This window comes from Rhinolophus ferrumequinum, chromosome X (assembly GCF_004115265.2).
Source record: "Rhinolophus ferrumequinum isolate MPI-CBG mRhiFer1 chromosome X, mRhiFer1_v1.p, whole genome shotgun sequence".
Taxonomy (NCBI): Eukaryota; Metazoa; Chordata; class Mammalia; order Chiroptera; family Rhinolophidae; genus Rhinolophus; species Rhinolophus ferrumequinum.
The window spans coordinates 80,688,161-80,832,339 of NC_046284.1; the positions used below are offsets into that span (position 1 = coordinate 80,688,161).

General features: G+C 39.8%; 4 protein-coding genes and 1 pseudogene across 9 annotated transcripts; 3 read left to right on the forward strand and 2 right to left on the reverse strand.

Moving 5' to 3' along the window:
- Positions 1–5,130: 5,130 nt before the first annotated feature.
- On the reverse strand, positions 5,131–32,282 carry RRAGB (Ras related GTP binding B). 6 transcript variants are annotated; one of them, XM_033114395.1, is made up of 11 exons: positions 31,584–32,246; positions 30,698–30,731; positions 28,199–28,298; positions 23,662–23,745; positions 21,687–21,753; positions 19,208–19,430; positions 16,577–16,672; positions 14,268–14,390; positions 12,740–12,831; positions 6,562–6,677; positions 5,131–5,639 (listed from the first exon to the last, which is right to left on the reverse strand). In XM_033114395.1, the coding sequence occupies exons 1-11, from the start codon at positions 31,673–31,675 to the stop codon at positions 5,542–5,544; spliced, it is 1,125 nt and encodes a 374-aa protein (XP_032970286.1). In that variant the 5' UTR covers positions 31,676–32,246; the 3' UTR covers positions 5,131–5,541. The 6 variants fall into 6 exon arrangements, with proteins under 6 accessions (XP_032970286.1, XP_032970332.1, XP_032970305.1 ...); XM_033114414.1 differs by having other exon boundaries at positions 5,132–5,639; positions 32,192–32,282; XM_033114422.1 differs by having other exon boundaries at positions 5,132–5,639; positions 32,187–32,265.
- On the reverse strand, positions 31,876–54,174 carry FOXR2 (forkhead box R2). The gene is given in 7 exon segments (XM_033094018.1): positions 31,876–32,114; positions 40,367–40,444; positions 52,272–52,406; positions 52,409–52,643; positions 53,541–53,602; positions 53,605–53,763; positions 53,766–54,174. Coding segments are annotated over 7 exon segments (1,317 nt in total).
- Positions 54,175–61,317: 7,143 nt separating this feature from the next.
- On the forward strand, positions 61,318–62,179 carry LOC117026950 (60S ribosomal protein L6-like; annotated as a pseudogene).
- A 33,583-nt stretch (positions 62,180–95,762) lies between these two features.
- Positions 95,763–96,276, forward strand: LOC117024977 (60S ribosomal protein L32-like). Its single transcript, XM_033110735.1, has one exon. The coding sequence runs from the start codon at positions 95,763–95,765 to the stop codon at positions 96,225–96,227; it is 465 nt and encodes a 154-aa protein (XP_032966626.1). The 3' UTR covers positions 96,228–96,276.
- Positions 96,277–104,226: 7,950 nt separating this feature from the next.
- On the forward strand, positions 104,227–105,703 carry MAGEH1 (MAGE family member H1). The gene has a single exon (XM_033108159.1). It carries the CDS (start codon positions 104,506–104,508, stop codon positions 105,163–105,165), a length of 660 nt encoding a protein of 219 aa, XP_032964050.1. The 5' UTR covers positions 104,227–104,505; the 3' UTR covers positions 105,166–105,703.
- The last annotated feature ends 38,476 nt before the right edge of the window (positions 105,704–144,179 follow it).

Consider the following 144,179-nt stretch of genomic DNA (forward strand, 5'->3'; position numbering starts at 1 on the left):
GGATCTTGTGGGACTGGGAATAGTTTATGCCTGTCTTGAATGCAAGACAGGAGTAATAGGTCTTGAGGGCTTGTGAGAGAATTGAGCTGCAGCGACCTACCTGATCTTCTTTCCCTCAAATATGGGACTAAGAATCAAGACTGGAGACATAAGCTCTGAATCCTATCTAGTAAATTTAGAAAGTGGAATGTACTTATCTCAGTTCTGCCATCTCTTCTACCCTGTAACTAGTATTTTTTACTTGGAAGCCAGCCCTATGTGCTGGCTGGTGCGATAGAATTGTGTTAAAGGGAATCCCAAGGGTTAATAGGGATAGTGACAATGATGATGGTAGTTGTATATATGTTGGTGGTGATGGTAATGGTGGTCATGACATTGACAGCAGTAGTTGTGGTGGCCAGAGATAATGGTGACAGCAGTGGAAAGGTTTACTTAGACTTTTGGTAACGTTCTTATGAGTCCACCTTCCTTGAGTTGATCTTTGTTCAGGCATTTGTCTTGTATGAAATTGCTTTCTCTGTTAAAGATCCATTTATTCCCTATGAATACAGCTAATTCACACAAATCCCAACACCATATTCTAAACTCCTGCTTTACATCAGGTCCTTCTTTAATAACAACATCTGCCTGGACTGTGCCTGAGTTTCCCCACAATCCTTGAATTTGATTGTCCCTCTATTACCCACTGTCGTGTGGGAGACCCTGCTCGCTGCACCATTTGTCGTGTGGGGACTCTGGTCCCACTCCCCACATAAGAACGCAAGATATGGCAAAGCCGAAAAGGATCACCAATGGAACCATGGATGGGGGGGTTCCACTATAGTCTTGCTGGTGGCTAGGTTGGAGACACAGGAAGCAGGCTCCACACGATGCACAATCTGCTGTCCGCTTTTCTGCCAACTTGCTAACTGCAATCCACGATTGCTAGCTTAGCCATGGCAGTTATATTAGTGGCTAGTGGCTAACTGGTTACAGCTGATGGCCATCTACTACTCGAGCCAGCAACTTTCCACGTGAGGCTGAGAGCCTGGAAACTGCTCTCTGGGACTCTGTTGCCACACCCATTCTCCAAAGGGGAAGGTGGGACCTCTTATTCTCTTTTCAGTAGCAAGGTCTCCAAATCACACTTATGTCTAGGTCATCTCTGAGAATTTCCTCCATGATGGGAATATTCTTGTCAAAAGAAGGCTGATTAATCAACAGATGCCCTCTAGTCTGTTTTTAAGGGAAAGTCTGCATACTTTTGCTTTAATCTGGGAATCAACCAGATTATTGACTCAGTATTTTCCTACAAATAATGGGTGTCTTCATCTAAAAGTTTCAGAAAAGGTCTACTGTGGGGACAGAGCCAGGAGTGCAGTTTCCAGGCTCTCGGCCTCACGTGCAAAGGTGCTGGCTCAGGTAGTAAATGGCCATTAACTGTGATTGGATGGCCATCAGCTGTGACTTGTTGGCCATCAGCTGTAACCAGCGAGCCATTGGCCACTAATATAACTGCTGTGGCTACGCTAGCAGAAAAATGGGGGTTAGCAAGAAGATGGTGTCTGGCAAGCGCAGATTGCAGTTAGGACAGCGGGTTGTGGACAGTATGGCTCCTGCTTCCTGTGTCTCCACCCCAGCCACCAGCGAGAATATAGTGGCATGACTCCCATATCTATGGCTCCATGGGTGTTCCTTTTTGGCCTCATCATGTCCTGCGTTCTTATGTGGGGAGCGGTAACTGAGACCCTGCAGGCCGCCCCGCACGACACATGGCACAGCGAGCAGGGTCTCCCACACGACAAAGTCTCATAAAAATACAACATAATGACAAACTATCTGAGGCTTCCAGTGAGGTTAGAGAAGAATCCCTTGCCTTCCGAGCTGAGGAGCAACACGTCTTAGCCAAGTGTTGCCCACACCTGTCTGGGCAATTATTTGAAGTGCTTTTTACATTTTTTAAGTGAGGTATAATTGACATATTATATTAATCTCAGGTTTACAACATGATTCAATATTTGTATATATTGTGAAATGATCACCACAATAAGTCTAGTTAACATGACACCACATATATTTAAGAAAATGTTTTACTCGTGGTAAGAACTTTTAAGATCTATTCTCTTAGCAACTTTCAAATATGCAATACAGTATTATTAACTAGTCACAATGCTGAACATTACATCCCCAGGATTTATTTTATAATTGAAAGGATTGTACCTTTTTATGCCCTTCACCCATTTTACCCATTCCCACCTCCCACCTGTGGCAACTACCAATCTGTTCTCTGTATCTATGAACTTGTTTTTTTTTCTATTTTACATTCCACATATGAGATCATACTGTATTTGTCTTTCTCTGACTTATTTTGTTTAGAATAATACCCTCAAGTTCCATCCATTTTGTTGCAAATGGCAAAATTTCATTCTTTCTTATGGCTAAATGTTTAAATTTTAGTTAATGTATTAATGCATTCATTATATATTAATAATGTATAGCTATGAATAAATGCATATTAATAATGTATTAATTGTAAACTTTTTCTTAACTTATTCATCTATTGACGAACACAGGTTGTTTCCATATCTTGGACATTTTGAATAATGCTGCAATTAACATGAGGTGCATATTATCTTTTTGAATTGGTGTTTTCTTTTTCTTCAGATAAAGACCCTGGAGTGGAATTGCTGAGTTGTGTGGTAGTTCTATTTTTAATTTTTTGAGGAACCTCCATACTGTTCTCCATAATGGCTGCACCAATTTGCAATCCCAACAGTGCATGAGTGTTCCCTTTCCTCCACATCTTCGCCAACACTTGTCAATTTATTGATGATAGCCATTCTGACAGGTGTGAGGTGGTATCTCATTGTGGTTTTAATTTGCATTTCTCTGATAATTAGTGATGTGGAGCATCTTTTCATGTGTCTGTTGGCCATCTATGTGTCCTCTTTGGAGAAATGTCTGTTCATGTTTTCTGTCAAATTTTAATCAGATTTTTATGCTTAGCAGCAGGGGTTCTTTATATATTTTGGATATTAACCCCTTCTTGGATGTATCATTAGTGAATATCTTCTCCCATTCAGCAGGTTGTCTTTTCGTTTTTTGATGGTTTCCTTTGCTGTGCAAAACCTTTTTAGTTTGATATAGACCCATTTGTTTATTTTTTCTTTTGTTTTCCTTGCCCTTGCCCAAGGAGATATAGCAGAAAAAATATAACTAAGAGTAATGTCAGTTTACTGCCTATGTTTCCTTCTAGTAGTTTTATAGTTTTGGGTCTTACACTTAAGTCTTTAATTCATTTTGAGTTTATTCTTGTATATAGAGTAAGAAGGTGGTCTAGTTTTTTTTCAAGTATCTGTCGTTTTCCCAACACCGTTTATTCAATAGACTGTCTTTACCCCATTGTATATTCTTGCCTGCTTCCTGTCATAAATTGAGCAGTTTATGCTAATCTAATTTCTGTTACCTATATTTATATCTATCTATCCAACTCTAAAAAAAACACTTTAGATAGCTCCTTCAAATTCCACCCAATATTGAGGATAATGAGAACATGCCAAATCATTACTCCTATTAGTCACAGAACAGATCCCTGGTTCATTTGTTCTTTTCATTTTCCTACTAGATGTTAATAGGACAAAAATTCTGGAACATCTGTTTTTAAAAATCTCCTTTTGCAGAAGATTAATACAACTGTTGATAAAATTAGTCCCATGAGGCTCTTTTAAGACTTGAGATTTCTAATCTACATAACATAGGCTTCCTACTAAAACACAACAGGTTCTTCCCTGCTCAGTGAAAACTCTCTCAACTGGGGATAATAAGATGGGGATAGGTGAGGTTCAGGTGGTCTGAACAAAGTTTTTCATGACATAGAAACAAGAGAAATGAAATGAGTCTACTGTGCTGTAGATTCCCTAAATGTTTTTGTATTGTTATCCTATCTACGGAAATTAAAAACGTTAGTACTTTGAGTAATTCTAGTTAGTGTTGTCAAGCTCCTTTTCTCCCTGTTCACAATGCGTCATGTTTTCCTTAGGGGATGAAGTCAAATATAACTCCTAGCTTGAAAAAGGTTTTAATACTACTTGACTAGCATAATAAAGGCACATCACATTAGGTATCATAGAATGTATAAAATTAACCATTCCTGGACCTCAAAGAAAGAAGACTTACATCACATAAATCCTATCTGTTTTCCATCAACGTTTTATTCATTTCTTTTCCAGCTGCATCTTGGAACAGACTTTCAACACACCTCAGGCCTGAATTACTACCAGAACTTCCCAACTGCCATCAGTCAGCCAGTACAGTCTAGGTTAATTTTTTTTCTCAAAATTCCTTTCATCTAATTCCCTCCTCAAAAGCCTACAATGGTTTCTGATTTCCTTTCATAATACATTTAAATTCTCCTGCCTAGATTTAAGGTTATAATCAGGCTCCATTCTTCCCATACAACTGTTACCGGGACTGACTTACCTTGGCTCTGTCTTCTTGAAGGAAAGAATTAAGTCAAGAATCAGAGTTTGTGCAGCATAGGACAGCCAGAAGTTTATGAGTAAAAGTAGTACACTCCGAGACACAAAGCGGGCTGACCCAAAAGAGGGAAGCAGCCTCTTCTTATATTGTGTGAGAGTTTTTATTTCTATGGGTATTCTCTCCCCCTCTCCCTCTCTAGTGTCTCTCACTTTCCTAGCTGGCATGCCTCGTACTCCCTTCTTGCTCCCAAGGTTGTCTGAACTCATTACAATGGCCCTGAGAAGCAGGGTGTACATTCTGATAAGCAAGATGGTTTCTCTCTCTCTCTCTCTCTAAATTCTAACAACACATCCTCTGATTTAGGGACATGTGTGAGCCTGGAATCCTGCAGGGCTAGTAAGGCATTGGTGCCCTAAATGAGGGCAGCTGCAAGGTGTCTTGACCCAAGTAGGAGCTGCAACAAGGAGCTTTCTAACCGGGGCTAGGTCTCTCCTTCTCCTGCTCATTTCTATCTATCTACCTACCCTATTACAACTTAATTTTGTACTATTTCACAACCTGCAGGTCTTCTCCCCAAAGGATAACTGTAAAATTAACTTTTTCTTAGGGAAAACTTAAAAAAGCAAGGAAAACAAAAACAGACACTGAAATCCCTAACAGCAAAAGTTTATTTACAATTGAAGTTAAGGAATATTTTTAATGCATGCTGAGAAAACAGTTAATATTCCAAACTTATAGGTTACTATATCATAAGGAATACAAGACAACGTTGGGAAAGGCTTTGGCATACACAGCTATCAGAACCAGGTTATCAGAACACTTATACTATTAGAACCTTGTTATTAGCACACTTACATATCATCTACTTTTATGACACACTGAATTCATGGACAGGTCATCTTCTAATTTTTCACTGACTATTTGAGTAAACAGCATTCAAGGTTAAACGTTAAGACTGGGGAGTAGGGAAGAAATACAGGAATGGTAAGCAACACATTTCAGAGCTTACATACACGAATACAACATTAAGATTAATTAAGAAACAGTGTTTCAATTTTTTCCTGAAACAACATTTGGCAGTGTCTAACGCATGAGAAGACACTGCTTTGGTCCATCCACTCTTTCCAGCTTTTCAAAGTGTTTCCTGGCATTGCGGATGTTGATCAGAGTAGCTGCGGAAGCTGAGGGCAAGGGTAGGGAAGAAACCCAACAGAATAAGTACAGGCAGCCAAAGGAATGCCTTACTAGTAAAAACAAATAGAGAGTCAAATCCCTCAACATAGTATGTCACAGACAACGTACAAGAATAGCAGGCCCCAACTTAACAAGGGTGTAATTTTTCTGAAAAAGTAGAAGACGGACTTATATATACCTAAACACAACATTTCCAAGATAAAATTTCAAAATCTTTTGGTTTGGGGCTAATAGTATAAAACCCATTATTTTATGTTATATTTTACTATTAATCTAAGGTAGAAAAAAACCAGTGGACCAGAGTTAATTTAAACTTCTAGGAACATCCTGGAAATACTGCTAGAACCTTTATTTTAATGATTGTGATGAATATGGCTATTCTGACATGGAAGCACCAAATACCTCCCTTCATGCCCATAACACAAATATGGGAATATGATACCTAGGAATATACAATGACATATAAAACGTTCAATATTTAATAGTTCAAAGCTTATATTGACTCATCTTTTAAAAAACTACAATATATGGGGCATAAATCATATATTTCGGTTCTCTTTTCTTTAAAATCCCTAGATTTAGTAACTTGATTTTTGAAGTTCACATAAAGAAAACATAATACCCTAGAGTCTAAATTATTTTTAACCTTAAGATATAAGTCTACTACATGAAAAAGTATTTACTACAGGTATTAAAATAATTTTATTGTGGTAAAATATACATAATGAGAAATTCACCACTTTAACCATTTTTAAATGTACAGGTAAGTTGCATTAAGTACATTCACACTGTTATGCAACCATCCTCACTACAAAATAGTTTTTCAGTATCGATTAAAGTACTACCTCTAGAGCTATTAGTTTAAAGAATATGTGGCTTTGAACTTATGTCAGCTAAATTTAAACTTACGAATGGATGGATCAGACATCACAACCATCACATAAGTGTTGGATGTAAAGATGTCAATGAAAGCAGCGAAGTTAGAGTTTCTGACTTCCATGCTCTGGAAAGAGGCAGCCAGCTTGCTATAGGAGAAAGGAGAAAAGAGTGAAAAACATAAAAAATATAAAAAATTCTTATATTTTGTGTTAAATATTTTCATAGCATTATACCTCCATTCACCACTTCATTAAGACAGTTAATCATTAACTCCACTTTGTTTTCCAAGGAAACTCTAATGCTGAATTTAACATGTTTTGGAAAGTGACTTACAATGTGAGTGACGACTTGATATTGACTGTGAAATGAAAGTGGGCTTAGACCTAGATCCATGTTAAAAACCTTGTTACAAAACAGTTCTCCAGGAGACGTCATCACAATGGTGGCGTGAGGTGAGCCTCTGTAAAGCTCTCCTGGAATTTACAACTAATCGAACAAATATAACTCCACAAAGGACTCCCTGCACAGCAGACAGGCTAGACGAAGAGGCCCACTACTGAATTCACCGAAAGGTCGGCGAATCGCGCAAGCGGGGGAGGAGAGAAGGGAGAAGTGCGGAGACGGATCCCCCAGCTACAGGACCGACACCTAGCTCAGTGCTCTGAGCTCGCTGCATCCCGGAACTACCGCAGCTATGAGAGAGGGAAGAACTCGCACTGCTAAGGCTCCGCTTATGGACCACAGGGCTGAGGGGGTAGCATATAACACGGCTGAACCCAATGCTCAACGGCAGAGACCTCAGGGCAATGACTGAGGGAAGAAGGCTGAAAACGGTGGTTTAAGCCCGCACTGCCAAGCAGAGAACGGAAGCCTTAGAACTAAGACTAGCTGCCCGTTCCCTACCCTCCCAGAGCTCGCCCCGCCCGCACCTGCCTGATGCGAGAAGCGGAACAGTAGCAGTGTCAGATCAAAAGAACAGAATATTTGCTGTTCTGAGAACTGTGGACCGTAGACACAGATTCGCAGCCCAACTAGTTCCGGCAAAGAGGAGGGAGCTGTGGAAGCAGGAATGGCTGTGGTGGTGGTCGCCGTCATTGCTCTGGGCCACCTCTCACAACTCACCCCGCCCCTGGCCCCACCTATCTGGATGGATCCCTGCAGAAGTAAACAGAACTGCTGAAACATAGGGGCTCTGAATCTGGTTCAGGAAGAGCTTCAGAACTTCAAAAGCTCTCCGCATACCCACACGGACGCTGTGCCCTGTGATCCAGGTGAACTAGTAACAGAGAACAAACCCATCTCCCAGGGAATCCCCCCACTGTGTGAGAAGCTGGAATAGTACAGAGAAAACATAGCACTACCGTGTGAGAGAGAAAAAAAGGCTGCAGTCGGAAAGAAAATAAAACATTCTACCAACAAGTACTGGAAAACAAAAGAAAGACCTCTTCCTATCAACCTGTTGCAGAAGCCATTCCTGTAGATATCTAGGAAGAGAAATAATAAATCAGTAATTGCCAAGAATAACAAAGGCAACAAGACAGCTCAGAAAGAAAATGAAAAGTCTCCAGAAAAGGAACTTAAACATATGGAAACATGTGACTTAAATGACAGAGAATTCAAGATTGCAGTTCTGAAAAAACTCAACGAGATGCAAGAAAACACAGAAAGGCAGTTTAATGAACTCAGAGATACAATCAAAGAACAACATGAGCATTTTAAGAAAGAGATTGAAATTTTAAAACAGAACCACATAGAATTTCTGGAGATTAAGAACTCAACAGAAGAAATTAAGAATGAAATAGCCAGCTTAGGTAGTAGAGTTGATCAGATGGAGGAAAGACTCAGTGACATCGAAGATAAAAACCTGGAAATGACACAGATGGAAGAAGAAAGAGACTTGAGACTTAAAAGAAATGAAAGAACTCTACGAGAACTTTCTGACTCCATCAGAAAGAGCAATATAAGAATAATGGGCATACCAGAAGGAGAAGAAAGAGAGAAGGGAATAGAGAATATATTCAAACACATTGTCGATGAGAACTTCCCAAACTTGTGGACAGAACTGGATCCTCGATGCCAAGGAGCAAATAGAACACCTAATTACCTCAATCCCAACAGGCCTTCTCCAAGGCACATTGTATTGAAGCTATCTAAAATCAACGACAAAGAAAGAATCCTCAAGGCAGCCAGGGAAAAGAAGACGATAACCTATAAAAGAAAGCCCATTAGATTATCATCAGATTTCTCAGCAGAAACTCTACAAGCCAGGAGGGAGTGGAACCAAATATTCAAACTATTGAAAGAGACAAATTATGGGCCAAGAATAATATACCCAGCAAAGATATCCTTTAGGTATGAAGGAGGAATAAAGACCTTTCCAGACATACAGAAGCTGAGGGACTTTTCTTATATACGACCTGTACTACAAGAAATACTGAAGGAGACAATTCGACCACCATCAACAGGGACAATTTGTGGAAATCAAAACATAAAATGGGGGAGAGTACAGGCCTGAACCGGAATATGGGAACAGAGAAAGTAAGCGTGCTGAAGAAAATGGAATACTCTAAATATTAAACTTTCTTTTACATAAACTTAAGGGTAACCACTCAAAAAAAATCCAGAACTGAAATAAATACTGTAATAAAAGAAGAAACAGAGGGAAACATCATAGAAAACCACCACACAGAAATAATAGGCAACAACAAAAAGGCAAAGAAACAATGGAGACACAGCCTTACCAGAAAACTAAAGACAGAATAACAGGAAATCTTCACATATCAATAATCACCCTAAATGTACATGGACTGAACTCACCAATAAAAAGGCACAGAGTAGCAGATTGGATCAAAAAACGAAACCCAACCATATGTTGTCTACTAGAGACACATCTCAGCTACAAGGACAAGCATAAACTCACAGTGAAAGCGTGGAAATTGTCACTCCAAGCAAATGGTATCCAGGGAAAATCAGGTGTATCCTTACTGATATCAGATGAAACAGACATCAGGGTAAAAAAGGTAACAAGAGACAAATATGGACATTTCATAATGGTAAAGGGGACTATACAACAAGAAGACAAAAATCATATGATTAAATTAATTGATGCAGAAAAAGAATTTGACAAGATACAGCATCCATTTATGATTAAAACACTTAATAAAATAGGTATAGAAGGAAAATACCTTAACATAATAAAGGCCATATATGACAAGCCCTCAGCTAATCTCATAATCAATGGTGAAAAACTGAAGCCCTTTGCTCTACGTTCAGGAACACGACAGGGCTGTCCCCTATCACCTCTGCTTTTCAACATAGTGTTGGAAGTCCTTGCCAGAGCAATCAGGCAAGAGAAAGAAATAAAAGGCATCCAAATGGGGAGTGAAGAAGTTAAATTGTCACTCTTTGCAGATGACATGATGCTATCTATAGAAAACCCTAAAGACTCCACTAAAAAGCTATTAGAAACAATCAACAAATACAGTAAAGTTGCTGGCTACAAAATCAACGTACAAAAGTCCACTGCATTCCTATATACTAACAATGAAATCTCAGAAAAAGAAAGACAAAGAACAATTCCTTTTGCAATTGCAGCAAAAAGAATAAAATACCTAGGAATAAACTTAACCAAGGATGTGAAGGACCTATATGCTGAAAACTGTAAGACGTTTTGAAAGAAATTGAAGAAGACACAAAGAAATGGAAAGACATTCTGTGCTCATGGGCTGGAAGAATCAACATAGTTAAAATGGCCATATTACCCAAAGCAATATACAGATTTAATGCAATCCCCATCAAAATCCCAATGGCATTTTTTAAAGAAATATTACAAAAAATCATCAGATTTGTTTGGAACCACAAAAGACCCCGAATAGCCAAAGCAATCTTAAGAAAAAAAGAACAATACTGGAGGTATCACACTCTCTGACTTTAGCTTGTACTACAGGGCTACAATAATCAAAACAGCACAGCATTGGCAGAAAAACAGACACATAGACCAATGGAATAGAATTGAGAACACAGAAATAAAACCACATAAATATGGACAGATAATTTTTGACAAAGAAGCTAAAAACATACAATGGAGGAAAGACAGCCTTTTCTATAAATGGTGCTGGGAGAATTGGAAAGCCATGTGCAAAAGAATGAAACTGGACTGCTATCTGTCACCATGTACCAAAATTAATTCAAAATGGATCAAGGACTTACGCATAAGACCTGACACAATAAACTGCAAAGAAGAAAACATAGGTACTAAACTTATGGACCTTGGGTTCAAAGAGTATTTTATGAATTTGACTCCTAAGGCAATGGAAGTAAAAGCTAAAATAAACGAATGGGACTATATGAAACTTAAAAGCTTCTGCACAGCAAAAGAAACCATTGACAAAATAAAGAGGCAACCGAGTGAATGGGAGAAGATTTTTGCAAACAGTGCCTCTGATAAGAGGCTAATATCCAACACATACAAGGAACTCATGCAACTCAACAACAAAAAACAAACAACCCAATTGAAAAATGGACAGAGGACCTGAAGAGACATTTCTCCAAAGAGGACATACAAATGGCAAATAGACATATGAAAAAATGCTCAACATCACTAATCATCAGAGGAATGAAAATAAAAACCACAATGAGATAGCACCTCACCCCAGTCAGAATGGCTATCATCAACAAGACAAATAGTAACAAGTGTTGGAGAGGCTGTGGAGAAAAAGGAACCTTCATACACTGTTGGTGGGAATGCAGACTGGTGCAGCCGTTATGGAAGGCAGTTTGGAGGTTCCTCAAAAAATTACGAATAGAATTACCATATGACCCAACAATCCCTCTCCTGGGTATCTACCCAAAAATTTTGAAAACATTTATCCATAAAGACACGTGTGCTCCAATGTTCATTGCAGCTTTGTTCACGGTGGCCAAGACATGGAAACAACCAAAATGTCCTTCAATAGATGAATGGATAAAGAAGTTGTGGTATAAATACACAATGGAATACTATTCGGCGGTAAGAAAAGATGACATAGGAACATTTATGACAACATGGATGGATCTTGAGAGTATAATGCTAAGCGAAATAAGTCAGACAGAAAAAGCAGAGAACCATATGATTTCACTGATATGTGGTATATAAACCAAAAACAACAAAAGAACAAGACAAACAATTGAGAAACAAAAACTCATAGACACAGACAACAGTTTAGTGGTTACCAGAGGGTAAGGGGGGCAGGGAGGGTGGGAGATGAGGGTAAGGGGGATCAAATATATAGTGATGGAAGGAGAACTGACTCTGGGTGGTGAACACACAATGGGATTTATAGATGATGTAATACAGAATTGTACGCCTGAAATCTATGTAATTTTACTAACAATTGTCACCCCAAGAAATTTAAAATAAATAAATAAATAGAAAAAAAATAAAAAATAGAAGCTTTTTAAGTTGTAATTTCTCTATCACTGAGATTAATAACTATTTATTTGGAATGTGAGTTACACTGAAATTCAAGAAATGATTCCATATCTTTTAAAACAAACAAGGTAATGATATTTGCATGCCATTTGATATTTCTTCTTAAAAATTTTAGCATTAAACATGCCAAAAAGTCTCAAAGTGCTTTTTATCCTAAGGCATAAAAGGAGTAAACTTATACCTATGTGTTGTCTGGGTATCAAAGTTTACCAGGGTAAGAATTTTGCTTCTTACATCTTTACTAAATTGTGATTTTTCAGCCATTCCTTCTTCCTATAATCACAATGCTAAGACTCAAATTTTATTTAATCAAAGCAGAGACAACATAATTAGACATTTCTAGACTCTCTATTTTGTACCATTCCTGAATCAGTACCTCCCTATTATAATTACTGTAGTTTTATAGAAAATCTTGGTATTTGGTAGGGTAAGTTATCCTTCTTTCTTCTTCTTCAAATCTCTTGGACCTTTTTTTATTTCTTCCCAAATAGGATCAAACATCTCAACATGGTACTCTACTTAGGTATTTTTGATACACTTCTTCCGTGTCACTTGAGTTTGCATTAAAGGAAAATGAATTTCACCTCAGTCAATTGTAGGCTCTCTTGGACGTTAGCTTTCTTTCCAATTGAAGGAACTATTCTGAATACACAAGTGCAGTCCAGTATAGTTATTTGAACCTCTCAAAAATAACAATAATTTTTTCCAGATATAAATAGATCACATAAGATCTCTTACCTGCAACTCAGCTTAAACTGCTTAATAATGTTGCTGATTTTCTCAAATCTGTGGGCATCACGCTGCTCTTTACATTGGTAGTGAGAAATCACCTATGAAAAAGACCAATATCCTTTAAATCCATGCAATGTAGTCATACCACTCTCTGCTACTCCTCAAGGCAGCCTTCTGTCAGTCTCTTGGTCACCCTGATTTGCAGGATAGACTTGGCACCTGGCTTACTGTCTCTTTTCCTCTGTCTCATATCCTGCCAACATTTTGCAAAATTTCACTGTCCTTATGGATGACCCATCCCGTACCGTTTGGTTACAATTTTATTAGATCATTTAAGCATTATCTATTTTGGTTCATTATCTATTTTGGTTCATTATCTATTTTGGTTCTCACTTACTTTAATCATTTAATATTCATCTTATTTCAATATTTCACAGGATGATCTTTTGTTTTAAAAAGGTACAAGTCAAAAAAGGAAAAAGAAATAAAAATTCTTATGTATACTTAATGTATTTAATTCTAAAGAAGGCTATAACCAAATGGCTTTTGATACTATATTTAAAAATGTTAACTAAATGTTTCTTACCTCTGAGAATTTACTATCTATAAATGAACCTATTCATGATGAACACCCACGCCAGCTAAAAATACTTCCCCTAACACTTTCAGATTTTAATAAAACCAGACACGCATTTCCTATAAGCTGAATATACAGATGTGAAGTTTTCTAGCAGGAAGCAAAACAGACTCACTTGCCAGAACCTATGATATAGATATTATCTCCTTTTTATAGAATGGGAACCAAGCTCAGAGAGATTAAGAATGTGTCTAAAATCACCAAGCATTGGTAGAGCTCAGAAACAAATCATTTACTATGAGTTGCTCTTAGAGTTACATTTACTAAGCTAATCAGCAATTATTTATGCAGTGCTTCGTGACCTCTCAAATTAGTTTCTATTACTGTTATTTAAAAATTTTACTGATATTGTTTTTTGTATCCCTTCTCAGGGCCTTACATACAGTAGGCTCTAATATAGTTAAGTTGAATTTATAAAAAGATTAAATATTAACATGCCTCTTTCCCATTCCACCTCTCCATCTGAATTCTTAAGCTATGTCACTGAATTGACCATTAATTACATCTCTTCCACGGTAAAAATTTTCAACTCAGTCTTTTGGAGAAAGGGGTGGGATGTGAGTTTCCTCAAAAGGGAAATAACCCTCATTTCATAATAAAAGTCAATAGGAAATAGAGATACTTTAATACAAATGAACAATGATTAGCAGAAATAATCTAAAATATAGTAAGGCATACCTGCAAAGAAAGCTAAGTTTTACCAACTACTAAAGAGCTACAAACCAAAGCACTTCTTTCAGGTCACTTGCTGACAATACTACTTTATAAATAAGGTTATGCATGCTCAAGTAATAACAAGAGGGAAAAGGTTCTTCCTGAAAGTGGCAACATGTTGTTCTTTGTTGTTGAAGAAAAGAATGTAAGTGGAAGTACATCTACAGAGCATGAAGTTCTCACCAGAAATGTAGCTCTCTCAAATAGAAGCACTTCATCAGCCTCGATAATTTCAGCAAAATTCCTTAGGTTCATTTCTAGTTGCTGAACATTGGGAATCAGCTGATAAACAATGCTGGACCAAGCCTAACAGAACAGAAGCGTGGTGTAATATTACCAATAGGTAGCCTGTCCCAGACCTTTGCAAATGAGTAAGTACATTATAACATATGGACAGAAAAATATGGTGATAAAATTGAGTCCCAAATACTGATAACAAACATGATATAAAATAAATAAAATGAGAAAACAAAGCCAATATTTTATTTTTATCCTTCAGTTGAAGTTTTAAAAAATTTTTCAAAAACTTTTGTAAAATGCTGGTGAAACTTTTTTCCACTGATAATTAAAAAAAAAATTCCATCCTGTTGTCTCAGAAAAGGTTGAAAATTCTGATCTACTGGCCTAAAAAGCTTCGAATCCAGTCATTCAACAAATATTTAAGTCAAATAGTATAGATTGCTCTAAAAATCAGAACCTAATGCTATATTTAACATACATCTAAGAATCAATTTTGTGAAAATATCAGAGCCACATGGACAAATGGCCCCTCCCCTGAATGGGATAACATACAAGAGAAATTACAAGACAAATTAGTGGCATTGTCATTTGTAAAGGCTTATTTTTAGCTGTATAAATTATTGATCCAATTAAATTAAAAATGGTACATTGTGCGTTTCTTAAAACTGACTTCATCTAGAAGAGTATGATGAATGTAAGGAGTTGAATTAACCACACCCTCCCTCTATTCTCTTAAGGCTTTTTTATTTGAATTTCCATTTTAGTACTTCCTTAAATCTCACTCTAATTTGTCTCCTAAGGTGTATAATGTTATTCTCTCCCCTACTAGAGGGCAGGAACCTGGTCTTAGTCATTTGTGCGTCCAACAGCATCAAGCAGATAGGCAATGAGTGTTTGTAGAATAAAACTTAATATAAAATTTTAAGTTAGCTCTATGCAACATTTATGTAAGAGATAGTAGTGCCATGTCTCTGTTCCAATTAGTTTTATTACTCAGGCATGGGGGTTCAGGTTCCAAATTCCCAGATCGGTGTTAATGTCACTGCTGAATTTACCTTGGAGAAGGCACCAAAGCTAACCACAGCAGAGACATTGTCACTCACAGCAGTGTTGTGATTAGCCAATTGTCTTTGGTCGTGTTATGTATTGCCATCCTTCACACCGCAGTTGGTTCTTATCAGTGCGTCATGTCCATCCTTATTCACGGTTACCTGTTCTATGGGAATAAGGCTTTGAGAGAAATTCGGCCCAAATTAATCTAGAACAGTATTTCCTAGACAGGTATCTATCTCAAAAATGATCTGTTATTAGAGTGAGGCTGGGTCAACATAATATTGGGAGAAAAAATTAGTTAAAAAAAATAAATAAATGGCTATATTTAAAGTCCAACAGTTTTTCTCCTTGGCAAATCAGGTTTCTGTGCTTCTGGTTGTAGATACTTGTCAGACGCAGTTGATACTGAGGCTGTAGCTACCAGTGACAGAGGAGGATGCTTTCCCACCCTGAGCCAGACTTGTCAATGGATACCAGAAGCAGTCTGAAGGAAATATCTGACCACAGGGGGACCCAAAATGAACAAGTCTTTCAAAACACTAGTTCAGTAGAAGAAAGGGAGGAAGCAGGATAAGGAGCCTATGTACCAATAAGGTAATTTCAGCTTCATCCATAATGCACCTATTGTAACCTCTACAACTACTACAAGCAGTGTGGTATCCATTCCAGCAACAGGAACAATCTTTCTGGTTGAAAGAATGCTAGCCTCCATTTGGCATGAAAGTTGAAGCTGCCAAATTCTAGATATAATATGTCTCATTCTAAGACTCCCTTCTCTAATCTCTCCCCTAAATATTGTTCTTCTATTGCCATCAAACTTAGGCAGACCAGCGTGTATCCTATAGAGGTACCTGAGTATTAGACACAGCTCCAATCAGCCTGGACCACAACAGGTCAAAATGGATCATGGCCCGTGAAACCTCAGCTGTCAGCAAGATCAGTATCAAATTAACTATGACTAAACTGGCTAGTTCAGTGTGGTCTGGTAGGTGTATCAACCCAATCTAAGATCAAAACCAAAATCTCTTAAGGTTAATTCTGACATTGTTTTCAAACTATTTATTATAGATTATTTCTTTTTTTTAAGTTCAACACGTTTATATGGCTATGAAAGTGTTTAAAATCTTTTAGTCTTGATAATACCCTTTTAGCCTTTTTTCATGCTCTTAAAATGAGGGAACTCAGAGAAACATACACACCTTATAGAGAGTTTCATCCCAGATAGATGTTCGGAAACAAGAACATTCCAATGGGCGAGACAAACGCCTCAGATCTTCTTCTCGCTCTTTAAAAATCTGAATTAAAAAGTCCAACATACTGATCAGCATAAACAGCTCTTCTCTTTCTTTGCAAAATCTGAGATGTAATTATTTCAGCATATTTTAAAGAGGGGCATTTCCTCTTTCTTCAGAGGAATTTTTCAGTGTATACCTTACTTCAGAAACTAGGATGGCAGAAATAGTTTCAGGTCAGGTCTAAAAGTGCAATAGCTACTAGAATTCTTCAAGCCCATGCTGCTTGTGCTGTGTACTCACTGAGAGCACTATTTTGAGAAATAAAATTTACCACATACAGGAGTCTTAAGAAACATATCTAACATTCCAAATCTCCCAATCTGGGTCCTTTTAAGATAGCTATCCCATATCAAAGTTTTGTAAATCAAAATACTTTAACCTTTGTAGACATCTTTCTCTCAGGCATACATATATGCATACACTCATATATATTATTTCTGTATGGATTGTATTTATTTGGCTATATAACACCCCCTTCACAAATATCTATTCATCTTGGATATGTATCTATCTGTAAGTGCCCACATACATATGGAAAAATATGTATCTATACAAATACACACACACACACACACACACACACACACAGAAAGAGAAAGAGAGAGAGAGAAAGAGATTTTCCATGACTGGGTGACTTTGTAGTAAGTGCATGTACACACTGTGATGGTTAATTTTATGTATCAACTTGGCTAGGCCATGGTACCCAGACATTTGGTCAAACACCAGTTTAGATGTTGCTGTGAAGGTAGTTTTTAAATGAGATTAATATTTAAACCAGTAGATTTAAAGCAGATTCCCTTCCATAATGAGTGGGCTTTCTGCAATCAGTTAAAGGCCTTAAGACGGAAAGATTGCCATCCACAGGAAGAGGGAATTCTGCCTCCAGACTGCCCTCCGACTCAAGCTGCAGCATCTATCTACTCTTTCCTATATTTCCAGCCTCTAGGCCTGCCCTGATTTCATACTTAACAGCCTTCATACTCATGTGAGTCAGTTCCTTAAAAATCAATCAATCTCTCTCCACCCTTTCTTGCCTGCCTTCCTTTATCTATCATCTCTCTCTCTCTCTCTCTCTCTCTCTCTCTCTCTCTCTCTGATCTATCTACACACACGCACCGCTTATTAGTTCTGTTTCTTTAAGGAACCCTGACTAATATACAGAAGGAAACATCTATCTTGCTTGAAACTGGTATTTAGGGAAGCACCCTAGCCATTTGTACTTCAAAACTTCTAAGTCTGAATCTTTGGTGAAACAGAGTATATTTTTTCTTAATTAAACTTAGAATCCCACAAAGAACATCAGTGTATCTTTGGGGATATTTATATAAGCATTTAGAAAACAATAAGTTGATCACTAAAAACTAGAAGTAATTAAAAAATCCATAAGGAGCTCATTTGTTGGAATGCTCTAAGTTTTTCTATTACAAATTGGATTAGGGAATGAAGCGATTTTTAAAGGAAACAAAACAGAAAACAATAGCAAGAATAACAATAACAAAGCCCTCACAATCTCAAGACCCAACTACATACATGATTTTCTGCTAAACAAAAACAGAATTAATACTTAGTGAGAGAGGGAAAGGGAGAAGGAAATAAAGACTAGATACTCAAAGGAGTTTTCAAAATAAAAAACAAAACCCTGTCAAGTAGTTTTTGGAAGCACGTAAGTTAACCTAGAAACACCAAAACATACCCAAACACTGGAACACTGGAGGCAATCCTATAACTAGTTATGGAAAAATGTATTCCTGACCACTGCTATTACTCCCCCCGCCCAAAAAAAAATCCTTTAGTTAAATAAAGGGTATCCTTAGGCTCCTACACTCCAACATAAAGCGGAACTATATTCTTCTACCTCACCAGAATATTCTAGAACTGCTTTTATCATCTTTACCTTTAGAAATAGAGGATCTTCTCTTTCAGTTTAGACTTTAAAATCCAATCTTCTTATTTTGTATTGAGCAAACTAAAGCTAGACTATATTTGTGACTTGCCAATTTTGGGGTCTTTAGCTAGCTAGGAGTTTGCCCTTTGTACTGCATCTTCTCTGGTTTAAATTTACGTATATAACAACTCCCATGCTAGAAAGAAGAAAAATATACCATATCAGTGCAATGATGAGGGATTTGCACTTGAATTGGTGCATACCAGTTTCCTAAGTCAACCTATTAACAGCTGTGACCTTTTTTCTTCTCACCCCTGGTGGGTCTTTAGCCTTGACAGTAACTGGCTGCTCTGAAGGACAGTAAAACAGGGCAGCAAACATATATAAAGGCTGCTCAGTGATATCACACGATCAGGTTCCTTACCTAAATATGAAAATTATTTGCTAAATGAATACTACCTTTCCCTTACCATGGACAATTTAGGGCTTTATGAGTGTTTTAAAAAACAAATGACAGAACTTTATTTTTAAAGTTTATGTGGAGAATTTTTTTTTCTGAAAAAAGAATGGCACAAATATACCTACACCTCCACCAAAGAAGTTTACAAAACACATATACCATTTGCAGTAGCACCCTTTCTGTTTCTTACCAGGTCCCGTTGATCCTCCTGTACCAGATCCATTTTGTGCACCAAGCAAAAGATTTTGGCATCTGGAGAGTTCTGCAGAATGGCCTCCAGGCATGATTGGTAATAGTGCATGTCCTTTTCCAGTTCGCGGCTCTCCACATCAAAGACATAAATCAGAACCTCCACATTCCGGAAGATGTTGTCTCGTTGACTAGTGAAATAATTTTCCATAAAGGTGTCCTGTCTAGTACAAAAAAAAAAAAAGATCTAGGTAGTAAGCAAGTCCTCCCTCAGTTAGTCACTCCTACTTATATTTTTATTGGCTTAATCAATGTGAAAGATAATCTTAAGGCTTCATATTAAAGGGCAAATAATAGCAAATTGGTCTGGCCTCAACTTCTTACTTCTTGAATCACACCTTGTATCACCCTATGCCCCTCTCCTTGTGTTCCAAATACACTTTGACCTTTCTTCAGTTCTAGTGGCCCATGATCTATCCACCAAAAGTCTTTTACACATGCTGTTCACTCTGTTTCACATGCTATCCCCCTACCTCTACATCTAATTAACTCCTACTTGTCACTTTAGATATCAGTTCAATCCGAACTTCCTCACAGAAACCATCCCTGACCTCCCTGACTTGGGCAAATCCAGTCACCATAGGCCATATACCAATACATTGTTCTTCTTTTGAACATTTACCACAAGTGTGATATTACACGTTTGTGTAAGTTTTTAATTAACGGCATTTACTTCCCTAGACAGCAAGTTCTATAAAGGCAAGGAACGTGTTTGTTACTGTTCATCGTTGTTTCCCAGCTTTTAACATAGAGCCTGCCATAGAATGAGTGCCTGATGAATATTTACTGAATGAATAGTCAAAACTATAAACTATATGAAAATGACTCCAAGATAACTTTTTAGCAGAATGTTGCTTTCTGCTACTTAGGCTGTATGCTGTTTCCCATGAAATTCTCAATTACCAGCTGCCTAGCAGAAAACAGGAGAGTTGTGGGGGAAAAAAAATCTTGAGAATATCATCATGCTAAGAAATAAGTCAAACAGAAAAATTCGAGAACCATATGACTTCATATGTGGGATATAAAACTGAAAACAACAAAGGAACAAGACAAACAAAGAAACAAAAACTCATAGACACAGACAATAGTTTAGTGGTTACCAGAGGGTAAGGGGGGAAGGGGTAGAAGTAGGTAAAGGGGGTCAAATATATGGTGATGGAAGGAGAACTGACACTGGGTAGCGAACACACAATATATAGATGATGTATTACAGAACTGTACACTTGAAACCTATATAATTTTATTAACCAATGTCACCCCAATAAACAAAATATAAAAAAATGTGAACCTTGCTTCTAGTCCTGCATTTTGCTATTAATTGGCTGTGTGACCTTGGGAGATACATAATCTCACTGGACCTCAGCTGCTTTATCTGTAAAAATAACATCTGGTTGCATAAAAGCAAGGGAGTTCACCTAATCTCTTGACACAGATTACAGAATTGGAAGAAATGATAATGAGGAAGGATTTGTATGGAGAAAGTTGCTAGGGTGTTAAGTGATCCATCTGCTAGGAATAATGGAGTCACTTTCTTATAGACTATTTGGCTATTTCATTATTCTTTCAACAAATACTCACTGAGCACCTATTCCATGGCTGGCTCTATGCTAGGAGGTGGGAAATACTGAGCTAACAATATCTACTTATTTTGTGAGGCACTTTGCTATGCATTTTATATGTATTATCTTACTTAACCATCAAAACAATCCTATGAGTCAGCACCATCATTATCCTTAATGTTCGGATGAAGAAACTGACTCAAGAGAGTTTAAATGATCAACTCAATGTAACACAGTTAACAGAAATACAAACCCAAATGTAACTTCAGAGCCTAGGCTCCTAACCATTACACTACATGCTGTTGCTTCATCACGGAGATGCAAATGGCCATAGAGTAGGGAGTAATACCCGCATACAAGCACAGCGAATGTGCATTTGTGTTGAGATATTCCAGTTCCTTGGCCATAAGAGGAAAAACTGTCTCCTCCTCCTGCCACAGTGGGTAACTCAGCTGAAGGATATGTGCTCAAGTCTGATCTACAGTGCTTAGACTGCCTGGAGATAATGATTGAAATACCAAAGAATGCGGTGATATGGTCTGATAGCTAAAAGCTCTGCACTGATGTTAGGCAGCCTGAGACAGAAACCTAATTTCTTCACCTGCAAAAGAGGGGGATAATCTATCCCATACTACAGATATCTAGATACAGCTTGTGTTACTGCTGCTTAAACAATGTCACATACAGAGGGCATTTTCGCAATTATATAAAAGTCAGAGATCTTTATTGAATCAAGTGCCAATTCTGAAGTAATTTCTATCCAATGTATCTATTACAAATGATAGTTACTCTAGTGTATTCTCCATGCTGATTATACTAGATGCCATTGGCCTCACAAACAAGTAAGCAAATGGTACTTACCCACCGCAGTCCCACAGGTTCAACACTAGGTTTCCCAGAAATCGAACATGAGAATGTTCTACATCAACTGGAAGACAAAGATGACAAATAGAGTAATTGTAGCATGTGGGGTGAAATTCAAAACAAGCAAAGCACTAACCCACGGAATTTAGAAGGACCAAAGTGGAGTGAAATGCTCAAAGCCACAGGAAGGTCAGCTTAGTAGTGCAGTTTAGTGGCAAGGTGGGCACCTAAACTACCCTGAGCTATAGACTGGCTCTCATGTAAGTCATTTTACTTTTTAGTAGTTTAGTGCTTAAAGCAGAAACAATCTCCAATTATAATACTAATGTTAAAATTTCAACATGTAAGACAGAAACATATACCATTTAATAGTTCTTCCTTGACCTACTTGCCCTGACCAATACCCTTCACAAATTTTTCATTTTAGAAAACAACAAAAAATACAAAACAAACATACAACATAACTATACTCCCTCCCTCCATTGATTTCCTTATTTTGGTTACTAACCCTAGCAACTTCCCTTTTTTTTTTGGGGGGGGGGTCATTTTGGACTCCTCTGTCCACATTCAATTCATTGCTATTCCTTTGTAATCTCTCTCAATGCCACTCCTTGTTTTACAACCTGACACTAACATTAAGGAAGGCCCTTACCTTCTCAAGCTTACACAACTACATACCATAGCTCCATAATTACCTTCCACCAGGAAGCCTTTCCACTTTATTTCATCCTACAGGCTACTGCCAGGTTCATCTTGTTAACACTACTTTGAACATGTCACTCCCAATTCAAAAAACTTTTAATGGCTCCTTCATGCCTATAGGGGGGCATTCAAGGTCCTTCAGAATTTAGCTTCCAACCTACCTTTATATTCCCCAATGAGTCACATTAATAATGCCTTTTGCTCCCATCCAATTTGGTTTATTCATAGTACTCCCAAACCCTACTACCTCCCCAACCCCCAACATACCTTACATCAGGGGTCGCAAACTTGCTAACAGGAGCCAGGCCAGTAAATGTACAAGAGCAAAGTTGATCATTTATGGAGAGTAAACACCCACCCAAGGGGTTGATGGAGTGCGTGGCAGTTACTCAGCTCCAGCTCATTTGCCATGCAAGAACAGGGGTTCAGGATTACAAGATCTTTAAATTTTTCAATAGTAGTGGGAAATCCAAATTTTTATGGAAACTTTTACATGTTGATAACTAATTCCAATTTTTCTAAATCACCACACAGGCCAAACAAAACATATCTACAGGCCTTATCCAACATACAGGCTGCCTGTTTGCGACCTCTGCCTTACACTTCCCTCCCACCCTATACTTAGCCTATTCTGTCCATCTGCCTAGAAAATCCTCCCCACCTTTCTTTCAAAGTTAGACTCATCTTTTAAGACCCAACTTAAATCCCACCTCCTCTAAAAGCCCTACCTGGCCACCCCCACTTACCGTCATCACTCCCTCTGAATTCAGTCAAACATTTATTAAGCATCTACTCTCTGCCAGGCACTAAAACTCACAAGGAGGAATAATAAAAATTCTTATCCTGGAAATTTCTCAAGGTCTAGCAATTATCATCTTTACAATTTATAGTCAGTCAATCACACAATTGTGTTTCTTCTATGACTATCTCAAAGCTGTTGCTTAAACTGACTGCTAACTTTTGTGCAATTTTATCTTCTCATAAACTAGATCATAAGCAGCAAAGCATTTTTTTTAATGGGCATTGGAGTCAAAAGTTCTTAGTTTGAATACTGCTTTACCTCTCTGTGTGACCTTAGGCAAGTCACTTAACCTCTAAGTATTAGTTTACTTTTCTATTAAAAAAAGGTGGCAGACATAGTATTGACCTCACAGCATTACTATGAGGATTAAAAGAGTTATATATAAAGTGCCTGGCACATAGTAGGTGCGCAAACTACTTCCCTTCTCCCCTTTACTTCCCCCTCCTTGGAAAAGGAATCATATCTTACATGTCTTTGTATTTCCAACAGAGTCTACGAGAGAGTAGGTGCTCAAACTGCTATTAATTTGAAGACTATGTAAACGGTCTAGTACTAAAAAAAAATGGAAAGAAGTGCTACTGAGAAAGGCAAAGACAATAACAAAAGAAGTGACAGGATTCAGTGACTGTTTAGATATGGAGCACATGGGATAGAAATCTGGTTTCTACTCCCATATCATAGATAGTGTTCTCATTAAATGACCAATGGCTCCATTGCCAAAGTGGACTTTTTAGTCCTTGTCTTACTTTCTGCAGCATGACACTGTTGACTACTTTCTTCTCAAAAAATTCTCTTCTCTTGGCCTCTGATATCACACCTACAACCTCTCTGGCAGATCCTCCTTCACAGGCTCCTATTCTTCTTTCTGTCCCTTAAATGTTGGAGTTCTTCAGGATTCCATCTCTTTTCTTCCTACTCTTTTCTCTATGTATTCTTCTCCCAGGCAAGCTATTGTATTCACATTACTTTAGTTACAATTTGGATACTGGTAAATCATAAGTATGTATCTCTAACACAGACTTCTCTCCTCCCTTTCTGAATCATACATTGGACATCTTCACTTGAAAAAAAATACAAGTATCCCAAACTCAATGTATCCAAATATAATTTATCATCTCCCCATTTTTTCCACAAAATCTATTCCTCTTTCAGTCTTCTCCATTTCAGTGAATTTAACCAATTGCCTAAGCCAAAATCTTAGTTTCATCCTTGAGTCCACTCTTTTCCCCACCATTCCCCCCACAACTATCAGCAAGTCCTACTGACTCTACCTCTTATATATATCCCAAGTCCATTTGCTTTTTACCGTATCTACGACAACCACCCTAACCCAAGTTAAGCCCCTCTCATCTCTTATCTGGCCTACTAAAATAGTTTCGTAATTTGTCAACCTGTCTCTACCCTTGCCTCCCTCTAATCTATCTTCCATATTACAGATATAATGATCTAAAATACAGATTTTTATTCTTTAAAAAGAAAAAATAAAACATGTCTCTGTATATGTATGACTGTATACGCCCAGAAAAAGAAAAAAAAAAAAAAAGGCCAGACAGGTAACCTCAAACTACTAATGGTGGTGGTTGTCCCTAGGAAGTAGTCCTGAGAATAAGGGAAGGAGTAGACTTTCTATACTTCCATAGTATTTGAATTTTTACAAGTATTACTCTTGTAATTAAAGTTGAAAATTAAAAATGGCAAACTCTGTGTTACTTTTCTGTTTAAAACTCTGTAGGGGCTGCCCTCTATCCTCAGTTCAAACTACCTGACATGGCTTATAAGGCACTTTATGACCTAACTCCCCACTTTCTGTGTCCCTCTTTAGCCTCATGTCTCCTATGCAGCCCTCTGGCTCTCCTAGTCTTTCTGTCTTGCTGTCTTAAGAGCAACTGAAAAGAACCAAGAACAGAGCTTTGGGAAATCACATACACTTATGGGGCAGAAAGAAGAAAATGTTCTTTAAAAAAGGGGGGGAAAGGTTAAAGATAAAGGAAGAAACCAGGGTAATAAAGCATTAAATAAAAGCCAAGAGAACAGAGAATTTTGAGAAGGTAGGAAATCTTGGAGCCGTCAACAGTGTTTTAGACTGAAATACTTCATAATCATATTTTTATTGACAAGTTTACTATTCCAACAAACACATTTTAACAGCCTCCTAATAAATTAATTGTACCACCATTTTGTGTCCTTACTTCAAATTTCAAAACAAAGTAGGATCTAAGTTTAACAAAATAAAACTGGACTTTTTTCAGCAATGACAATCTAGAAAAACACTGAACATTAAAGGTGATGTAATATTTTCAAAGTACTCTTTTACTACTTGTAAAGAAAATTAGCCACCGCATAAAAAAGAATAACAAGTAAAAAAATCAATGTACTATAAGTATTTTTAATTAGTCTATAAGTTAAGTAGTAGAACCCAGATCTTTCTTCAACAATAACAAACTAGCTAATGATACACTAAAACATTAAGGCCAACATACTATTTTAAAGTACATTTTTACTACCTTTAAGGAAATATAGTAATTGCTAATAAAGTATTATCAATAAAGGTCCCATATTCTTAAGGGCAAGAACCCTGTCCCATTCACAATACCTGGCACACAGGAAGCTCCAGAAAAGCATTTGTTGAAATAAATGGCCGACTTTCATGTATAGGGATCATATAATTTGCAATATTCTGTTTGTATTAGGTTGGTGCAAAAGTAATTGCAGTTTAAAAGGTTAATAATTGCAAAAACCACAATTACTTTTGCACCAACCTAATAACTTTTTAATGATGTTGATAGATTATTTCAAAACTACTTTAAGTAGCTTGGATAGTTCTGAAATTTGGGTTGCAAGACTATTCACCAGACTTAGGGCAGTACACCAACTCTGCTGATTAGCTGAAAACAAAAATATTAATTGGACTAGAAAAAAGGTGCTTCAATAAAATGTGTGGAATTTAAAATATAGAAAGAAGTCTGCCAGGAATTGTGGCTGTAGCCTACTGAATAGAACAGGAACATAGATTGCCATTCCAGCTCTAACGCTTACAAGTTGAGTGAGCTTGAGACTTCTAGGTCATATTTTCTTCATCTTTTAAAATGAAGTTAATATAAGGACTAAATAAAACAGCATACAATAAACATTAGCTTCCTCTAATTTTACTAAAGCCATATGATTATTAGGTTCAGATATTTAACTTGGAAGAATAGAAAAAAATTACAATCTAGCAAATCAAGACAGGGAGAAGTTTGGACAGGTACTTTCTAGAAGAAAGTCTCTCGAGGCATGACAGGCCAAAGGACCCTGTCCTGACCAAAAATTTTGATGAACTACTTAGATGAAATGTTTATCCAATGTACAAACTACAAGAAGCTAAGAAGAATAGGTAACATATCCGATGAGAGAATAAGTAGCTAAAATAAAAATAGGACCCAAAGTCTTCCCTACAGATAAGGAAAATGAGGCCCAGTGAGACAGTGACTTGTCCTGGACTTCAAAGTTAATATACACTGGGTACAAGAACATATCATGGGCTAAAAACAAACAAAACTGAATAATTTAATACAGATAAGCATTTATTCTCAGGTTCAAAACATTAACTGCAAAATAGTCAGACAGAATATGTGTTTTAATAACAATATATGTGAAAAGAAATTGGGTACTTTTAGTATGACTGTATGATGAAGGTCACTTCACAAAAGGAGAGTAGGGGCTAGACTGTGCTAACAGCAGTGTGATGCCCAGAACAAAAGATATAATAGTCCTACTCTGTCCTGATCAGACCACATTGGCATTCAAGTCTCAGCACTTTAAGAAAAATGTAGACATATTCAAAGAAGTCCTTAAAAAATTCTTTAAAATGATCTCAAAGGAGGAACAGATAGAAGAACTTGAGATGTTTAACTTAAGGAACATAAGATGTGGGAGGCAAGAGACAGCTGGAAACATTGAGACATTAATCACACTCAAATATTTGTAGAGGCTTGAGAGAACAGAAGGGGGACCAGCTAAGATAAATAAAGGGAAACAGATTTGGGGCTGCACTAAGAAACAGCTTTCTAACCATTAGAGCTGCCCCAATTATGAGAGTCTATATACTACACTCGCAGCACTTTAAGAACAGAAATGAGGTTTCCTTCTCCTTTGTATCCCAGAGTCTGGAAAATAAGGTTTGTTTTTCTTGAAAACAGTGAGATACCTTACGAAGTAGTGGGTGACTTGTCCCTAAAAGCATTCACGATGCTAGAAACCCAGATCAGGAATGTTTAAAAGCCAGGTAGGGCAATGGTTTCATCACCTAGAGGCTAAGGACCAAGGCAGAATCCAGAAATGTTTGGATGCTGAAAAATGAAATGGCATTACAGAGTAGAGACAAAATGGGTCTCCCAGGAGTATAGATTCACTGGCCGTCCAGCTAGCCTAAACTAAGAAGCGTGATTTAACATTCAAACCATAAAGGGTAATGAAACATTTCTCAAGTCAAAGCTGGAATTCCAATGAGAACATTGGTGTGTATCCAGGAAGAGCAGCAGCAGAGTACAGATCAGGTTAACCTCCCTCTCACAACCCCTTGCCCCCAGCAATTTACCTTTTAACGAAGACTAGGACTAAGTATTGCTTTAAAAAAAATCTTAGGGCATTTTATTGTTATGATTGTTAATACCTATTAATTAATTTCCCTTTATATAGTAACAGTTAAAAACAACCCCCCCCCCCAAAAAACCCGAATAAACCAAAGGGCCCCTATGCTTGTTCAAGAAAGAGCAGGATAAAAAAGAAGTTGGATAAGCGCATCCCACTTCGTAAGCAACCTAGAAAGGAAAGAACCTCCCCAAGAGAGTGAGCAACAGTTACCAGAATTAGGCCATACACTTCTGAGAAGAAATGAAAAAAGGGAAAACATGCTCCAAAACAAATATTTCAACCTCTGCATCCCCAAGTTACTGCAACCAAGTGTGTTATGCAGATTATTAATAGTTAAGATCACCTGACTTTACAATAAGATAAAACATCTTACTTGTTGCACCAAGTCGACGTGTGTCTCTGGCAATATAATTTGCAAAGATAATAGACCTCATGCTGGTCTTACCAGACCCACTTTTACCCATCAACAGCACCTAAGGACAAAGTGGGAAGAAAAGAATGAAAAGAAGTTAGCAATCTAGAGCAAATCAAGTCTAAAGGGATCTATTTCTCTCCTGTACTTGATGTTTTACTGAAGTGACAGTACCAACAACCTGGTATAGATACTGATAACTAGTTCTTAAACCAATGGTGAAGGCAGAGATACCTAGAATTCCAGGGGCCAGGCACTTACCTGTCATGAGTCACACATCCTCTTGGTGATAGAATCACGGTGAATTTATTATGCTATTAACATACGCTATCATATATTCAGTACTATGTTAGAGAAATACCAACTTGAGAGGAAATTGAACCCTGATCTCTCATAATCTAATGTTCTATGCACTGAACTACCTGGCAGGGGATTTCAGTATAACTGAAAGTTCCTCCTCCTGCTCAAGGTCAACTTTTCCACCTCTGCCCTTGACCTCATCCCTTTTGCCTACCTCCATAATTGTGTTCCATTAATTACTCTGTCTCTTTTTCTGTTCAAAAGTGTCCCATGGCCTATAGGATCAAGTCCTTAAACTATATACAACATTCTCCTTGACATGGCTGATCTTCTCCTCTGCCCTCATCTTCTGACCCTCCTGGCCTGGAACTTATAGAGTCTATCCCTACTGAACTGAACTGCCTGTAGTCCCTTTGATTGCTCCCCAATGTCCAGGGAGCCCTGCTCTAGGTCTCTGTTTCACATTATACTTTTTACCAGTAACTTTCCATTCCTTTTTCTTCCTTCAGCTAAGCTCCACTCATCCTTCAAAACTTGGTTCAGTAATCATCTCAAAAAGCTTCTCTGACCCCAAAGCCTTAGATTGGCTTAGGTGTGTCTCACCTCTGTCATCCCATGACACTCTTATAGTATTGCAAAGACCATAATGAACTGTAGTTATCCATTTTTTTGGTCTCTCACAAGACTCTGAGCTCCAGAATGGCAGAGAGAATCCCCTTTGTATCTCCAGTGTCTAACATACAACAGATGCACAAAATATGGTCAAGAGAATGAACAAGCTATCAAAACAATGATATAAAACAAGCAAGTTTTTAATAATGAGAATCGTCCAATGGAAAGGGTGGCCTTATGAAGGTGAATAGCCTTACTGTCAATATCAGCATTTAACAAAAACAGAAAAACACCTGTCAAAGATGCTTTGGATTCTTGTACTAGGAGGAATTGGGTAAGGTGACTTTTAAGAGTCTTCAACTTGAAGTGTATGAAATACAGTTCCAATTACCTTGATTTTCAAATGAAAGGGGTACATATTCTATCTTCAATTCTAAGACATTTTATAAAAATTTCTAATTACAAATACAGGGAAATTAAATTACAGATGAAAGTGTACTGCACTCAGGCTCAATTTAATCTAGCTATTTAGTTATGTAACTTTATCTCACTAAAGAAATGTTATTGAAGAGCCAGTCTAAAGTTGTTACAAAAAAGTTTTGTTTTTATTCTTAATCATGCAGAAAATCTAGGTATTTTTTAGACATCCTTGTTGATAATAACTTTAGACAGGTTAATCAAGTATATCCCCTTGGCAAGCTGAAGTTTTTTATATAACTGAGTTATTAGATGAAGTTAAGGCTAAATAGGTGCATTCCTTTTGTTTTTAATTTAAGAAATCTTACCTCAATTACTTATGAAAGACTTACCAAGGCTAACTGTGTTAGGTACTAATCTAAGTGCTCTACATATATTTGCTCATTTAAACTTCATAACAACCCTATGAGATAGGTAACATTACCACCATTTTACAAACGAAGAAACTGAAAGCCCAAAAGTTTCAGAAATTTGCTCCAGAGCTGTGCTCTTATCGATTCTGCTTAAACCCAAGTTGGGTACCATAAGAGCACAAGGGAAGGAGTGTTCAATTCTATCTGGAGAACTCAGGTAAGACTTTATTAAAGTGGTTAAAATCTGAGTTGGGTTCAACATAAATGTGCGGGCAGAGGCCTGTTCAGAGCGTGTGTGTGTGTGTGTGTGTGTGTGTGTGTGTAGGATTGCATACTAACTTGCAAATTAAAATGCAAATTAATTTGTAAATTTGGAGAGAAACAAATTCTGTATGGCTATGATAGGGTTCATTGCAATGGCAGATGATTTAGTCAGGAATAGATTTTTAAAGGGCATTCTATGCTATAAAATCATTTGGATTTTATACTATAGGTTTTGGGAAGTTACAAAAAGTTAAGTATGTGAATGACCCAGTTAGATTTATATATTAGAAAAAATAAATCTAATAGTAAAGAAGGGGACAAGAGTCAGAGAGAACACTTAGGAGGTTCCTGCAACAGTCCAGGAAAGATGGTATATAAACACCACAAATATATTTGCTGAATAGTAACTTCTTACCTTTACTTGCATGTTTTTGAGGTACCTAACACGTCTTACCTTTTTCTTCATGGCTGTATTTGGTAGCACCCACCTGCAGATATAAACCAAGACAGTTTCCATGATCCATCTGCCTTAGAAATTTGAACTAAATAAAAATAAACGTGGAGCTGCAAAAGAGCATGTTTAGTACAACTGAGTAAAACTGTGTGGGGACCTCAGTTGAGTAGAGGCCCTCATTTCCCTTAATTATAAAACTGCGTTTATGTTTCCTATCACTTAATTACGTGCTCAGGAGATAGCTCCTAGGAAGATTTATTTAGGAATACAATTGAGCCATTAAAATTCAAGATTCATTATCTTAAGAAATTATCAAAGCAACACAAACAAGTGCTTTAATAAATAAAATAATATTGTCATATTTGAATATCCTCTATGTTTTTAAACCAGCCTATTTTTAAAATCTGGGAATATCTTTAGTCCTTCAGTTGTCCTTCCAAGTCATATTAAATTCGTTCATTAGAGGCACAAAGCATATAAAATACAACGTTCAATTTCAGGTACAAATTAGCACAGAAAGCAGCTCAAGCCACTTATCTCTGCCCAGGAAATGCCAACCCTCTTCCTCGCAGTCTTATCTTCAGCATGATGATGTCAAATCTCTTTTATTGATAATTCAAAGCAACGCAGAACTGTCACCTCAATTAGTACACACCTCACCCCCACCACGAGGCCTTTCCGGTGTCCTCTGAAAGGGTTGTTTCAGCCCAGTTAGCAACCAGTCCTCTTTCCAGTTTATCCTGTCACCAAAAGCATGATACCAACCAACCTTACTGATAAATTGAATCAATTTATCGTGGGTGGCATGCTCTAATTCACAATATTCTCTTCTGTTAGAACGACCCCCACCCCCCCTTCCAGGTTTGGCATAATACCCTTCACCCACCCAAGCGATCCTTCAGGTTCCCCTATGGGAGGATCCATTCTCGGCCCCAGATTCTCTTTCTCCATCTTTTTCTCAGAGTCAGATTCTTCCATCGTGCAACAAGTCCTTTCCAGTCCCTTCTAAAGCCGCAAAACTCTTTCTTTTTTTTCTCCCTTGTTCAACCCCTCAGCCGCCTATTCTCATGGCCTGTGGCCCTCAGGGCCGCTCTGTTCTTGCCTCCGCCTTTGTCCACTGGGGGGCTGCTTTCCCCGCGGTTACCTTTACCGCCTCGAACTTGGCCTCAAGGCACGGCCTAGCCGGCCAACTCAAAAGCTAAGTGACACGGTGGTGCAAAGGAAGAGAGGTTAAGAGGTGTGGGGGTGGGGATTTTGTCTCGAGTTTGGGCCTCAGGACCCAAGGTCTCGAAACCCAAAGGTGACTTCACCCGCAAAGAGGTGGGGACAACGAAGGCGGAGGTGGCCGAAAGAGCAGACCCGTGCGTGCCGTAGGCACTAAGCGGTGAACGCCTCAGCTCGCTCGCTGTTCCCGAGCCTGCCCGCCGGGGAGAGTCCGCGGGTGGCGATGGTTACAACCTAACCACCCGCCCTTCAGGAACCCAGGTACCTCACCGCAGCCACCCGACTGCAGGCCAGGATCACGTGGACACCTGTCGTAAACCCGGAGCCCGTCACGTGACTGTCGCTACCCAAGGGGCGGGGCGCTGGGAAGAATACCATAGAGAGTGCACGGAGAAAGGCAGAGTGCCGCTTGTAGCCTTCAAGTAGCCCTGGCTCTTACTCAGCCTTGGCTTGGTGGGGCGTTGCCAGCCCGCCAGCGCTTCCCTGGTGGGCACCCGCCAGCCATGGAGAATTAAAGGAACCGGTTGCAATTTCAGTGCCCCAAAGCTAGGTTGGTTGGTTGGTTGGTTGGTTTGTTTGGTTTTACTGCTATTTCACCTTAACGTTCTTGGTGGGGAAGGCCAATTATTGTCTGTTTTTCAAGTGTCTGTCCTCATGTTAACGGGAAAGTGACGGTAAACACCTCGGCTCCTCGTCTTCTTGAAAGAATGAATTCAATCAAAAGACAGAAATTTGTGCAGCATGAACAGCAGAAGATTAGTAAAAAAAAAAAAAAAAAAAAAAGAGTACACTGAGACAAGGAGCAGGCTGACCCAACAGAGGGAAGCAGCCTTACAATGTTTGAAGGCTTTTATTTCTATGGGTGGAATTGCCTCCCCCTCTCCCTTCTCTTATCTCTCTCCCACTGAGGTGCCTGGTCCTCTGGCATTTAGCAATGCATTTCTTTGATTTAGGGGGTTGGGTAAACACATCTCCTTGATTTCAGGGGATATGTAAACATATCCCTTAGGGGTGTGTGAAAAACCTGGAATCCTGTTGGACTAGTAATGTATTGGTGAAAAACAGGATGTGTCCCCCCTCCCCTGACTTTTAACAACATATCTCTCTGATTTAGAAGTATATGTAAACCTGGAGCCCTGTTGGGCAGATGCCAGGTGTCTTGACCCAAGTAGGAGCTGCAGCAAGTGGCTTTCTAATCAGGGCTTAATTTCTCCTGCACATTTCTATCTACATACCTTATCATTCCTATTTTTTATTATTAGGCCCTGTAACTGAGCTTGTAATTAAATGAGTTACTATCATCTAAAGTGATTACAACTGTGTCTTCCACATAGTAAGCATGCAATAAAAATTATTGTTGGGACCAGTGGTTCATCGGGGATTTTAGGACACACTCATTTCCCCACTTGTTTAAAACTGGAAGTAAGGGAAATAAATTCTCATATACCATAGTAAGAGGTCAATAGATAAAGTCTAAAATTGATAATTGCAGGACTACTGGTAGGTACCATATTTCCCCCCAAATAAGACTGGGTCTTATATTAACTTTTGCTCCAAAAGACGCATTAGGGCTTATTTTCAGGGGATGTCTTATTTTTTCATGTACAACAATCTACATTTATTCATTTATTCATGTACAAAAATCTACATTTACTCAAATACAGTCATGTCATCTTCTTCTGGAACATCGTCATAACTCTCCAAACCCCGAATTCCGGCTTGAATATCTTGTGACTCCATTTCCTGTAGATACATTGGCCCCAATCTCTCATGTCCAGCAACAGAGCTCTCCTTAAATGAGCACTTCTTGTCCATGTAGCCTGGTCATAGTGCACTGGCAACACAGCTGTCAGTAATTTTAGCCCATGAATTCTTCACCCAAGTCACAACCTCTTGCAGGCTAGGCTTCACAAAGTTTCCATGCTGATTTCTCTTCATTCTATTTTCAGTGTAGTCATTGATTTCCATGCGCAAATGGTCCTTGGATGGCTTGTTTATCGCAATATCAAGAGTCTGGAGATAGGTAGTCATTCCTGCAGGAATCATTATTTGATCTATTCTTCTCTCTACAAGGAAGTTCTTCATGTCTTTAGTGCAGTGAGTGCTGGCTGAATCCCAGACCTCTTTGGCCACCTCACAAAACAAGTGGAAGCATTAAATCGACCCACTTCCTTATAACTGCTTGTGTGCACCATGCTTTTTCGGTTTCAAGAACATAAATGCCTGAAACACATTCAACCTTATCTTTCTTGCCCTTAGTGATGATTAGAAGTGGGGCTTTCTTTCCATCCAGACGAATTGCCAAAATACAGGTAACATGTGCGCTTTCGTAACTAGTGGAGGGAATGTAGATTTATGAGGCACCTCTCTGATCAGTTGTCATTTGAGATCCTTGGCCCATAAACACTACAGTTTCATCCATAGCAATCATGCTGGAGAGTTGGTATTTAGAAAAGTCGATGCCATCAACAAAGGACTTGAATGCAAGTGCATGTTTAATAACTTCAGTATTTTCCAGCTTGAACAGTGTTGTTGATCTTAGAGACAGTTCATGTGGCTGAAGGAAGTCATCCAGCCAGTGTTGTGATGCTTTGAATTCTTCTGGGGATATTTCTTTCTTTCTTTCTTTCTTTCTTTCTTTCTTTCTTTCTTTCTTTCTTTCTTTCTTTCTTTCTTTCTTTCTTTTTTTTGAGTTGTAAGAGTTCTTTATGTACTTTTTTTTTTTAGTTTCAGGTGTACAAAACAATGTAATAGTTAGACATTTATCATTTATATCCCCCACAAAGTGATGACCCCCCTCCCCCAATCTACTACCCCTCTGACATCGCATACAGCCATTAAATTTCCACTGTCTCTATTCCTAATGCTGTACTTCACTTCTTGTAACTCTATATATATAAAATTATAGTTGACATTCACTATTGTTCAGCTTCAGCTTCAGGTGTACAGTGCAGTGATCAGGCATCTACATCATCCCTGGGGTGGTCTCCCTAATAACACAAGTGTCTTCTGGGGATATTTCTAACTGTGGTGCCATTGCAAGGGCAAATGCTTGACTATCAGCCCTATGTACAACCAAAACCTTTGTTCTCCTGTCAGCAATCCATTCACATAATGTCTTCCAGCTCAGGAAATAATGGTTGCCGACCTGATCCACACTTGTGCTTCTTGCATTTCCCTTGTCCACCTGTTGAGTGAGGTTGTCGCACTCTGCTCGCCATTTGCGGACCATTCGGAAATCCAACTTCTTCTCTTTGCAGAAAGCCGCAAGATTCTTGCCCCGGGAGTCCTCCATGATTCCTTTCTTGTACTCGACAGAATAGCTCTTTCTTTCTGCACTCATCTTATCTGGGGGTCAAAATATTATTCCCTTTAAATCTACCATTAAATCAAGTGTTAATTGAAGACTTACGAGACAGGAGTGGCAACAAGAATGATGACAGCTAAGAAAGATGGTCCACACAAAAGCGATGAAAAATGGCAGCCACCAAAATTCAGAAAACATTTCTTTATTTCACACGAGTGCATTAAGTACGCATGTTACAATACACGACGTATTGAATTATGAAGATTCATATTAGACACAATCACGTCCGTTCGTTATGAAGTACGCACATTATTCTTGCGTTGTATCTGTACTCCTATTGGTCATTCAGCATTAAGTCTCGAGTTCATCTGTTTACATAGGCATTTATCTCTTGTCCAAAGGCACACACTTGGGTATTTACAAATACTTAACTATAATTTATATTATTTAAAGTATTAATGTCAATAATATTATTTATTTAAAGCAGTGGAACAGATTTTATTTAACAACTATTGTCAGTAGGGGGAAAAGCTGAGCTTCATTATGATTTGTGCAGAGGTAATTTGTCATTTTAAAGGGACAATGAGGGAGTGGGGGAGATCTAGGGCTTAGTAAAGTCAGAGAAGTGAAAAATTACAAAAGATTGGTGTGGGGACAGAGTCCCAGAGAGCAGTTTCCAGGCTCTCGGCCTCATGTGGAAAGGTGCTGGCTCGGGTACTAGATGGCCATCAGCTGTAATCAGATGTCCATCAGCTGTAACCGGTTAGCCATTAGCCACTAACATAATTACCATGGTATGCTGGCATGTTGGTTGGTGGGCAGAGAAGCAGACGGTGGATTGCGGATCGTTTGGATCCTGCTTCCTGTATCTCCAACCCAGCCGCCAGTGAGAATATAGTGGTATGAACCTCCTATCCATGGCTCCATTGGTGTTCATTCTTGGCCTCACCATACTCTGCATCCACCCGCTGAGAGCCGGAGTGGGACCAGAGATTCTGCATGACACATGGTGCAGCGAGCAGGGTATGGTGCCACCCAGAATTTTCAAAGGGGTAATGGAGCTGTTTATACGTATGAAAGCTAAGTTTCGGGAGGCCCGTAAGGAGTAACGCCAGGAACGGGAGGCACGGTCTGCCTGGGAGATTCAAACCTCCGGATGGCACACCACCCTCTTGGCCATAGAAGGCATCACCTTCCTTTTGGTAATCTGCTGCTGCTGTAGGCTCCGAGGGTTGTGGACATCTTACACCAAGGCCACCACGCAATCAGACACCTGGTGATGTGAGTAGGATTCCAGCCAGGTAGGAATGGTGTCTGACTCTGGGTAGGAGAACATGTGGCCCCCACACAGTGTGTGGTACCCAGCAGCCACTGTTCTCAGGAGTTGGACCCCCAAGGAAGGGGTGGCAGGACATGGATGGGTCTCCAGCCAGCGTGAAGAGGGCCCTGCAGGTTCTAGCTGAGTGGTTGCTGGAGGAGGTGAAGGATACAGCTGGCCATGTGGGCTGGATATTCCTTACTGCGTTGTGTCATAACATGGAAGACGTGCTTGCTAAAATAGCCCAAGTGCGGGACCAGCAGCCTTGCTGGAAGGCGCTGAAACTCAGGTCCACCAATTAGAGGAGGTGTGCCACGGCGGAGACTCTGAGGCAGAGGCGGGCAATGTGAGTGGAAACAATGTAGCTCCCAACCCCCACACTTGGCCCATCCTGCAGCAAAATGTGAAGCATGAACAGCCTTTGGGCTTGTGGGGGTGTTGCTGATGGCAACCCAGCAGTGACTGAGTTCACAACCTACACCCCTTACATTCCCACTGAGTTGCAAGATCTGGAGAGGCAGTGCCGACAGCACCTTGGAGAGCCGCTCCTGGCTTGGCTGCTGTATTTATGGGATGAAGGGGCAAACAGCATTCTCTGCTACCCAGGCGAAATGGAAAAGCTAACCTCCATGACACTGTATCTGTCCCTGCGACAAAGGTTACAGAATTGCCATAGGTTGGCCCAAGACCAGGGCAACCACATTCTAATGGAGTGGCTCACTGCTGCGGTATGTACAGTGTGGGGAGAGGCTGGTGATACTGCCAGACATTGTGAATAAATGGCAATCATATACTGAACTTACTGAAATCATCCGTGAAATGGGTATGAGATATGCTATGTCCAACCCTAATATGCAGGTGCCAGATGATGAACGTTTTACAACCAGCAGGAGAGATCTGGTTTTGAATACTGCCCTGCAAGAGCTTTTGGATCCTTGGTTGGCATTCTTAGGCCCTATGTCGGGCAGCAGATCCATGAAGTTACCACCGCCATGGCCTCCCTGGGGGATGTTGAAAGCCGGCGGCAAGGGAAGTTAAGACAGGAGATCCGAGAAGTCAAGACCTGGAAGCCCAAATCAAAAATAAAGGGGCAAAAAAAAAAAAAGTAAAGGGGCAAGGTCGTGGGGCTCAGAGAGTAACACGCGCACAGATGTGGCGTGATCTCGTGGCAGCAGGGGTTGATCGGGAAAAAATAGACCGACAACCCAATTCACTCTTGTTGGAACTTTGGAAACAGTTGTGTCCAGAACAGCAATTCCGGCAAAGCCTAAATGAGAAGTCCAGGAAAGTGTGACCAGTGTCCCTCCAGGACTTCATGTGGCCGCTTGAGGCCGACTCCTTTCAGCTTGATTGGGGCGGGGGGGGGAGGGGGCAAGGTACCAGGTCAGAGGGGATGAGCAGGGACTGGAGGCCCCACGTGGAACTGTCCATACATTAGTCCCCTTCTAATGTGCAGAGAGTTTTAGCCCTAGTTGACACTGGTGCAGACTGCAGCCTTATTCATGGGAACCCAGAACTGTTCCCCGGACCAGCAAATCTGTATTGATGGCTACGGAAGAAAGACCGACAGTAAAAGCTGTTTCCTTACTACTGGGTATAGGAAAGCTTCCCCCCCACCCCGTACCTACACGGTGTATGTCTCCTCCATCCCTGAATATATTCTAGGGGTGAACGTGCTACATGGCCTCAGTTTACAGACATCGGTGGGAGAGTTCCGTCTCTGGATCCGGGTGGTGAAAGCGGTGACACGTGGGCATGCTCACCACCCTCCTCAAGTGTTGCTGCAGCCCTGGAGCATGGTTACAGTGCAACAGTACCGCCTGCCGGGAAGACAGGAGGAGATTGGGCATACAATTTTGGAATTGGAGAAGGCACATATTGTGAGGCTGATTAACTCCCTTTAACTCTCCAGTATGGTGTGTCAAGAAGCCAGATGGGACAAAGCAAATGACTGTGGACTATAGGGAGTTAAATAAGGTGACACCACCGTTGCACACTGCAGTGCCTTCAATTCACGATTTAATGGATCCTCTGACTATCCGCCTGGGAAAGTATCACTATGTAGTGGACTTGGCCAATGCTTTTTTCTCCATTGACAATGCACCTGAGTGTCAAGAGCAGTTTGCTTTTACTTGGGACGGGCGGCAGTGGACTTTTCAAATCTTCCCAAAAGGATAATTGCACAGCCCCACTATCTGCCATGGGCTCGTAGCCCAGGACTTGGCACAGTGGGATCACCCATCCTCTGTGATCTTGTTTCACTATATCGATGACATATTACTAATTTCTGATTCTCTTTCAGATTTAGAGCAAGCCATTCCCCCTCTTCTCCGCCACCTGAAGTCATGTGGCTGGGCCGTGAATGAGGCAAAGGTCCAAGGCCCTGGCTTATCTGTTAAGGTTTTGGGTGTTGTGTGGTTGGGTAAGACAAAGATCATACGTGAGGTGATTATTGATAAAATACAAGCATTTCCCCGGCCGACCACAGTCTCCCAACTGCAGACATATTTGGGTCTGCTGGGGTATTGCAGGCGTTTTTACCCCATTTAGCACAAATGGCAAGGCCCTTGTATAACATGATAAAAAAGGGGGCCTCATGGGATTAGACAGAGGCCGTAGAGCAAGCCTTTGTTGTCACAAAACGGGCAGTGCAGCAGGCACAGGCTTTACAAATGGTAGACCCTGGTCACCCATTTGAACTTGATGTTCACGTAACCCAAGAGGGGTACGGATGGGGCCTCTGGCAATGGCAAGAGTGTCTTTGGTCACCAGTGGGATTTTGGTCCCAATTGTGGAGAGCAGTGGAAGTCCGCAACTCTCTAATAGAGAAACATCTGGCTGCTGTGTACGCAGCCATAGTGGCCACAGAAGCCATCACAGGAACGGAACGGGTGTTGGTTCGAACAACCTATCCCATCCAAGGGTGGGTCCATAAGTGGACCCAAGGACTCAAAACATGGGTGGCACAGACCATCACCCTCACCAAGAGGGGTGCCTACTTGGAGCAACATAGTATCCTTAGTTGAAGCCCTTTGAGCACTGAGCTACAACAGGTCCTGGGGCCTGTGGAGCTTGTAGCACAGGTTGAGCCAAGCAGTCTTCCTATGGGAGAGGACTTGGAGGCTTCACCCTACAGAGAAGAACAGCCCCCAGTACCTGAAGATGCCTGATATACTGATGGTTCTAGCTGGGGAGCTGCAGCCGTTTGGACGGCTATTGGTGTGCAGCCCAAAACAGACACCATTTGGTTTGATACTGGGATGGGCCAGAGTAGCCAGAGGGATGAATTATGGGCTGTGTGGATTATAATCAGCCACGAGCCCGAGCCCCTAGTTATTTGTACTGACAACTGGCTGGTGTTCCAAGGCCTAATGTTGTGGCTCCCCACATGGAAACACCAAAACTGTTTGGTAGGACACTGTCCACTGTGGGGTCAAGCCATGTGACAGGACCTCTGGGACCTAGGACAGGGAAAGGAGGTGACCCTAATGCATGTCACAGGTCATTCCCCTTAGTGTCCTCAAATAACAATGAAGCAGATACCCTAGCATGGGTCCAATGGTTAGAACAGGCCCCTGCCACTAATGTGGCCCATTGCCTGTATACGAAATTGCAGCACGCTGGAAGCCAAACCATGTGGAAGGTGAGCAGATGCTGGGGTCTGCCTTTGAAATGGCAAGAAATAGCAGATGCCTGCTATGACTGTGCCGTCTCTGCCCAGGACAGCTCCCAATGGTGGAGGCTTTCCTGGGAAACACAGCAGATTATGTGAGGGAGGGTGCCCTCACTCGCTGGCAAGTGGATTACATTGGGCCCCTACCTAAGGCCCGCAATGCTGGGTACACGTTCACAGCAGTGGACACTGCTACGGGTTTGATGTTTGCTTGGCCATGTTTAGCTGTGGATCAGCGACATACAGTGGTCACTCTTACACGGCTGATCGCCCTCTATGGACACCCCAACTCATTGAAAGTGACAGGGGTACTCATTTTATGGAGCAAGAAGTGCAGCACTGGGCTGCCAGGATGGACATACAATGGTTGTTTCATACCCCATACAATCCACAAGCAGCTGGCATGATTGAACGCTACAACGGACTTTTGAAGCAAGGCCTTCGGGTGTCAAAACATCCTCCCACGATGCGTGACTGGGCTTTGCGTCTGTGGGATGTCTTGAGAATCCTGAATGAGAGACCACGGAAGGAAGGGCCCACACCAGTAGGAGTTCTGCTACGTCGAACAGCTGCTCCCATTCAGTTACAGGTTACCACAAGTGAAACTCTGTTAAAGCCAGGCTACGGCAGAAATGGAAACGTTTTGCTGCCAGCACCCACATGCTTGAAAGCAGGGGAACGGCAGCAATGGACTTGGCCCTGGTGGGTCAAAAGCCCCAACCGTCAGTGGTTGGACCTGATAGCCCCATGAGGGGCTGGTTTGACCCATGATTTGCAAGTGATGCCAGGGGTGGTGGCTGAGTGGCCACTGCAAGTGACTGTGGTATACGGAGGTCCCGATGTCAGGATGATTTTGCGGGGAACCTATGGGCTCTCGCTATGGCCTATTATGGGATCCCGTGTTCTGCTACATGTTAAAACTACGCAAGGAACCCCAAGCACCACCATAAAAGTCTGGTACCACAAACCGGGAAAGGTGCTGGTGGCAGCAATCCTCCTTTTCCAGGACAAAAAGCTAGCATGTATCCTCCCAGATGGAAGGGATTTGCCATTGTTGGTTGCTATGACTATTTCTTTCAGGGCTTCTCGCAAAAGACGCTTGCAGCGTAGATTGTGAGGCAAGACCCTGGAGGGGTGGAGTGTAGGGATGGAGACCCAGAGAGCAGTTTCCAGGCTCTCGGCCTCACGTGGAAAGGTGCTGGCTCGGTTATTATATGGCCATCAGTTGCAACTAGTTGGCCATCAGAAGTAACTGGTTAGCTATTAGCCACTAATATAACTGCCGTGGCTACACTGGCAAGTTGGTTGATTGTCAGAGAAGCGGACAGCAGATTGAGGATCGTGTGGCTCCTGCTTCCTGTGTCTCCAAACCCAGCCGCCAGCGAGAATATAGTGGTATGACTCCCCTATCTATGGCTCCATTGGTGTTGCTTTTTGGCCTCATCATACTCTGTGTCCACCCACCGAGAGTGGGAGCGGGACCAGAGACCCTGCATGACACTCTCAGTTCCTTGAGAAAGATACTTCTAGTTGTAAGAGACACATAGTCATAATGTAAGCCCTTTTTACCAAGTGCTCTGAGAAAAATAGGTCAAGGGCCTACCATCAGACTAGAACAAACAGTAATTTCTCCTTGTAGTGCTGAGCTTTCTCAGGCAAGCATTTTAATGGGTAGTTGGTGTCCATGGGGAGCTGGGGCATGACAAGTCTCTTGGTGCAGGGGTTTGGACAGGGTTATGTGCTGAGAGTTCTGCAGTTCTCATTAGTCCTTTTCTCTAATTTGTCTACTCCTTCCTATTCTTAAACTGCTGCTGTTTTTGTTCCAGCTGTATAATATCTGGCCTAGATAATTGGAATAGCCTCTTAAGTGATTTTCTTACAGTGGCAGTTCCAAAGGAGTTGGGGGTGGGTGGAATAATCTTCTTCAGTCATCTTACCCCAAAAAAACATTCAACGTAATATATGCTTGTTAAGTAAAGGCAGCTTTCAAACATATATTCCAACCCCCACACCACCAGGCTTCACCAGCCAAATTGTTCCCTTAAACTGCTCTTTTATAAAAATTCACTGTCTCCCTGTTGCCAGTCTCCCCTTCCCCTTCTCCAAATCATCACATTTCTCTACCCACTCCAGCTTTGGGTTTAGTTTGTTCTTCTCTTCCTAATTCCTTAAGGTATAATGTTAGATTGTTGATTTGGGATCCCTATTCTTTTTTATGTATGTATTTATACCTATAAATTCTCCTCTTAGCCTTCCTTTTGCTGCATCTGAGAAGTTTGGTATGTTGTGTTTCTGTTTTCATTTGTCTCAAGATATTTTCAAATTCCCTTGGGATTTCTTCTTTGACCTATTGATTGTTTAATAATGTAATTTCCACATATTATGGATTTTCCAGTTTTCTCTCTGCTATTGATTTCTAATGTCAATCCATTTATGAACACAAAATATACTTTGTATAATTTCAATCTTTTACAATTTATTAAGACTTGTTTTGGGGCCTAACATATGGTCTATCCTGGAAAATGTACCACATGCACTTGAAAAAAATGTGTACTCTTCTATTGCCGTGTGGAGTGTTCTGTATTGTTCATTCATCTTTATAATTTAAATATAACATACATTGTCTTTCTTGAAAAAAAGTTAATTCATTTTGTTTTTAGATATTTCACTAATTTTTTGAAATGACTTTATCATCTTGTTTTGTGTTCAACAAAAATCACCCAATTGCCATTTTAGTTTCATTATTATTGTTATAAATTCTCATCAGATCTTTTATTTTTGAAAGTTATCTGTGATAAATTAACCACAACCATTTTAAGTTTCTTGTCATCTACAAAGTTTTTGTTTTTCGTCACTGAAAATGCTTGCAATCAGATACAGTCCTGAGTTCTTTATCTTCAACAAAGAAATCTGTCTCAGAGCCCTGTGAGAAAAGGTACTCTTGGTCACAGGCTTCTAATAGCATTGCTTTTGCAACTTTGAGACTATACACGAGGATAAGTGAAGAATTCCAGAACTCTAGTAGAGAAGCAGATGGGTTCATGAGACTGCTAACCCAAGATCAAGCAGAAGAAGAATTAATTGCATTGGACTGAATGAATGAATGAAGGATGATTGTGGGTTTTTGCTTGGAATATTGTTGATGTTTAATATTCTATCTTCTGGATATATAAGGAACTCCTTTCTCTTTCATGTAACTCATAACAATTTAGTGAACTATGCTTTTGTAAACAGGAATGAAACACTTATAAATGACATCTTTTTCTCTTTACCTAACCCCTCCAGAATTTGGAATTTCTTAATAGTATTCTTATTTTCGTGGCAATATAATTATTTGCATAGGTTCAATAAAAATTAGTTTTCCTTGTCACCAGGATGTAATTGGAAACAGTGATTATGCAACCAAAGCTTCGACTGGGATGTCATATTTGAGAATGATGTTCATTTAATCTGATATGATCAGACACTTTTAGCAATCTAAGGTTGACTTTATTGAGCAAATGTTTACAAAGCTTTCTTGGGAAAACTTGTCTGGCATCTGTTTACAGCCTTTCAAGTGAGGAAGGTCACTACATAGCATGTCTAGGGCACAGAATATTTCAGGGACTATGAGAGGAGAAGTATTTGCCCAAATTTATAGGTACTATATTTGAAATCTGGCAGTGAGTTCTTTGTTTGGCTTTCTAGCCTCAGACTTTTTTAAAAAAGTCCAATCTAGGATCCCAGCAAAGCAAATTTAGGAAGGCCTATATGCTATATTAACAATTCTTACTGCAGCTATGTAAATAATTAGATTTAATTTTGTGAACAAGAATAATCTTTCTTTGAGACTATTTTTGATCAAAGCGAGCAGTGTGACTCCCTGTGAGAGACATTTTGTATTTCAATGGAAAATTATCCATTGTCTATAGTAAGCCTTTGGGATTATCATAATGTAGCCATCTTCATTGTCTTTGAGCTATTTTGCAACTCTCTAAATTGTAGGTAACTAATAAGTATGTAAATTAAATACTTTCAGGTTCAGATTTAATTAACTTTTCATCCCCAGTTGGAAAACCACTTTTGTCTCCTTTTGCAATTCATTTCAACTTTTCTTTAATACATGTAAATCTGTGCTGTTTTGACTTTTCCTTTGAACAGATTATAATAACATCTGTCGTGGTTTGTCATAGGAGTAATATTAAATATTTAGCCTTGTTCATTTTTATATTTGTATGAGTTATGATTTTACCTTTTTCTGAAAATTGTCTTTTAACAGATTGAATAAATGATAAATTTTAGAAATACTACCATTAAAAATGGTTCAGAACTAACTTTTCACTAATATACTTTTTCAAACCTTTAGAATTTTTGCACTATATATGCCTATTTACTGTTCAGATTATAGAATTCCAGAATTTAAAAAAATAAGTGCCAAAAGATTGTTTCTGTCCCTGATACACTAAGCTTTCATATACATAATTTAATAAAAATATAATGAAAATTAAAATTTCCCTTGGTGAAGCTCATTCGAGAGCAAATTACATTGTGGCACTTTACCCCTAAATACTTCAGCAATTAGCTGAAGAAGCAAGATCTCTAGTAGACTTAGTAAGGGTTCTTCTAGTTGTTAGGGGATGATAACTGGGCTAATCCCGTCTCCCTCTTTTTTTATCCATCAACAGGCTAACCAAAGTGGATAGACTTCTTTACTCCCAATAACCCAAATAGAGAAAAGCCAGCTGCTACCATGTTTCCCCGAAAATAAGACCTAGCCGGACCATCAGCTTTAATATAAATTTTTGCTCCAAAAGATGCATTAGAGCTGATGGTGCGGCTAGGTCTTATTTTCAGGGAAACATGATAGTGCTGTTTGACCTCCATCCCAGAGGACTTAATCCTCTGCAATGCAATCAATAATTCTAAATGGTGAGACAGAATAAACATATAGTGCTTGCTACATACAACAGGCACTTTCTAAATAAATTCTCCCTTAAATTTAATAGCAATCATTAAATCCAATATTATTTCTATCTTACAGGTGAGGAGAAAGAAGCTATGAAATAACTTTCTTACAGTTGTAATAAAATAGTGCTTGAAGTCTAGGCCGTTTATGTTTTCCTGTCGTTACGCACCTAGCTCTGTCCCTATCAGACAAATCTCTTTAAGGGGATTAACCCTGGGTAATGATTTCACCGCGGATTGGGTGGGAGAACAAATGATTCCATCATTTATTTGGTCTTTTTCGAGCTCTTCATCTAAAGTGGGAGCATGATCTGCTTGCTGTCCATATAATCACCGAGGCTAGTAAAGATGAGGGGAGTGGGCAAATGAGGATGGGGTGGGGGATGGCAGCTGATGAACTGAGTTCGTTTGTTTGTTTTTTTTAATTAAAGTTTATTGGAGTGACAATGGTTAGTAAAGTTACATAGATTTCAGATGTACAATTCTGTATTACATCATCTATAAATCCCATTGTGTGTTCACCACCCAGAGTCAGTTCTCCTTCCATCACCATATATTTGATCCCCTTTACCCTCATCTCCCACCCCCCACCCCCTTACCCTCTGGTAACCACTAAACTATTGTCTATGTCTTTGAGTTTTTGTTTCTTCATTTGTTTGCCTTGTTCCTTTGTTGTTTTCAGTTTTATATAGCACATATCAGTGAAATCATATGATTCTCTATTTTTTCTGTCTGACCTATTTCGCTTAGCATTATAATCTCAAGATCCATCCATGTTGTTGCAAACGGCATTACTTCATCTTTTCATATGGCAGAATAGTATTGTGTATATATACTACATCTTCTTTATCCAATTATCTATTGAAGAACACTTTGGTTGTTTCCAAGTCTTGGCCACCGTAAATAAAACTGCATTGAACATTAGAACACATATATCTCTACGGATAAATGTTTTCAGATTTTTGGGGGTAGATAACCCAAGAGAGGGATTGCTGGGTCATATGGTAATCCTATTCTTAATTATTTGAGGAACCTCCACACTGCCTTCCATAGCGGCTGCACCAGTCTGCATTCCCACCAATAGTGTATGAGGGTTCCTTTTACTCCACAGCCTCTCCAACACTTATTATTTGTCTTGTTGATGATAGCCATTCTAACTGGTGTGAAGTGGTATCTCATTGTGGTTTTCATTTGCATAGCTCTGATGATTAGTGATGTTGAGCATTTTTTCGTATGTCTATTGGCCACTTGTATGTCCTCTTTGGAGAAATGTCTATTCAGGTCCTCTGCCCATTTTTAAATTGGATTGTTTGGTTTTTTTTGTTGTTGTTGAGTTGTCTGAGTTCCTTATATATTTTGGATATTAGCCCCTTATTGGAGGCGTTGTTTGCAAAAATCTTCTCCCATTCGGTTGGTTGCCTCTTTATTTTGTCGATGGTTTCTTTTGCTGTATAGAAGCTTTATAGTTTGATATAATTTGATACAGTCCCATTCATTTATTTTAGCTTTTACTTCCCTTGCGAGTTCCAAGTTTTAAATGCACTTTTGTTACTCCCCCTTTTCAAAAGCTCCTTTGTGAGTGTGCAAATGCTGTTGATGGTGACAGTGGCACATATGCGACTGTTATTGCCAGTGAGATTCAAAAGCTAGAAACGTTCAGCAAAGTTGCCTCAGCCTGGTTCTGAGTGGCAGTCTCCAGGCGTTGAGTTCTGCCACCAGTTGGGGGAGGAGCGGGGGGCATGGCCAAGTCCTCTCCCAGAAAGGTTTAGTTAGCTGTAGCCACTGACCCACCCCCACCCCCGCACCACTGCGAGGCCCTACTGCCCTGCCCTACCTTCTTCCCTCAGTCCTGGCAATGAAAACCCAGCTAGAGACCAGCGAAGCTGCCCACATCACTGCCAAGGACGAGGGAGCCAGACTTTGGAGCTGGAACCAACCCCGCCTCCCCTGCCTATTCTGAACCCCTCCCTGTCCCTGCCTCCCTTCTTGAACCTCTATTTCCTGCCTCTCCGCTGAGTCCCACCCAGTCACAGCTGATCCCAAATCCGTCCCATTGTTGTTCCTTAACCCAGACCCTTAGCCCTGGCATTGTCAGCAGCCTATTGGTCCAATCAGCTGTCCTTGCTGCCTGTCACCTTCTGTAGGGAATGTGTTGAAGAAAATTTGCCTTTGTTGGTTGATGTGAGCTTTTGTCTATTAGCCCTTATCTGTTCCTGTATGTGAGGTGATTTCTGTGCTGTCATCAGGGGTTGAGTAAATTCCCCCTTTGGTCTCATTCTCCCGAGGGGAGACATGGGATGAGGTTGCTTTTCTGTCCCACTTTGGTCTCATTCTCCCTAACAGGGGAGACAGGAGATGAGGTTTTCTGTTTGGACTCATTCTCTCGAGTAGGGGAGATATGAGATGATGTTTCTTGTTCTGTCCGTGTTGTGAGGTGATGGTTAGCTTAGGGTTAAAGAAATTCTTGATCAGGGGTTGAGAGAATTCCCTCTTTGTTCTGTCTGGTTCGCCCACATCAACAGATGAATTAAAGAAGTAACTAAGTCATATCAGGATGACGTGACAGGCATGTTGCCAGGCTTTGGAAGAACTTGGGCTGATGGTCCCAAGCAAGAACAGTAGATATTGCTTATCCGGATGAATTGGCTCTTTGGCCGGATGGGCAACACTCATATCAGTAACTGCCGGACCCTCCCGGAACTGGCCATTCCCAGAGGGGGAGGAAGTAACAAGACACTTGGCTCTAAGGTATCTGAGAAAATATATAAGACAGACCTCAGTTGGCAGTGTTAATAATTATTATTTCATCATTTGGTCATTTTGTCATTCGTGATTTTTTTCATCATTCTAACATTTTGAAGACTTCCAGCAACATGCAGCTTACGACACCAGGGGGTGTCCTGACTTTCAGCCACAAACCTGGTGAGGGCTGGCTGGTTCCCGTCCTCTCCAGTGTTGTTCCCCACAGTTAGCCTTCTTGAGAACTCGTTAGCATCTAGAAAACTTGTATGCAGCTTGCAACTTACAACATCAGAAGATGTCTTGACTTCTAACAACAACAACAATGCCAACAACAGCAGCATTCTTGGGAACTTGTCAACAGCAGTGTGTGAGACTCCTGAGTTTCTCTCAGCTACAGACCTGGCAAGGTTTTGATTTATGACTGTTTCAGTGCTGTTCTCCCCCAGTTTGGTGAGCTTTTGACATCTACTGTAATGGTTACTATCCTATAGAGCTTATTACTGCTTTTGGATACTCCTTACTGATGTTATTTGTGTATTTAGCCAAGTGATTTTTGATCAATAGTAAACATATGTTGGGATCTCTTAAACTTATAAGTATGTGTACTCCTTTCACATGACATTGGTATCAATGTATAGTTTAGTCTTAACCACCTTTACTTTCTGTCATTAGCACATTCTATTAATTGCCTTTGTCTTTCACTATTGCATATTGCTAAATAAATTGATTAGATATTGCTAAATAAATAATCAATTAGCCCCACTCTAGCGTGTGTCCCTCCTTCTTTTCCCCGATCATCATTACACCTTCCCTTTGGAGTCAGTGTTTAAAGACCTTGAAAATGAACTCCTCGAATCTGCAGAAAGAATCTGGTTTGGGCAGAATTTCATATTGGTTAATTTTGATGTGCTTCAAAAAAGACCCCATATTTAGACTGTCTTCACAATACTATGGTACAATTTGGTCCTCTTTCCTTTGTGACAGCAAGATGTGTCTGTACTAGAGTTAGTGAAGTAACTTGCACTTTTTAGATACTTTGCTCTACAAAGCAAGCTGTCGGCTTGATTTAGTACTGGGAAAGAAAAAAATACTCTAGGCAAAAACTAGATTATTTCAAGAAAATATGAATTTCTATTCCAAAGATATAATGACAGAAGAGTTGCCTGGAATGGGCCACCAGCAGGTGAATGAAACTCTTCCCCAAAAAAGATACTAAAAGTGACATAGAAGTTCAACAAAATTAATTACTAGCCTCCATCAAACTGCCCCCTCTCGTCAAGTACATAATTCTGAAGCATATTTAGCACCAGAGAATAACAATTCAAAGGCAGTTTACCAACTGATACAGAAGAACTGTGGGCTCTTGAAGAGTTAGAGAAAGAGGAAGATTTGATAGAGGAATTTGATTGAATTCCTCATAACTGAGCTTACAGAAGAAGAGAATAAAATCTCTTTGAGGAAGAAAGGCAGAGGAAAGAGGTATATAATCATTTCCTAAAATAACTTACTTTACTATTCAGGGCAGTTTTCAAATTAAGGTTACAAATGCAGGGTACAGGATCAATCATGATGACATTAGCTTAGATGAACATATTCCTGTGCCATCCATATATTTTTCTCATTCTGCTCAACCTAAAAGTTTAGGTCCCAATAAATCCAGGAAAAATTTTGTCGTTTACAAATTCAATGAGAAGAAAGAAGGTGGCAAGCTTAAGGGAAAAAATATCTGTATCAACTGTACACCAGTTCTGACAAATATTAAAGCACGTGCTGACATTTACAATGCTTTCCTTGATGTGAATGGTGAATATCACCCACTCCCCCAAAACTGACTTTGAAGCCTCCCAAAGGATTAATAATACCAGTGCAAGAACTGCTGCTGGTATCAATGAACAAGGAAGAGCTTTGGAGAGTAGTAACCAAGAAGTCACTTGAAGTACTAGCATACTGGCTAAGAGGAAAAGAGGAACAAGAAATGACTTCAAAGGAAAATCTGCCTTCATCTGAATTATCTCGGATAACAGAAGAAGTGCAGTGCCTAGCCATTAACCAGAGCAGAAAGAAGGTTCAGAAAAAAATCAAATAGAGGGTTTCAAAGCTCAAGGTGCCAGGTTGCAGAAAATTCAGGTTCAGTTCTGAAAATGAAAATCTGCACTGTTCCTGAAACTTAGAGTATATTACATATATTAGAAATGTAGTTTGTGATTTAACAAGAGAAAAACAGGCTGGTTAATTTCACAACAGGCTCTTTTACTTACACATGTTAATTTTGAAAAAAAAAAAGAACAATGTCGAATACTTATAGCCAGAATATTTTATTAATTCCAAGGTATTGTCAACTTTGTCTTTGCCTTATGATACAGAAGTAGCATCTACATTATTTTTTCAGAGACTACTGTTTGAATGTTGCTTTTGCAATTCAACCTAAATATACAGATTTGTGTGAGCTATAGTAAACCATTACAAAAAAGCAGTTTTCAATTGATTTACAACTATATTGAATTGTTTCTGCATTTTACAAGCATTTTTGCATACTTACAAATGCATACTTACAAATGCATACTTACAAATGCATACTTACAAATCTAATATATTTTCTCCTGGCTATTTCTTTAATAATATGCCAAAATAAAAGGCAGAAAAATATGCTTAAATCTGATAAAAGAAAGTTTATTTGTATAGAAAAGATGTTAAAGAAAATTTTGAAATTAGAAAACCAAAAGCTGAAATGTTCATTGTTGTATGTTTTTGTTTTTTAGTAAAACACCACTGATATTTCTTGGTTCCCAGTAGCCCACAGAATAAAGTCCAAACACCTAAGTAGCAACGGAAAGGTCTTTTGTCTAGGTTTGTTGCCACTCTTGGGCCTAATACAATATAGCTAAGCTGTACTGAACTTCCTACCATTCCTCCAAACACTCCAAGCATTTACTTTGTTTACACTGTTGCTTCTGTAATGTCTTTTCTCTAATTTATATGCCCAGCAAATTCCTATTTATTCTTCAAAATTAGTTCAAAAGTTATTTCTTTTTCAATGCCTTTCCCAGTAAAAATGTCTCCTCATTTCCATGGCAACCTTGCACATTTGTTTCATCCCATCTATATTACAAATATCTGGGGGGAAAAAAAACAGAACAAAAAGAAAAACAAATATCTGTTTCTGTGTCTGTCTCCCAATAAGCTGTCAGCTTTGTATCCTCAGCACCTAAGCTGGACTTTGACACACTGGCATTTCCTCAACAAAGTTTTGACAAATTAAAGAATGGAAAGCAAAGTTTTGTCATCAAATGACTTAGGGTTAATACAGGCTCAATTCAAGGGCTTTCAATATCCAAATTAAAAGTAGCTGTTTGGTCTGAAAAAAATAAATGAAGAAACAAAACAGAAACAAACTCATAAAAACAGAGAGCAAATTGATGGTCACCAGATAGGACAGGGGTGGGGGATGGGTGAAAAAAGTGAAGGGATTAAGAAGCACAAATTATCATTTATAAAAATTGTCACAGGGATGTAAAGTACAGCACAGGTAATACAGTCAATAACAGTGTAATAACTATGTATGAGGTAAGATGGGTATTAGACTTATTGGGTGATCACTTCATACATTTTATAAATGTCTAATCACTGTTATACACCTGAAACTAATATAATATTGTATGTCACCTACCAATTTGTACTTTTTATTCCTTTCCCCTTTTTTACCCTTCCCCCCAACTCTATCTGGCAACCATCAAAATGTTCTCTGTTTCTATGAGTTTGTTTCTGTTTTAAGTTTGTTCATTTATTTTGTGTGTTAGGTCCTACATATAAGTGAAATTACATGGCATTTGTCTTTCTCTGCCTGATTTTCTCCACTCAGCATATTACCCTATAGGTCAATCCATGTTGTTGCAGATGACATGATCTCATTCTTTTTTATAGCTGAGTAATATTCCATTGTATATATGAACCACCTCTTTTTTATCCATTCTTCCATTGATGGACACCAAGGTTGCCTCCATATCTTGGCTATTGTAAATAATGATGCAATGAACATATAGTGGCATATTTCCCTTTGAGGTAGTGTTTTGGGTTTCTTCAGATAAATACCCAGAAGTGGGATTACTGGGTCTCCACCATTTGTTTTCATGTGTGAGCATACTCTTCAGTAAAAAGAACCCCTTTTCTTAAAAAACCCCTTTCTCTCCTTGACTTCCATGCTATTGTTTCTAGGATTTCCTGCCTCTGCTCAAAATGCAGAACAACTGCCACTGTCCCCTTTCCACTTTTCCATGATTCCCCACCTAGATTTAAGTTTTGTCTCCTCTGTACCCATCTCTTACTTTATTTGATACCATCCTTGGAGCAGTACAGGCTTGGCACCTACCAGGCAGGGTAGGCCCAGTAAGGAGGGCAGTGTTCCAGAAAGGGAGCAGTGGTATTTCAGAGGTCAAAGGAGAGGTCATCACATCTGGCTGGCTTGAGCAGGATCGGATCATCTCCCTATGAATGGAGCTAAGGTACTAGTCTCCTTCTGAAAGCAGCAATGTCCATCCTCAGTAAGTCTCTAGAAGCCAGACTGTGGCCTTGCATTAACTTCATCCAGAAGGCTGATCAGCATCTTCTCAAAGCTTCCCAGGAAGTAGAAGTTATAGCAGATTGTGTTCTTTTAGCTATTTGGAGCTGTCTGGAATAAAGGTAAATGTTGTCGGGTGATACTGTAGCTTTCTTGCACATTGAGGCCATGGGGTGGGAGGTTCTATTTTTCGTTTTTTTAAGTTTATTGGGGTGACAATTGTTAGTAAAATTACATAGATTTCAGGTGTACAATTCTGTAATACATTGTCTATATCTCACATTGTGTATTCACCACCCAGAGTCAATTCTCTTTCCATCACCATGTATTAGATCTCGTTTACCCTCTTCTAGAGCCCCCCTCCCCCATTACCCTCTGGTAACTCCTAAACTATTGTCCATGTCTATGAGTTTTTGTTTCTTCAATTGTTTGTCTTGTTCTTTTGTTTTCAGTTTTACATACCACATATCAGAGAAATCATATGGTTCTCTACATTTTCTGTCTGACTTATTTCGCTTAGCATTATAATCTGAAGATCCATCCATGTTGTCACAAATGGTACTATTGAGTTTCTGTTTCTTTTTCTTTCTTTTTTTTCATAAAGATTTTATTGGGGAAGGGGAACAGGGCTTTATTGTTCAGTGTGTACTTCCAGGACTTTTTATTCCAAGTCAAGTTGTCCTTTTCAATCTTAGTTGTGGAGGGTGCCGTTCAGCTTCAAGTTGTTGTCCTTTCAGTCTTAGTTGTGGAGGGCACAGCTCAGCTCCAGGTCCAGTTGCCGTTGCTAGTTGCAGAGGGCACAGCCCACCATCCCTTACAGGAGAGTCAGGAGTGGAACCGGCAACCTTTGTGGTTGAGAGGACGCGCTCCAACCAACTGAGCCATCCGGGAGGCAGCTCAGCTCAAGGTGCCATGTTCACTCTTAGTTGCAGGGGACGGAGCCCACCATCCCTTGCAGGACTCAAGGAGTTGAACCGGCAACCTTGTGGTTGAGAGCCCACTGGCCCATGTGGGAATCTAACCGGCAGCCTTTGGAGTTAGGAGCACGGAGCTCCAACCATCTGAGCCACCGGCCGGCACGGAGGTTCTGTTTCTTATTGCCAGAGCAGTTAGATGACTGTAATTGAGAGGGGGCGGAGCCTGGACTTCCTCTCCTGACAGTTGCCTTGCCACAGCTTTGAGCTCTGGAAGCACTCCCCTTTGTTAGTGGATTGGAGGGCCACAGAGGAGTTGTCATCTTTTTCCTCAGTCTCCTCTTTTGTGAGTTCCCAATTGCTGGGAGATGAGGGAAATTGCTTTTGTGGGGAGACTGCTCACTGGAGGAAGATGGCAGGGACTCCTATCACTACAGCTTAGATTCTTTATCTTTTGGGAGTGGCTGAGGGAAAAGAAGCATGCTTGTCAGATTAATCTTCTTACGGGGTTTTGGGGCCTTCTGGCAGGCAAGGGGGCACACGATTTTGGGATTCACCCACATCCAGAGGTTGGCTTCAGAGTCAGGATCATCTTTGTTGGGATTGGGTCTTCTCACTTGAGGCATCTTTGGGGGCTCCACTATTCTGGGTACGTATTTGGCAAGGTACTGCTGAGAAATGGGGTATTGGTCTGTGGTGATGGGAAGGAAGAACTCATTCCCCATGTCCCAGTCCAGCAGCCCTGGGACCTGGCCATGGAGACTGTACCAGAATTCATGATTTTTCAGTTTTACATCCATCTTTAGTGGAAAGATAGGTGGAAGACTTCCAAAACGACAAAGCTTTATTTCAAAGCATTGAGAGTTTTGAATTTGTGGGAGCAAAGCACCTCTTTATTTGGAATACTTTTTCCAAGTGTTCTGAGACACTTTGAAAACCAATAACTCCTTGTTCATTGCCACTTACTGCTTGTTTTTCCTCTCCAAGGGTTCAACCTTGAGTGACTGGTCAAGGGAAGAGATCTTTCTACAAGACAAAACACAACATAAAAATAAATAAAAATCTTGTCAAGATAGCTACATGTTGGGGTGAGCTCCATACAGCTTAATGCAAAGAAAGATCTACAATAAGGATTAAGTGATTTGTCAAGCACAAACTATAAAGAGATTAGACTCAGGATCCTAAGTACAGTACATGTTTCACACCATCTTAGCTGGTTTTGGTTATCCTCATGAGGACAAGTCATAGCAACATACATATAGTAAAACCATATTCTAGCCAAGGTAATATGGCACTTCAATTTCTCACACTTTGATAACCCTCTCCTCTTTGCTCCAAACATATAAAGAATAATGAATAAAATTACATAGAAAGACCATAAAAGATAGTCAAGCTCAAATATAAGAAAACATATTAGCCCAGAAACACAAAATAACTAATGGAATTGAAGACATTGGCTTGCCAAGCTCTGGATAATCAAACAGGAACCAGAAGTCAGGAATTTGGTTTCTTTGGGAGAGAGGAGACCAAAAGTCAGGAACTAGAATGGGGAAACCTCTGCTTGTGAAAAGAAGCTAAAAATTATTGCTTCCAAACCCTGGCAAATGACAGGTTTAAGAAAGCAGAAAGTCACAGACAAAACCTTGCAACCAGATGCTGAGCCAAGGCGTCAAATAGCTATTTTAAATGGTTCTATGGGATCTCCTGGATCTGTGGTATCCTCAGTAACATCATGAGGCAATAATGAAATCTAGTAGTGGATTGGAGCCTGGAGAGCTGGGAAGAAGCAACCAAAAACCCCTAGGTAGGGATGGATAAGCATAGACTAATAAACAGAGGTAGATGAGAGGTGGAATACAAAACCCTTCCACTTAAATTAAGCTGAAAACCAAAATCCCAAAATGCATGAAGAAATTTAATAAAGAAAAATTGAACACCAGATCATTAATTCATTCCAGGTACCAATACTATTATGGAGCCATTTAGAAAATAAAATAAGTATGTTCAGGATATTGAAAGAGATAGAGCTAACATATTAAAAATGTATGCAATGGATTGGTGCAGCCACTATGGAAAACAGTATGGAGGTATCTCAAAAATCTGAAAATGGAACTACCCGATGATCCAGTAATTCCTCTCCTAGGTATCTATCTGGAGAAATCCAAAACTCCAATTCAAAAACCTTTATGCACTCCTATGTTTATTGCAGCACTATACACAATAGCTAAGACATGGAAACAACCGAAATGCCCATCGGTAGATGACTGGATTAAGAAACTGTGGTACATTTATACAATGGAGTATTACACAGCCATAAAGAAGAAAGAAATCTTACCACTTGCAACAACATGGATGGACCTAGAGAACATTATGTTAAGTGAAATAAGTTAGACAGAGAAAGATAAGTACCATATGATCTCACTTATATACGGAATCTAAAGAAAAGAATAACTGAATGAACTAATTAGAAACAGTTTTGGAGACAAAGAGGAAAAACTGAGGGTTGCTAGATGGGCGGGGCGGGGGTGGGGGTAAGGGGGAAGGTGAGGGGATTAGAAAACAATCAGTAACCACAAGATGGCCACGGGGTTTTGAAAATTAATCTGGGGAACGTAATTTAGTGGTTACCAGAGGGTAAGGGGGTTGGGGGGTGGGAGATGAGGGTAAGAGGGATCAAACATATGGTGATGGAAGGAGAACTGACTCTGGGTGGTGAACACACAATGTAATTTATAGATGATGTGATACAGAATTGTACACCTGAAATCTATGTAATTTTACTAACAATTGTCACCCCAATAAATTAAAAAATAATAAAAAAATGTATGCAATGAAAGGAAGCAGTAAACATGAAAAGGAAATAATTTAAAATTGTGAAAATAAAAAATGTCACTGAATTTTATATGTGCAAGAGATAAGACAAACTCGACTAGACATGGTAAAAGAGCAAATTTGTGAATTGGAACATATGATACTGAAGAACTCACCCAGAATGCAGTAGATAGTGATAAGATAAAAATACAAAAGAATAGTTGAAAGATGTACAGGATATATTCATCTAAATCATCTAATAGAAGTTTGAAATAATATTAGGAGAATAATAATTGATAACTGAAGAGAAATTGTTAATTACTTTGCAGATTTGAAGAAACATATGCGTTTCTCAGATCAAAAGTCCAGTAAGCAGGATAAATAAAAATCAACCCAAAGCAGTATACAGATTTAATGCAATCCCCATCAAAATCCCAATGGCATTTTTCAAAGAAATAGAACAATTGTATGGAATCACAAAAGACACCGAATAGCAAAAGCCATCTTAAGAAAAAAGAATAATGCTGGAGGTATCACACTCCCTGACTTCAGCTTGTACTACAGAGCAACAATAATCAAAAAAGCTACCTAAGAATAAACTTAACCAAGGATGTGAAAGACCTATATGCTGAAAACTATAAGACATTTGTAAAAGAAATTGAAGAAGACACAAAGAAATGGAAAGACGTTCCGTGCTCATGGATTGGAAGAATCAACATAGTTAAAATGGCCATATTACCCAAAGCAATATACAGATTTAATGCAATCCCCGTCAAAATCCCAATGGCATTTTTTAAAGAAATAGAACAAAAAATCATCAGATTTGTTTGGAACCACAAAAGACCCCGAATAGCCAAAGTAATCTTAAGAAAAAAGAACAATACTGGAGGTATCACACTCCCCAACTTTAGCTTGTACTACAGGGCTACAATAATCAAAACAGCATGGTATTGGCAGAAAAACAGACACGTAAACCAATGGAATAGAATTGAGAACCCAGAAATAAAACCACTAAATATGGACAGATAATTTTTGACAAAGAAGCAAAAAACATACAATGGAGAAAAGACAGCCTCTTCAATAAATGGTGCTGGCAGAAATGGATAGCCACATGCAAAAGAATGAAACTGGACTGTTATCTGTCACCATGTACCAAAATTAATTCAAAATGGATCAAAGACTTAGGCATAAGACCTGACGCAATAAACTGCATAGAAGAAAACATAGGTACTAAACTTATGGACCTTGGGTTCAAAGAGCAGTTTATGAATTTGACTCCTAAGGCAATGGAAGGAAAAGCTAAAATAAACGAATGGGACTATATGAAACTTAAAAGCTTCTGCACAGCAAAAGAAACCATCGACAAAATAAAGAGGCAACCAACTGAATGGGAGAAGATTTTTGCAAACAGTGCCTCCGATAAGGGGCTAATACCCAAAATATGCAAGGAACTCATGCAACTCAACAACAAAAAAACAAACAACCCAATTGAAAAATGGGCAGAGGACCTGAAGAGACATTTCTCCAAAGAGGACATACAAATGGCAAATAGACATATGAAAAAATGCTCAACATCACTAATCATCAGAGAAATGCAAATAAAAACCACAATGAGATATCACTTCACCCCAGTCAGAATGGCTATCATCAACAAGACAAATAGTAACAAGTGTTGGAGAGGCTGTGGAGAAAAAGGAACCCTCATACACTCTTGGTGGGAATGCAGACTGGTGCAGCCGTTATGGAAGGCAGTGTGGAGGTTCCTCAAAAAAATACGAATAGAATTACCATATGACCCAGCAATCCCTCTCCTGGGTATCTACCTAAAAAATCTGAAAACATTTATACATAAATACGTGTGTGCTCCAATGTTCATTACAGCTTTGTTTACAGTGGCCAAGACATGGAAACAACCAAAATGTCCTTTGATAGATGAATAGATAAAGAAGTTGTGGTATATATACACAATGGAATACTATTCGTCGGTAAAAAAAGATGATATAGTAACATTTGTGACCACATGGATGGATCTTGAGAGTATAATGCTAAGCGAAATAAGTCAGACAGAAAAAGCAGAGAACCATATGATTTCACTGTTATGTGGTATATAAATCAAGAACAACAAAAGAAGAAGACAAACAAATGAGAAACAAAAACTCATAGACACAGACAATAGTTTAGTGGTTACCAGAGGGGAAGGGGGAAGAGGGGTGGGAGATGAGGGTAAGAGGGATCAAATATATGGTGATGGAAGGAGAACTGACTCTGGTTTGTGAACACACAATGGGATTTATAGGTGATGTAATACAGAATTGTACACCTGAAATCTATGTAATTTTACTAACAATTGTCACCCCAATAAATTAAAAAATAAATAAATAATAAAAAAAGCATGGTACTGGCAGAAAAACAAATACAGAGACCTATGGAATAGAATTGAAAACCCAGAAATAAACTTACATAAATATGGACAGATAATTTTCAACAAAGGAGCAAAACACATACAATGGTGAAAAGAGAGCCTCTTCAATAAATGGTGCTGGGAGAATTAGAAAGCCACGCGTAAAAGAATGTAACTAGACTGCTGTGTGTCACCATGTACCAAAGTTAACTCAAAATGGATCAAAGACCTAAACATAAGACCTGAAACAATAAACTGCATAGAAAAAAGCCTAGGCACCAAACTTATGGATCTTGGGTTCAAAGAGGATTTTATGAATTTGGCCTCAAAGGCAAGGAAAGTAAAAGCTAAAATAAATTAATGGGACTATATCAAACTGAAAAGCTTCTGCAGCAAAATAACCCATCAACAAAACACAAAGAGGCAACCAACTTTATGGGAGAACATATTTGCAAAAACATGCCTCAAATAAGGGGCTAATATCCAAAATATGTAAGGAACTCATACGACTCAACAACAAAAAGACAAAAAACCCAGTTAAAAAATGGAAAGAGGACATGAACAGAAATTTCTCCGAAGAAGACATGCAAATGCCCAACAGATATATGAAAAAATGTTCAACTTCACTAGCTATTAGGGAAATGCAAATCAAAACCACAAGGAAAATACCACAACATCACACCTCTTAGAATGGATATCATTAACAAGACAAATAATAACAAGTGTTGGAGAGCTGTGGAGGAAAAGGAACCCTCATACACTGTTGGTGGGAATGTAAATTGGTACAGCTGCTATGGAAAACATTAGGGAGGTTCCTGAAAAAAATCAAGAATAGAATTACCATATGACTCAGCAATCCCTCTCCTGGGTATCTCCCCAAAAAATATGAAAACATTTATCTGTAAAGATATATGTGCTCCAATGTTCACTGCAGCATTATTTTACGGTGGCCAAGACATGGAAACAACCAAAGTATCCTTTGATAGATTATTGGATAAAAAAGATGTGGTACATATACACAATGGAATAGTACTCTGCCATAAGAAAAGATGAAATATTGCCATTTGCGACAACATGGATGGATCTTGAGATTATTATGCTAAGCGAAATAAATCAGTCGAGAACTATAGGACTTCACTCATATGTGGGATATAAAACTAAAGGCAACAAAGGAACAAGGTAAATAAAGAAACAAAAACTCATAGACACAGACAACAGTTTAGTGGTTACCAGAGGGTAAAGGGGATAAAATATATGGTGATGGAAGGAGAACTGACTCTGGGTGGTGAACACATAATGCAATATATAGATGATGTATTATAGAATTGTACACTTGAAAACTATGTAGCTTTTGACCATTGTCATCCCAATAAATTTTAATTAAAATAAATCAACGCAGTCCCAGACACAATGGATAAAACCTCATAACGTGAGGTATAGTGTCAGGAAAGGTGGGTGCTTAATACAATGACAGTTTTACTGAATTGGGTGCTGGTGGAGGTGTGTTAGCCCTCAGAACCTTTGAGAAGCCACCAGTACTTTCTGCCCTTTACATGTTCCTCATATGAAATAATCTTCTCTCATTACTTCAAAGATTATTTCAAGTACAATATGCCATTGAGATGATCAAGCTTTGTTCTATAGCTATTGGGATACATACGTTAGAGGTGTGTTTGCCTAACTATAGGGAGGAGAATTACTCCCACTGCCCTGCAGCAGTGAGAAAGTTGTAGATTTTATGCTCATACAAGCTGTGTTGGGAGCAGGCCAATTGCTAAAGTTAAGGCTTTAATTGCTAAAGCCAGAGAGGAGACACAGAACCAATGGTTCACTTACAAAAAGACAATGACACTGGAGAGTATAGTCCAATTTGGGTTAAACCTGGATGTGCAATTTGGATTAGAAGATGCAGATCCAGATACCATGTTTTATTACTTTGAAGTGACCCCAACTGTTTCACATGCACTCTCTGGGACCATTGTACAGTGTGATGGTTGAGCAATTTGACTCTGCCTCAAAGAGTTCCGAGAGCTCTTTGCAGGAAGTTTACCACAATGTACTGAAGCCTTCTCACATTTTTTTAAAATTGATAAATACTTTACATACATTAAAATGCACAGAACATAATCAGTTTAATCAATTTTAACAACTGTATATAGCCATGTAACCTTCACCCAAAACAAAATGTGGAACATTTCTGTCACCCCAGAAGGTCTTCTCATCCCCTTTCCAATCAATCTTCATTCACCCTTGCAACTACTTTCTGTCTTATATCGCCACAGATTAGTTGTGCCTGTACTTGTTATTTTATGTAAAAAGAATTATACAATAATAATAAAACAATAATTTAGAGCCACTTAAAGAGAAAAATGCCTCCCTCTGAGGATCCACTAGACTGTGGGCAGGCAAAAATGGATGCCAGAAATATTTACACATGCTGAAATAAAACTGTTGGCCTGGATCTCTGTACCAAGTAATCAAGTAATCAAGCATGAGAGCAAAATGAAGACGTTTTCAGTTTTTAGAGTTAACCAACTACTGACAGGTGCTGTCATTATATACTCAGGTAAATAATGTATTTTAGCAATAAATAAAATAAAAGCCAAAGAGAAAATATAGGGGGAAAAGAGAATCAATTAAGAGCAAAGCAACTGATAAGTTATGTTTAATATGACTATAAAATTAACTGATTTTTTTTTCAGGGCCTAAGTTCTCTTTCCCAACTTGCAAGATGGCAGGTGAAAAAGCTGGGAAGCCAGACACTAAGGAGAAGAAACCTGAAGCCAGGAAGCCTGATGCTGGTGGCAAGGTTAAGAAGAGTAACCTCAAGGCCAAAACGCCTATAAGGGGACGCCACACTGCAGCCGAAACCCTGTCCTGGTCAGAGGAATCGGCAGGTATTCCCGATCAGCTATGTATTCCCGAAAGGCCATGTACAAGAGGAAGTACTCAGTAGCTGAAACCAGGATTGAAAAGAAAAAGAAGGAAGGTTCTTGCTACTGTCACAAAACCAGTTGGTGGCGACAAGAATGGTGGCACCCGAGTGGTTAAACTTCGCAAAATGCCTAGATACTATCCTACTGAAGATGTGCCTCGAAAGCTGTTGAGTCATGGCAAGAAACCCTTCAGTCAGCACGTTGAGAAAACTGCGGGCCAGCATCACTCCCGGGACCATTCTGATCATCCTCACTGGGCGCCATAGAGGCAAGAGGGTGGTTTTCCTGAAGCAGCTGAGCAGTGGCTTGCTACTTGTGACTGGACCTCTGTCCCTCAATCGAGTTCCTCTGCGTAGAACACACCAGAAATTTGTCATCGCCACTTCCACCAAAATTGGTATCAGTGGTGTGAAAATCCCCAAATATCTCACTGATGCGTACTTCAAGAAGAAGCTGTGTAAGCCCAGACACCGGGAGGGGGAGATCTTCAACATAGAGAATGAGAAATATGAGATTACAGAGCAGCGCAAAATTGATCAGAAAGCAGTGGACTCGCAAATTCTGCCAAAAATCAAAGCTGTTCCTCAGCTCCAGGGCTACCTCCGCTCTGTGTTTGCTCTCATAAATGGGGTTTATCCTCACAAACTGGTGTTCTAAATTAATTACAAAGAACCTAATTAAATGGCCTGAACTGTTAAAAAAAATTAACTGATTTTTGGTTTAAAAGGGCAAACTAAAATTCTATCCAAAAATAATAAGAATGGGTTCAATGAGTAATTCAAGCATACTAAAGCCCTTGCCATAGTTAAGAAGATAGAAACATTAAATAACTGAAGAATTTCTTAGAAAATCTCATAGTTACCTATATACACATATATATCTAAAATACTTAAGGACAAAGAGTAAGAATATAAATATAATTTATAGCATCCAAATCAGCAGAGATAATAGAAGGACAAAGAAACCAAGAAAGCTGATGTTAAACTGAAAACAAACAAAAAGGAGAGTAGAAATGAATCAAAATATATCAATATGCAGAATAATCGTAAACAAATTAGCCTCACCTAACAAAGATAAGATTGCCATAATAGTTTTTTATCCAGGTATATACTATTTATAAGAGCTACACCTAAAATAAAACCACTCCACAAAGTATTAAAGAATAAAAAAATGATAAACAATGCCAAAATAGAAAACGTTGGTGTGGAAATACTAATATCGGAGAAGACAGAATTTAAGAAAAAAAGCATCCATACTAAAGAGAGATACTCCATAATAAGAAAAGAAACAATGCACTATGGACTTGGATGTGTGTCACAAGGTGGCGACAAAACAAATAAAACAAAAGCTGATAGAATTACTAGACATTTGCAAATACACAAATAAGACAGAGAATTATACTGTCCTCTATCCTAAACAGATGACAAAGATAAAATCATAAGTATAAGAAGATTTGAACAATAAAATTTAAAAGATAAACTTATATAGAGAGATGTTACCCTGAACCAAGATATATAAAATATATACTCTTTTCAAGAATTTACAAAAATTTACCACTTAGTAGGTCACAAAGGAATTATCAAAAATTTCACATAATCTATATCATACCCCTTCTCTGATCACAATGCAATTAACCATGAAAAATGGTAAAATAATAATGAAGTAAAACATTGCTTACAAACTTCAAAAATCACTCCTTAAAATCTATTGGTTAAAGAAGATTCAGAATGAAAATTACAACATATTCAAACTCAAACAGCAATAAAAACATTATATGCTGAAACTTGTGAGATGCAGTAAAATGGTATTTAAAGGGGGGAATTTATAGTTGTCACTGAACAATTTTATTAAAAAGTAAAACATATTGAATGTATAATATAAATGATGCCTTCCACAAAAGAAGATAGAAAAAAACCATCAAAATGAATAAATTATATTAAAGAACACAAAAGACAATCCTAATAAATGAAGAAATATACCATATTTACATACTAGATGGCTCAATACTATAAGAATATCAATATTCTGAAATTTACTCAAAATCAGTACCATCCAGTCAAAATCCTGAAAGGATTGTTTATAAAAAAGCAACTTTTTACGTTGATCCTCACATTATAGGGAAGAGCAAAAGGCCTAGAATATCTAAGACATATTAAAGAAAATACAGTAAGGAGATTTCCCCTACCAGACACAAAGACTTATTGTAAAGCTATAGCAAATTAAGACTATGTTATTAAAAGGGAAGATAAAAAGGCCAAAAAACATAACAGAGTCCATAAACAAACCTCACTATCATTATTCTCTATTCCTCTTTGTTTTACTCTTTTACACTTATCTTTCTTTAACACGCTATATAATTCCATTATTTATTTAGTTTATTGTCTGTCTCTGTTCACTAGACTATGAGGTCAGTGAAGACCAAGATTTTTGACTGCCTATTTGTTTTCAATGAAGAGTGCCTAGAAGAGTGCCTGGCTCCAAGTAGATGATCAATATTGGTTGAATGAATAAATAAAAACCTAAATGTAAAAATCAAAACTAGGATTTTTTTTTAGAAGAAAATCCAGGGGAGTAAGTATGTTTATATCATTGGAGTAGGGAAGAATTTCTTAGAAATACACACAAAAATTGATTTTATATGAATTTAAAACTCGTGGACATGGACACACACACACATACACACACACACACACACACACACACACACACACCATTCATTATAAAGAAAGGTTTAAAACAAGCCACAATAAGCTGGAGGAAGATTTATGAGACACACAAGCAAGAATACATAAGGAACTCCAACATGCCAATAAGAAAAGGACAAAAGGACTAACAACCCAATATAATAGGCAAAGAATATGAAAAGGCCCATTCACAGAAGATGAAAGTACTGAACGGTCAATAAAAGCACAAGAGAAGCTCAACCTCACTAATAATCAGAAAAGTGAAAATTAAAACAAAAATGAGATGATGTTACACACCATCATATTAACAGTATCCAGTAAATTTGAAGATATTTAAAACTCACTACCTGAGAATTCTACTTTTAGGCATATATTTTAGCTAAATTTTTGCACATGTGCACACTGGGAAACATATAAGAGACACAGAACAGTTTAAAATGATTAAACAAACAAAATGCATAACAACCTAAATGTCCATAGTAGTTTGAAAAATGATATGTAAATTTGGGTATAATCATTATAATGGATTACTCTAATATTACAATAATAAACCAGAGCTACACGTATCAATATTGATTAATTTCAAAAGTATAATTTTGAATGAAAATTTGCAATTAATGTACTGTTTGTCATCATTTAAATGAAATTTTAAAAGCTGCAATACAACACTATTTTAAATATCTAGATTCAAAAACATGTGAAGTAAGTGTAATATTTTGAAAAGAGAGAAAAGAAAATAGGATTAGGGAGGAATATACAGGGAGTTTCAACTGGGGGGTTAATGTGGGAAAAATAAATCAATTATGCGATGCCCATTCACACTTGTCATTTTGGCAAAAATTGAAAGAAACAAAACAAAACAGTAACATCAAGTTTTGACAAGAACAGTGTCATCCACTACTTGTGGGAGTGTAAATTGGTGCAGCCAATTTTAAAGGGAAATTTGTCAGTGTTTATTAAAAGTTACAATCCGACTACCTTAAGTTTCAGCAATTATTACTTCTATGTATGTACCTATCATGCGGGGCGGCCTGCGGGGTCTCTGCTCCCGCTCCCCACATAAGAACGCAGGATATGGCTAGGCCAGAAAGGAACACCCACGGAGCCATACCACTATAGTCTCACTGGAGGCTGGATTCACACGACATGCTACCTGCTGTCTGCTTTTCTGCCAACTGACTGATGACTCTCCTCAACTCCCTCTCGACTCCGCTCCCCAACGCAGCCACAGCAGTTATATTAGTGGCCAATGGCTCAATGGTTACAGCTGACGGCCAACTAGCCACAGTTGATGGCCACTTACTACCTGAGCCAGCACCTTTCCGCGTGAGGCCGAGAGCCTGGAAACTGCACTCCTGGCTCTGTCCCCACAGTACGCTAGAAAATACTTGTAAGTGTGCTTTAAAAAATCTAAGAGAGTGCTCCTGACAAAACTACTTGAAATGTGGAAAAACAACTAAAGCCCTTCAATATGGAAATAGGTGACTTAAACACAGTAAAAACCATTCAAAGGAATACTATGCAGCTTTTACAAAGGATACATTTTTTTTATGAAGACTAAATGCAATCCTGAATTGTTTGGTGAAAAAAAATCAAATTGTATGAGGTTATGGTAAACTACAGTTAACCAGAGGACCCAGTCTGGGAAAAGCCTACCTGTAGTGATGATGAAGACCTTGATGTGGCAGAGCTGACCAGAAGATGGCCTATAGAGAAGAGAAATGCCTACTATGGTGGCACTGGTTCGAATGTCTGTCAGTGCAGAAAACAAACATATTCGTAAGAAGAGCTCTCCACGCATCTTCCTGTATGATTAAGTATCTGACGTGATCAAACTGACCCATGGAAAAGAGAGACATCATGATGTGGGTGGGGCTAACTGGAGGCCTGCCAATAGAAATGAGACAGACTCTACAATGGGCAGGCTACTCTCATAAACCTTCTTGTATGATGAAGAGGACCCTTATGTAGGGAAGGCTGTCCACAGACTGCTTATAAAGACAACTGCTTGTAGAGAATGAACCTGGTATAGGCAGAGATATGCCAAGAGAGAAGAGAAAAATATTTGAGTCAGTGGACTGCAGAGACACCTTCTTATACAGAACGGATGGACCCTAGTTTGGGAGGGTATGTCTAGAAGCTTTTCCATAAAGAATAGAAGGAACCTTGGAATAAGTGGGCTAACTAGAGGCTGCCTATAGTAATAAGGAGGACTTGATGTAAGTGGGTCTGTCCAAAGACTTGCCTGTAATGATGAGGAGGAGGACACTCTTGTGGTTGAAACTTGCAGAGGTGCTTGTCTACAATGATGACACAAGGATCCAGAAGACCCGAGTGTAGGTAGTGATGACCAAAAGCCTATCTGTAATGATGAGGAGGACCTTGATATGGCAGAGCTGACCAGAAGACTGCTTATAGGGAAGAGAAATGCCTGTATTGCTTGAAGTATTAGGGGCCTGTTTGAAAAAGAAAATGAGGGAAGAAACCCTTGTATGGAGGAATAAAAGACAAGCCTGACAGATAATAAAGAGGGTCAAAGATGGACATAGTCATGTATAAGCTTACAAATGGAGAGTTGTGTGCTTCTCTGGGGACTGGGTGTTAAATAATAATGTAGTGGCAGTCTGGATTTGATTCTATGGAAATAGCAGCTCTGTAGTTGGTAAACCCAAGGTCTGATTGGGGCGTTGTCTTCAGGTGTACTAGTATGGTGGAAAGGGTAGCCTTGGTGAGTGAGAGACCTGGACAAGGAGTGTAAGTCTCTATGTGTGACTGGGATAGGTATAGAAATGTGCGGAGCACAAGTGAAGGGCTCCTGATAAGAGAATGATACCAAGTAGTACTAGAGTTTAAGAGAAAATACTTCTTCTTAGTTTAAATAAACAGTTCAATAATAATGACCTAAAATTCCACGTGATAAAAATTCCTGTTAAAGTTACAAGAAGACATATAAGTGCTATTTAACATCAACAAATTAACAATAAGATGTCCACTTCTTGTAGTAAGAAGCATAATGAGATGATGAGGGGAAAACACATGAGTGGGGGTTGCCCTGATGCACATGGGGAGCATTTCAGAGCCAAGTTTGTCTAGGTGGGGACTGCCTTAGGAAGCGAGGGTCCTATTCTGGGCAGAGTACTATTACTCTTGGTTGACATACTGACCATAAAATCCCCATTCTCCTGCGGGGCTCTCCTCAGCCCTTCCACAGCATATTTCTGAATGAAGACTTATCCCTTTACAGAATTGATTCCCTTAATACAGTTTTTAGTTCTAGAGTTCCCAGATTTTACTTGACTCTGGGGCTCCTCATCAAGACACTTTTAGTACAGAGACAGGTCTCCATGATCCATTCATCTCAGATGATTGGTGCTTAGAAAGAAGATGTTGCTCACATTCTGAAGAAATAACTCTTCTGGGAATGGAGCCACCTGCATTCCTTCTGTGAATGTTGTTTACACTCAGTCACTTCTTACATCATCCTCCCCTTACAGTGAGGAATTTACTTACACTTTAGCAAAGAGAGTTCTGATCTTACTCTATCTAACCCCAGCCCCAGCTGGTCACCCCCACCCCCCATTCTTGAACCTGTCCAGGAAGGAGCAGTAGAACAGTGGGACCTGGAGGTCACCATAAAATCGCCAAATAAAGGTGAATAGCCAAGGCTGAAAAGCATTTCACAACACGGCTTGCTACCCAGCTGAGGGAGCAGGAGGGCTAGACTTTCCTTCTAACACATCTAGTACTCTTGATATAAGCACAAAACTAGGAACCATCTTCTTGACTTATTCTGAGAAAAAGAAAGAAACTGATTTGTGAGGTGATGACCTTGACTGAGCAAAGATGACTCATAGTTTGTCATGTATTATCTGGATAGTCTTTAAGTATTCTGATGAAAATACACAAAGTCCAAATTGGGAGAAATTAAATGATTTGTATCATTTCTTTACGAATTTGATATAATTTAGAATTAGTAAGTTAAACATTTAAAAAATGTTTATGCATATAGATTCTATTCTGTTTTTCACAATTTGGAGGCAATTTTGGTTTTGTGATTTTTTTTAGGGCAATTTTATTTATATTATAAACCATGTATTCTCGTTCTTATCTTTCGTGATGTATACATGAATTTCTTTAAAAAAGGTTAAAAATAAATTTCACCAACTACCAAATCATTATTTTGTAACTCATACACATTTGATGTTGATTAGTAACCTATTCCCCGCCCCGCTACTTTTTGAGACTGTTATGCTAAATTTTTCACGTTCCATACAGATTCTCCGTAACAACATCATTCTACCCTTTCAGAATTGACCTGAACTTTGAAGAGTTCTCAGCCTTGTTGCTACTAATCCCCTCCTAAGAGTCAGCCTATGGGTTCCCTCCTCCCTTTGACATATACATGAAGGACTTATATGGTGAACTGACAACTGGTAGCAGTCAACACCGTAGGAAATCAAATGCCCAAGCTCACTGCATCAAACAGCAGGTGATATCAACTAATGTTAAGGGAAAAGTAGGACTCACTGAACCCAGAGCACCTGACATTGCACATTGAATTGTGAGGTGGCAGCCCTTGCATGGGCTACTGCTCTGCCTTTCTGTGGGTAAAAAAGAACTGATCTGGCATGGTTTGAGAGGCCTTCTCTGCATAGACTTTAAGTGTTAAGATAGCAGTTTTGTAAAAGGAATGTATCATTTAGTCAGGTAGAAAACTGCTAGGAAATCATTTTTTAAAATGCTGTTTTGTGATTTTTATCAAGTATATGATAAAATGTAGAGAACGACTGAAATTGCGTGTATATACTGAGGCGCCAAATATATATATATATATATATATATTTTAAGAGATGTTATCTATGGTCAAGCAGTAGTTTGCTGTAATCAGAAGTGTCTGGACGCCGATGGTAACCACTTTGAGCACCTCTTGTAATTGCATAAGTCAAACGTGACTTCTATTCCTCTTTTGTTATCAGTATATATTGAGTATTACAATCAATACAGTTTCCTTTCTTAAAATGTGTATACATTATTTTGTCACTGTGGGGACAGAGCCCCAGAGAGCAGTTTCCAGGCTCTCGGCCTCATGTGGAAAGGTGCTGGCTCAGGTAGTAAATGGTCATCAACTGTGATTGGATGGCCATCAGCTGTGGCTAGTTGGTTGTCAGCTGTAACCAGTGAGCCGTTAGCCACTAACATAACTGCCGTGGCTACGCTAGCAGAAAATGGGGGCTAGCAAGAAGATGGTGGCTGAGCTAGCAAGAGCGGATTGCAGTTAGCACAATGGATTGCAGCTAGCAAGTGAGGTTGGTTGGCAGAGAGAAGTGGACGGCAGGTTGTGGATAGTGTGGTTCCTGCTTCCTGTGTCTCCAACTCAGCCGCCAGTGAGAATACAGTGGTATGACTCCCCTACCTATGGCTCCGTGGTTGTTCCTTTTTGGCCTCATCCTACCCTGTGTTCCTATGTGGGGAGCGGGACCAGAGACCCCGCATGACACCCCGCATGACAGGCACCATACACACACACACAAACACACACACACACACACACTCACACACACACACACATTTTAAGAAAAGAAAAAACTATTAAAATTGTAATACTTAATATATACTGATAACAAAAGATGAATACAAGTCATGTGTATACATTTTTTTGGCACCCCAATGTATGTATGTATGTATGTATGTGTATATATATATACATATATCTATTTCTATTTTCAGAAGTAGAAGAGTTTTGTCCCTTTGGTCATCTTTGGCACATTTTTATTTGCATTATACTTTAAAAGATCAATTCGCCTTTGGATATTTTAGCAAAGTTTTCATATATTTTTGTTAATTTATTCATTTGTTTATTTACTTACTAATTAATTTATAATTACCCCCATAAACCTACTACCCAACCTGAGAATTAGAACATTAACAGAAACTATTATCTGTCTATGTTTTTCCCTCCCTCATATACTTTGTCCCTTGCCTCCATCAATTCAAGGTAATGTTCATTCTGAATTTTGTGCTGTAATGCTCTTCCTTTATTTTTTTAATGGAGATGGAATTCACATAACATAAAAAATAACAATTTTAAAGTGTACAAGTCAGTGGCATCTAGTACATTCACAATTTGTGCAGCAATCACCTTTATCTAGTTCCAAAACATTTTTATCATTACAGGTGGAAACCCTGTACACATTAAGCAGTCATCCCTAGAGTGCCAACATTCTCTGGCTCATAGACATATCACTCCAATCTCTGTTTCCATCATCTCATCTCCTTCTCTTCTTCTGTTTCTGTTGTCACATCTGACTCTGACCCTCCACCTCCTTCTTATAAGGACCCTTCTGGTTACATAGGACCCATCTGGGTAATCCAGAATAATAATAGCCCCATCTAAAAACCCTAATGTAATCACATTTTCAAAGTCCCTTTTGACATGTTAGGTAAGATATTCACAGGTTCCTAGGATTAGTATGTGGACATCTTTGGGAGATCATTATTCAGCCTAACAGAGTTGGCCTTCTGGCCTACAAAGATTCATGTCTGTTTTACATGCAAAGTACTTGTCTGGAAGAATACATTCATCTTATCGCAAGGTTCCCAAGAGTCTTGGAAGCCATCAGCTCAAGCACAAAATATCACCTAAGTCTCAACAACTCAAGAGTCTCAAATCTCATCATCTAAATTATCAAAATTTGGTATGATTATGGCTCTGAATATTATCTAGACTGGGGCAGAGTTTATCTCAATCTGTGGATCTATCGATCTGGGAAAGAAGTTATCTGATTCCAAAACATGATGGTGGAAGGGGTATAGGATAATAGTTATAGACATTACCATTCAAAACTGAAGAAAATAGAAGGATAGATGGAGTGACCAGTCTTGAGCATATCTGAAATCAAAATGGGCAATCTATGTTAGGTTGCAGGGATGATTCAAGATGGGAATCATCCTCTGTGGCTCAAGGCTCTAATTTCTTTCTTTTTTTAAAATAAATTTTATTGGGGAATATTGGGGAACAGTGTGTTTCTCCAGGACCCATCAGCTCCAAGTCGTTGTCCTTCAATCTAGTTGTGGAGGGCACTGCTCAGCTCCAAGTCCAGTTGCCGTTTTCAATCTTATTTGCAGGAGGCTCAGCCCACCATCTCATGCAGGAATTGAACCGGCAACCTTGTTGAGCTCACACTCTAACCAACTGAGCCATCCGGCAGACCCTTAAGGCTCTAATTTCTGTATCTGCAGCTCTACCTTCAGGGTCTGTAACTCTGCCCTCAGTCATACTTCCTTTAGGGTAGCATGTGTTTTTAGCTGAGTAGTTTTATCAGCCTATTTCCTGCCTGTAAAAGCTTGGAAGTCCAACAGCCTTCTTTTATTTTTTTATCCTTTATCCCCTTCAACCTAAAATGACAGTGTGTCTGCTGGTATAAGATTCTCAATCTCAAGAACTTTGTGAGTCACCTGTGTATGTCATGGAGAGTCACTGCCTTAAACAAGATGCTTTTCCACAGACTTTTTTTTTTTTTTTTAATAATTCCATTGCTGTTCCTGATTTCTGCTGAGATGCCTGAGGGTATACATGAGTCACATGCCAAATTTTCTTCAATTTCTTCAAATTTCTTCAAAGATCTCTCTGTAATTGAATACTCTGACTTTTTGATATTTTTAAGGCATAGGAAAAGGATCCCTAGCTACACTCTTGGCTTTCACTCCAGAGGACACTTTCTCCTAATTATATTTATTTTTATCATTCTTTGCAATTTGGGCAGGCTGAGAATTTCTGGAATCATCAAGTCATGGTTCACTGAGGCTGAAGAGTTCTTCCCTCAATTTATCCCTTTCCTCTCTCATTATACTATAAACAGCAAGAAGAAATCAGGCCACACCTTGAACAGTTTCCATGGAAATCTCAACGAAATATTAAAGTTTATTGCTTACAAATTTGGGTTTCCTCACAGCTACAGGTTACAGTTAAGCTAAGCTATCTGGCACTATAAAACAAGAATCACTCAGCCAAGTTGCAGAATACAAAATCAACACACAACTGGACAGAAAGTATTTCCCCTAAGGCCAGAAACAAGACAAGGATGCCCTGTTTTACCACTTCTATTCAAAGTAACACTGGATATTTTAGCCAGAGTAATTAAATAAGAAAAATAATTAAAAGGCATTCAAATTCAGGTATTATGCCACTGATTTCAAACTATACTACAAAACTATAGAAAACAAAACAGTATGGTAACTGTCACAAAAATGACACATAGATCAATGGAACAGAATAGAGAGCCCAGGAATAAGCCCATGCTTCTATGATAAATTAATCTATAACAGAGGAGGCAGGAATATACAATGGGGAAAAGACATTCTCTTTAATAAATGGTATTGGAAAAAACTGGACAGATACATGAAAAAAAATGAAGTTAGACCATTTCTTACACCATATATAAAAATAAAATCAAAATGAATTAAAGACTTAAATGTAAGATCTGAGACTACAAAACTCCTAGAAGAAAACATAGGCAGTAAATTCTTTGACTTCACCCTTAGCAATTTTTTGGGGATATGTCTCCTTAAGCAAGGGCAACAAAAGCAAAAATAAACAAATGTGACTACATCATCCTAAAAAGCTATTGCACAATGAAGGAAACCATCAACAAAATGAAAAGGAAACCTACCAAATGGGAGACGATATTTGTAAACAATATATACAATAAGAGGCTAATATGCAAAGTACATAAAAAACACACAGCTCAAAAAAAAAATCTGATTAAAAATGGGCTGAAGACCTGAATAGACATTTCTTCAAAGACATACAAATGACCAACAGATACATGAAGTAATGCTCATCATCACTAATAATCAGGGAAATGCAAATCAAAACCACAATGAGATATCGCCTCACACCTGTGAGAATGGCTATTATCAAAAAGACAACAAATAACAGGTGTTGGTGAGGATCTAGGGAAATGGTAACCCTCATGCACTGTCGGTGGGATTGTAAAATGGTGCAGCCCCTTTGGAAAACAGTATGAAAGTTCCTCAAAAAATTAAAACTAGAACCATATGACCCAGCAATTCCACTTCTGGGCATTTATCCCAAGAAATCAGAAACACTAATTTGAAAAGGTATATGTGCTCCTATGCTCATTGCAGCATTATTTATAATAGCCAAGATATGGAAGCAACCTAGGTATTCATCAGATGAATTCAACAGATGAATGGATAAATAAGATTTGTGGGGCCGGCCCGATGGCTCAAGTGGTTGGAGCTCTGTGCTCCTAACTCCGAAGGCTGCCGGTTCGATTCCCACATGGGCCAGTAGGCTCTCAACCACAAGGTTGCCAGTTCAACTCCTCGAGTCCTGCAAGGGATGGTGGGCTCTGCTCCCTGCAACTGAGATTGAACATGGCACCTTGAGCTGAGATGGCTCAGTTGGTTGGAGCGCGTCCTCTCAACCACAAAGGTTGCCGGTTCGACTCCCGCAAGGGATAGTGGGCCACGCCCCCTGCAACTAGCAACGACAACTGGACCTGGAGCTGAGCTGTGCCCTCCACAACTAAGATTGAAAGGACAACAACTTGACTTGGAAAAAAGTCTTGGAAGTACACACTGTTCCCCAATAAAGTCCTGTTCCCCTTCCCCAATAAAATCTTAAAATAAAAGATTTGTGTACATATGGAATATGCATATAATGGAATTTTACTCAGCCATAAAAAATTAAATCCTGCCATTTGTGATAACATGGATGGACTTAGAGGGTATTATGCTAAGTTAAATAAGTTAGACACAGAAAGATAACTACTGTATGATTTCAGTTATATGTGGAATCTGAAGGTCAAAACAAAAGAGTAAGCAAAACAAAACAGAAGCAAACACACACATGCAGAGAACAATCTGATGATTCTCAGAGGGAATGTAAATAAAATTTTCTCTTAATTGTCTGATTGTATTTATATATAAATGCAGAATATACAGAAAAAGAACATATGTTTGCTTGTTGATCTCATAGCAATTTTGTTAAATTCGTTTATTAAATCTAATAATTTTTAATGGATTATTTAGTATTTTCTCCATATGAGGTTATGTCATCTGCAAATGCACATTTTTTACTTTTCTCTTTTCAATTTAGATGGCTTTTATTTCTTTTTCTTGACTAATTAATCTGACTAGAACTTCCAATATCATGTTGAATAGAAGTGATGAGTATGTGCACCCTTATACTGTTCCTGATATTAGCGGGAAAGCTTTTAGCCTGTTAACTGTGAAATTTTCATAAATGCTCTTTATTATGTTGAAGAAGATCTTCCTTTCCTAGCTTGTTGAGTGTTTTCATCATGAAGGGATGTTGGGAGTTTGTCAGATGCTTTTACTCCATCAATTAAGATGATCATATGGTTTTCCTTCCTCATTCTGCTAATGTGGTATATTACATTGATTGGTTTTTATGCCTTGAAACACTAGCATCCACATTCTATCCCTAGTAACAATGCTATCCTTAGCATTTCTGGGATAAATATAACTTGGTCATGATTGAATAATCCTTTCAATTTGCTGCTGGATTTAATTTGGTAGTTTTGTTTAATATTTTTGCATCTGTATCCATAAGGGTTATTGGTCTGTAATTCTCTTGTAATATCTCCGGCTTTTGTATCAAGGTAATGCTGGCTTCATAGACTGAGTTAGAAAGTCAGTAGTTTTGGAATTTGAAAAGAATTGGTAACACTTCTTTAAAAGTTTGATAGAATTCACCAGTGAAGTCATATGGTCCTGTGCTTTCCTTTGTTAGGAGGTGATTACTAATTTGATCTCCTTACTAGTAATAGATCTATTCAGATTTTCTATTTATTCTTGTGTCAGTTTAGATAATCTGTGTTTCTTTAAATTTGCCACTTCTTCCATGTTATCTAATTTCTTAGTATAAAATTGTTCATAGTATTCTTTGTAATCCTATTTATATCTGTAAGGTTGATAATAATGTCCCCACTTTCATTTCTTTTATTAAAACTTGAGAATTCTTTTTTCTTCATCAGTCTAACTTAAGGTTGATCAATTAAACTGATTTTTTTCAAAGAATCAATGTTTGGTTTTATTTTTTCTCTAATCTTTTAAAAATGTTCAATTTATCTCTACTATAATCTTTATTATCTCCTTCCTTACACTAGTTAGTTGATCAGCTAATTTATTCTTCTTTTTCTTGTTTCTTTAGGTGTAAATGCAGTTTACTATTTGGAAATCTTTTTCTTTTAATGTAGGCATTTACAACTATAAATTTTCCTCTGAGCACTCCTGCTGCATCTCATAAGATTTAGCATGTTGTTTTAGTTTTTATTCATCTCAAAGTATTTTTTTTTAATTTACCTTGTTATTTCTTCTTAGATCCATTGTTTGTTAAAGTGTTGCTTAAATTCTACAAATTTGTAAAATTTTCAATTTTCCTTCACTATCAATATCTAATTTCATTCAGAGAACACACTTTGTATGTCAATCTTTTGAATTTATTCAGACTGGTTATGTGGTCTAACATATGACCTATCCAACAGAATGTTCCATGTGCCCTTAAGAAGAATGTGTAGGCTGCTGTTTATTATTTATTATAAAATAATAATTTATTATTAGGTGTAGTTGGCTTATAGTGTTGTTCAAGTCCTCTATTTCCTTATTAGTCTTCTATCTGGTTGTTCTATCCGTTATTCAGTGTGGTGTATTTATTTCTTCAATTATTATTTTGTTATTATTTTTATTTTTTATTAAACTTATTGGGGTGACATTGGTTAGTAAAATTATGTAGATTTCAAGTGTACATTTATATAACACCTCATCTATATAATTGCATTGTGTGTTCACTATCCAGTCAGTTTTCCTTCCATTATCATATATTTGGCCCACTTTACCCTCTTCTACCATCCTTCCTATCCCTTTACCGTCTGGAAACCACTAAACTGTTGTCTGTATCTATGAGTTTTTGTTTATTTGTTTGTCTTGTTCATTTGTTGTTTTCAGTTTTATATCCCACATATGAGTGAAGTCGTATTTCTCAACTTTTTCTGACCTACTTTGCTCAGCATGATAATCTCAAGATCCATCCATGTTGTTGCAAATGGTAGTATTCCGTCTTTTCTTATGGCTGAGTAATATTCCATTGTATATATGTAACACATATTCTTTAGCTAATCATCTATAGAAGGACACTGGTTGTTTCCATGTCTTGGCCACCATGAATAATGCTGCAATGAATGTAGGGGTACACATATTTTATGGATAAATGTATTCAGATTTTTGGGGTAGATACCCAGAAGAGGGATTGCTGGGTCATATGGTAATTCTATTCTTAATTTTTTGAGGAAACTCCATACTGTTTTCCATAGAATTAACTATTTCTCCCTTCAGTTTAGTTAATTTTTGTGCTTCATATATTTTGGGGTTCTGTTGTTAGATGCATGTACATTCATAATTGTTATATCTTTTTGATGAATTGATTCTTTTATGAGTATGTAATATACTATTTTGTCTCTTGTAACAATTTTTGACTGAAGTCTATTTTGTTCAATTAATAGTATGTACCACCCTAGCTTTCTTTTCGTTACTACTTCCGTGGAATATTTTTTTTAATGGTTTTCTCTTTCAACTTACATGTGTCTTTGGATCTAAACTGGGTCTCTTGTAGACAGCATATAGATGGATCATATTTTTTTAAAAAATTCATGTTGCCAATTTCTGTGTTTTAAGTAAAATCTTTAATTCATTTACAATGACTTTCATTTACAATGATAAAGAAGGACTTTTGCCACTTTGCTATGTGTTTTTGATATTTCTTATATCTTTTTTGCTCCTCAATGGCTCTATTATTACCTGATTTGTGATCAATTGATTTTTTTCCTAGTGTACCACTTTGATTCCCTCCTTATTTTACTTGTGTGTGTATCTCTCTCTGTGTGTGTGTGTATATATATATATATATATATTTTTGTTTGCTGTTATTTTCTTAGTGGTCACAAGGGTATTAAAAATAAATAACAATCTATTTTAAATTGATATCAATTTCTCTCAGCCCCTTTCCTTTCCTTCTGATGATTCCATATGCATATGTTAGGTACACTCAATGGTGTACCATGTGTACTCTTTATTTTTTTCATTCTTTTTCTTTCTGCACCTCAGACTGAATAATTTCAATTGCCCTATTTTCACATTTGCTTATTGTTTCTTCTTGTTGCTCAAATCTGCTGTTGAACTCCTCTAATGAATTTTTCATTTTGGTTATTGTGATTTTCAGCTTTAGAATTTCTATTTGGTTCCTTTTTAGGCCAGGTTTCCTTGAGCTCCTTGAGCATATTTAAGACAGTTGATTTAAAGTCCTTTACTGTTAAGTTCAATGTCTGGGGCTCCTCAAGGAGAGCTTTGTTTAATTTTTTTTTTCCTTTGGATGAGCCAGACTTTCTTCTGCTCTGTTTTTTTGTTTGCCTTTTTTTGTTGTTATTTATGTTGTTTAATATTATGGTGTGATAATTCTGAAAACCAGATTCTCTACCCTCTCTATGGTGTTCTTGTTGTTTGTCTGCGGTTACTTGTTCCTTTATGCAGTTGGGGCACTCCTTCAAAACTTAGACAGTCTACCTACAACTCTGCTTTAGGTTCCATTTTCTGCTTACAGGGAGCTTAAAGATCAGCCTGAGGTAAAAATTAGGGTTTCTAAGGTATTTTCTGAGCATACACGTAACTGTTGGTGTACGCATGGCCTTCTGTATTTCTTGATATATGCAAGGTCTTTTTTTCTTTTTATTTAATTTATTGGGGTGACAATTGTTAGTAAAATTACATAGATTTCAGGTATACAATTCTGCATTACATCATCTATAAATCCCATTGTGTGATCACCACCCAGAGTTAGTTCTCCTTCCATCACCATATATTTGATCCCCCTTACCCTGATCTCCCACCCCCACCCTCCTTACCCTCTGGTAACCACTAAACCATTGTCTGTGTCTATGAGTTTTTGTTTCTCATTTGTTTGTCTTGTTCTTTTGTTGTTTTTGGTTCATATACCACATATCAGTGAAATCATATGGTTCTCTGCTTTTACTGTCTGATTTATTTCGCTTAGCATAATACTCTCAAAAATCCATCCATCTTGTCACAAATGTTCCTATACCATCTTTTCTTACCGCCGAATAGTATTCCATTGGGTATGTATACCACAACTTTCTTATCCATTCATCAATCGAAGGACATTTTGGTTGTTTCCATGTCTTGGCCACTGTAAACACAGCTGCAATGAACATTGGAGCACACGTGTCTTTATGTATAAATGTTTTCAGATTTTCTGGGTAGACACCCAGGAGAGGGATTGCTGGGTCATATGGTAATTCTATTCATAATTTTTTGAGGAACCTCCACACTGCCTTCCATAACAGCTGCACCAGTCTGCATTCCCACCAACAGTGTATGAGGGTTCCTGTTTCAACACAGGCTCTCCAACATTCGTTACTATTTGTCTTGTTGATGATAGCTATTCTGACTGGGGTGAGGTGATATCTCATTATGGTTTTTATTTGAATTTTCTGATGATTAGTGATGTTGAGCATTTTCTCATACGTCTATTTGCCATTTGTATGTCCTCTTTGGAGAAATGTCTCTTCAGGTCTTCTGCCCATTTTTCAATTCGGTTGTTTGTTTTTTTGTTGTTGAGTTTCATGAGTTCCTTGTATATTTTGGATATTAGCCCCTTATCGGAGGCACTGTTTGCAAAAACCTTCTCCCATTCAGTTGGTTGCCTCTTTATTTTGTCAATGGTTTCTTTTGCTGTGTAGAAGCTTTTAAGTTTCATATAGTCCCATTCATTTATTTTAGCTTTTACTTCCATTGCCTTTGGAGTCAGATTCATAACACGCTCTTTGAACCCAAGGTCCATAAGTTTAGCACCTATGTTTTCTTCTATGCAGTTTATTGTGTCAGGGCTTATGCTTAAGTCTTTGATCCATTTTGAATTAATTTTGGTACATGGTGACAGATAGCAGTCCAGTTTCATTCTCTGGCACATGGCTTTCCAATTCTGCCAGCACCATTTATTGAAGAGGCTGTCTTTCCTCCATTGTATGTTTTTTGCTTCTTTGTCAAAAATTATCTGTCCATATTTATGTGGTTTTATTTCTGGGTTCTCAATTTTATTCCATTGGTCTATGTGTCTGTTCTTCAGCCAATACCATTCTGTTTTGATTATTGTAGCCCTGTAGTACAAGCTAAAGTCAGAGAACATGGTACCTCCAGTATTGTTCTTTTTCTTAAGATTGCTTTGGCGGTTCGGGACTTTTGTGGTTCCAAACAAATCTGATGATTTTTTGTTCTATTTCTTTAAAAACAGCCATTGGGATTTTTATGGGGATTGCATTAAATCTGTATATCGCTTTGGGTAATATGGCCATTTTTACTATGTTGATTCTTCCAACCCATGAGCACGGAATGTCTTTCCATTTCTTTGTGTCTTCTTCAATTTCTTTCAAAAATGTCTTATAGTATTCAGCATATAGGTCCTTCATATCCTTGGTTAAGTTTATTCCTAGGTATTTTATTCTTTAACTCCTTCATTCCCAATGTAGATGCCTTTTATTTATTTCTCTTGCTTGATTGCTCTGGCAAGGACTTCCAACACTATTTTGAAAAGCAGAGGTGATAGGGGACAGCCCTGTCGTGTTCCTGAACGTAGAGCAAGGGGCTTCAGTTTTTCACCATTAATTATGAGATTAGCTGAGGGCTTGTCATATATGCCTTTATTATGTTAAGGTATTTTCCTTCTATACCTACTTTATTAAGTGTTTTAATCATAAATGGATGTTGTATCTTGTCAAATGCTTTTTCTGCATCAATTGATATAATCATATGATTTTTGTCCTTTATGTTATTTATGTGATGTATCACATTGATGGATTTGCGGATGTTGAACCATCCTTGTGCCCCGGGGATGAACCCCACTTGGTCGTGATGAATAATCTTTTTAATGCATTTTTGTATTCGATTTGCTAGAATTTTGTTTAGGATTTTTGCATCTGTATTCATCAGAGATATTGGTCTGTAGTTTTCTTTTTTTGTGTTGTCCTTACCAGGTTTTGGTATCAGGGTAATATTGGCCTCACAAAATGAGTTAAGGGAGTACTGCCTCTTCTTCAATTTTTTTGGAAGAGTTTGAGCAGGATTGGTATTAGATCGTCTTCGAAGGTTTGGTAGAATTCACTAGTGAAGCCATCTGGTCCCGGACTTTTGCTTTTGGGAAGATTTTGGATGACTGATTCAATTTCATGACTGGTGATCGGTCTGTTTAGATTTTCCAGTTCTCCATGGTTCAGCCTAGGAAGACGACATGTTTCTAAGAACTTGTCTATTTCTTCTAGGTTATTGAATTTGGTGGCATATAGTCCTTCATAGTATTCTTGGATGATCCTTTGTATTTCTGTGGTGTCTGTGATAACTTCCCCTTTTTCATTTCTGATTTTGTTAATTAGTGTCTTCTCTCTTTTTACCTTAGTGAGTCTAGCCAAGGGTTTGTCAATTTTGTTAATCTTTTCAAAGAACCAGTTCTTTGTCACACTAATTTCTTTTATTGTCTTTTTGTTCTCCATTTCATTTAATTCTGCTCCGATTTTTGTTATTTCCTTTCTTCTGCTGACCTTGGGTTTCACTTATTCTTCTTTTTCTAGTTCTTTATGGTGTAACATGAGGATGTTTATTTGGGATTTTTCTTGTTTCTTGAGATAGGCCTGTAATGATATAAATTTCCCTCTTAAAACTGCTTTTGCTGCATCCCTAATATTTTGGTATGATGTATTTTCATTGTCATTTGTTTCTATGTATCTTTTGATCTCTCCTCCAATTTCTTCTTTCACCCGGTTGTTCTTTAAAAGTATGTTGTTTAATCTCCATGCATTTGTGTTTTTTTCTGCTTTCTTTTTGCAGTTGATATCCAATTTCAAAGCCTTGTGATCAGAGACTATGCTTGGTATGATTTCAATCTTCTGAAATTTGCTGAGGCTAGTTTTATGTCCCAGTATATGGTCTGTCCTTGAGAATGTTCCATGTGCACTAGAAAAGAATGTATAGTCTGATGTTTTAGGATGAAGTGCTCTATATATGTCAATTATGTCCATTTCATCCAATGTGTCATTTAGGGCTGCTATTTCGTTATTTATTTTCTGTTTGGATGATCTATCCATAGCTGTCAATGATGTATTTAAGTCCCCTAGTATAATTGTGTTTTGGTCAATTTCTCCCTTTAGTTCTGTTAGTAGTTCCTTGGTATATATCAGTGCTCCTTGATTGGGGGCATTAAATATTGATGACTGTTATGTCTTCTTGTTGTATAGTCCCCTTTACCATTATGAAATGTCCATCTTTGTCTCTTGTTACCTTTTTCACCCTGAAGTCTGTTTCATCTGATATCATTATGGCTACACCTGATTTTCTCTGGGTACCATTTGCTTGGAGTGTCAATTTCCACCCTTTCACTTTGAGTCTATGCTTGTCCTTGTAAGTGAGATGTGTCTCTTGGAGACAGCATATGGTTGGGTTTAGTTTTTTGATCCAATCTGCTACTCTGTGCCTTTTTATTGGTGAGCTCAGTCCATTTACATTTAGGGTGATTATTGATGTGTGAGGATTTCCTGTCATTCTATCTTTAGTTTTCTGGTAAGGCTGTGTCTCCATTGTTTCTTTGCCTTTTTGTTGTTGTCTATTATTTCTGTGTGGTGGAATTCTATGATGTTTCCCTCTGTTTTTCTTTTATCACAGTATATAATTCAGTTCTGGATTTTTTTTGAGTGGTTACCCTTAAGTTTATGTAAAAGAAAGTTTGATATTTAGAGTATTCCATTTTCTTCAGCACGCTTACTTTCTCCATTGCCAGTTCAGGCTTTTATTCAACCTCCTTTTTATGTTTTGGTTGCCACAAATTGTTCCTGTTGATGGTGGTCAAATAGCCTCTTTTAGTATTTCTTGTAGTGCAGGTCATGTATTAGAAAATTACCTCAGCTTCTGTATGTCAGGAAAGGTCTTTATTCCTCCTTCATATCTAAAGGATATCTTTGCTGGATATATTATTCTTGGCTCATAATTTCTCTCTTTCAATAGTTTGAATATTTGGCTCCACTCCCTCCTGGCTTGTAGAGTTTCTGCTGAAAAATCTGATGATAGAGTGACGTCATAGGAATGGCGGCAGCAGGGCGCACTTTCTGAGTTCTCCTCCGGATCTTGTTGCAAACGGGAACTATAACCCATCGAGGAAATTTTCGCTCACCACACAATATAGTGGAGAGATTCGTGGATTGCTTGAAGCTAAGAAATTCTTGGGGGTAAGCTAACTGGACGGAGCAAGGAGAGGAGGAGGAGAAGCGGCGTGGGAGCGCCCGGCCGGCAGCGGCGGGAGAGCCCAGCCCCCAGCGGAGCCTCAGCTGGCGGGGGCGAAAACCGAAAACCACGGAGCCGGGCAAGCACGGGATCCCAGGCGGAGCGGAGAGCGCAGAGACCGGGAGGCGGCTCTTTACCTGCGTCCCGCGGCTGATTTCTCCAGCCGGGAAGGCGGCGCGCCCTGCGGCGGTCGGGTGCGCAGTCTCCATACCTGGGCCCCTCCCCCCCCCGCCCTGCTCTCCCAATCCTACCCCGCCCTTCCAGAGACTTAAACCGGCCCCTGAACCGAGAAGTGGTATCTAAGGCTCACGCTTTGGGAAGCCTGACGGGCAGCCCTGACCCAGGCAGACTGGGCAGTGTGCGTGATTTTGGCTGCGCTAGGAGAGAAGAGACGCCTCCACCCCCAGCCACCACCTTTTCTGGCCTGCGGGAAGAGGGCGACGCACGGCTGGGCTGGGAGAGTGAAGACCCCTCCATCTCCAGGCCCCACCCTTCCTGGCTTGCCTAGGGTGGGGTGGGTGCAGCGGCCGAGACACACCCGGAGATCAGCAGTGAGGCAGACGCAGCTCTGGGCTTTCAGCAGATCAGAAATCTCCTGCCCGCACTCACACACACACACTGAAGAGGTGCCTTAAGACTCAAGAGTTTTGGTCACATATCTGGTGGTGCCACTCTCAGTGTGCATTTGTGCAGGCAAGGGCAGAAACTGCACTGATATTGTAAAAACTATCATCCAGACCCCTCAGGCCCACGCTTTTAAGTCTGCAGTCCCAAAGTCTCTCTGGGCACCAGGTGACCGGCTCTGCCTGCGCAATAAGCAGGGGGCTCCTTGGTACAGCAGAGAACAACCTGGACATTGCTTGGTGGGCTTAGGCCGAGACTGTCGCTGCTTTTTGTATTGCTTTGTTTTGTCTTGTTTTGCTTTGTCTTTATATCTTTGATATCTTTGCCTCTGTCGAGTGGGGTTATCAGGTGGTTTTGCATGTGAACGTATTTGATATTTTTCTTTGTTGTTGTTGTTGTTGTTGTGCTTGGTGATTTGCTTTGTTCTGAAACTGCCCTGCCGGGGCCCAGCTTGTGAGGCACGGTCAGCAGATCAGAAATCTCCCGCCCGCACCCATACACACACACTGAAGGAGTGCCCTAGGACTCACGAGCTCTGGACAAAGGACTGGTGGTGCTCCTCTCGGTGTGCATACGTGCGGACAAGGGCAGAAGCTGCACTGACTTTGTGGAGACTATCATCCAGACCCCTCAGGCCCACGCTTTTAAGTCTGCAGTCCCAAAGTCTCTCTGAGCACCAGGTGACCGGCTCTGCCTGCGCAATAAGCAGGGGGCTCTTTGGTACAGCAGAGGACAACCTGGTCATTGCTTGATGGGCTCAGGCCGAGACGGTCGCTGCTTTTTGTTTTGCTTTGTTTTGCTTTGCTTGGTTTTGTTTTGCTTTGTCTTGTATCTTTGATATCTTTGCCTGTGTCGAGCGGGGGTTATCGGCTGTTTTTTTTTTTTTTTTTTTCTTTCCTCTTTGCTGTTGTCGTTGCTGCTGTGCTTGGTGATTTGCCTTGTTCTGGGACTTCCCTGCCGGGGCCCAGCTTGGGTGGCACGGGACTCGGCATATCTGGGGGCCAACTCCAGACCAAATCGGAGTGCAGCCGGGTTTGACCTGCAGGTCACACACCTAGAGGGGGTTCTCGGCAGGCTCTGGAGCCCATAGAGGCCAAATCACATTGGGGTGGTCAACCCTCACGCAGCAGAGTGCCCTGCGGGGGGCAGAGCCAAGTCTCACGGCAGGTCAGCCCAGGAGTTGACCCCACCTGCTCATTAGCGGGAAGCAATTAAAGATCTTCTTGAACGGGACAGTGTACACAACACAAGACTCACCTTTGGAGCACACGCAGAGGAGGACGACGTGGTGCGAGTCAAATATAAAGGACACATACTACACAAGATAACCTAGCAAGAACTAAGAACTCTAGGGGATCTACCTAATATATCAAAATAAACACAGTCAGCCAGAATGGGGAAACAAAGATACACGTCCCAAATAAAAGAACAGAAGAAGCTTCCACAACTGGAACCAAATGAAGCAGACGTAACCAACCTCTCAGAGACAGAGTTCAGAACACTGGTGATAAGAATGTTTAAGGAGCTTAGAGAAGACATAAAGGATGTAGAAATCATAACAAACGAGCTTAGAGAAAACATAAAGAAGGATGTAGAAATCATAACAAAAAACCAGTTGGAACTAAAGAACACAATTACCGAAATTAAGAACTCACTTGAAGGAATTACCAGCAGGCTAGATGAAGCAGAGGATCGAATCAGCGACTTAGAAGACAAGGTAGCAGAGATCACCCAAACGGAACAACAAAAAGAAAAAAGAATAAAAAACAATGAAGATGGCCTAAGAGACCTCTGGGATAACATCAAGCGCAACAACATGCGCATCATAGGAATACCAGAAGGTGAAGAGAGCAAGCAAGGGATTGAGAACATATTTGAAGTAATAATGTCTGAAAACTTCCCCAACCTGATGAAGGAAACCAACATACAAGTCCAGGAAGTGCAGAGAGTTCCAACCAGGATTAACCCAAACAGGTCCACACCAAGACACATTATAGTTAAAATGGCAAAGCTTAAAGACAAAGAGAGAATCCTAAAAGCAGCAAGAGAAAGACGGAGGGTTACATACAAGGGAACTCCCATAAGACTATCAAATGATTTTTCTACAGAAACATTGAAGGCCAGGAGGGAGTGGCAGGAGATACTTAAAGTGATGGAAAACAAAGGCCTACAACCTAGATTGCTTTATCCAGCAAGGCTATCATTTAAAGTTGATGGAGAGATAAAGAGCTTTCCAGAAAAAAATAAGCTAAAGGAATTTATTACCACCAAGCCAGCATTGCAAGAAATACTAAAAGGTCTTCTGTAAATAGAAGAAAGATCAAAACAACCTAACTACAAATTTAAAAATGGCAATAACTATGTACCTATCAATAATCACTTTAAATGTAAATGGATTAAATGCTCCAGTCAAAAGACATAGGGTGGCTGACTGGATAAGACAGCAAGACCCTTGTATATGCTGTATACAAGAGACTCACCTCAGAACAAAAGACACACACAGGCTGAAAGTGAAGGGTTGGAGTAAGATATTTCATGCAAATGGAAACGAGAAAAAAGCTGGAGTTGCAATACTTATTTCTGACAAAATAGACTTTAAAATGAAGAACATACTAAAAGATAAAGATGGGCACTATATAATAATAAAGGGATCGATCCGACAAGAGGACATAACCCTAGTAAACATCTATGCACCCAACATAGGAGCACCTAAATATATAAAACAGGTACTGACTGACATAAAGGCAGAGATCAACAGTAACACTATTATTGTAGGAGACTTCAACACACCTCTGACCACAAGCGACAGGTCTTCCAGACAGAAAATCAATATGGAAACAACAGCCTTAAATGATACATTGGACCACTTGGATTTAATCGATATTTTCAGAACATTTCACCCCAATGCTGCAAAATACACCTTCTTCTCAAGCGCACATGGAACATTGTCCAAGATAGACCATATGTTAGGCCACAAAACAAGTCTTGATAAATTTAAGAAAATTGAAATCATACCAATTGTCTTCTCTGATCACAATGCTATGAAATTAGAAATGAACTACAGGAAAAAAACGGGAAGACACACCAATTCATGGAGGCTGAATAACTTATTACTAAATAATGAATAGGTCAAGCAGGAGATCAAGGAAGAAATCAAAAGATATTTCGAGATAAATGAAAATGAAAACACGACGACCCAAAATCTATGGGATGCCGCGAAAGCAGTCCTAAGAGGGAAATTCATAGCTTTGCAGGCCTACCTAAAGAAACAAGAAACATCACTAATCAACAGTTTATCTTCACATTTAAGGGATCTGGAAAAAGAACAGCAAAATAAGCCCAAAGGGAACACAAGGAAGGAGATAATAAAGATCAGAGGAGAAATAAATGAAATAGAAACCAGAAAAACAATACAAAAGATCAATGAATCCAAGAGTTGGTTCTTAGAGAAGATAAACAAAATCGACAAACCATTAGCCAGACTCATTAAAAAAAAGAGAGAGAGGACCCAAATTAATAAAATCAGAAACGAAAGAGGAGAAGTGACAACAGACACTGCAGAAATACAAAGAGTTTTAAGAAGTTACTATGAGCAACTATATGCCAACAAATTTGACAATTTGGAAGAAATGGACAATTTTCTAGAGGCGTACAACCTTCCAAGGCTAACTCAAGAAGAAACAGAAAACCTGAATAGACTGATTACCACCACGGAAATTGAATCAGTAATCAACAGTCTCCCAACAAACAAAAGCCCTGGACCAGATGGCTTTACAGGTGAATTTTACAAAGCGTTCAAAAAAGAATTATCACCAATTCTCCTCAAGCTCTTCCAAAAAATCCAGAAGGAGGTTAGACTCCCAAACACTTTTTACGAAGCCACTATCACCCTGATCCCAAAATTAGACAAAGACACCACAAAAAAAGAAAACTACAGGCCGATATCTTTAATGAACATAGATGCAAAAATCCTCAACAAAATATTAGCAAACAGAATTCAGCAATACATTAAAAAGATCATTCACCACGATCAAGTGGGATTCATCCCTGGTATGCAGGGGTGGTTCAACATCCGCAAATCTATTAATGTGATACACCACATTAACAAAATGAAAAATAAAAATCACATGATCATATCAATAGATGCAGAAAAAGCATTTGATAAAATCCAACAGCCATTTATGATAAAAACCCTTAAGAAAGTGGGAATAGAGGGATCTTATCTCAACATAATAAAGGCCATATATGACAAACCCACAGCTAACATCATACTCAATGGGGAAAAGCTAAAACCATTCCCCCTAAGATCAGGAACAAGGCAAGGATGCCCATTATCTCCGCTTCTATTCAACATAGTTCTGGAAGTTCTTGCCACAGCAATCAGACAAGAAAAAGAAATAAAAGGCATCCAGATTGGTAAGGAGGAAGTAAAGTTATCATTGTATGCAGATGATATGATACTATATATAGAGAACCCTAAAGACTCCACCAAGAAGCTATTAGAGCTGATAGATGAATTTAGTAAAGTGGCAGGATACAAAATTAATATTCAGAAATCAGTTGCATTTGTATATACCAATAATAAAACATCAGAAGGAGAAATTAAAAAAACAATCCCATTTACAATCGCTCCAAAGATTATAAAATACCTGGGAATAAATTTAACCAAAGAAGTAAAAGATCTATACTCAGAAAATTATAAGACACTGATGAAAGGGATGAAGGAAGATATAAATAGATGGAAACACATATCATGTTCATGGATAGGAAGAATTAATATAGTTAAAATGTCCATACTGCCTAAGGCAATATACATATTCAATGCAATTCCTATCAAACTACCAACGTCGTTTTTCACAGAAATAGAACATATAATCCTAAAATTTATATGGGACCATAAAAGACCCCGAATAGCAAAGGCAATCTTGAGAAATAAGAACAAAGTGGGAGGTATAACAATACCTGACTTCAAATTATACTACAAGGCTACAGTAATCAAAACAGCATGGTACTGGCATAAAAACAGACACATAGATCAATGGAACAGAATAGAGAGTCCAGAAATAAATCCACGCCTATATGGCCATTTAATCTACGACAATGGAAGCAAGAATGTACGATGGAGTAATGACAGTCTATTCAATAAATGGTGCTGGGAAACCTGGACAGACACATGCAAAAAAATGAAGTTGGACCACCTCCTTACACCATATACAAAAATAAATTCAAAATGGCTTAAAGACTTAAATGTAAGGTCTGAAACCATAAAATACCTAGAAGAAAATATAGGAAGAAACTTCTCAGACATTACCCGGAGTAAGATTTTTACTGATATACACCCTCGCGCGAGGGAACTAAGAGAAAGAATAAACATGTGGGATTATATCAAACTAAAAAGTTTTTTCACAGCAAAGGAAACCATCAATAAAACAAGAAGGGATCCTACTGAATGGGAAAAGATATTTGCCAGTGATATATCTGATAAGGGATTAATATCACAAATCTATGGAAAACTTACTCAACCCAACTCCAAAAAAACAAATGATCCAATTAAAAAATGGGCAGAGGACTTGAAGAGACATTTTTCTGAAAAGGACATACAGATGGCAAACAGACATATGAAGAAATGCTCAACCTCGCTAACCATCAGAGAAATGCAAATAAAAACCACAATGAGATACCACCTCACCCCAGTCAGAATGGCTATCATCAATAAATCAACAAACAACAAGTGCTGGCGCGGATGTGGAGAAAAGGGAACGCTTGTGCACTGTTGGTGGGATTGCAGAGTGGTGCAGCCGCTATGGAAAACAGTATGGAGGTATCTCAAAATTCTGAAAATGGAACTACCTTATGATCCAGTAATTCCACTCCTAGGTATCTATCCGGAGAAATCCAGAACTTCAATTCAAAAATCTCTATGCACTCCTATGTTTATTGCAGCACTATACACAATAGCTAAGACATGGAAACAACCAAAATGCCCATCGGTAGATGACTGGATTAAGAAACTGTGGTACATTTATACAATGGAGTATTATGCAGCCATAAGGAAGAAAGAAATCTTACCATTTGCAACAACATGGATGGATCTAGAGAACATTATGTTAAGTGAAATAAGTCAGACAGAGAAAGATAAGTTCCATATGATCTCACTTATTTGCGGATTCTAAAGAAAAGAATAAGTGAATGAACTAATCAGAAACTGTTTGGGAGACAATGAGGAAAAACTGAGGGTTGCTAGATGGGCGGGGGGAGTGGGGGGTGGGGGGGAGGGTGAGGGGATTGGAGGGCAGTCGGTGACCACAGGATGGCCACGGGGTTTGAAAATTAATCTGGGGAACGTAATTTGGTGGTTACCAGAGCGTAAGGGGGTTGGGGGGTGGGGGATGAGGGTGAGGGGGATCAAATGTACGGTGATGGAAGGGGAGCTGACTCTGGGTGGTGAACACACAGTGTGATTTATGGATGATGTGATTCAGAATTGCACAACTGAAATCTATGTAATTCTACTAACAATTGTCACCCCAATAAATTAAAAAAAAAAAAAAAATCTGATGATAATCTAATTAGCTTTCCTTTGTAGGTTACCGTCTTCTATTCCTTGGCTGCCTTGAGGATTCTTTCTTTGTTGTTGATTTTAGACAGCTTCAATATCCTGTGCCTTGGAGAAGGCCTGTTGGGAATGAGGTAATTAGGTGTTCTATTTGCTTCTTGGATTCGAGGATCCAGTTCTGTCCACAAGTTTGGGAAGTTGTCATCGACAATTTGTTTGAATATATTCTCTGTTCCCTTCTCTCTTTCTTCTCCTTCTGGTATGCCCATTATTCTTATATTGCTCTTTCTGATGGAGTCAGAAAGTTCTTGTAGAGTTCTTTCATTTCCTTTAAGTCTCAAGTGTCTTTCTTCTTCCATCTGTGTCATTTCCAGGTTTCTGTCTTCGATGTCACTGATTCTTTCCTCCATCTGGTCAACTCTACTACCTAAGCTGGTTATTTCATTCTTAATTTCTTCTATTGAGTTCTTAATCTCCAGAAATTCTGTTTGGTTCTTTTTTAAAATTTCAATCTCTTTCGTAAAATGCTCATGTTGTTCTTTATATTTCTGAGTTCATTAAAGTGCCTTTCTGTGTTTTCTTGCATCTCGTTGAGTTTTTTCAGAACTGCAATCTTGAATTCTCTGTCATTTAATTCACATGTTTCCATATCTTTAAGTTCCTTTTCTGGAGACTTTTCACTTTCTTTCTGAGCTGTCTTGTTGCCTTGGTTATTCATGGCAATTACTGATTTATTATTTCTCTTCCTAGACATCTACAGGAGTGCCTTCTGCAACAGGTTGATAGGAAGAGGTCTTTCTTTTGTTTTCCAGTACTTGTTGGTAGAATGTTTTATTTTCTCTCCAACTGCAGCTTTTTTTTTGTCTCTCGCACGGTAGTGTTTTGTTTTCTCTGCACTGTTCCAGCTTCTCACACAATGGGGGGATTCCCTGGGAGACGGGCTTCTCCTCTGTTAATAGTTCGCCTGGGTCACAGGGCGCAGTGTCTGTGTGTGTATGCGGAGAGCTTTTGAAGTTCCAAAGCTCTTCCTGAACGAGATTCAGAGCCCGTGTGTTTCAACAGTTCTGTTTACTCCTGCAGGGATCCGCCCAGATAGGTGGGGCCAGGAGCAAGGTGAGTTGTGAGAGGTGGCCCAGAGCAATGGCAGCGACCACCACCACAGCTGGTCCCGCCTCCACAGCTCCCTCCCCCTCTACATCAGAACCAGCTGGACCTCAAATCCGGGCCCGCCGTCCACAGTTCCCATAAAAGCAAACACTCCGCTCCCTCGATCTGACACTGCCACTGCCTCGCCTCCAGCACCAGGCAGGCAGGGGCTGGGTGAGCCCCGGGATGGTAGGAAGGGGGCGACAGTCCCAGTGCCCAAGGCCTCTGGTCTCTTCTCAGCAGGGAGGGCTCAAACCACCGTTTTCAGCCCTCTGCAGGGTCTTTTCTAAGCCGTTATTCCCCCAGGCATCTCAGTCCCCAGCTTCTTCTTTTCTAAGTTTTCAGTCTGTCTGGTGCTTATCCTCTGTGTTGTCCATTGCTTCAAACAGCTTCACCCAGTATATTTTTCTTTAAATGATTTTTTTAAATGCTTCACAGGAGTCTCCTACACCTCTGAAATAGTTCTGAGAGGGGCAAAAGCAAGGCAGGTAAAGGCATCCAATCACAATTCTTTGAGAACTGGGTCCATTTAACTCTCTGACAGCAGTAAGGCACATCAAGAAAGTTGGCCACTGTCTCATGGCCACTGCTAGACTGGGGAGTGGAGGACAGTAGGTGGGTAGTTAAAACACTTCAAGGCTCTTTTATGACATTTTGCAGCCTCTTTCTTCATTAAGCCCTCCCCTGTTGTTTTAAGCTTTTTCTTGTATTTTTGAGTACTGACAAAGTTAATTTTGACAGTTTTTGCCAGCTTATTAGTTGCTTCTATGATGGCACTGATCCTTGGAGCTCCCTGCTCCACCATTCTCAGTGGCATCATTTGATTGTTTTTAAGAGGATTTCAATTATTCAGAAGAAAAAAATGCTTCAGCAGATAGATCTCTAAACATTGAATACATGTGTGTTTTTATTTTCTGGAAATGCATATATTCTCTCCAAAGGTAGTATGTCCATCAACTGGTGGCCATGAAGTATTTGAAGTCATAGTTGCAAATGAACACAGCCAGGTTATTCCTGATACTGAGTGGAAGTACTTTAAAAAGTCTCTACTGTTAAAGACTGAGGCTCATTTGACTGTCTCCAATCTGAAGATTTCCTACAGAGTGAAATAGGAAAACTTACACTTAGGTGAATATTTTGCTGAGAGTTGTTAAAAAAAGTTCCAGAAGCTTTTCTCAAAGGACAAAAATTGCAGGATATTATTGGAACACTACAACTCTTGGCCCCATTCTTAAGTTCCAAGATATGTCAGTACTAGTCAAAGTGTAGTCATTGGATCAGCTGCATCATTATCACCTAGGAGTAAGAAATGGAAAGTTATGGGCCCCACCACAGACCTACTGGAGAAAGAGACCGGGAATTTATGTTTTAATATACTCTCCATTTTCTTCATATGCACAGTAAAGTTTGAAAAGCATTGTAAAATATAACATTACTTGGAAGTTTCCATTATTTGAACCCTACTGCCTCCCCAATCCCTTCAAGTAGGTGATGATCTAGGCAGAAATGTTATCCTGACATTAAATAATTAATTAAGGGGGGAGGGGTGTGGTAGAAGAGGGTAAATGGGATCAAATATGTGGTGATGGAAGGAGAACTGACTCTGGGTGATGAACACACAATGTGATATATAGATGATGTATTACAGAATTGTACACTTGAAACCTATGTAATTTTACTAACAATTGTCATCCCAATAAACTTTAAATAAATAAACAAATAAATAAATAAAACAAGATTAAATTTAAAAAATAATTAATATAATTTCCATTTTTTCCTCTATATATGTTATCAGTCAGAAAATATTGGAAAATTTTAGGAATTTGGGTTTCCACCTAGAACTTAACGTAGATTAATTTCTTTTAGCTCTCTCTATATGGGCACTCACTTTGTTTCTTGGTTATTACCTGTTGTTGTTAATTGTTGGTATCCCATAATTCCAAAAGTGATTATACAGGAGGTGCCAAAAAAATGTATACACATTTTAAGAAAGAAAAAAACTGTATTAAAATTTCGCTGATGGTAACCACTTTGAGCACCTCTTGTAATTGCAGAAGTCAAACGTGACTTGTATTCATCTTTTATTATCAGTATATATTGAGTATTACAATTTTAGTACAGTTTTTTCCTTTCTTAAAATATATATACATTTTTTTGGCACCCTCTGTAGTAGTAAGATAATAATTGTTACTTTAAAGAAACTGTTTTATTAGTTTCAGGTTTATAAAACAATGTAACAGTTAGACATTTACACCCCTCACACAGTGATAACCCCCCTCCCAATCTACTACCCCTCTGACATTGTGTACAACCCTTACAATTCCATTGATTCTATTCCCTATGCTGTACTCCCCATCCTGAGACTATATATATATCAAATTATAGTTGACATTCAATATTATCAGCTTCAGCTTCAGGTGTACAGCTCAGTGGTCAGGCATCTACATCGCCCATGAAGTGGTAAGCACAAACTTGTAGTCACAATATTGCCCTAGGGATATGAAAGACAGTTTGGGGAATATAATCAATAATGTTGTAAAGATTTTGTAGGGTGTCAGATGGGCACTTGTTACTTTTTTTTTTTTAACAGTTCTACAACCCTGTCTGCCTATGTGGTTCTTGTTTTGTTTGTTTTAATTATTTTTTTAGTTACAGTTGACATTCAATACTGTTTTATATTAGTTTCAGGTATACAGCATAGTGATTAGACATTTATATAATTTATGCAGTGATCCCCCCAATTAGTCTAGTACCCACCTGGCACTATACATAGTTGTTGCAATATTATCAACTGTTTTCTTTATGCTGTACTTTACATCCCCGTGACTATTTTGTAACTACCAAGTTGTATTTCTTAATCCCATTCCCCAACCTCTCTCCCCTCTGGCAACCATCAGTTTGTTCTCTGCATCTATGAGTCTGTTTCTGTTTTGTGTGCTCATTTATTTTGTTCTTTAAATTCCACATGTAAGTAAGATTGTATGGTATCTGTCTTTCTCTATTTGACTTATTTCACTTAGCATAATACCTTCTAGGTCCATCCATGTTGTTGCAAATGGTAAGATTTCATTCTTTTTTTACAGCCAAGTAATATTCCATTATATATATGTACCACGTCTTCTAAATAGGTCTGATTTCCCCTGCTTCACGCCCGTGTGCCTTATCCAGGATTCTCCTAATCAAGACAGTATCTGTCGTGCTTAGCTTTTTAAATTATCTGTATCCACTGTGACCACATCCTTAAATCGCAATAAGTAGACTGGTGCCTGGCATATAATAGATGTTCAGTAAATATGATTTCTAAATGAATAAAGTGCCTGACAAATAGTAGGTGTTCAATAAATGGTAACCATTGCTATTGCTACTACTATTTTATTCTGGACCAGATATTATGGAAGAAGAGATAGGAAGTCAATGAGAATATTACAAGTTGCTGAACAGCCAGGAAATTTAGATGTTGAGGGCAAATCCTGAGGATGGTGCCGAATTTTTTAGATACAACTGGAGACACTTTAGGGGAATACCTACTGCGCACCCCAGAGACAGCTATTATCATTTGTACATGTACCACAAACAAGACATTACTCTAAGTGCTTTACATGTATTAATTCATTTAATCCTCAAAATAATCGCTCTGCCAGAAAGGTATATCCTTACATGATTGCACAGATAAGGACACCAAGGCACAGAATGGTTCAGTATCTTTCCAAGGTTCGCAGTCTCGTGTATAGTGTAATTTAGAATTGGTCCCAAGTAGTCTCCCTCCAGAGCCCATGCCTTTTACCACTGTGCACTACTGCCTCCCCTTAGATGGCCAGGAGAGGAGACACTGTGGAAAGTCTTTTTTTTATGGCTAAGGAGAGATGGGTTGTATTACACAGTTTTATAGATGAGGCAGGGAGAAAAAGAGACCTATGGAAAATGGTGCAGTGAGTAAAGGGTCTCGTGCTCGGGTGCAGATATTCTACCTAACACTTCAGTGTTCTCTATGGAGCCATCACTTTGTTTCCTCTGGTGTTTCTCTTTCTGCAGGACAGTGTGTGGGCAATTAGTCATAGTTAACCTAAAAGTAACAATTGTACAAAAGCATGCACTTTCACATGGAATGGGCATGAAGTTTTTCTCACAGAACCGGATGGTTTCAAAGTTTGAAATGGAATTCTATGTAGCCAGTAAAAGAATTATATAGATGCATTTTTTTTCCTAACCATGGGAATATTGTCTGGAAAAACTGTTAAAGATTGAAATGGGGTTTGGAAATTTGAGTGACTTTGTTTTTCTCTTTTATTTGTCAGCATTGTTGATCATGATCACATAGTACATACTATATAGGAGAAGAAAAAAAGAAGAATATATAAAATTCCAAAATTGTCATAAAACCTGTGGGAGAAAGGGAAGGAGAGAACTCCCAGCCTGTTTTTCCTCCAGGAGAAGTCTCAGGACCTAACTTTTGGTCAAAGCTCAGACTCTCTTCCAAATCTTCCTCCCCACTGATGTTACCCAGCTTTAGGTTTTTTGTTTGTTTTTGTTTTGTTTTGTTTTATCTCATATCCTGGCTATAAAACCCTCATCCACTTAGCAGCACCCCCTCACCTAATCAGAGGTACCTGAGTTGAAGATCTGGCATGTAACATGGAGATCACATAACCTAAAGAGAGTGAGCCTTTGTGAGTGCACAAATACCTTTGTGTGTAAATGTACAGAAAAAGGTATGAGGGGAAAAAAACTAAAGAAAATTATGAATAGCAGTTATCTCTGGGCAGGTCGTGAAACCATGTGAAGTCCATTTGTTTAGGGAGTACAGATGCTCAAAGTTCATGACAAAAAAGTAGTCCCTCAAAAATCTTGAATGTCGCTCTTCCTCTGCGCTGCCTACGGAGGTGGCGTTCATCTTTTACCCGGTATCATGGCTGCCCTCAGACCACTCGTGAAGCCCAAAATCGTCAAAAAGAGGACCAAGAAGTTTATCCGGCACCAGTCAGACCGATATGTCAAAATTAAGCGTAACTGGCGGAAACCCAGAGGCATTGACAACAGGGTGCGCAGAAGATTCAAGGGCCAGATCTTGATGCCCAACATTGGTTATGGGAGTAACAAGAAAACAAAGCACATGCTGCCCAGTGGCTTTCGGAAGTTCCTGGTCCACAACGTCAAGGAGCTTGAAGTGCTGCTGATGTGCAACAAATCTTACTGTGCTGAAATTGCTCACAACGTCTCCTCAAAGAACCGCAAAGCCATTGTGGAAAGAGCTGCCCAACTGGCCATCAGAGTCACCAATCCCAATGCCCGGCTGCGCAGTGAAGAAAATGAATAGACAGCTTGTGTGCAAACTGTGTTTTAATAAAACCATAAAATTCTTCCAAAAAAAAAAAATCTTGAATGTCATAACACACCTTTGGCATATGATTGTGCACTCTTGTGATCACAAACAGTTCTGTATACAAGAGGAAGTGAAAAATAGGCTTGGATGGAAACTGGAATTTATAAAGAGGGGTATCCCTGGGAAGAAATACTAAATATAATAGAAAGAGGTTTGTGTGTAATTGTAAACTAGTTGGGAGTGAGAGAAGCACAGAACAATTTGGAACCGGGTGTATCCTCTGCTTTTCTTACTTCCTGACACTTTTCCAGTGAGCTCTTTTTCTACTGGTACAATTCTATGTGTTTGTTTCTGGGAGGTAGGATATCTGAAGGGTTTGAGTGTGGGTATTATGAGCTGACCGTTTGTTTCCCTCAAATTCATACACTGAAGCCCTAACCCCCAATGTGAGTATTTGTTGATGGGGCCTGTAAGGAAGTAATTAAGGTTAAATGATGTCATAAGGGTGGGGCCCTGATCCAACAGGATTAAAGTACTTATAAGAGACACGAGGGAGCTTGCTCACTCTTTCTGTGGATGCACAAAGAAGGAGTCATATGAGCATACAGAGTGAAGGCAGGCATCTGCAAGGCAATAAGAGCACTTTCACCAGAAAGTGACCCTACTGGACTTTGATCTTGGACTTCTAGTATCCAGAACTGTGAGAAAATAAATTGCTATTTTTTAAGCCTCTCAGTCTATGCTATTTTGTTACGGTAGCCCCAGAAGACTAAGACAACAGGGGTTGGGAGATATGTCTGAGAAAAGGAATCATGATTTAGAAACATTTCATATTTGTGGGCCTAAAACAATGAATTTTCTGCCATAGAAACAACTAAAGAGGTTTACTTACTTGAGTGCAGAGTAACAGTATAATACTGCCTTACTAAAATAGAAAAATCATTTAACTTTTTCCAGAGTTTTCAAAACCAAGTCCTAAAATGACTTTCTGCACAGCATCTTACTGATAGATTACTACTTGAGTACTAACAGAAAATCAACTCTCATTCAAATATAAAATGACTTTTAAACCTAGTTTACTCTTTACTTGTTTTTTAATGTCTTACAATGCTTTCTAAACATTGTGAGTTTTCATTTTCTTCCTAAACCCTAAATGTTAGGCTTGCTCATTCCTATATAATTTCACTCAAGCATTTGCTCTGGGTGAGCTCATCCTTCTTTAACGTATCATCTATGTGTTGGTAATTCCTTTGAATCTCTAGCCTGGATGTCTTTAGAAATTCCAAGTTCCTTTATCCAGTTGCCTATCTAATGAGCATCTCCACTAAGGTGTCCCGGGGTACCTCAAACTCATAATATCCAAAACTGAACTTATTGTCATTTCCCCTCATTAACCTGTTCCTCCTTTTTTATTACCTGTCTAAGGAAATGGCACCAGCACCCTATTAATTATGTAAAGCAAAAATTAAACAAACACCCATTTGGCTTATCTTGGACTCCTCCCTTTCTCCTGCTTTCCAGTCAGACACTAAATCTAGTCTATTTTACCACATGTGTATCTCTAACATTGTCCACTGCTCTCCATCTCTACTGCCACCGTTGTAACACAAGTATAAAAGGATATTAAATGGCGTATTTACCGTTGAAAATGAACTTCTTATTGTGGTCACTGGGTACAAACATCTAGGTGCTAGTGTAAAGAAAGTCATTCAAGGGAGCGGCCAGATGGCTCAGTTGGTTAGAGCATGAGCTCTGAACAACAGGGTTGCCGGTTCGATTCCCATATTGGCCAGAGAGCTGCACCCTCCACAACTAGATTGAAGACAACGAGCTGCTGCTGAGGTTCTGGAGGAGCAGCTGGATGGCTCAGTTGGTTAGAGCACGAGCTCTCAACAACAAGGTCGCTGGTTCAATTCCCGCATGGGATGGTGGGCTGAACACCCTGCAACTAAGATTGAAAACGGCGATTGGACTTGGAGCTGAGCTGCGCCCTCCACAACTAGATTGAAGGACAACGACTTGGAGCTGATGGGCCCTGGAGAAACACAGTGTTCCCCCAAATTCCCCAATTAAACAAAAGTCATTCAACAATCGAATTCATGCAACAGTGATATTAGCTCAAGGGCTCACAATGAGCTGGCAGAATTGCAACTACTAATACTAATAATGTCCTGAGCCACACAATCTCTTCCAGAAAGGATACTGGTCCATTTAGTCTTGGGTCACTGACAGACAGAAAGCATGTTGTGATTAGGAAGTTGATCCCCTTTGGTAGTTTCCAGGTTATTAAGGCTCCTATGGGTGATGAAGCATCAACACCTGGCAACTGTGGAGAAGGTGAAGATGGCCAGCAGATAAGACCCAGCCTAAGCACTGTCAGGATTCTGTGTGCTCTGTGGTGAGGACTAGGGTTACGGTGAAGTGAGAGTCCTTCCCTCAGTTGCCTTGTTACTTCCAATCCTTCACACAAGCAGTCTTTGCTTCTCCAGTCTACCCCCACACTTCAGTCTCAGTATTGTGATAAGGGCTAGGGCTGTAATATAAAACAAACCTGGGTTTTAACTCAGGTTTCCAAAACTCAACTCTGAAATTGAACAATTGTATACTCCTGTTAAATCTAGCATTCCTCATCTGCAGAATTATGGGCAGAATAGTAACTGCCTTGTAGAATTACTGTGAGAATAATGTACAAAAAATTCCTGGCTGCTCAAGAAATGGTCACCATTATTATAGATATCCTACTCCCATTCCTCTTCTGTGTCCGTGTTTATTACCTGTGTAAGGAACCTACAAGTCAGGCTTCCAAATCTACAAGATGCAAATTAGAGTACCCACTCTTTAGGAAAGTTGTGAGTATTAAATGAGATAATGTATGCCAAGCCCTGATCAGACAGGTTCTGAGTAGATGATTTAACCCAGAGGAACCAATGTTGGAACCTCCGCACAGAGCCAAAACCATGCAGAGAAGTGGGCAAGCAAACACTGGTGCACATGTGAATGGTGGACACTTACATTAATTAGTGCACACAAGCATGCACACGCACTGAGGGGCTGAGTCCCCAGGGTCTCCCCTGCCTGGTCAGGAAAAGCTCAGGACCTAGGTGAACCTGGGTCTAAATGGCAAGCACAGTATGGCTTCAGCTGAGAGATACTGTGGAAGAAATATAGGTCGCCTTATTTCTACATTCATTCGGTCCATCAGGTCTCACTTTTTGAGGACTTTCTGTGGGCCACCAGGCCCTACGGAGCTAGCAAGGAGCCTCACACAATACCTAAAGAGTATAGTCTGGTGGTGAACAATGAGTGGGGGCCCACTCCGGAGGAACTTATTATGTACACACGCAAGGTACAGTTAGATGAGGAGAGACTGCAGGTGGGGTAAAGCTGGGAAGGAAGCTGCTGCATAAATCTAGATAGGAAACTAAGTCAGCGTGTTAATAATGGGAACTGTGACATTAATGATTCAGAGGAGAAAAGAATATGTCTGTGGTACCAGGGGAAGTGGGTCAAAAATCCTGACTCCATCACGTGTCAGGGATTTGATATCAGCCAGTCACTGTGCCTATCACAGCATCAGATGCCTCATATTTACATTGGGCATCCTAATGAGAGTGACCACCTAGAGATAATGCACATTAAGAATGGCAGAAGGAAGTTACTTATTGACATTAGGCTGGATCTAAGATATATGGTGAAGAAAGAAACACAGCAATTATTAACTGGTTAAAAATAAGTGTCATTTCAGCTAACAGCTGGGGGAACTTTAATGTAATTGCATGCTTATTTTATTTCCAGGAGGGATATTCCACTTCCCCCTCAGTCATTTCCACCCAACAACAGCACAAAGGACTAGTATTTCCAATGGAAAAGGGCTTGGGCATGTCCAGGAGTAGCCAAAGAAGGACCCTAAAGCCTACCAGTGGTATGCAATTAGAGTCCACAAGAGCACACAGGCTGATTTCATGGGTATAACATTTGGCACCTTTTGTTCATATTATCCCTGATGTCACTTGAGGCGAGTCAGCACCCTGAAAACCCCAGGTGAATTTTAGGGAGCGCTATCATTCCTGTGATGATGCAGAGTTGGCTAATGGGCTCACTTTGAGGTTTTGTGGTGACTTATGATTTGAGAAAGAGTCTGGGAAATCCAGCATGGGATTACCATTGCTTAAAAAAAAAATCTCCAAGACACAAATTCTATGGACAATATCCAGTCTTTCCAAAATTCTGAGGGCCAGCTGCACCCTGACGTACTCTGTGACCAGTGTTCTGGGAGAGGCTGAGCATAGCAAGGCTTCTACAGGCATTTCAAATCCAATGGTTCTGTAGAGAGTGGACCAAACAAAGGGCCGCTCCAGAAGGCCAAGGCACCCAAGAGAAGAGCAGGCAGCCAACATGCATATATCCTCCTGCATCCCTAATCTCATCACCTACTAAAGCCAGAACCCTCAGAGGCCCAATTAGCCTCTTCCCCTCACTGCCTACATTTAGGCAATCACCAAGGCTTGTTAATTTTAATCAGCTCTGATATCCATTCCTTCCCATGGCCTTCACTGCCATCACTCTATCTCAGGCCATCACTATCACTAATTTAGATGAGGGCACAGCCTCTAATCAGGTCTTCCACCCAACACTCTCCCCTCCTCCACAGTCCATTCTCTGCACTGCAGCCAAACCACTAACCAGACCAGTCCCTTGCTGGAAAGCATTCAGTGGCTTTGGGATAATGTTCAACCAACCTTATATATCATAGAATTATTTAATCAGGCAAGCCTTTGCTTCCTATTTGAGATTAAGGAAAATGTCATAAATCACCTTGATTTCAACTGAAGTAGAAAAATAATTTTAAATCATTCATCAAACATACTGAATATAAACTTGGTTCTCATACTCAGTTGAATATATTGCTCATTTTAAAAAAAAGTCCTAGTAAACTAATGATTGAACTTTTATTGGAGAAGCATTGTTTATAGAGGAGGAAATAATTTGGCGGAATAATTTGGTATACTCAGCCAAAAAATAAATACCTGAAGAGATTATGGTAAAACTACTACAAGGAACATCATTCAGCCTTTATAAAGAAAGCATTAGAGGTATGAGTTGAAGAAATGTTATTAATAATTAGGAAAAAGAACAAAATGGAAATTGTGTATAGAATGATCACATTTTTATAAAGGAAACAAAGAAGATATCCCTGTGGTTTATCGAAACACGTCTATGAAGACACACCCAGTAATTCTACTCATAGATGGTGATCCTAGGTATCCATGCACATTTTCTCAAGGTACAAAAATCCTAATGAGAACATTATTTGTTCTGGAAAAATGGAAACTGCAAATTCTAGATCATCAAAAGGAAAGGTAAATTGCAAATACTAAAAGAAATCATATACAAAAATTACATTAAAAATTAAAATGAGCTAGAGCTACATTTACCAACTTAGATAAACATCAGGTGAAAAAAGGTGAAAGGGATTAAGAAGTACAAATTGCCAGTTATAAAAATAGTCATGGGGATATAAAGTACAGCATAGGAAACATAGTCAATAATGTTGTAATAACTGGTGTCAGACTTATTGGTGGACACATCATAAGGTATATAAATAACTAATCACTATGTTATACACCTTAAACTAGTATAATATTGTATATCATCTATAATTGGAAAATAAATTAATTTAAAACATGCTTATAAAAATAAATCCACTCCAAAAAAAAATCCTATATAATGTGTATGGACACAGAAATGATACCTCGTCCTCAGTCAGCCAGTTGGTGGGCAGAAAGCATTGCAACAACAAGCATGCACTGCCCAAGATTGGATTATGGCTAGACTTCTCCAATAGGAGGCCTTGGTAGGCTCTGGATATAAAGAAAATTTCCGTTAGAAAGTGTCTGTTTGGGAAGAGAATTAGTTTGCCGCATTACATTCTCATAAACTCCCATCAGAATAGAGAAGCTATTTGAAAGAATATAGGTAATTTTTCAGTCCTCTAGGCACACAGATTCACAAACAGCAAACACAAAACAAACAGCAAATGAAAAAAACAGCTGAACTCAAAACAACCTGCTCTAATCCAGAGTCACTGGTATGTGCTGTTGGATTTCCAGGGAGCCTCACAATGAGCCTGGCAGACAAGGCTGGAGAGATTAGCCTTTTCTGTTTGTTCAGAGTACAAATCACAGGACACAATGTTTGGTAAACTCATCAAGGTCAAAGAGCTTGTAAATTATTGGGGCTAGGACAGAACACATGTTCCCAGGTCTGAGTTTAATGTGCATTCTTCTATACCAGGCATCCCCTTTCTACACATGTACAGATGACTGGGCCTTGTTGGGCGCAATTCAGCTGGCAGTTCTGTTTTCTGAACAGGACACACTACTCCACCCCAGAATTTATTCACCAGGCATAGCCATAGCCTATTTCACAAACTCTACCAAGAGCTGGGAGACGTCAAAGGGCTAGACAGAGCTTCTTCCCTCAGTGGGATTAGTCTGAGGTCCTGACAAGCAAGTGTTTAATCTTTTCCAGTCAAACTGGTATAAAGTATAACTTGCTTTTAAAAAGTTCTGGTAAAAACACGTGTAAAATCTTTTCCATCATGTAGTCCTTCAACATACATTTGTTAAACACCACCCTCACATATTGCTAAACCATCTTGAGTGGCAAAAGTTGTGCTTCCTGTGTGATAAGCACTTTTCACTTATCTCATTTAATTCTCACAATCCCATTAGGCTGGTATTTTAATTAACCCCACTTTGTATATGAGGAAACCGAGGCTCAGAGAGGTGAAATGGCTTGTGCAAAATAGTATCCTTGTAATGACATAAGAAAGATATAGAGTGCTTGCCTTAAATACTCCTCTGCCCACCCCCGCGGTGGGGAGCAAAAATTGACTCTTTACCCTTTGGGGCAGACCAAGGGAAACTTCAGGGAGGAAGAGGACTCTGATGACCAGGCAGATGGAATTTACATAGTTGAAGACAAGAGTAAAGGCAATTCAGGCAGAGGAAACAGTGAGCAGAAACCTGGAGTAACATTCAGAGTATGCTCCGAATTACATTCGGATTACCAAATGAAAGAAAGAAGCAAAATAAATCAGGTATTCAGGTAGGCTGGAGCCTAGAAACCTCAGAGCCAACCTGCACTCCACCACCCTTTCCCCATTCCCCACTTCCACCCAATTAGTCTCTAAAGCCAGTCAATCATCACCCTTAAAATGCCTTTCTGCCTCTCCATCCCCATGGCAACCACCTTAAGGCTCAGTTCACTCCCTCTCGCTTCTTACTCTAATTGCTTCGTAAAGTGAACTGCCAGACAATAGTCTGCTCCTCTGTAAGGCTCTCCAAAGGCAAGTCAGATTCAATCAGTGCCCTGTTTAATAATCCCATGAATATAAAACATTTTAAAGGCTCTGCACCTCTTGTACACTGTTCGCTTTTGCAGGCCCACCTCCTCTTATTGCCCAGCACTTCAGCCGTACCCATCTTTTCTGGGTCTTAGATGAGCCCACGAATTACGATAAAAGTAAATTCGTTCTGAAAACAGGGCGAGAGAATGAATGCGCTGTGTAAATCAAGACACAAAGGAGAGCTGGGACTACCTGATTCCTTTCAAGAATACACTCCCCCTCCGAGGGAGAGAGGGAGGGAGGGAGGGAGAGGGAGAGAGGGAGAGGGAGAGGGAGAGGGAGAGGGAGAGGGAGAGGGAGAGGGAGAGGGAGAGGGAGAGGGAGAGGGAGAGGGAGAGGGAGAGGGAGAGGGAGAGGGAGAGGGAGAGGGAGAGGGAGAGGGAGAGGGAGAGGAGAGAGAGAGAGAGAGAGAGAGAGAGAGAGAGAGAATTGCCCTAAGCATTTCTCCCCTGCTTGCCCCGGACCTTGCCAATCCCTAGCCGTCATTCCGTCATTTCTGCTCTAGTCCCACCCCTGCCATGGCCAGCCTCTTTTCCTATCTGACAGCGGAAGTCTGAGTGGGGGAACGGTCCACTTCCTTTTTAGAGTTAGGCGAGTGCGTGGCAGGAGAGGCGGAGCCAAGTCTGCACGGCATTCTCGCGCGCTTGCAGCTGGGGCGATTGTAGGCGGCGGTTGCTCACGCAAGTCGGTTTGCGTGGGAGAGAGCGCTCTCTCTGACAACGTCTGGCTTGTTGCTACAAAGACTCTAGACGTTGGTGGCTTCAGCGGCAGCCCCTTGTTAAGGTAGAGATAGTTGCTTTCTGCAGAGGTTACAGGCATCCTTCCCTAGGCTTGCTAGGCTCAGCGCCCCTAGCAAGAGACATGCCACGGGGACGAAAGAGTAGGCGCCGCCGTAACGCAAGAGCCGCAGAAGAGAACCGTAACAATCGTAAGATCCAGGCCTCAGAAGCCTCCGAGACCCCAATGGCCGCTTCTGTGGTCCCCAGCACCCCCGAAGACGATCTGAGCGGCCCGGAGGAAGATCCGAGCACTCCGGAGGAGGCCTCTTCCACCCCCGAGGAATCCTCCAGTACTGCTCAAGCGCAAAAGCCCTTGGTAGCCCGGAGCAATTTTCAAGGCACGAAGAAAAGTCTCCTGATGTCCATATTAGCCCTCATCTTCATCATGGGCAACAGCGCCAAGGAGGCCCTGGTCTGGAAAGTGCTGGGGAAGTTGGGGATGCAGCCGGGCCGGCAGCACAGCATCTTTGGAGATCCAAAGAAGGTCGTCACAGAAGAGTTCGTGCGCAGAGGGTACCTGATTTATAAGCCAGTGCCCCGTAGCAGTCCTGTAGAGTACGAGTTCTTCTGGGGACCTCGAGCACACGTGGAATCGAGCAAGCTGAAAGTCATGCATTTTGTGGCAAGGGTGCGTAACCGATGCTCCAAGGACTGGCCATGTAATTATGATTGGGATTCAGATGATGATGCAGAAGTTGAGGCTATTCTCAATTCAGGTGGTAGGAGTTACTCTGCTCCTTAGGGAAATCTGGCGCAGACCGTTGTGTTGGGGGGTTGGAAAGAGCTTCATAGGTACCCCAAGGAGTATATCACTTGGGTTCTGAATTGAATATTATGGGGAAGGGGGTGCACTGTATTTGGTATTTGTGATCAGTGCTAATAGTTTAACTGCGAAATAGAGCATCTGCTTTGTATATTGTAAAATTTTATTCATTTTAATACAGTGTTGATTAAGGTCACAATATGTTTAAAATATGATTGGAGAAAAATTATTTTTTTTTATTTTCTGTCATTGAGATTTAGTGTCACAGTTTTTCTAACATTATATAATGAAGTCTTTCCATCATATTCCGTGATCTGGTACATATTTTATATCATTCAAATAGGCTGTTCTTTGAAACTTTGAAATAACCAGTAAAATGTGAAAGAAGGATGGGGGGATTCATACATGTCTGACCTTTCTGAAAACCTTTGTGTCTGCTGTTGTGTAAAGAAGACTGACAACTATCACGATTTTGCTTAGTTACTGCAGAAAATAGAAAAAAATAAAAGTATAATAACAAGGACACCTTGTTCATTTATTGACCACTGGTTATGTGTGAAGTACCAGTCTATGTTCTGGGGATACTCCTTAGCACACAGAACTCAGTTATAAAGAATGTTCTAGATTACATGGGAGAGACAAATATATAAACTGGCAGTGTGGTTAACGCTATCATAGGGAATGAGGATGAGGTGCATGAAAATGTGGGAAAGCTAATGTGACCTGTCTTGGGGGTGGGACAGCAAAGAGGACATCACAGAGCGCTATGAAAATCCAAGAGATGCTTAAATAAGCTTGGGGGGTTTTGAAAGAGGCATCAGAACATACTGTGTTTCCCTGAAAATAAGACCTAGCCGGACAATCAACTCTAATGCGTCTTTTGGAGCAAAAATTAATATAAGACCTGGTATTATATTTATTATTTTACTATAAGACCGGGTCTTATATTAATTTTTACTCCAAAGAGACGCATTAGAGCTGATTGTCCGGCTAGGTCTTATTTTCAGGGAAACAGGGTACTATGAAAATATTGTATATTAGGTACTTTTTGGATACTTAACTCAGCTTTGGGGAGGGGGCATTGGCAAAGGGAAAGGAACATCATAGCGTGCTGTGGAAATAGAAAATACACTTAAGTCAGTTTGACAGGAGGGCAGAGGAGAGAGGGGTGGTTGCAGGAAAAAGGACATTATGAGGCACTACAAAAATTAAAAAGGTGTGACTGTCAGAAAATTGTTGGTGAGATGACATGAGGTCTGAAAATAATATTGGAGATGGGGAAAAGAGTAAATATGGAAGTAGTAAAGGCTGCATGGTCATTAGGGGGAAAGTACACTGAGTTATTAAGGTATGTCAAGGGGAAAGTAGAGAAAAGGAAATGAGATGGAGAAGAGGTGAGAAGGGGCTAGAATCTCAAAGGGTGGGAGTTATGGCTGATTTTAATGAGAACAAAATGATTAATAATAATAATAATCCTGGAATAATGAAAAATAAAAGGCTTCAGAAAAGGAAAGCCTCTTGGGTGAATCAGAGGGAAGATTCAACCTGGGCATCTCTGAGAGGTAACCTGGCATTTCTCTCAGGAAGTACAATTCTTTAAGGTATACAAATTGTTTTAAAAGTGAGGTGTGTGTGCGTGTGTGTGCGTGCGTGCGTGCGTGCGTGTGTGTGTGTGTGTGTAGAGAGAGAGCAGGTCAGAATTAGCACTTTCACTCTCCTTCAGCCAGTGTGGTAAGTCCAGAGGGCTACCTCACATGGTAGCCCATCATGTAAGTCAAGTGGTATCAGGTTTCTTCCCACCTCCAGGAACTTCCACAATTTCATACCTCATTGTACCAAGGAGTTCAATGTCCTTCCTATCCATTGTATCACCAGGGCCTACAGAATCCTCTACCTCACCCCACAGCAAATGTGGAGATGTAGGAGCCATCCCTCACATTCTTATCAGCTACAGGCAAAGAACACGCATAAGAAGCTCTGGCCACCCCCAAAGCCTACCACATTTACCCCTAGAGCTAAACACTGTATGAAGTCCACTAATAGGAAGCACCAAGGAAGGATGCCTGACCTAGCTTTGTAGGGCTTAGAGGGAGCAGCTATCACACACAAATTAGTGGCCAGGGTACCTTCTTTCTTTGTCTTCAGTCTTACCCTGCTTCCAGGTGTGTGTACAAGTAAAGTCCCCGGGGCCAGGGTAGGCTAGCAAATTACTTTCTGGCAAAGGCTCAGGGACCCATAGATATAAGCCTGCAGGCAAAGGCGGCTTCAAACAAAAGGAGAAACTATGACGCCCCTCAGCAGCTTCAAATTCATTCAGCAAACAAGAAAATAATGAGAGCCTTCTATAAGATTCAGGCAGTATAACAGAAACAGGCTGCAGGAAATCAAAAGGCTTATTTCTGGCCCTGGACGGAGGGGCCATATTTACCGAGACCACCTCCAGAGGTAGACAAGTTACGAATCTGAGATTCAGATTACTAAGTGGCTTTCCTGTCTAGAGCTATAGGGGTGGCGAGTGACATATTCTAGAAAAAAAACCCAAGTCCGTTCCCTGCAAATCCAGAGTGCTTTCCTATAGGCCACCCTGTTGTCCATCTGTGTGTGCCAATACACTCACAAGGTCTCTGTCTTCAAAAGAAACTGGTGAATTCAGTGGGACAGTTCTCAGTTACCCCAACTGCAGCCTCAAAACCATTTGTGGACAACGCTAACCTTAAATTCTCCCCTTTTATAGAAAGGGGCTCATTGAAGTCAGACAGCTCCATGTCAGTTAGCTAGTAAGTGGGAGAGCTTGCAAAGATTTTTTAAGTATCCCCTCTGTACCAGGGGCTTGCCATATCTCTACCAGGTCAGTAAGACTGCAGCCGCCATTCCCCCCACCCCCATTTATAGGAAGCACCAGCTAGCTCAGGGGAAGAAATAATGTCCTTCCAAAACCTAACTGAATCCATGTTTTCTTTGGCTCTGGTGGGGAATAATCATCCAATGATCTACAATGGTTATTTGCAAGTGTGGGTTCAGAAGCTTAATTCAGTCAGAGAACCAGTAGTACCCAGTATAAAGGGAGAAAGAGTAGGAGTATACCACATGCTGCACTATAAAAGAGATGACTGCTGGAATCCTGAAGAACTCAAGCAGGAGGCGTCACAGGAATGCACAAAGGATTGGGTGACCTGCCCTAGTCCAGCAAGGAAGCAATCAGTGGCCCAGGCTCATTTTCCCCACCCCTTGGCCCAGGAGGTTTACTGTGTCTCCCACTCCCCCCCACCTCTCAATACACTACATTGGTATGGTAAAGAGTTAATCTTCATTTGATTAGGTAAGTGCTGAACAAGGGGTAGATTTCCAGTGCCTGTGAAGTGGATGACAAGGCTGAAGGAGAAGTAGAGAAAGGGGCTTCTGGAAAGTGGTGAGAAAAAGAATATTAATTGTTTCATTTCCATAAATTCTTTGAGCTTTGAGCAGTATGCAGATGAGAAATATCTCTCATCTGGGAGCCTCTAGCTGTGTTACTTGGCAACCTAAGCGGGCCCCACCCCAGCAGTTTCCACAAAGTGAGAGGAAAAGCTGCAGTTTTAGTTGCCAGGATGCCTCTGAAATGGATTGGGGTTCTGGGTCCTAGAACCCTCCAGTTGTTCAGGAAGCTCAGGGATAGAGTCCAAAAGTCCCCAATGCATAACAAGAGTGGCAGCTACCATCTCGTGTGCCTAAATTGTGCCAGTCACTTTGATGGCTATTTTCATGCATTGTCTCTAACTTTTGCAACAGTCCAGCAGGGTAGGCATCACCAGGCCAAGTTTACAGAGGAGGAAACTCAGGTTGCTAGAGTCACCTGGTTGGTCAATGACAGCCTTAGACATGAACTCAGGGCCTGCCAAGTCTAAAGCTCACAATGTTACACTAAAACAAAGATTGCATCACCAGGGTGTCTGGGGCTCCACCCAGCTTTGGGGAAATCTTCTGTCTTCAAACTCCACCACGACCCAGGGTGAAAGTGAAAAGGAGCATGCTGAGGTGGGGTGAAGAGGCACGGGAAAATAAGGTTAAGAAGCCATTCGAGGGTTAGCTGTGGATGTCCCTTCATTCTGATTTGTGGCCACCTCAATCACCAGGTATCCTTGAGGGGTTGCTAAGTGTAGAATGAGTATTTCTTTCCAAGACCAGTGTATCTTCCCCCATCACGACACATTGCTCAGAAACTTTACCACCCTGAACACTCAATTAATCCTCAAATCATAGGTCCTGGTTATCGGACAGTGGGTCAACCAAACAGCAAACTTTCTGGGTCTGCAACATTGTTCAGTGATGCTGTTTCCAATCCAGAAGGTACAACACGCTGGCAGAACTCTTACCTTGAGCAGAGTAGATTTCCTGGGGTAAAACACAAGCAGCAAGCAGTGGGTATCAAAAAAAAACAGGCTGAGGGGTGTCTTCCTTGGACCCAGTGTTGTGGTCATGGCCTCAGCAGTCACAGGCAGAGCAGACCATGGCCATGGTGAAAGGCAGATATGGATTCTGCCTAGGCTCACATGCACCCTTGTGAGGTGAGTAGTGATCAGGACCCCTCTGTCTCCTTCTTTTGGCAGATGTACAGAATTTCATCTCTCTGAAGAAAATGATTTTGAAGTAGTGGTGGTGGTAGAGAAGGGTGATTGGTATAAAGAGGTAGTGAAACTTTTATACAGGTTACTCCAGGGCTTGCAAGCCCGTGAAACAGTTAAACATCAAAGAGTTAATGGAATTTCTTTGAAAATCTGTGTGAGGACATTTGCACAAAGGAAGGTCTCCACTCAGTCAAAGCTAGAAAGAAGAATAACTCTGAAGCCATCCGGAGCTTGGAGAACAGGTTTTAGGAGGAATAGTGGATTCTAGGCTTGTACTGCTCAACACTGAACAGTCATAAAGCTCACACAGGATAGTTTTAAAGCAGAGGGTAAAGCCCATAAACTGCTGGTGAAAATCAGGCCCAGTTCTTGACTGGTCAACTTCTGACTCAGTGTTTGTGACTAATGACACCCTTGCAAATGTTATCTCAAAAGTAATATATAAGAAGTGCCTGAAATCCCTCCTGTAACTCTGACCAAGGAGGCCCTTGATTCATTCTCAGCTTGTAAAGTCTCAAAAATAACTGAACCTACGTTGTTTTGGATGTTAAGATTATCTAATAAATCATGCATTCACTCATTTAACACATATTTACAAAGGTCCATTTGTGCCAGCCACGGTTCCAGTTGCCTGAGGTACATATATGAACAAATCACAAGCTCTCATGTATGGTAAACCTTTTATATAACAAATATACAGTACCTCAGAAGCTGATAAGTACTCTGGTTGGTGGTGGTGGTAGGAGTGATGGTAGTAAGCCCACAGAGAACAGGGAAAGGTGGATTGGAAATGCCAGAGAATAAAGGAGTATTAAATGCAATACTAACGGATGAGCAGGGTTGTCCTCATTAGAGGGGTGACATCTGAACAAAGAAATGAAGAAGGTGAGGAGGCTCGCCTTGCTGATATGTAAAGGAAATATTGTTCTGGCAGAAGAACCAGTAAGTGCAAAGGCTCCAAGGCCCAGGAGCATTTAGCAGGTTTGAGGAAGAAGGGTGGAGAAGCCACTGTGACTGGCACATTATAAGTAAATAGGACAAGAGTTGGAGATAAGGTCAAAGAGATTAACAGAATCCCACCTTATGTAGGGCCTAGTAGGCCATTTTAAGAAACATGGCTCCTGTTGGTAATGAAATGTGTGGGGCAGGAGAGAGGCAGTGAGGGATTGAGCAGAGGAGTAGCACCATTTGATGTACCTTTTGACAGCATCACTTTGAATACTTAGTGTGTTGAGAACAGAGTGAAAGTAGGCAATGGTGGGAGCAGGGAGACAAGATAGGTAGCTATTGCTATAAGTCCAGCTAGAGATGATGATTTGGATCATCCTGGAAACAGTAGATATGGTGAGAACTGCTCAGTTTCTGGGTATATTTCAGGTTGACTTAACAGAATTCCTGATGGTTTGGGTGTGGAGTGTCAGAGAACAGTCAAGCCTGACTCCACTTTTCTCCCCAAGCAATTAGTAGAGTGGAATGATGGTCAGTTGATATGGGGGAATGCTGTGGTTGGAGTAGGTTATATAGGTAGGAGAGGGGATCAGGAAGTCAGTTCTGGACATATTGAATTAAGATGTCTCTTTGACACTCATGTAAGTTGAGTAGGCAGTTGTATACAATTCAGTTGTATAGAAGTCATGAATTTGGCTGAAAAGTTGTGTGCCTAAGAAGCCATGAGACTGTAGGCGATTGGCTAGGGAGTGAGAGTACATAGAGAAGAGCAGAAGAGCAAAACATCATGGTCAGAGACCTGCAGCATAAAGGGATCAGAGAGAAGAGGAGATGCCAGCTGAGGAGACTGAAAAGGTGTCACTAGTACTGTAAGCTGAGAGTGTATTGTCTCATTAGCCCTGTGAAGTGTATCAAGGAAGAGCCAGTGGTCAGCTATGCTCAAAGTGCTGATGCCAGATGAAATAAGAGGAACAGTGGGAGTTGACCATTGGAATTAACAATGCAGACGTCCCTGGTGACCTTTATGAGAGCAGATTCATGGGAGGACTGGGTGATAAAGCCTGCTTTGGACAGGTTAAGAAACACTGGGAGGAGAGGAGTCAGTGAGTACAGGTGTGTCTTAAAAGGAGTTTTGTTGCAAAGAGAAGCAAAGAAATCGGGCAGTATCTGGTAAGGGAAGAGGGAACCAGAAGACTGACTTCAGATAGAAGAAACAGCATTGTGCTGAACCGAGGTGCTCAGCGGAGAGGAGTAAAATCAACAGCACAGGGGAGGCAGAGAGAGTTGTTGGAGCACTTTGAGTAAGCAGGAGGGCACTTGGACCTTGCATAATGAGGAGGCCTATAGCATGCGCAAAGAATTGCAAATCAAGTAGTTAACTGGTTCCTGGGAGGTAAGCTAGGCTTCCTGCCCCCCTCCCCCAACCCACCGCCACCGACAAACTCCTCTAGCTGAGGTCAGGCGCCTGCCTATTTGCTGCAACTCCGTGTCTGTTGAGAATCTGTTTATTATGTGCCCAGGCACACTTCAGAGCTCCTTTGAAACACTTTATACTCCAAACAACTCAACGTAGGTTATATCATGATCTCCATTTTACAAGTTAGAGATGTGCTATACAAAGGGGTCAGATGGACTGGCCAGGGGCATTTAGCAAATAATTGGAGGAGTAAAGTTTAAAACCCAAGTTTTTAGCTGATTCTCAAGGAAGTCATAACCATAGGCTCAGACCTGCTGGCAAATCAGAGTATGCAATTACGTTTGCTGCCCCTTGCACTGGTAACAAGCGTCCCCACTGCACCACAGCTGCTTTGAATGACTGCACAACAGCCAGTCTGTATGTCCAAGCACCTGCCTCCGTTTTCTATATGATACTGCTATTTCAGTGCTGGAGCTCTATCCTGAGTCAGGCTGAGTGTGGCAGAGCACCTGTGATCTTGACTTGCTTAAAAAAGAACGCCCCCTCCCCACCTGGGAAGACTGGCCCAACTCCAAGTGGAAGCAACATCCCAGAACACAGAACTGTCTTCTTGACTTTTAGCACATCCTTACCACCAGAAGACCAGTTGTCTGACCAAGCCAGGATAGTCACTCCCTGAGGACATTAACAACACTGATCAAACTAAAAGCCACTGTGCCATTTTGGACACTATCCTTTAGACTGCTGCACACATGCACACAATCTCTTTGTTCTCTGTGGGAGGCTTCCTCCCATTGGCTTCATTCTGTCTTCTCCATACTCCCTACCCAACCTGTCTAGCAAAAGATCTCATCTAATATGGCCCGAAGCATGAGCTTCACAGTGAAGTGGAGCCTCATCTGTCGGGTAAGCCTGAGGCCAGATAAGGCTTTCACAGAATTGGATCTCAGGTCACACAGTCCAGGCCTATCCCGGGAAAAGAATAATTATGTGGCTGATCTGAGCCAGTGAATGAGTTCAGACTCCATGAGAAGAAAGGAGCAAAGGAAGAAGAGAAGGCACTGGAACCATCAGAGACCCAGATTTGGAGGGCAGCTTATTTTGTAGATGAGCTCCTCCAAGGCACACACCCACTTTCTACCACCTCTAGTATCCCTGACCCAGAAACTGCAATCAAAGTCTTAAAGTTCCCACTCCTCTGCAAATGGACATTTAGTATCATCTTACTGTGTTTCTTCCTCAAACAGTGCTCTAGTTAACACATTGGAAACCATTTCCCTCTTTTCAGAGATAAGCTCCTCCAAGATGCTCCCAGCCCTGCAATATATGTTGTCACTGAACTGGTCCTGAGGTCTGGCCTCATATAATGTTCTAAGGTGAGGAAAAGCCAAAAATGTGTAATTGACATTTTTGAAGTCCTGACAAGATAAGCAAGTGCTGGGCACCAATGGAGCGGTAGCAGAGGTACACTATGCAAGTTGAGTGGAAATATGTTGGTCCCAAACCCAAGGTGTCTACACAATAATAGCTTGGGGACCTAGTCAAAGTTACAAACTTGTGACATCACCAAAAACATGAATAATGTGCACATCACCAAAATATGAATAATGCCTCCTACCGTATAGACACATTGTGGAAAATAAACCAGCTGATCTTCACAAAGCCCTTACACTGCTGCTTCTAAAACTATCTGTGGTTTAGATAGGTTTTTCTTTTTGCTTTTTCTCACGTCAATCACTCATGGATCAATACATTTGTATAACGCAAGGAAAATGAACTAATATAAGAAGAAAAAGGACAAAGACACACAAAATACAAACCCCAAGGTTTTTGAATATCACAGAGATCCTCGCCATATGCTATAGAATTTTCTAACCATGTACTTTCAAATTCTGTACTTACTGCAGATCGGTAACACACGTTTGTGAAGCAGCAAATGTCCACAGAGACTGCGGTTTCATCCCTTCTGCTTTGGCACACTGTCTGGCCCATCAGAGATATTCAATCGGTAGTTGCTATACCGAGGGCATTATTACAAAATATGGTTCTTATCATAAAGGAGATTAACAAGAAATTGCCGGTAAAAAGAAAAAATACCAAATGATTTGATTGCTGACGGAGCATCCAGAGTTGTGTGCACCAAGAAGTAGTACAGGAGTTCAAAAACAAGATATCACAGTAGTCAAGACTTACTCTGGGCCTTGGCGGACAAGGAAGGATGAAATTTACTTTGTAGCTTTTTGGATTTTAGGCTTGTAGGAAAACTTCATGCTCATTGTACACATTTCTGCAAGTCCTGAAGCACAGAGAGTTTAGGAAATATTTAGCCTTAATGCCAACATCCAGAGGTTACCTGTGCTAACATTTGTGTGCATACTTTCAATGCATACTCAGGAAGATAATTATAATATAGTAAAAATGATAATAATAGTGATATAGACATACTTAATGCTATATACACGTATTTATAAATATTTACACCAGTTTTCTGTACATTAATACAAATAAGTTCCCTAATGCAGAGCCCCCTTTATTTTCACTGTTGACATCATCAGCCCACTTGGCAAAGATTCCCACAGTTGTGTCTGAAAGTCCCAAAAGTGTGACACAAATTGCTATCAAGACCTACCTGTTCACTATAGTCTCCAACAAGCAAACTTGTAAGTCCCTGAGAGAGCTTCAGTGTTGCTTCCAAATGAGGCAATGACCCTGGTGATGTCCACATTGCCCCCAAGCAGTTGACACAGCTACCAGGGCCCAGATGCCAGAGCCAAGCAGCATTGTGTGGAGGTGGAGGTGCGTGGCATGGCCCTGTCCCCAACTCTGTATGAAAATGTGGATTCTGAAGTAGCTCTGCCCCTCTCAGGATACCAGTCCCCCAACTCCCCTCCTCCCCTCCAATCAAGGTTATTTGCAAACAAGTCCTCAATCTCCAACACAATGCGCCAGGCATTTAAAAGCTCTAAAACCCTGATCTGGGAAGTTTGCAGCGAACACACACACACACACACACACACACACACACACACACACACACACACAGAGTTTGGTTTTCTCTCTCTCTCCCCTCCCCCATCTCTCTTTAACATTTATTTCTCTCTCTCTCTCTCTCTCTCTCTCTCTCTCTCTCTCTCTCTCCCTCTCTCTCTCTCATTCTCTCACACACACTCGTACTCTCACACATACACATATTAATGCATCGCTGAGCAGGAACTGCATAGTTGGGGGGAGAAGAGTTATCACAGCTGCCTCTCTGTATGTGTACCCAGGGCAGTTCAGAGGAGCTGGCTGCTTCCTAACTCTGGTATCCCACCCTTGTTGTGGAGGAATTTTCCTCTCCTCCATTCATACAGGACAAAATTATTATTTGCCTCAAGGGACTGCACTAAAGAGCAATGGGAAAGACCAAACAATAAGCAAAATAGGACCCTACAAACATCAGGATAGAATTGTTCTTTGTCCCAAAGCTGATTATCGAAGTCAGTTCACATATCACCTTAGGCTGGTGAACACCTCAGCCACACAGACTGAGGGCTTGGCTTGGGGCTAGTCTATGCAAATCTGACCCTCAGGCTAAGATTAGTGGAAAATGGCACCACAGCCCAACCTGTTGCGGGGTCTCCTTTTCCTAAGAACCTGTTTCATATTCTGCTCTCTGGTAGGGTCTACCCTCCCCCAAAATTTCTCTGCGTCTTGGCTATAACACATCTTCCTTTTGTCCACTGCCACGTCTGATTTTTCATCTGGGCTGCTCATCTCACCCCCGTCCCTGAGGCAGCTCACAGAAGCCAGGGTACCATGGGCCATTCTAGCACCCTCAGGCTTGCTCCTGACACAGTTGCTCTGTGCTCTCAGTCCTGGAAGCCTAACTACTCTTATTTTTATATGCTCCTCTGATGCTGTTAACCTCTCTGCAGTCCCTTCCTGTTTCAAGAGCCCCAGCTCTCATTCTCAGCATATTGATCGAGGAGTTCTGACAGGCATGTCCTGGGTCTCAGAAGTGATAAAGTAAGCCTCCCTCTCCCCCAGCAGGTGACAAATCCACCTTGCCTCTGAAGTCATACAGATAGGCATCAACCTCTCTGTAAAAGTGCACACATATACCCCCACACCTGCAGATAGCCACCTCACATATGTTTAGAATCTCCTAGATGAGGCATTATCCAATTTTTACTTGTGAGTATGTGCGTACAGGCTCACATTCCCAAGCATACAGACACTCACCCAGATGTACACAACGATCAGGAGCCCACTTGCTATATGTACACCCCATAAACACACAACATATACTTCCATACCCACAAACATATCTAAAAATGCATAGGCACTTTATAGTCAGACATGCCACACACAAGTACACTATACACACACACACACACACACACACACACACGGAGAGAGAAAATTTCAGATAATGCCCAGAAATATCCCTAAATGCACACATGCACACATACCTAGACACTAATACACATTACAAAACCAAGTACACTCACTAAGACAAACACACATGCATATGTGTGCACATGTGCACATGCACGTGTGCACACACACACATAATGAGAAGAAGCAAGTTATGTTTATCAAAACTTCTAAATTTTGAGAAAGAAAAAAGGATAAATATTCATTTCTAAGTATCTGGTTCTTCCCTCTTCCCAGGTCTAGAATACGAAGTTGTGAAGCTAATGATTTGACAGTCTCTGTCTGTCACACACACACACACACACACACACACACACACACACACAGACACCTTCCACAGAAATGGCAGGGTGAGAATGTTGAGGGTGGGCAAAATGGCTCCAGGTCCTGAGCAGCAGTTGTTGTGAGTAGGTGGCACCTACAGCATCTCTGGAGCCCTGGGGCACAGAGATCCCAGTTCCTGGCACTCAGCCTGGAAAGCTCCAAAAGTCAGAGATAAGGCAGCCTGCTTCTCAGCTCCTTCTGTTCACTGTTCCCTGCTTCTTGTCCCTGCTCTGAGGCTTCCCCCTGCTGGCATTACCCTCTTGGAATGTAGCTGCAAAGAGAAAGCAGATATATCTGCTGTTCTCTTCAAATGCTAGTCTCAAGAATTCTTACTCAGAAAGAAGACAGAGCACAGGTGTACAGGGGGTGATGAAAGATAACAAAAACCTACATGCCAAGACAGGGAATAGGAGATCAGCATGCAAAGCAGCAAACAGGTATCTGGGAGGAAAGAGAGGGGCGAGGAGGGAAGTCAGTGGAATCCTTCCCTTGTGACCTGAAGCTAAAAACACAGCAAAGATTTTGCTAGAACTCCCAAGGGGTCTCCCAGCACCCCTTTCCTTCCTCCAGTTCTGTGTAATCAGACTGATCCCCTCAGTAAACTTCAGTCTATGTCATGTCAACCTTTGATAAGAGGCTTGGGACCTATAACTAACAAGTACATGGGTTGAAAACTCCTAAAGAAAGTCAACAGCAAAGAGCCCTGGTCATCCAGCTTATACTGCTTGCAGAGGAGGAATGCCCCTCCACTCCAGTGGCTGGAAATGGGTCTGCCCAGGCCAGAGCTGAGGCCCAAGAACCAGGAAAACCATGTCACCCAATTTTCCCAGCCAGACTTGTAATCAGAACCTGTGTGCCTCTCCAGTCCTGGCAAGAATTATGTGGATGAGTGATGATACTATATGAGAATAAAACCAGGATATAGATGTTGAAATAATACCTCTGAATTGTCAGTTTTAAGGAAATTGTCAGAACTGGACATGCCAGGAAAGTGGAAGAAACTGTAGCTACAGCAGAGACCCAGTTAGACCTCTCTGCTAGGGTTTCCCTCAAAGTAACTCATAGTCTAGCCACAACAGCATCTGTGTTCCCACATGCATGCTGAAAACAGCTCCATGAGTGCAGTTGGCACCAAAGTGGAGATGGGAAAGCAGTGGGTGAAAAATGGGATGCACCCTATTTACCACACCAAGAACCCATGGACTACAGTAGCCTTCCCCTTCCACTGCACCCTGCTGTGTACTGCTTCGTTGGAGGGAGGAATCACCACCAAAAGTGATGTTCATGGCTTTTGGATGCCAGTGGTGGTAGCAAACTCAGGGGCTGTCATGTCTCTCTCTGCAGGCAGAGAATTCAAGGTTGGACTGGCTGCTGCAAACTCCTTTCTACCCCCATCCCAGTCCCACCCATCTCTGGCAAACTATAGAGGGTGCTCATCTCTTAATAAGTATATAGGTAGGAAACGGCTATCTTTCCGTGTCCTGCATATTCAAGAGTGTAGCTCTTACTGCCAGTAAGAGCTCTGCACAATGAGAGTAAACCTTGGGTGAGTCTCTCTTTCCGTGACCACACACACACACACACACCCTGCCCTGCTATCTCTGGTCTATGATCATTCATTTTCTCAATCCTCAAGGTGTGGGGCTGATTATACTGCTTACACCCTTTGGGAAAGATTGGGATTTGGAATCAGAAGGTTTGACTTCCTCATTTTCACTGGGCTGTGTGACAGTGGACAAAGCCTTTCACTTCTTTGAGTTTCAGCATCCTCAACTGTAAAATGGATGTACCAATGATAATACCTACTCAACAGGATGGCTAGGAAGATTTAACACGGTACAGTACATACAACTGCTTTGTACAGTGCAAGGGATGTGTTAAGCAGATGTTATAATTCTTCTTATTATTAAATATATAATAACAAATAAGAAAGAGTGTTATGACGATGGTCATGTTCCCACCAAGGTGGAAAAAAAGCCTACCTGTCCTGTCCTGTCTGATTCCTCTGGAAACCACAGCAGAGTCTATCTATGGCCAAAGGGTGAGTCCAGGGGTCAATCCTCTCATCATCATTTTACTAGAATGCAAGCTCCATGGAATGACGCTCTTGTTGGTTGATTTACTTTATTTGCTGATATAACCCAGGTGCCTATAATGGTACCTTGTGCATATTCAACAGTCAAAAAATATTAGGTGTGTGAGTGAATGACTCTTTTTGAGCATCTATTGGAAAAGATGTCAATGATAGTGATGATAAACACTTTCAAGTTAGTGAGGTACTCCCACAAAGAAATCAGATGGCAGCAGAATATTACCTCACTCATCTTAAAAGGAAGGATAAAGAATATTTTAAAATATAAAGACGACTGAAGCTGAGGGGGCACATGTAATACGCCATTAAGTGAAGGAAAAATTGTGCAATACCAAAGCTAGAGAAATTGCTAGGATGCTCTGATGCTCTCTCTCTGATCTTGGGGCAGATTTTTGAATGAGAAAGGAATGCAATTCATAGCTACAGCTTATATTAATCGAGCACCTATGACTTTCTTGGCATGCATTTATATTATATAATTTCACCCTCACCACAACCCTATGTGATAGGATTTGTAATCCCATATTTTCCAGATGAGATAATTGGTAATCAGAGAGGCTAGGTAGCTTTACAGGGCCATGCAAGGTCCCTATTAAATGGCAGAAAGAAGATTTAAGACCAGGTCTGTCCAAGTCCAAAATGTGTACTTTGCTCTTAAATATTATATGCATCATACTTCATTATTTGTGAGCTGATTAAAATGCTAATATGGGATATGCCGGTTTTTAAGTGAAATTTGAAACCACGAGAAGGATATACACACAAGAAGTTGACAGGGAGGCACATTTACACAGGCTATCTATTAACAGAATCTCAAACTTCAATATATACAGTATGTTCTGTTGTTCAAAGACAACTTCTTTGTTTTCCATAGCTAATCCTGCTTTGCGAGTACACACTCCGATGGGTACCCAAAGCAGACCAGGAATGACCACTTACATTTCATGAAGATTCTTCACACTCTTCCAGTTGGGCTGCTTCATTTCAGGCAATTACTGAGTCAATTCAAAGTTCTACATACTTCTTTTCCTCTATAAAATGATGTTTGCGGATTGAAGGAAACGGTGTGGCTTAACCGATATAATGGTGGCAGTACAAACACAGCCTCAGTCTGAGTGCTGTTCTTTGTATTCTGCTTATGTGGCTATGCTATTTGAAAACTGCTTTTGTTTTATTTTTTCTTTTTTTTCATATAACGGTTTTATTTTTTAAAATTTTAAATTTATTACTTATTTTTTTTCAGTTACGGTTGACATTCGATATTATTTTATATTAGTTTCAGGGGTACAGCACAGCAATTTGACATTTGTATAACTTACGAAGTGATCTCCCCAATAAGTATAGTAACCTCCTGACACCATACATAGTTATTACACTATTATTGACTATATTCCTTATGCTACAATTTACATCCCCATGATTACTTTGTAACTACCAATTTGCACTCTTAATCCCTACCCTTTTTTCACACATCTCCCCAGATTCCCTCTAAGCTGGCAACCATCAAGATGTTCTCTGTATCTATGAGTTTGTTTCTGTTTCATTTGTTTGTTTAGTTTGTTCTTTAGATTCCACATGTAAGTGAAATCATATGGCATTTGTCTTTCTCTGTCTAACTTACTCCACTCAGCACAATACCCTTTAGGTCCATCTAAGCTGTTGCAAATGGAAACACTTCATTCTTTTTTGTGGCTGGGTAATGTTCCATCGTACATATGTACCACCTATTCTTTATCCATTCATCCACTGATGGACACCCAGGTAACCTCCATATCTTGGCTATTGTAAATAATGCTGCAATGAACTTATGGATGCACATGTCCCTTTGAAATAGTGTTTAGGGTTTCTTTGGATAAATACCGAAATGGGATTACTGGGTTCTTCTTTATCTCTTGTTATAGCCTTTGATTTAAAGTCTATTTTCTTTGGTACAGTTATTGTTACCCAAGCTTTTTTGTTTTATTTTGTTTCCATTTTCATGAATTATCTTTTTCCATTCTTTTACTTTCAGTTTGTGAGTATCTTTTGATCCGAAGTAGGCATGTATAAGGGTCTTGTTTCCTTATCCATTCATCCAAACCATCTTTTGATTGGAGCAGTTAATTCATTTATACTTAAAGTAATTGTTTATAGATATGCAGTTATTATTATCATTTGATTATTTATTTTTTTAATCTTTTTTTTTCTTTTTCTTCTTCTTAAAAGTCTCTCTAATATTTCTTGTAATGCTGGTTTGGAATTGATGAACTCTTTTAGCTTTTTATTGTGTGGGAAGCTCTTTATCAGTCTTTCGATTCTAAATCATCATTTTGCAGGGTAGATTATTCTTGGTTATAGGTCCTTGTTTTTCATCACTTTGAATATTTCATGCCAATCCCTTCTGGCCTGCAAATTTCTGTTGAGAAATCAGCTACTGGGGGCTCCCTTGTAGGTAACTAATTGCTTTTCTCTTGATGCTTTTATGGTTCTTTCTTTGTGTTTAACCTTTGGCATTTTAATTATGATGTGTCTTGGTGTGGGCCATTAGGGTTCATCTTGTTTGGGACTCTGTGTTTCCTGAGCTTCTATGTCTATTTCCTTCACCAGGTTAGGGAAGTTTTCTGCCATTTTTCTTCAAATGGGTTTCGGATTCCTTGCTTTCTCTTCTCCTTCTGGTGTCCCAATGATGCGAATGTTGGTATGCTTGATATTCTTCCAGAGGCCCCTTAAAATATCTTCATTTTTTTTTTGGACTCTTTTTTTCTTGTTGATGTTTTGATTGCATATTTTCTGCTACCTTAACTTCTAAATCACTGATTCGATCCTCTGCTTCATCTAATCTACTGTTGAGTCCCTCTAATGTATTCTCTTTCTTTTTTTCATTTGATTTCATCTTTATTCCCTTTGAAGTATATTTTCCAGTAGCTGTGGTAAAGTGAAAGCCAACAACAACAACAAAATCAAGAACGTGGTGTTTGAGGACCAAAATCAGTTGAGATTTAGGGCAGCACAACCTGTGGATAAAATATTCTGAAATACATTCCATTTATAACAAATCATAAGATTGAACACTGGAAACTCAGAGTGTTCTAGATATGAATAGAAAACTCATGAGCTAAAGCAATTAATTAGCCAAATTTATTTTCCTGCACAAAATTGACATAAAGTATATACCATGTAAGAGCAAGGTTTTCTATCCACTAGATGAACAGGATTTTTTAAAAAATACTCATTTCAATGTCATTAAATTATATTTTCTAAATTTGAAGCGGTTCTGTGTTTTGGAATTAAATTGCCCTTTGATGGACAGAAGCTAACTAAAATAAACATGTTAATTATGCTTTTTCATATCATAATACCTTTCCAATAATTTCTTTTTAATTAACTCTGTTGTGTGACATACATGTTCTTGTACTCAACCTTTCTATTAGCAGAATTTTAATTCTAGGCTGGGTGGGTATTTTTTTATTACTAGTTTTAGGTACACAAAACAAAGTAATAGTTAGATGTTTATCATTTATATCCCTCACACTGTGTCAACCCCCCTCCTCCATCCACTATCCCGCTGACATCGCACACAGCCAATACACTTCCACTGTCTCTAGTCCTAATGCTATACTCCGCTTCTTGTAAGTATATACATATATATATATATATATATATATATATATATATATATATATATATATATAAACTTGTAGTTGACATTCATTATTGTTCAGCTTCAGCTTCAGGTGTACAGTGCAGTGATCAGGCATCTACATCTTCCCTGAGGTTGTCTCCCTAATGAGACAAGTGTCCATCGGATACCCTACAAAATCTTTACAACATTATTGATTACATTCCCCAAATTAACTTTCATAACCCCTTGGCCATCTTGTGGTTACTGACTGTTTTCTAATCCCCTCATCTTCCCCTTTATCCCCACCCCCCCATCTAGCAACCCTCAGTTTTTCCTCTTTGTCTCCAAAACTGTTTCTGATTAGTTCATTCACTTATTCTTTTCTTTAGATTCCACATATAAGTGAGATCATATGGTATTTGTCTTTCTCTGTCTGACTTATTTCACTTAACATAATGTTCTCTAGATCCATCCATGTTTTGTTGCAAATGGTAAGATTTCTTTCTTCTTTATGGCTGCGTAATACTCCATTGTATAAATGTACCACAGTTTCTTAATCCAGTCGTCTACCAATGGGCATTTCGGTTGTTTCCATGTCTTGGCTATTGTGTATAGTGCTGCAATAAACATAAACATAGGAGTGCATAAATTTTTTTGAATTAGAGTTTTGGATTTCTCCAGATAGATACCTAGGAGTGGAATTGCTGGATCATAAGGTAGTTCCATTTTCAGATTTTTGAGATACCTCCATACCTCCATACTGTTTTCCACAGTTGCTGCACCAATCTGCAATCCCACCAACAGTGCACAAGGGTTCCGTTTTCTCCACATCCTCGCCAGCACTTGTTTGTTGATTTACTGATGATAGCCATTTTGACTGGGGTGAGGTGGTATCTCATTGTGGTTTTTATTTGCATTTCTCTGATGGTTAGTGAGGTTGAGCATTTTTTCATATGTCTGTTTGCCATCTGTATGTCATTTTAGAAAAAATGTCTCTTCATGTCCTCTACCCATTTTTTAATTGGGTTGTTTGTTTTTTTGGAGTTGAGTGAGTTTTCTATAAATTTGTGATATTAACCCCTTATTGGATATATCATTGGCAAATATCTTTTCCCATTCAGTAGGATCCCTTTTTGTTTTGTTGATGGTTTCCTTCGTTGTGAAAAACTTTTCAGTTTGATGTAACCCTACATGTTTATTTTTCCTCTTACTTCCCTTGCGCGAGGGGATATATCAGTAAAAATCTTACTCCGGGTAATGTCTGTGAAGTTTCTTCCTATATTTTCCTCTAGGTATTTTATGGTTTCAGATCTTACATTTAAGTCTTTAAGCCAATTTGAATTTATTTTTGTATGTGGTGTAAAGAGGTGGTCCAGCTTCATTTTTTTTGCATGTGTCTGTCCAGGTTTCCCAGCACCATTTATTGAATAGATTGTCTTTACCCCACCATAAATTCTTGCTTCCATTGTCGTAAATTAAATGGCCATATAGGCATGGATTTATTTCTGGGCTCTCTATTCTGTTCCATTGATCTATGTGTCTGTTTTTATGCCAATACCATGCTGTTTTGATTACTGTAGTCTTGTAGTATAATTTGAAGTCAGGGATTGTTATACCTCCCACTTTGTTCTTATTTCTCAAGATTGCTGAGGCTATACGGGGTCTTTTATGGTTCCATATAAATTTTAAGATTATATGTTCTATTTCTGTGAAAAACACCATTGGTAGTTTGATAGGAATTGTGTTGAATATGTATATTGCCTTAGGCAGTATGGGCATTTTAACTATATTAATTCTTCCTATCCATGAACATGGTATGTGTTTCCATCTATTTGTATCTTCTTTGATTTCTTTCTTCAGTGTCTTATAATTTTCTGAGTACAGATCTTTTACTTCTTTGGTCAAATTTATTCCCAGGTATTTTATAGTCTTTGAAGCAATTGTAAATGGGATTGTTTTTTTAATTTCTCGTTCTGATGTTTTATTATTGGTATATACAAATGCAACTGATTTCTGAATATTAATTTTGTATCCTGCTACTTTACTAAATTCATCTATCAGCTTTAATAGTTTCTTGGTGGAGTCTTCAGGGTTCTCTATATATAGTATCATGCCATCTGCATATAATGACAATTTTACTTCTTTCTTACCGATTTGGATGCCTTTTATTTATTTTCCTTGTGTGATTGCTGTGGCTAGAACTTCTAGCACTATGTTGAATAGAAGTGGAGAAAGTGGGCAACCATGCCTTGTTCCTGATCTTAAGGGGAACGGTTTTAGCTTTTCCCCATTGAGTATGATGTTAGCTGTGGGTTTATCATATATGGCCTTTATTATGTTGAGATATGATCCCTCTATTCCTACTTTCTTAAGGGTTTTTATCATAAATGGCTGCTGCATTTTGTCAAATGTTTTTTCTGCATCTTTTAATGTATTTTTTATTTCAGTTATTGTATTCTTCACTTCTGACTGGTTCTTTTTGTGTTTTCTATCTCCTTTTTTTAAAAAATTAACATTGTGTGTGTTTAATTGCATTGAATTATGCTTGTGACAAACTTTTTTTTTTTTTTAATTGGAGAAGGGGTACAGGACTTTATTGAGGAACAGTGTGTACTTCCAGGACTTTTTTCCAAGTCAAGTTGTTGTCCTTTCAATCTTAGTTGTGGAGGGTGCCGTTCAGCTTCAAGCTGTTGTTCTTTCAGTCTTAGTTGTGGAGGGCACAGCTCAGCTCCAGGTCCAGTTGCCGTTGCTAGTTGCAGGGGGCACAGCCCACCATCCCTTGCAGGACTTGAGGAGTTGAACCGGCAACCTTGTGGTTGAGAGCCCAGTGGCCCATGTGGGAATCGAACCGGCAGCCTTCTCAGTTAGGAGCATGGAGCTCTAACCGCCTGAGCCACCAGGCTGGCCCCTCTATCTCCATTTTTATGCGTCCTATCTCTTTGTTGATGTTCTCTCTGAGTTCATCTACTCCTCTTCTAAGTTCATTCAGCATCCTTATAACCAGTGCTTTGAACTCTACCTCTGATAAATTGCTTGTCTCCATTTTGTTTAGTTCTTTTTCTGGAGCTTTGTTCTTTTCCTTCATTTGGGACATGTTTCTTTATCTCCCCATTTTGGCTGCCTCCGTGTGTTCCTGTGTATTAGGTAGGACTGCTACATCTCCCAGACTTAGTGTAGTGGTCATATGTAATAGGTATCCTGTGAAGCCCAGTGGTGCAATTTCCCTTATCACCTGAGCCAGGTGCTTCAGGTGTGTCCCTTGTGTGTGTTGTGTGTGCATTCCTGTTATAGCTGAGCTTTGGCTGCTGTTTGCACATCAATGGAAAGGATTGACCATCGGACTGATTGGTTGTGAGGACTGGCCATGACGACAGTGAAGGAGCTAACCCTAAGGGGCAGAGTTTACTTTAGCAGGACTCTGGTACTTGCCCATTCTGCCCTTTGGGTTTGTTGCCCACAGAGGCAGCTGGGAGGTCCGCTAGATGAGTCTGAAACCAGCCACTGGGTGTGCCAGCCCTGGGGCCTCCTGGGAGGGACCCAACTGCAGGCCAAGTTCAGCCACAGTGTGCCCTACAAGGAGTCACCTGACATTAGCCACAGAGCAATCTGCAGATTTCTTCCATGTTCACTAGGCTTGGAGGTGCCTGGAAGAGGCCAAGCTGCAAAGCGAGGCCAGCTTCCATTAGTGCTGGGCTTAGGGCTGCTCAGCATGAGGTATGAGGTATATTGAGGCCAGACATTGCTTGTTTGGGTTTTGTGAACCTTTGAGAGATTTTAGGAAAGTCCACAGCATGAGCAAAAACAGGCCGCTTGTATGGAAAAGCCATTGGAAGTGGCTTGGATGTGTCCCCTAGTTGGGTGGGGTGGGGTCTCAGGAAATCACCAAGTCAGGGTGAACAGTAGGGCTGCTATGTTTGATAGAGACCCATATATGGCAGCCGCCTCTATCCACACACTGGGAGGGGTGAGGGCTCAACAAAGAAATAATGGCTTCTGCCAGCAATTCTGTCCAGGAGAAAACAGCCCCTCCAGCCCTCAGCATGAAGCCAGACATTTCCCTTCCTCATAGTATGTCCCTGGCACCTTTTGAACTGCTGCCCCAGCTCTGGAGCTCAGAGCAAGTGAGTCTGCCAGTGAGTTAGTCTGTGCGTGGGCTCTTTAAGAGGAATGGCTAGGACTCTAGCAACCCTCTGTCTCACTCAGTCACAATATCTGCTGGTTTTCACAGCCAGAAGTTGTGGGGACTTTTTTTCCCTGAACTGGAACCCTGTGATGGGGAGTCTGGTGTGGGGCTGGGATGCCTTGTTCCTCTGGGGAGAGCTCTGCAGCTGAGATATCCCTCCTGATATTTAAAAACCACATGCAGGTGTTGTACCTTATGGTTCTGCATCTCTGACCCTCTTACCAGTATCAAGGTGCCTTCTTCTGTATGTCCCTACGTGGAGGACTATGTTGAGCTAGATTTCAGGCCATTCTCAACGATGGTTGCTTGACAGTTTAGTTGCCACCTCAATGTGGTTGTGAGAGGAGGCAAACACAGCATCTATCTCTCCTGCCATCTTGACTGGAAATTTTCTTGAATACTGCTTACTTACTGGACGGTTCTCTTGCTAGATTTGTGGATCCTCCTGAGATATGGTTGCAACTCAGACTTGACTCCAAGATGGGTGCCCAGTGTCATTTGCTGCAACCAAAGTCTCTGATCATTCTCCCTTACACATTGTACTGGGTTGAGTAGACTCCCCCCAAGATTCATGTCTACACAAAACCTCAGAGTGTGATTTTATTTGGAAATAGGGTCCATGCTGATTTAATTAGCACAAATGAGGCTAAACTGTATTAGGGTGGACCCTAAATCCAACACGGCTGTTGTCTTCATATAAAATAGAGAACACACAGAGACACAGACTCACATGGAGGAACACACCATACAAAGATGAAGACAGAGATTGGAGCGATGCATCAACAAGCCAAGGAAAACCAAGGATTGCCGCAACCATCAGAAGCTAGGAAGAGCAAGGAAGGATCCTCCCTTAGAGGCTTCAGAGAGACCTGGCCCTGCCAACACCTTGCTTCAGACTTCTAGCCTTCAGAACTGTGAGAGAATACATTTCTGTTGTTCTCAGCCACCCAGTTTGTGGTCATTTGTTACAGCAGCCCTGACAATCTAATACATGCTCCAGTGATCAAAGATTTTTAACACATACCTCCAACATACGTAGATATATTAATTTGCAAATTATAGACTGGTGACACTATATCAGTATACAATGCTTATCATAAAACATACATTAAAATTAAAAGTGTGAAAGGCTGTGATACAAAATAAATATGCTTATCAGATCCTGTGTGCCATATCAGAAGCGTAGTAGATTGGGAGAGGACAGTTATCATTTTGAGAGGGGTATAAATGTCTAACAATTACATTGTTTTGTACATCTGAAATAAATAGACAAATAAATAAATAAATAAATGTGCTTAGAATTTCTAATGTTTTCTTCCTACACCTCAGTAGCTCTTCTTACCCACTTCATATGTGTGCACACCCTACTTTGCAGACCAATGTGCTCCAACATCCCTTCATCCCAGTTAGAGTGACTCTGGTGTGCTCAACAACAAACATTCAGCTGCCTTCTGCACCCTTCCATGAGGCTGGTGACGTATTCTCGATCACTTCTAAAGCAAGTGGCAGCTGTGAGAGGTTCAAAAGTGCAGACATGGGTCTGATCTCTCCACATCCACTCTGAATAAAGTGTCTTCACGGACTGCAGTAAAGTTTTTGTCTTCCAACAGTCAAAATGGGCCCTGTGTAGTTGGCACATGCCAACTCTGTATCCAGCTATCCCATGCATCTAATATCACCACTTACAGGATTTGTCAGAAGATGATGTCAGGACACACATATCTTAAACTAATTTTCTCTTCTCTCTCCCTCTCTGCCTCTCCCTTTGTCCCCTCCCCTTCTGTCGTGCGGGACGTCCGGCGGGGTCTCAGCTCCCACTCCCCACACAAAAAGGCAGGATATGGCTAGGCCAAAGAGGAACACCCACGGAGCCATAGGTAGGGGAGTCATACCACTATACTCTCACTGGTGGCTGGGTTGGAGACACAGGAACCAGGAGCAACACAATTCTCAACCCTCACTGTGCCGCTTGCAGACTCAGCCACCATCTTCTTGCTAGCTCCCCCCATTTTCTTTTTGCTACTAGCCTAGCCACGGCAGTTATATTCATGGCTAATGGCTCACTGGTTACAGCTGACAGCCAACTAGCCACAGCTGCTGGCCATTTGATCACAGTCGATGGCCATTTACTACCTGAGCCAGCACCTTTCTATGTGAGGCTGAGAGCCTGGAAACTGCTTTTTGGGGCTCTGTCCCCACACCTTCTCACACTTCTGAGAAAAACAAAACACTTTATTTTACTTCTTTCTAAGAGTCAGTGACCTAATTCTTCTATACCATGTCATCCTTCTTCCCAAGGGCACATACACACTTTCCCCCACCCCAGGGCCAGTATGACTTGGAAGGCACAAGATTTATTGAAAAAATAATGACAACAGCATACATTTATTATTTCAAAGTAGCATCCCCATTATACAACTTTGCTTCTGGAAATCACACAATCCTAAAAGCAGTACATGTGCACAAAACTAATAATAATAAAAAAAAAAGTTTAAAAAACAATCTGAGTCATTCCAAACTGATGATGACTTTCTCTATGGTTCCTTCTTCACTCGGGATACCACAAAGGGCAGTGCTGTAACATCCTTTTCACTTTTACATTATGGTGTTAAATTTACATTGATGTCTGCTACACTTTTATAAGAACCTAACTGGTGTTTGTAATCAATAAAAATCACCATTAAAGGCAATAAATAAATAAATAAATAAATAAATAAATAAATAAATAAAAGCAGTACATAGTGAGACCATCACATACACTACCCCTGGCCTCTGTCACCTCTACTGGTCCTACTGAGATGAGAAGTGTCAAGAAGAGATTGCTCCTTTCTTGAATATAAAACAAGAGAAGATGGCAGGGAGCCCCAGAGGTGAAAATGATAGCTGATACACTAGTCTCCAACTTCTACTACTATTCCCTGAAGAACCTAGTAAGATCCTAATGGAGTGAGTCCAAGGGGCCTTTATTTCCTGGGAATACGCAGGGACCATGTATAAGAATCTTTCCTCTTGGGTAAAGGCGAACAACCTGTCCAAGGGATCCTGCCAAGATTTACCACAGTTCTTCTGGTGCACTAAGGGTAAGGAGAGAAGTGACTGAGAGTTCCCAAGAATGGTCTGTATGTCAAAAATTGATGGAGAGAGATAAGCGCTAATTCCTATGAATGGAATATGGAATGTGTGCCCATTCTACAATGACAATGAAAACTAGGGCACATGGTCTGATTGAGGGTCTTTGTTTCTATTTACTGTTCTATTTTTCATTGTAAAAATTATACGCATTAAGAACATTAAAGCAAAAATTTTAAATAGAAAAAAAGAAAGATGTGACCCCAAAGTTGCCCAGACCTGACTGTTTGGCCCAAGGGCCAGGTAAACCATGACTGCCTTTATGCCCCAGCTGGGCTACTAAACCCCTTTGTTTCTACAGTCCTGCCAGGAAGTGAGCAGATTATATTTTCTTCAACAAATAAATGGCACGGAGAAGACGAGGGGGGAAAGGCAGTATATTAAAAGACTCTAGAGGACATATCGACCAGATGCAACATTGGAACTTTTTGGGTCCCAATTTGATCAAACAAAGTGCGTAAATACATTAATGAGATAATTGGTGAAATGGAAGTTAATGGGTAGTAGATGGTGTTAAGTGAGTCTTGGACATTTTCATGGGTGTGATATTGTGCTGTGGTTATGTTAAAACCGGTCCTTATCTATTAAAGTGTATTTCTGGAAGAAATGAGTTGATGTTTACACTTTGCTTCACAGTAATCCAGAAAAAAAATTAGTATGATTGGGAACACATGAAACAAGAATTGAAGAAAGTTAATGATTGTTGAAGTTGATGACTCTTGAACTTAATGGGTACATGGAGTGCATTGTACTATTCCTTCTTCTTTTCTGTGTTTGAAATTTTCCTTAATAAAAAATAAAAAATTAAGAAATTACATGCTTGGATTACTGAGAATAATGTTTGTGCAAGAGATGAAGAATAGAAAAAATAAGAAATAGTCACGTTCATGGGAACAATAGCAAGCGAAATATGGAAAATAGCTGTGAAGTATCAGTCACATATTCATGGATGTCATGCCAATTGCAGATTCTGGCAGATATAAGCCATCCTTAAACAAATGGTGCTGGAAATGGCTCTGCAATTTGAAGCAAAGTTTATTTATTTTTAATTAAATTTATTGGGGGTGGCAATGGTTAGTAAATTACATAGGTTTCAAGTGTACAATTCTATAATACATCATCTATATAGCATATTGTGTGCTCAACACTCAGAATGAGCTCTCTTTCCATCACCATATATTTGACCCCTTTTACCCTCTTCTACCATCCCTCCTTTCCCCTTACCTCTGCTAACCACTCAACTGAAACAAAGTTTATTTACCCTAAGAAAGAACTTTGAAGGACAGGAATATCTCCCTGATTTCTTAAACATGTTTTATTTTTAAAGAGTCACTTTTGATGTTCTTGTTGAAGGACACATAAGCAAATTATGTATACAATAATATACACATCTGGTAAGAATGTTGAGGACGGCGTGCTTGAAATTCTCTTAGCGAAAAGAAATCAGACGATGGGAATTACAAACCCTCATATGGAAGCTTAGTTGAGAAAATAATTGAGATGCAGAGAGGTTTTAAGGAGTCAGAACCAAGGGCACATGTCTTAAAGTAATCACCTTCTGCAATGCAATAGCATATGGTAAAGAAATCTTGCACTCTTAAGGAACTTCTGCCTAGGGGATTCTCTGTCTCTGGGATCCATTACTCTGGGGCAGGAGGTGGCAGTCTTACCATAGTGCCCCACCTCTGTTCATTGCAGTTCTAGTGGGAGAACAAGGTGCTGAGACAATTTCCCAAAATTGTGTGTGTGTGTGCGCGCGTGCGTGCGTGTGTGTAGATGGGGTGGACCCTCGCTTTGAAAGGGGAGGTGAGAAATTGTCTAAGTCTATAGAAACTATATTTGAAAAGAAAAATAGAGAAAAGTAATGTAAAGTGTTATTATTTTCTGATGTGTCATTGAGAATATAACAGGCACATAAGAAAAATTTGTGGAAACAAAGGAAGGAAAGTTGAATATTATCTCATCATCATAAATTCCCACTGTCTGTACTGCAATGTATTTGTTCTGCTCTTATATTCTGTGAATATGCATGTTTTAGATAACTAAGATTATACGATAAACAGGTTTTGTGTCCTGATTTTTTTGACTTGACTTTATTTTGATTTGTGAATGTAGGCATATGTGTCCTCATAAAGATAAAAAAGTGAATCACAGTTGCCACACATTAAACAAATTGCAGTTTTTAAAGTGGTAAAATTAGACATAATCAGATCTGTCCCTGAAAATCCAGAGCGTTTCATCTCCATAGTTCTGATTGACTCTGATGGCAGATGGAAGAAGCCTCAGATGGAAGGAGCCTCATGTCTCTCATCAATCACTGGCAAACTGAGAGGTATGCCTGGCAAGAGGAGAGGAAAGGAAGATGGTCTAAGGTTGCCACCTAACACTGGAGTCCCTTGCCCTTTATACCATCTAGTTCATACAGAGTGGGCTGACCCCTGTTCCTGGGCCCTCAAAATGGTTAAAAATGAAGCTGCAGTAGGATAAAGCCTAATGAGGAATCAGGGAAGCAACTGAGAACTGAAGAGAATCAATCCTGACATCCAGAACTCCTTTCACCTTTAAAGGAGAGCCTGTATGGGAAAGAAATATGAGACCACATTCATGCAAAGACGATATTCAAAATACTTTACAAATGGTATAGTCTTTTACATCAATACATGCATCAGCATATACGTGGAAAATTTAAATATATTCCTTTATGTCCCCTGGATAAACTATTTATGATAAAACTACTTAAGACATGATAGAAGTTGTGGCTTAACAGTCAATTTCTAGTAAAGTGTATAGACATTGCCTGATACGACTTCTAAACTCTTTTGCAGCTCTGTCACTATAGGGAGCCTGCTGAGGTCCAAGTATTCTTCCTATTTTCATTATTTCAGTGTTTAGTTTTTCAGAATGTTAATTCTCTCTGCTGGTTATATGAAGTAAGTTGGTAAACATAAAGTTTACTGGGAAAAGACTTTTGAATAGTTACTTCCTTTTGTGTGTCAGCCAGAGATAACTTTGTATTTATCACCAAAGTAAAACACCTGGGAAATTACCTGACAGCTGGGCTAAAATTCCAGACTCTCTCCCTACCATTATACTGGTAACATCTTTTCAAATGCAATGTATGTTCATCTGAGTGTTTTCTCATTAATTCCACCATTCTCTCAAGCAAAGACAATAAAGTTTGGTAAGTTATTTCAGGTGCAATGCCTTCCAAATTTCACATTTTAAGTAAAATTTTACAAAATTTTTTGGTTGAAACAGTTGACGGGTTACCAACCAACCGGTTGATCCTGGACGATCCTGATTTTAGCACTAAAAGCCCTGTGCCCTGGGGGACCTCTCTCTGAGACGTGAGAAATCCTGGGTTTCACAGATGGATGTATAAGGTTGGGGGGAAAGTACAGAACTCTCATGGCAGTCCCCAAGATAGGGTTTGAAAGCAGCAGTACTTTAGTATCAAGTGAATACTACATGGATTACAGCCTTCCCTAGTTGCTGTGCTGTTTTTACCTGACTGTTGATATTGACAGCTATGATTTGGGGTTCACAGTAACGGATCATGCATTGCTGCATCACTTTGTGTGATGTGACCTGAGTGTGCAACTTAAGCATTTGTAATCCCGAGTGTGAGTCCCCAGTCTGGCACTCAGTAGACATGCAGGGAGCAACTGTTGAATAAATTTCCAGGTATTTGTTCCACTGATAGATGTGCAGATGTGTGAAATGATGTTGTACAAGTATATTCTTTGCAGATTTGATTACAATGACAAAAGTGGTAAATAACCAAAATGTCTATCATAAAGGAACTGTGCAACTTAAGTCCATTGTAGTATGAGTGTTTGCAGTCTGTCTTTACTTTCCATGTGCATCAACTGTTGTTATTTGTAGTGAGATAGTGCTAGTTTAACTTTCCACAATGTAAATATATGGATCATGTTTCCTAAGAATTCAGGTGATGAACATGAGAATGATTACAATACCAATACCCACGTGAACCCCATAGAAGGAGTATATTTTAATGACAGATGGAAGTACATATACAACTGGATTAGAGAGGTAAATGATCAAAATAGAACATACTATACAAAATGCTGAAAAGAATTTTGCGTCAGGTATGGTGTACAATGGGATGTAAAAACAATCAAAAGACTCTCCAAAAAGAACACCAATGTCCATCTGAAAACAGAGTCTGCTGAATTAGCTTGGGCATTCCACACTGAACCAACACACATTATTGTTTCCTTCCCTTGATCTCTCTGTAAAACTGAGTAAAGTTACATATCCAGATTCAGAGATCGTAACAAAAAGTTAGATTAACCAAAGTGGAAAGTTTGATCATAGATATGTTAAGTCCTTACAGTGCAGAGCTAGTTCTATCAGATTTTACCAACTTTCATACTTTCTAGAGTATATCAATAATGTGTTGATTCACAGGAAAAAAAAGTTCCCCCAGCTCTTATGTACTTTGGTTTGAACAATGAAGTTTCAAGTAGTCTTCTTGAATCCAATGAAGATTTTAATGAAACCACTGACACATAAAATAAATGATTGTTGATAATTTGTCCAAAAACAAACTAGAGTTTGCTCATCTATCTGCATGTTTCAAAGGCAGGGCAAATGTAAAATTCAGCAAATTGCATGCAGTCTGCAAAGTTTCTACCAAAAAAAGAAAAAGAAAAAGAAAAAAGAAAGAAAGAAAAAGAAAAAGAAAAAGAAAAATCTTACCTGTTAAATGTCCTGCACAATTTGTCCAAAGCACAGGTAAAAGGAATATGATTTGCTTACCTGCGATTTTGAAGCTTATATAATGAGCATTAGTGGTCACTTTAATTTTCTCAAATCATGCAGAAGCATGTAATGAGATTTTAATGAGAACTGTTGTCTATAAGATGGCTGTCAGTGATGCTGACCATAGAAAAGATGCTAATATGTCAGCCTGCCCATTAAAATTGTGGAAAGTGTGGAACATGAAGAATGTCCTAATATTTGAACATATATTGAAGATGAGAATGGGTTACAGTAAAGCAGAAATTTATATACTGTTTCTCCAAAACGTTTGAAGATCTTTGAAGAGTCCCTAAGGAGCCTAGGAAAGTATCAACTGACTGTACCTGATCTTTTCAATGTTATGTGTAGGTTGCAACAAATCTGATGTAGCTAAAAGGATGACTCTTTTTTAAAAAATAAGATTGCTTAAGAAATCAAGAAAAAAAAGTCACCAGCAAAGTGCAGCCAAGTTTAACAAAACCTTCTTGACTTCTTTACTAAAAATGTAACTTCTGTGGAATCCAACTTCAATTTTATAAGTTCAGATTTCCTCTGAGCCATAAAAACATCTTCCTGAGAAAGAGTGATTTTACATATTAAGACATTCAATGCACTTCAGAGTGTTTGGAAATTACAGACACTTTAGACATGGACAGACTATAAGATGAATTTACAGATGTGAAGGACAGGATCGACAAACAAGCCTACAGATAGAAAATAGATGACATACCCAGAAGTGGAATTGCTGGGTCATAGGTAGTTCTATTTTTAATTTTTTGAGGAACCTTCAGACCGTTTTCCATAGTGGCTGCACCAATTTGCAATGCCACCAACAGTGCAAGAAGGTTCCCTTTTCTCTGCATAACTTGTTTGCTGATTTATTGATCATGGCCATTCTGATAGGTGGGGGTAATATCTCATTGTGGTTTTAATTTGCATTTCTCTGATTATTAGTGACATTGAGCATCTTTTCATATGTCTATTGGCCATCTGTATATCCTCTTTGGAGAAATGGCTATTCAGGTTTTTTGCCCATTTTTTAATTGGATTTTTTGTTTGTTTGTTTGTTTGTTTTTTGGTGTTGAGTTGTATGAGTTCTTTATCTATTTTGGATATTAACTGTTTATCAGATATATCATTGGTAAATATCTTCTCCCATTCAGTAGGTTGTCTTTTCATTTTGTTGATGGTTTCCTTTGCTGTGCAAAAACTCTTTAGTTTAATATAGTCCCATTTGTTCATTTTTTCTTTTGTTTCCCTTGCCCAAGGAGCTATATCAGAAAAAAATATTACTAAAAGTAATGTCAGAGAGTTTATTGCCTATATTTTCTTCTAGTTTTATGGTTGCAGGTCTTACATTTAAGTCTTTAATCCATTTTTAATTTATTCTTGTATGTAGTGTAAGAAGGTTGTCTAGTTTCATTTTTTTTCATGTATCTGTCTAGTGTTTTCAATACCATTTATTGAAGAGACTGTCTTTACCATTGTATATTCTTGCCTACTTTATCTTAAATTAATTGACTATATAGACGTGGGTTTATTCTGGGCTCTTTATTCTGTTTCATTGATCTATGCCAGTACCACCCTACCTTTTTTATTACTACATCATCTTTTTGTGAAGTTCCATTAATATTTCATTGCCAAAATTATTATTGGTTATTATATTGTAGATATTCTTTAAAATGCTGGTGATATTTCTGAGTACTTTTTCCATCTGTTCTTCGAATATTCAGATAAAATAGTTTTGAATTTTATATTTTTTTCAAATGCATGATTGTGTGGAACTCATGCATGAAGATCATTTAATTTATTCATCATTGATGATTGTAAATTTTACTTATTTGACCATGAATGTAACAGGACTGTAATTCTGTGTGTGTGTGTGTGTTTAGCAATTTCAACTTCTAGCATAACTTTTGAGGACCATGTGCATCAGACATTTACAAAAAGAAAACAACTCTTGCTCAAGAGTAGGCTGTTGTGTCAGATGGCTGGGGTTCAATCTTAACTCTACTATTAATTAGCCTTGTGAAATTGGGCAAATGACCTCACCTGGTCTGTACAATGGAGAAGACAATAGTAACCAACTTACCAAACTACTTTTTTTCATTTAGTCAACAGATGATTTTGAAGGTTTGATATGTGTTAGGCTTTCTTCTAGGCACCAAGAATATAGCAGTAAGCAAAATGTAAATCTCCCTTGGACCACTTTGATTCTATTGAAGCAGACATGGTGTAAACATGTATTGTAAAGTGGGTGATAAAAATAAGAGGAATAAATAAAACATGCCTGAAAAAGGAAAACAGATTGACAGGGTTTTGCTACCTTAGATGGCTTGTTAGGGAAGGCCTCTCTGGGTGATATTTAAGCACAAATCTGAATAAGCAAAGGCAAAATATGGGGGAGGACTGTTCCAGGTAGAGTAATGTTTATAAAGACCCTGAAATGAAAATAAGCTTTTATATTTTCAGAGGAGCACAGAGCTTACATATAGTTAGCCTTTAGTATGCAGCACGCTCTGTTCTAAGCACTTAATACTTATGATCTATTGACTTGTCTCCACAATTGTAAAAGTTAGGTGCCATTATTATTATGCCTCATTTTATAGATGAGGAATTCAAGACAGAGTGTGTTTAAATAACCTGATGAAGGTCACATTACCATTGGTGGATAGCCAGGATGAAAACCCATCTTTGGATCCACAGTCTGTGGTCTTAACCACCGAGTGGCTCTTTTATGCCTGTAGCACCAACCTGTAGCACAAGGTTGGACAATTAAGTTCATGAACTCATCCTAGAAACAGTGCTACATACCTCATTGCTGGATATCACTACAGTCACCTTTGAAGTTACTCCCCTTGGGAAGCTATGCACTGACGCCAGCGCCTAGTCCACCCTTCAAAGCAATTTTGGAACTCTTTTTCTGGAATGGCCATCAGAGCTGTCGTCGTATTACCCTTGATATCCTGAATGTCATCAAAATGTCTTCCTTTCAATATTTTCTTTATCTTTGGGTAAAGAAAGAAGTCATTCGGGGCCAGATCAGGTGGTCCAATACAGTTATTTGTTTACTGGCTAAAAACTCACTCACAGACAGTGCTGTGTGAGCTGGTCCATTGTCGTGATGCAAGAGTCATGAATTGTTGGTAAAAAGTTCAGGTCATTTAACTTTCACACAGCTTTTTTAGCACTTCCAAATAGTAAGCTTTGTTCACTGTTTGTCCATTTGGCACAAATTCATAATGAATACTCCCTCGGATATCAAAAAAGTTTAGCATCATCATTGCAACAAGTTTGCCAACTTAATTGTCAGACCTCGTATAACTGATAAGAGGAGAAAGGCCCAGAAAGGGACATGATTTGCCCACATTCACACAACAAATCAAGAGAGATGTTGAGATCAACATCCAATCTTGCTGCTGGAATTGAAGGGCTAGTTACTCTTTCCTTAAATTGTCACTGAGCCTCCTGTTAGTGGCAAATCCTGTGCCAGGCACTGAGGACAACGAAGTAAGGACGGCCCAGAGAGAACAAGTCCTTGACCTCACATTAGAAATGAAATGATTTATTCAGCATCACTAATTCTGTGGTTAATGTCTTTTCGCTGCTATGCCCCATCTCCCCCCATACTATTCCTGTCCTTTCCTGACTATCACTGTCTGGTGATATGTTTGTCTCCCCTACTTAACTGTGAGCTCCTTGATATCAGAGAGTAGGTTTGTCTCAGCCTGGCACACAATAGAAACACAGGGAACAGCTTTTGAATACATTTCCAGGCACTTGTTCCACTGATAGATACATAGATGTGTGAAGCGATGTTGTATAAGTATATTCTCTGCAGCCCTGATACAATGACAGAGTAGGAAATAACTGAATTATCTATCATAAAGTAACTGGTTAAAATTATCAAGGTCAGAAGTCTTATGCAGCCATTAAAAGATAAGACCAGATATATATATAACTATAATCACCATACTTGATTTTCTTTTCTTTCTTTCTTAGGATTCTTGCTAAGTTGCCATGAGTTCATAGGTCAGAACTGCTAACAGCGCATAGAGTTTTACAGCTTGAAAATAACTTTGGGGACAATCTAAACAAACTACCTCTTTTCTTTCTTGGGTAAACTGAGTCAAAGATGATGTGTAACTTGCATAAGAACACCTCTCTTTAAACTCCCAGGCATTTGTAATATGCCCTGCATTATAAGGACTGGGAAGCTCTTGTAATGGGGGAGCAAGTAAACATACTTGAGGCCCTTGGCTCCATTTGAAAGGCTTTGGCCTCATTTTTTTTTCCAGCCAAACAAGACTTTTCCACAAAGAAGTTTGCTTGTTTGAGCCAGGGATTGATGCAATTCTTCACCATGGTGGGGTCAATCCAGGTTTGTGGGCTAAATATAATTCTTTCAAGGCCTGGACCTGCAGTGTGGGGATGGGCTAGAGGGTATTCACATGCTAGTAGCATATAGGAGCCCTATAAGACAAACATCTGCCCCCAAACTTGCATCACATTATGGATGAAGAACCAAATCCCAATGTTAATAAAAAGTTGGTAAATGAACAGATTTCCCATGTCCAAAAAAGGCAATCACCAAGAATAACTCAACCCCCTCCCCCTTTCCATCACCCAAGACTGGATGTTGCTCTGTATGTCAGGTCATTCACCCAATACCAATCATAGAGCCTCACTCATTACCAGGTCCAACCATAATTTCTCTGCTTCCTGCTGCCTCCCTGAGACCAGAATTATGGGCAGGCTTCCAATGCCCTTGTTTCACTTTTGTCTTTAGGAAGAATTCTGCAGGCGACAGTCAGAGCCACCTACTTACTGGTATCTCTGAGCTTTTCTGTCCTTAGGGACTCAGATCCAGCCTAGAAGAATGCATATTCTGAGATATGGTAGGCAATAGAAATAGAACAGTTACAGAGAAACGTGGCACTCAGAAGGCCTGGCAGCAATAAGAGAATCCCAGGACCTTAGTTCTGCTTCTGGCTCTGCCACTAGTCCCCTGTGTGAACTTGGGGAGCAAGTCCCTCCACCTCTCCCTAGGCCAAGGTATCCTTAAAGCAGTAAGAAACCTGCAGACTAAAGGCTCTGTAGGGATCTTCCCAATTCTCAGATTCTACAAGTCCATAAATTTGGTGGATTCAGAGGTGAGTATTACCTTGTTGTTATTCCAGTATAAGCAGAGGAATCAAATGAGTTCCTGGGTTGCAACAAAACTTGATGGTTATGGGCCTAGGCTCAGTACTTTATGCCCCAGTTCTCCCTCTTAATTATTTGGGGAAAGACATTTAAATTCTGTGAGCCTCATCTTCCTTGTTTGTCAAGTAGAGCCAACAATAAGACAGACCCTACTGGGGTGCGTGTAGCACAAGAGGAGGAAAAACTCAGTGAGGTCAGGAGAGACCTGGCTGAGGAGGATTTATAGAAAGAAGTCTACTTAGGTGATGTCCTTTGTGATGTGTAGGAAAATGGGTTTCCAGAGAGCTAGAATTTATCATTTCTTAAGGATACCCCAGGGACAAGGGGAATATTTGGACATTGAAAAGGGGGGCAAGATAAATGATCTTTTTAGTTCCAACCATGTTCTCTGCTCTGTACTAAATGCCTTACAAACACTGTTGCATTTGGACCTCTTAACAGCCCTGGGGTTCTGTCACTGGCCGAGCGTCACCTGTTAGTAAGGGGTAGATCTGGGATGTGATTTCAGTTCAAGTCTGTCTGGTGCCCCAAAATCATTGTCCTCCTGTCTAGGCCTGCATCACCACAGCTTCCCCATCACATAGAAGTAGAAATTGCAAGCCAGTCAGTTTAATTCTCTATCAGGGGTGCAGTGAGAAAGAAACTTTAAACAATGTTTGCAAATAGAACAAAATTGTGTCTCCTTTTAAGCAAACCGTTCTGAAAACAGATCAATTAGGACATGACTAAACTCTCAATAAGGACTCATTTCTACATAAAAAGGATTCTTTATACCTGTGCTTAGAAACACCAACTCCTCTGTCCTTCATGAGGTTTGCATTCGTTTGGAGAGAAAAAAATTTACGTATCATTTAAGTTCTATGAGGGAAGTTATATTGTTATAGAGAGGACTGAAGTTGGGGGACAGCTTTTTATAAGGTAATTAGGGAGGGTCTTTTGTGGAGGTAGCATTAGAGCTGAGATCAGAAGGATGCGATTAGAAGGAGAGTCCTCCTAGCAGGAGTAGCATGTGGGGAGGCCATACGGCTGGACAAAGCTTGAGGAAGCGGGGAGGTCTAGGTTCTCAGGACTTTGTGGAGAGGGTGAGGATTGGTGGGAGTGAGATGGGTAATGAGGCCTGGGAGGTGGTCAGGCATCATATCATGAAAGGCTTTCTTGGCCATGCAAATAGTTTGGATTTTATTCCAAATGCAATGGGTATACATTTTGGAGTCATCAGCCTATATAGGTAGTAAATAAAGTCGTATGTGATAGTTTTCTATTCCAGCCATAACAAGTTACGATAAACTTAGTGGCTTAAAACAACACAAATTTATTATCTCCCAGATTTGTGTGTTAGAAGTCTGACATGGGTGACACGGGGCTAAGATCAAAGTGTTGGCAGGGCTATGTTCTTGTTGGAAGGTCTAGGAGAGCTTAAAAAAACATACAATCCAGTTTTCTAAAAATTGATTTTCAATGCAATCCCTTCTTCAATTCCACTTGCACCACCCTTAACCCCAGTCCCTTTTTCAGACTCGACATACCTTCCTGGTATAAGAAAAAGGGAACCTAGCCTGAGTAGTAGCCAAAATGGCAAAATTACAACCTGGATTTGTGAGGAAAGCTTTAACATCAAATATTCTGTGTCTGTTGTCCCACTGTCTTCAATTATCATACATCTCTTTAACAAATGGGATAAAATATTAATAGAAAAATTGAGAACTTTGAAAAAGTCAGTCACTTTGAACTTAATCAAGAGTAGTTTCAATAGCGTGGTATAGGCATAAGCCATGTGGGGAACTGAAAATGACATAGCAGTTGAGTAAGTGGAAAGGGAATAAGAAAAATATGTGTAGAAGAGTTTGGCAGTGAAAGGAAAAAAAGAAATATCAGGGACAGAAGCATCATACAAAGGTATGAATTGTTTTAAATGTGAACCCCAAATCAATATCTTACAACAGACATTTTGGTCTCTTTAGGGGATAATATACACTCCAGGAAGAAGTATTGGGATTTGAGGGACATTTCTTATGTCTTATAAAAATAACGGGACAAGGCTTTTGAAGAACCATCATAGAAAGTCTTGGATTTCTAGTTGCTGAATATTAACTATCTAGAGAAAACATGGCTGCTGCTCAAATAGAGGGGAGAGTTGGGGAGCAAGGCCCCTTGGCTTTCAGGGATGGGTCAGAGGAAAGAGGCTAGTGGTGCAGTGTCAGAAAGAAAGCAGGATTCCTTTTCCTTTGAAACTACAGTGAATGTGTGGATGACGGATGGAGACAGAAGTATGTTGATGTGGGTGGTATGGGTAAATCAGGCATCCTTATGAGTATTCTGACCTCAGAAAAAAAAGGACATGAAGTCAACTACTGAAGCTGAGTGTGGGATGGAATTTATTTTTGTTCATCCATGCATTCGTTCAGCCAGCATGTTAAGCACCCACCATATACTGTGGTAGGCCTGAGGGATTTACATACACATAGTTCTAGCCCTGGCCCAGAGTAGTGACTACTGTGTGTTTGCAAGGGAATCAAGATAAAGGAACTGAAAGTAGTGCAGACACAACAGAAGTTGAACATTGCAAATCAGTATTGAACCACCTAGGAACCAGATCCTAATAGGCAAGCCCCTTCCCAACAGGCAGGTGGGAGGGATCTGTGGTTGAGAGGCTGGTATTGTGGGCACTCTGGGAAGACCAGGTGGAATGTGAGTGGTAAAAAGTGACACACAAAATACTAGCCATAGTATTGAAGCTAGAAAGGAAACCTGATGTAACAGGAGAGCTGGTGGTTTCAGACAGTAAAAGGTGAGATTTTACAGCCAGGTCTTGGTGCTCAGCCAAGTATATGGCATTAAGTGAGGCTGTATGTCTAGTAATACAGTAGGATTTTGGCTTCATCCATCCTGGGTATCCTTAGGAAAGTCATTTAGTCTGATCTGACTATCCAAATCAGTCATTGGCATAGAGGCATTCACCTGTAGCATGGGCAATTTTGTGTTACCAGTTGATAAATGACTCTCATTCCAGATTATCTGCATCCAGATTTGTCAAAGGCTGTCTGCCTTCTGCACCATTCTGGTCTGTGGAATCTTCCATAGCAACATCAGGAAAAGAAAAAAAAATGAATTATTTGTACTGGATTGTAATGGAATGTGCATGGGCTTTGAGGACCTGGGTTTGAATACTGGCTCTACTACTTAAAATATAGTACAGGGAACTTAAGCAAATCACTTTTTCATTCCTAGTTTCACTTTCCCAATTTGTGAAGTATGTTCAATAGTGATTGTCTCCCAGGATTGTTGTGTAGACTGTGAGGTAATAGAAGTAAAGCAGTTACCATAGTGCCTGGCCTATCTTGATACTCATGAAACATTATTGCCTTTTTCTCTCTTTAATTGGGAATAGCCACATCATTGCTGTAAAGTTTGAGGATCAGCACAAGTCGGTAGCTGAGCTAACACCTACTTCTTAAAGACGTGCAAGGACCTGCTCTGGTTTCTCAATCTTATATGATGGAGTCCATCTGAGGTCACTCTTCCTTCCCTTTTCTACCTTTATGGTGTTAGGATCAGGATGCCCCTAGCTAACGATATAGTTTAGCTAATATGTTCAAAACCCACGGCTGCAAGTGATAGGATCCCAACTCAAACTACATCAAAGAAGGGCTTTACTGGCTCAGATAGCTGGGAACTTTGGGGCTTCAGGCACACCTAGGTCCACAAAGTTCAAATGATGATCTCCAGACTTTCTCATCTCTGATTTTATTTTTCTCCTCATGGTATAGATATAAACCTATCAGAGTCCCAGATTCATGCCAAGCTAACCTAGAGACTCCAGCGTGGGGGCATGGAATGGGGAACAGAGGTAGGGAGCAAGGCACATCTTTCTCCTAGTGTCTATATATATTCAGTTTAGCAATGGACTCTGATTGCACAGAACCCTTTTGGGTCCTTTGGCCATCTTCAGAAGAATCACTCCTGTGGAAGGGGTGTGGGTAGAAGAGTGGGGGAACTGAGAACTCTAACCTGGCCTAGCATGAGAGGAGCAAGGCAAAGTGATTGATAGCCCCACTGGAACCACAAAGAATGGGGGAAGGGCTAGAGTGCTAAGCAGACAATCTACAGCTCTCCACTAAACACAGCCACCATATACCACTCCTCTCTTGCGGTCATAACATGCTGTGTGATATAGAACTGTGTGAAATGGTGAGGTACACTGTCTCTTGGGAAGATGAACCAATCTGGTACACCTTGGAGAGGTGTACTGCACAGATGTAAGGTAAGAGACACTGTGGGGAGCTCAGGGACACTGAAGTGAGGGGCAG

Excerpts from the sequence above, each read along its gene's own strand:
- RRAGB (XM_033114395.1), bottom strand. The coding sequence starts at position 31,675 with ATGGAAGAATCTGACTCTGAGAAAAAGATGGAGAAAGAGAATCTGGGG. Across the intron at positions 19,431-21,686 it reads AACCTGTGGGACTGCGGTGG|ACAGGACACCTTTATGGAAA; the intron begins GTAAGTACCATT and ends TTTTTGTACTAG. Across the intron at positions 5,640-6,561 it reads GATGTCTGATCCATCCATTC|CTTCCGCAGCTACTCTGATC; the intron begins GTAAGTTTAAAT and ends CCTTGCCCTCAG.
- LOC117024977 (XM_033110735.1), top strand. The coding sequence starts at position 95,763 with ATGTCGCTCTTCCTCTGCGCTGCCTACGGAGGTGGCGTTCATCTTTTA.
- MAGEH1 (XM_033108159.1), top strand. The coding sequence starts at position 104,506 with ATGCCACGGGGACGAAAGAGTAGGCGCCGCCGTAACGCAAGAGCCGCA.